The 144,179-nt window shown below is 39.8% G+C and overlaps 5 protein-coding genes across 16 annotated transcripts; 4 read left to right on the forward strand and 1 right to left on the reverse strand.

The window, feature by feature from the left end:
* The first annotated feature begins 38,130 nt into the window (after window positions 1–38,130).
* clptm1l (CLPTM1 like) lies at window positions 38,131–47,337 on the forward strand. Its single transcript, XM_079653534.1, has 18 exons — window positions 38,131–38,397; window positions 39,565–39,780; window positions 39,872–39,966; window positions 40,620–40,809; window positions 40,961–41,139; window positions 41,532–41,610; window positions 41,889–42,006; window positions 42,130–42,224; window positions 42,459–42,543; window positions 43,144–43,247; window positions 43,402–43,467; window positions 44,107–44,157; window positions 44,280–44,362; window positions 44,477–44,511; window positions 44,622–44,677; window positions 45,077–45,121; window positions 45,399–45,514; window positions 45,625–47,337. Exons 2-18 carry the CDS (start codon window positions 39,616–39,618, stop codon window positions 45,710–45,712), a joined length of 1,650 nt encoding a protein of 549 aa, XP_079509660.1. The 5' UTR covers window positions 38,131–38,397; window positions 39,565–39,615; the 3' UTR covers window positions 45,713–47,337.
* Window positions 47,338–47,630: 293 nt separating this feature from the next.
* Window positions 47,631–52,361, forward strand: LOC307021420 (uncharacterized protein). Its single transcript, XM_079653535.1, has 5 exons — window positions 47,631–48,789; window positions 49,531–50,112; window positions 50,221–50,364; window positions 50,980–51,235; window positions 51,362–52,361. Exons 1-5 carry the CDS (start codon window positions 48,040–48,042, stop codon window positions 52,021–52,023), a joined length of 2,394 nt encoding a protein of 797 aa, XP_079509661.1. The 5' UTR covers window positions 47,631–48,039; the 3' UTR covers window positions 52,024–52,361.
* Window positions 52,362–53,137: 776 nt separating this feature from the next.
* Window positions 53,138–55,521, forward strand: rplp1 (ribosomal protein lateral stalk subunit P1). Its single transcript, XM_079655916.1, has 4 exons — window positions 53,138–53,352; window positions 54,148–54,222; window positions 54,763–54,877; window positions 55,407–55,521. The coding sequence occupies exons 1-4, from the start codon at window positions 53,281–53,283 to the stop codon at window positions 55,481–55,483; spliced, it is 339 nt and encodes a 112-aa protein (XP_079512042.1). The 5' UTR covers window positions 53,138–53,280; the 3' UTR covers window positions 55,484–55,521.
* A 1,363-nt stretch (window positions 55,522–56,884) lies between these two features.
* Window positions 56,885–116,063, reverse strand: ptk2aa (protein tyrosine kinase 2aa). 11 transcript variants are annotated; one of them, XM_079655906.1, is made up of 36 exons: window positions 115,830–116,062; window positions 100,102–100,128; window positions 94,788–95,047; window positions 93,891–94,066; window positions 91,104–91,191; window positions 90,781–90,860; window positions 90,179–90,241; window positions 88,031–88,085; window positions 83,424–83,564; window positions 83,170–83,247; window positions 82,560–82,667; window positions 81,557–81,674; window positions 80,601–80,631; window positions 79,885–79,949; window positions 79,480–79,566; window positions 77,345–77,362; window positions 74,771–74,827; window positions 73,852–73,872; window positions 72,284–72,381; window positions 71,794–71,878; window positions 71,605–71,705; window positions 71,364–71,479; window positions 70,893–70,993; window positions 69,844–69,933; window positions 69,529–69,733; window positions 68,895–69,006; window positions 68,708–68,782; window positions 66,953–67,051; window positions 66,492–66,602; window positions 63,959–64,018; window positions 63,221–63,260; window positions 62,531–62,634; window positions 60,388–60,543; window positions 59,087–59,167; window positions 58,421–58,506; window positions 56,885–58,327 (listed from the first exon to the last, which is right to left on the reverse strand). In XM_079655906.1, exons 3-36 carry the CDS (start codon window positions 94,998–95,000, stop codon window positions 58,210–58,212), a joined length of 3,237 nt encoding a protein of 1,078 aa, XP_079512032.1. In that variant the 5' UTR covers window positions 95,001–95,047; window positions 100,102–100,128; window positions 115,830–116,062; the 3' UTR covers window positions 56,885–58,209. The 11 variants fall into 11 exon arrangements, with proteins under 11 accessions (XP_079512032.1, XP_079512033.1, XP_079512034.1 ...); XM_079655907.1 differs by lacking the exon at window positions 100,102–100,128 and having other exon boundaries at window positions 115,830–116,063; XM_079655908.1 differs by lacking the exons at window positions 100,102–100,128; window positions 115,830–116,062 and adding an exon at window positions 96,562–97,473 and having other exon boundaries at window positions 63,959–64,015.
* A 2,453-nt stretch (window positions 116,064–118,516) lies between these two features.
* On the forward strand, window positions 118,517–143,172 carry dennd3a (DENN/MADD domain containing 3a). 2 transcript variants are annotated; one of them, XM_079653041.1, is made up of 30 exons: window positions 118,517–118,693; window positions 121,759–121,847; window positions 122,289–122,444; window positions 122,589–122,724; window positions 123,061–123,176; window positions 123,417–123,547; window positions 123,637–123,748; window positions 123,886–124,005; window positions 124,439–124,537; window positions 124,673–124,792; window positions 125,573–125,688; window positions 126,344–126,499; window positions 126,665–126,761; window positions 126,838–126,941; window positions 127,432–127,637; window positions 127,725–127,884; window positions 129,803–129,959; window positions 130,355–130,577; window positions 132,707–132,786; window positions 133,055–133,234; window positions 133,394–133,564; window positions 134,528–134,663; window positions 134,969–135,076; window positions 136,867–136,964; window positions 138,055–138,209; window positions 138,390–138,456; window positions 138,727–138,799; window positions 139,281–139,399; window positions 139,615–139,752; window positions 140,271–143,172. In XM_079653041.1, the coding sequence occupies exons 2-30, from the start codon at window positions 121,767–121,769 to the stop codon at window positions 140,463–140,465; spliced, it is 3,810 nt and encodes a 1,269-aa protein (XP_079509167.1). In that variant the 5' UTR covers window positions 118,517–118,693; window positions 121,759–121,766; the 3' UTR covers window positions 140,466–143,172. The 2 variants fall into 2 exon arrangements, with proteins under 2 accessions (XP_079509167.1, XP_079509168.1); XM_079653042.1 differs by having other exon boundaries at window positions 134,528–134,657.
* Window positions 143,173–144,179: the final 1,007 nt, after the last annotated feature.

The following is a 144,179-nucleotide window of genomic DNA, read 5'->3' on the forward strand; positions in this document are numbered from 1 at the left end:
ATTAATGTGTCTGTTTTGCACATCCTCCTATTAATATCTAATAATACAAATAATAAAATTCAATAACGTGCTTTAACCACCAGGTGTCCCTTTCTATCAGCTGTGCACCGTTATGGTGTAAATACAGCCTATCTACCAATTGGATCAAATATAAAAGTCAGCCGAATTAGTGTTGATACTGGAAGGAGACGTATTGTGAGAAAAGAAATGTAAGATGTTGTTTAATTGCTTATATATTTATGATCCACGTCACGTTTTCAGTTTTGGCGGCAGTTCTCCTGTATGTCTATAAGTCTTCTCCGCAGGGCTCTATAAATAGAGAACCACGGCAGATATGTAATATTTAATGCAGCCGAACCGTGTATTACAATGCCGTTATGTGATGAAGTTCAAAGAGAAAAGCAAGCACACTCGGAATAAAGTATTATTATAATGTCTGGTTTATGTTACGACCCGTCCCCCTACCAAGCGGTAGTGGCTCGTGGGAAGACCCGTAACATAAAAACAAACCAAGCCAAACACAGAATATCGTTAACGATGAGCATTTATTGTCAGCACAGCCGTAACTTACATGCCAACCGGCAAAAAGGAACCAAGTCTGGAGGACGGCAAAAAACAAACAAAAAGGAAGAAGGGGGCCTGGGCCAGCCACACCATGGGCCGTAGGACCCAGACTTCCCTCCTCTACCCAGAGATCTAACACAACCTACTGGGAAAAAAACAAAGCCGCGAAAAATCCTAAACTAACATCCTCCAGAGTTCACACAATATAACACAGCAAAAGAATAATGGATCCACACGTGGGGTGAGAGGAAATCCACGGATATAATCCCTCGGCATCAGGACAGGAAAAGAGGCCCTCTTCTCCTCCAGCTTCTCCTTTTAAAGTCCCCAGCTTAATGTCATTAGGACACCTGGGGGAGGCGGAGCCAGGGGCGGACCATGTGTACCTGCGCAGCAGAGAAACAGAGAAAAGCATCACAAGCACGTAACACCCCGACAATGAGTGAGTGAATTTTTTATTTAAAAAAAACAAAAAAACAATCACAACAATCGACTTTAAGTCGACAGACGTGCTCAACCACTCAGTCCACCGAACAGGCTACATATCAGTCAAAACACAAACAAAAAAAACTTGCAACCACTGCGACATTGTAAGAACAGTAACACCTCCAAGTGGTTTAGAGCCAGAACCATAGCCAGTGCTTCCTTTTCGACTGTGGAACCAACGGTGGAACACACCCACTGGTGGGGATTGAATTTCCCGGAGCGGTACGACACATGGCGCTCCACCTCACGATCAGCTCCATTACGTTTGCTCGCTGCGCATCAGGCAAGTGTGCCAAATGAGACTCCATATTGACCAGAGTCTCCGCAGCGATCGGGGCCTCCGAGGTGACAGGGGTGTCACTTTTAGCACTGGACAGCGCCTCCACACAGGCAGCGACAGGGTTATGAACAGCCCCAGGGCTTATCGTACCTGATTTCCCACCCTCACGCCATGATGGAGGATCCCTGATCGGTCTGTCCAATACCGTAGCCGTAAAACTGTCGCGGGTGACTGCCACCGCATTCACTCCCGGCTTAACGAGCACTCTGCCACCGGCTAAATCATTCCCCAAGACCAAATCTACCCCTTCAATGGGAAGACATGGCCGAACCCCGACAGTTACCGGACCTGTGACCAGATCTGACTCAAGATGAATATTATGCAATGGCGAACCCACACACTGCATACCAAACCCCCTCACAAGAACACCCGAACCCACAGCAGACTCCTCAGAGAGGGGCAACACACCCCTCATCATAAAGGATTGCGAAGCTGCTGTATCCCTCAAAATGGTCACTGGAACCCTGTTGTTCTTCCCCGGTAAAGACACCATTCCCTCCATGAGAAACGGAGCAAAAACGTCCAGTTCTGATTTGAGAGACCCTGGCTTTGAAGTACTCACCAAAGCGACCGTCTTTACAGGCTTCTCCTCATCCCGCAAAGCATAACAATTCGCAACAATATGACCTCTCTTCTTGCAGAAATAACACACTGGGCTCTCTCTGGTTCCCCAATTCACCTCCCTCGTCTTTTCCTCCACAGCTCTCAGCATGCTGCCCTGTAACAGCGCTATCCCTCTCACCGAAGAAAGACTTGTGAGTGAGGAAATACTCGTCAGCCAAACCCGCAGCATCAGACAGTTTCATAGGTTTTTGCTCATTTATATATGTGGCTACTCTGTCAGGCAAACAGTTTTTAAATTCCTCCATGAGCATCAACGTTCTCAAGTCCTCTAGAGATCTTACCCCCATCAACGAGCACCACCGATCAAACAGTCCCTCTTTCTCATGGGCGAACTCCACATAAGCTTGAGAATCCCTTTTTCTAAAACTGCGAAACCTCTGACGATACGCCTCTGGCACCAGCTCATAGGCGCGCAGAATACATATTTTCACTGAATTGTCGTCTTGAAAAGGGCACTCACAACAATTCCGCAACAACTTCATCTTCACCTGTTGCACTTGTCATTTCAACGTTAAAAACAATAAAACGGCATGAATTGCTTCGTCGCATTCATCTAGATCCTCTGTCTCTAACCAGTTAACTAGCGGGCCTTCTAGAGTACCCTGGAACCGAGGGAAACTCTGAAGAATACGCCCATTCGCTACAAATCAATATATGATTGGTTGATCAAACTGTCAGTCCAAACGTACGCTCTCATTCAGTGCAACGGCCAGGGCTTTCGATCAAGGATGTAGAATACCTTGTTGAAGGATATTCTAGCCAGAGACCCAGAACAAGATCTGATTGGTTGCTATCTTTTCTAACACAAAACCACTGAAATGCGTAGTGCATTGTCATACTCCTAGGGTTATGTCACGTTTGTAATTTTGTATGTTTAGGTTATGTCACGTTTCTATGTCTAGGTTTGGGTTTTTTGTTGTTCTCCCTGTCATGTTTTCATCCTGTTTATTGTCTGGTCCTTTTCCCTGTGTTTTTTCTCCTGTTGTTAGTTTCCCTGGTGTGTCTAATTGTCTGATTATGTTCACCTGTGGCCCCTGTGTTTTCTCCTCCCTCCTCACCTGTGTCTTGTTGTGTGATTAGTCTTGTGTGTATTTAAGTTCTGGGTTTTCTGTCTGTCTTTGTCGGTTCGTCTTGTTTAATGACTTGATCTGCGTGAGTGTTCTGTTCAGTTTTTGTATATAGTTTAGCCTTGAAATAAAGGAGTTATTTTTTGCCACTTTAATCTGCATTTGGGTCCTGCTTCCTACACACACCGTGACATGCATGGTCCGAGAAGGACAAACAAATCAACGTAACACTGTAATATTACAGATCAACAACACAGATACGATTATCATTTTATATACATTTTATTTATATAATTAAATCGATTTTTTTTGTTTGTTTTATCTGAGTGTTCCAGGGTATTATCTGAATACCTTGAAGGCCCTGACAGTTCGCCACTGTTATACACACATTCCTTCACATTTAAATGTTCATTTACATTAAAGTATTTCGTGAGGTCTTCGAACATCTCTTTAAATATAACTACGGTTGTAGTTGAAGAGTTTGTAAATTAAGATGAACCTAAACTGTTGCCTGGCAACGCAATCGCACAACGTCATGTCTGTTAATTCCACATCCACACGCATGGATTAACATCGATTTAATACATTAATGTAGCCTTTGTTTCTGCTAAAAGAGGTGTCGACCAGCTGGGGCAACAAGAAAATCGGCGTAATCGAGTGTGACAATTAAAAAACAAATAATTATTATATTAATATTGACAATAACAACCGACCGTCGGGGTAGCATTTGCTTGGCATTTCCGGGTATTTCTCCACTGGTTAACATGGGTTAACAATACCGTGTAACTGTCACGTTTGAAGGGACAAAATCGTGACATCTTCACGTCTCCCAGCATGATAAATCGTCACATGTTCACGTCTTGCCGTGATACCGGGTTGATTTTATTATGTGAGGCATTAAATGGTTTTAGAAAAATATCGATTCTTTGTTTGTAGATATCTAGTAAAACTAAAGCGTACAAATACAGAAAGTAATGTAGGCCTGCAGGGCCGTGGGAAGTAGGGGTGCTGAGGGTGCTGCAGCACCCCCTGGTGGAGGACAGGGGATCTGCACTTCCACAAGATTAAATACAAATATAATACAACAAAAATTAATGTAACAACATTCATAATTAAGTAAAGATAACACCCTTTTCACCCCGGTTACATTTTCCATTTGCCCTTTACGATGGGCGCTGTAAGTGATGAAAGTGGGGGATGTTGGCTTATCAGGCGCCCGCAGCTCACGGCCAGCGTGAGAGAGAGAGAGAGATAGATAGATAGATAGAGAGAGGGGGTGCACCGGTACCGGCGGGGATTGTTGTTAACGTCTAACGGATATAAGAAGATGTTTCTACAATAATGTGGAAGGAGAGTTCTCTCCTGTCAGACTGAGAGGCTCAGTGTTTAGATAGTTCACTTTAGTCTAAGTTATCTCAGTGGGTCTCAAACGTTTTGATCACAATTTATGTAAACAAATATTTCCAAGGCACTCCTTTATAATTATTAGGATAAATAAAAACAGGTTTGAAATCATTCCAATGTATACTATAGGACAGTAAACCCAAAATATTGTTTAAAACTGGAGAGATTTAAAAATATGCATAAATAAATAAATGTTAACTGGTAAAATGAGATATAAATGAACCACAAAAATAAAACAAGTTAGCCTACATTTATTTGTTATTGGCTATGGTAGGTTATTGGTTATGTTCACATATATTATTTGATTATTAAAATGCAAACCGATCTTTTTCATATGGGTGTTTAGAGTTGTATCCCCTAGATCAGTCTCTAGTAATTGGGCGCTCAAAGTGTACCAGATTGAAGCATTTTACTTTAAAATGTTTAAAAAAATCTTCCCGGGGGGACACCCCGGACCCCCCATGAGGATGTGAAGTCCACCCCCCAATTAAAACATATTCATGCAATACTAAATACATTTGAAGACTCTTTATATAAGCTGTCCACCATGTCAATACGTTTCTCTTTTTGTAGTGTATTGGTCTTTTGTAGAGGTTTTTCATTGCCAGCTAAAATCTTGCCTAGGACAGCAAATTGGTCAAAACCGGCCCTGGTGTCATCCCCACAGCACCCCCCATTTGAAACAAGTTCCCACGGCTCAGTAGGCCTGCTATACTGAGTGATACACACTGCTCTGCTTTCTGCACGGACCTCACAACTGTTCTCCCTGTAAACATTGCGATGAAAGCAGTTAATAAAATAATATCCAGGGGATGCATGAAGAGACTTATTGGCTGAGATAAGTCCGGCCGTGCGTCACAACCATGGTCACGACTCTTTGAAACATCACTGTTGCCGGAAATATATCCGCGGAGGAGCCGTGGAGGACCCATCAGTGTATCCTCGATTATAGCTCCTCCAGAGAGCCTCCTCGATGCTCGATGCTCGGTCCTCGATGCTCAGTCCTCGATGTGTTTAGAGAAATTAGATGTCCTTCAACATGGCACGCTGAAATCCATTTCCGTGTCACAACCGGAGGACCGAGGAGTCGAGGAGGCGAAATTAGAGAATTAAGAAACTTTTAGGATGTCGGTTTCATTTTACTGATTTTTTCTGAGGAACAAAAAAAAAAGTGCATTCATTCTGGTGTGCATTGCAGATGGATCAGCAGATACTTGAAACTTGCTTAAGATGAGTAATCCATCACAGCGACATTTAATCAGCCTTATTTTGTATCAAACTTACATTATCGTTGCATTGTACTGCAGCTGAGAGCAGAGACTCTTTATCAACTGTCCTTCATGGTGCGTTCAATGATGCTCAATCACGTGACATTCCCTAGTTGGCTGCCTAACAACATCCTTTTTAAAGAATCTCTTCTCCATTATATATTCAACATTCATAAAAAAAATTCAAGATATCCAAGGGACAGTGTTGGGTGTAACGCGTTACAAAAGTAACAGAGTTACAGTAATATATTACTTTTTGCTGTAACAAAGTAATGTATCGCATTACTAATGAAATGTGGGTAATATATTACCCGTTACAATGCTCAGTAACAACACATTTTAACCCGAAATTAAATGGTGTTTTGTTTTTTAAGAATGTACTAATATAGCGAGACATTCCGACACCAGAGACTAATTGTGCGGGTAGATTAGTAAACCTGGTGTGTTTACCCTTCAGGCTTCGCGTCGGGATCTTTGGGGCAGTTGAATGTTATGCACCCTCTATTCAAAAAAGAGAACGGAGCGAAAAATACAAAGAAAAAATGGTGTCAGGTGCGCGTTACCTGCTCCGCTGCGCGTGCATCATTTTCAGAGTGCTTCCACAACAGTGACACACATCTGTGGATAATCATTTATACGCAAATGGTTAAAGCAACCATCACTAAACGCCAGCAACACTGCATCTACTGCAGACAGTAGCAACAGGTCAGATGGGGACATCACGTTACCCTCCGTTGTGGACACTAGCTTACTCCCGCCTGATTCGCCGCCCTCGGAGCCGGAGCAGCAGTCTTCGTCGCCCGAAACTACGCCGCCCCTGTGCGGCCCGCAGGTGCCAGGATACCACGGCAAAACAGAGCCTGCCCAGGTATATCTACACAAGTACCCGCCTGTACAGTGGTGTTAGGCGCTCATTTTGCAGCTCGTGGTATACAAATAGACAATGGAATATTCATGTGGAAATAGTGCCATATTCTGCCATGCCTGTAGAAATGTTGGGTCAGAAATAATGCATACAATAGCACAGATGCCTTCACCACGAATGGCTACAAAAAGATCTCATATCCCAAGCTTATCAACGAGCTGATGTTGCAGCTGAAATGTTCTCCAGGTCACAAAGTCAACCTCACATGATGATGTGATACCAGTTTTCAAGCACAGTAAATATTCTCTTCCCAGAGTATATGATGGGACCAAGGTGATGATGTAGTAGATGGTTTTAATAATACTTTTGCTTTTCAATGTTTGCCATTTCAAACCATGAGCTGGTTCAAATCATATTTGCCTTGATTTACAATATGTTCTCGTTTCTTTTATCAGTACAGTTTTGAAGCTTTTGTGCTTTTCTTTGCCATAGTCCACTTTGGACTATATGAAATATTTCAGGATTGCACTTTTAATTCACTTGACATGTTCTCACTTGCTTGGTTTCAAAACATCTGTTCATTGGGGCCCATCAATGCTATTGTTCATTGCTGTTGCCGGCCACTATTGCTCATGTAAACCAGGATGTAAAACTACTACTGCTGCACCCCCTGTAATCTCAGAGGCACCCTGAGTCTTTTTGTTCTGGAACCGGGCCTGTACACGGCCATATACTAAACAAACTACAGAGCCCATTCCGTGTCCTGTTAGTGTTTACTTCCTCTCTGCCTTCTTCTGGTGAGTTATCTGACGTCCAGCGCTCCGTCTTTTAACCTCTTTCCCTTTCTCTTACTTTCAAAAGACAGTAATAAGTCATATGTAATATATTACATTTTGGAAGTAACTTGCCCAACACTGCCAAGGGATCATATAGGTGCATGTAAACATTGTTTTTACATACCGTCATATATACATTTAATTTGTCCTCTTGTGACTTCCATATATCATCCTGCATTCTACCTATTGCCATGTCAAAAATAAATGACGCTGTTATGTTCCATCACTCACCAGGTGACTCAAGGGATCCGACTGTCAGGCATTGTGTCAACTGAGCTTACTCAGCGCCCCATATGTTATTTAAAGAAGCTAGGTGAGATAGGAGTGTATGCAAAGAGAAATCAACTCTTAGTTTGCATTTTACAAGAACAGACAAAAGGGAAAAATACCCAAGATGGGGCACAAGTCGATTCACAGTGCTGGATTTGTCTGTCCAACAGTCCAAAAATATCTGTTTACTATCTATGAACACATCATCATTATTGTCGTTTTCCCCAGATTCAAATTATGTACCCATTTTATTTGGATCTGAAAATAAATATATCAAGAAAAAAAGAAAGAATGTCGATTTCAAAAGCTTTTCTTGTAAGGATTTTACTTACGTTTTTGTTAAGTAAAAAATGTTTGAAGGGCTGCAAACTCGTGATTGTTAACATAATATTAAAAACGAATACCACAGTTTTTACTAACAAAATATGGACCAAAATATTTTTGTAGTGTTTAATGGAAATTGTATTTTGGTAACAAGTCAATATTGTCTGAAATTCAAATGGGAAAAACTGCAACATTTTACTGAAGAAAGCCCACACTACTTGGAAAATGGTCTAAAGTTCAATTTTATCCAGGCACTCGCCAAGAAGCTTGTTCTTCTACCCAAACACTCTTTTTTAAAACAACCATGTTCTTCTCAATTAAATAAAACTCAGCCATGGTATGCTTTGTTGACAACTAAGAAAGCTATACTAAAAACAACTTTAGTTAATTAAGATGCTTAATGCAACAGCCACAAACAAAGTATGTTTTATTTATTTATATATATATATACAGTATATATATATATATATATATAGATAGAAGTTGAAGGAATGAAACAAAGAATAATGAAGATGTATGGTTGATATATGGTGCGAGAGAGAGGGATGAGTATAACAGGGTTGAGTCGTGATTACAGGTAGTTTAGGTGTGTCTTTTGTCAAAGTGCCAAATATTCCCTCAAATCTCCTTCCGGCCCAACGTGTTAAGTCTCACAACATTACCAGAGACGGTTGGTTGGGAGTTTACCTGGATGTTACCCAAAAAAAATAGCCTTATCCACGCCATTTAGAAGACTGACTCACAGAGTTCTGCATATAAATCCCACATTCATGATAGACAGGTTTGACTCTACAGACAAATAGTATGAATATTTAACTACGCTGCTTAAGGCATGCAGAATATCTATAAAATCCAAGCTAGTTCACAGAAAGAAAAAAAACATTAATTTCATCACTTAGCGAGCAAGCAATTTCAGGGTTTATTGTGATTCTCAGCTGGGAGCTGCCCAGTGTAGTCATGCTCTTAAAGCCACTGAGAAACTGAAGCACTTGAAGGTCAAGTGCCTGGCCCAGAGGCACTTCAGTGACAGTTGGGAGGGCAAAGAGTGTTGCTCACTCACATTTTCCAGTAAGTAAGTCCAAAGATTTTAGGCGCTGTGTATTTCTTTTCCCATCAGGCTGCAAAATCCAAAATAACAAGTCAAATGCTGGGGTCACACTTTATTGCATAAGCCAATGTTGGTTTACCATACTTTAACCATAGCGTGGCAGTACAAATCTAGTTGAACTTCTAGTTATCTGAAAATAACGCTGTATAGTTGCATTTCCACTGCATGGTACGGCTTGGCTCAACTTGACTTGCTTTTGGAAACACACACTTTACTGTATCGTTCTCCAGTGCAGATAGTACCCCCCCAATGTAGGCTAGATCATTAACTAATCGTTATAGCAGCACTGCGGAGGCCAAAGTTAAATCCCCCCCGGGCCTAACCACCTTCTTTAAATGAAAATGTATGATTTTTTTTTTTACTTTCATGTGGCAGGTGCAGGTATTATCCACACTTTTGAACATATCCAGTTCAGTCAAGCCATGCTGTATCATACAGTGGAATATTCAGTGGACTTACTATCCGACTAAACTGTTGTTACTGTCTTGTCACATTAAATGTCAGCTACAAGAGGTTTGGATTTTTTTTGCCAGCATAGGGATAGGGTTTATTTGAAATGTGTCTTGAACAGATATATGGGATCACTGTGTAGTGTATGTGTCAAGTTAACGGCACAGTCTCTTCATGAAAGTCTACTTCAATTCCTTTACATACTAAATCAAATATTTTTCAATTACTTCATTCATTGGTGTTTTTGAAAGAAAACCCTTAATATGCAGATAGCTTTGTCTTTAAATCTTCTGCTGTGTGTGAGTGTGTGTGTCTTTCAGAGATGAGGAGAGGGTCATCAACAGTACTTATGTTTGCCATCATCCCCCCCCCCCCCCCCCCCCACTGACACACACGCACGCACGCACGCACAAACACACACTAAACACACTTTGTCTGCGTGGCCTTTTCCCTTCACAACACTGGTTGCCGACAGCAACATGCCCTGAGCTGATAAACGTTATCAACCGACACACACCTGTGCTTGTGCGCATACACACACAGGATGCGCGTGTATGCGTGTTGTGTGTGTGCGTTAGTGTGGAAACCGTATAAATGATGTTAGAGGGCCTGGGGTGACAACAATATACTCCTGGCTTGAGTACACGACACACATCATTGCACACTCAAACACACAATCACAAACACTTAGGAAACACACAAAAACATGAACACACGCACACATATATGGGCACACGAGGCGAAGGCAAATAACATTTATACGCCTTTTTAGGGCCCGTCATTATCTCTACCTTTCAACTGTGCAAGTATAAATGTGTGTGTCTCGCTCACTCACTATGTCTTCTCTTCAAATTGTGTGTGTGTGTGTTTCTCTGTCTGCATGCATGTGTGCAGTGCTGGTCAGTCAGCATTACCCCTAGATTCCACCGGGTCCGTCTGCGCCGCGTCACGGCTGCGCCGCGGTTTTGGTCCGACCTCCTCCAGTGTCATAACGAATCGGGCGCGTTTCAGAAGGGGAGCGTCTTGCGTGCCGGCTCGCAGTTTTTGTTGATTTGGGCATATTTCCTGGACGGGCTACTTTGTGCAGACAAAGTTAATAATAATTGTAATATTCCAGTTATAAACGACATGAATCAAAGATGTGTTGCCGTATTTTAGTGGAAAAAAATGCATTCACTGTCATAATTATTCTATATATATAATTTACACAGTGCCTGTAAACCGGAGGAGAACGCTGGCGCTATGCAATGCCTCGCGTCGAAAATAGACTTGCATCCTATTTTTTACGCTTCTAGCCGTAACGTGGCGCGTCTGGTGGAATAGCGGTCGCTGTGACCTTGAGATCTCAGAAATCGGGAGCATTTCAAAACCACCGTGGGGGGGGGGGGGTGCTAGTGGATAGCCGAAGCTGTATTAGATTAACATTAACATGCTTATTGTAGTTGTAAGTGCACTGCCTTGCAGCCTGTAGCACCATCCTTGATGGAGCATATGTGTGGGCAGGAAAGGAGTGAGCAGAGGGTAGAGTTGTCGATTCTTGTTCTGTTTTCTGTGATATATCTCAGACTTTCAGTTGCGCACGCTACTAAAGAGACGCGCTACCATGGAAACCAAACAATGGTGTAGCTGTATTGAAGTCCGAGTGGAAACGGTCCTGAGTAAATCTGATTTTGTCAGAAATCGGGAGAAATATGACACCGGGAGGAAACCGGGAGAGGGCAATGAAATCGGGAGTCTCCCGCGAAAATCGGGAGGGTTGGCAAGTATGCGCGGCGCAGCCATAACGCAGCGCAGACAGACCCGTGGAATCTAGGGGTTACGGAGCTTACACACAGCGGCGTGCGTTCAACGCTTCTGCCCATTCACTTTGAACGGGGTGACGTCACGCTTCGCCGCACTGCATTGTGCAGTAGAGCAATGTTAGAGCAATGTTAGAGCAATGTTAGAGCAATGTTAGAGCAATGTTCTTCTTTTGAAGCTTCGACGGAAGCGTCAGCTAATCGAATCATATGCCAGTACAAGCTCTAGCCAATTAAACCGCGTGCTTGTGTGTCCGGGGCGGGAGATTCATGTGATTGGTTGTTGGTCGAGCGTCAGACACACCGCCGACAAGCGGTAGAGTATTGAAGCTCAATAATCTTTGCTCTAATTCATGGAACTTTTTTAACTTAAAGAAGATTTTAAACAGTAGGGTTCTTCATTCAACACTGGTGCATTGAGCTTATAGTTGATTTACATTTACAAAAAAGGGTTAAAATATGTTGATTTGTCCAAAATAATGTAGCAAAAAATGTATTGGTTTGGTCGAGACATCAGGAAATACTAGGGAGACACCTTTTATTTTTTTAACAAATTAATCAGCTGTCAGTATGCAGAGCGGATGTGAGAAAATCCCTGATAGGAGTGAACATGAGTAAAGGTGCTGTGCCTGATAACATCCATGGACATGTGCTTAACAGCTAAATGGTGTCAGTTCTTTCATTTTACCATCTCACTGTCAAAGGAGAGTTTCCCTTCTGTACCCTGGTTTTGAGTACTGCATTCTCAAAGTAAATAATAGACCATTTCACAAACAGCTTTCTCACTAACTTCAGATTGGTGGTCACAATTCCTTCACTCTATTTGTGAGCACTGGAGCACCAGGGCTGCATGCTCAGCCCCCTCCTGTTCAGGATGCACAGCCATGACATGAGTAAAACTCTTGTGAAGTTTGCAGATTACACTATACCATCATTGGCAAAATTCAATTATATAGGAAGAAAAATATATCAATGTACAGAATACAAACTACTGCTCAACATCAGCAAATACAAGCCGATTGTTTATGGTAGACAACAGGAGGAGAAGGCATACACCCCACTCTGAATTAATAAAGTCCAGTACGGGATGGCTCTGCTGCTACACTGGTACCCATCTACGAAGCATTGTGATATTGGTGAGATGACGTTAAAAGAAAATACCCACACAAGCCAGTCTGTTCACCAGGCTGCCATCTGGCGAGTGATACAAATTATCCTCCGTCGTACCACCAGACTACAAAGCAGATTCTTTCCTCAGGCTGTGAGACTCCTCAACCCATCATCAACGCTTCCCCCAAAAATGGGTTTTGCTTGTTTTCTGTTCTTATGTAGCATAAGGGACTACAACTGCATTTTTCGCAACCCTGTGCTGTAAAATGACAATAAATTAACCTTGAAGCTATGGCAACCGAGACACGCAACGTATGAGCGACAGTAACTACAAAAGATATTCAGCTTAAGTCGAGACACTTGCCTAACTAGAAACTGATTACTGGAAAAATCATCATCATCATCATCATCATCATCATCATCATCATCATCATCATCAATCATATATTTACAGATTACCAGACTTTCTGTTGAAAAGGATAAACCTCTACCGTGCCAGAAGTATTTTTACACATTTGATTGATTGAAGCAAAACATAAAATAGCGTTACCTAGTGCCTTGGTTCAACAGTGTACAACCACTTCTGTTAAACAATTAGCAACAAATCAAATGGACATCAGATATGGTGTTAAGACTGTAAAACCACAGTGAAATTCAACATGTTATTTGTCCATATCAATAGCCAAACTATGCTGTGATCACAGTATGTTCAGTGTGGAGGATCCATCTGTCAGTCTATCAATGTTTGGTGAATGCAGGATAAAGTGTGGACTTGCCTGTTTGAAAATAACTTAAAATTGTTAGTGAAGATAAAAGAAACGTGTGTTTTTTTTATTAGGAAGTGAGCTGTGTCCTCGTTTCATTTTATTTTACAGTAGTGGAGGAGAATACTGGAAGACCACCTGCTGGATACCAGGACTTTTTAGTGACTTTGTTTTTCTCAGATCTGGGGATCTCTGATGAATTATGGCTAAAAGCTGATCTCGCGCAAGCCCCACTCACTAGGAAATTGAAACGCATTACTATGAAAGTATATACAATTAGGTTTAGTTGTATATATTTTTCTGAAATCACTGTGTCCCCTCTTTGTGTTTTATAACAAGTATGGCTTTTATTTGTTTTGTAAGTATTCAGAACTTTAAAACTATAATCTCTAGGCAAAGAGGTGTTTTTATCCACAGCTAATAAAATATTACATGTTATTGTAATTTTGAGGAAAAACATCCACTGACTCTAACCAAGTCTTTGTGTCTGTCACAAACGTTTCAATGATGAACGCCAGTCACTCTGCCTTTGTCACCTTGTCAACCTCTCTGCCATTCACTGTGTCAATGTCAGCTAGCTGGCTCAGTATGGAGGGGAAACCAGCATCAATCAGGCATTGTCAGCAGCTTGGCCTATTATTTTAGAGGGATTATGATATCGGAGATTGTAGACCTGGGGGTTTACAGACCAGGAAACAAATAAATGTTGAACTTTGGAAAAGTGCCTCCATTAAGGCCTCATCTAGCTCATCTAACTGTGCAAATATTTGCAGTCACAAAGCCTGTTGTTTGTGAATGTGAAGTGCGTGCACGCAAACAAGAATATCTGGGAACCTTGCTGGTTTTTATCTACACACACATAATACAAACACACAGACAGACTTGTGGCCTTCAGAAAGGTATTAAGGCAGTACGAGTGTGTATTATGGATTCAAACTAAAATTAATCGGATAATAAAGGAAGAGGTTACCAGCAGAATGTCATTTATTCAGTGTGGATGGTGTGCATTTCAAATTATGTTTGTGTGATTGCATCGAGGTGGTATCCTGATGCCAGTTTGCATTGTCATAGAAAATACCCTCACATAAACACGCAACTGATAACCCTCCTTTCCAGTCAGTCTTTCTCCCAACTCCCTTTCTCTTTTCGTGGCAGTACCACAGTGACCCTGACAGGTAGAAAAGTGGTATTGCAGCCCCAGGAGGTGTGACTGGCGTACAGTTGTGTGTGTGTGTGTGTGTGTGTGTGTGTGTGTGTGTGTGTGTGTGTGTGTGTGTGGGTGTGTGTGTGTGTGTGTGTGTGTGTGTGTGTGTGTGTGTGTGTGTGTGTGTGTGTGTGTGTGTGTGTGTGTGTGTGTGTGTGTGTGTGTGTGCTGTTATTAGTAGAGATGATAAATCTTGTTAATGAAACCAACGGAAAGAAGAGGTCTCTTGAGAGGGGAAAGGAGGAGCACGAAGAAGAGAGATGAGGGGAGAAGGGCAAAAAAAAGAAGGAGGCGGGGGAGACAGACAACAGAGAGAGCTAAAGGAGAAGGAGGGGAAGAAAAAGAGGTAGTAAAGAAAGAGAATGAAAGACTAGGAAGAAGACAAGAAACAGGGGAGGGAGACAGGGCTGAGGGAAAGAAACCAGGGGAAAAGTTGACTTGTCGCTTTTTGTTTCATTGCATCATATATCAGTATTGAGAGAGTGTTGCGGAGGAACAGAGGAGGACGACGAGGATGATAGGGTATGAGAAAGAGACGAGCGCAGTCAAAGAGAAGGAGGAAGAGGAGAAAATAAAAATACAACCTGCATTTCCTCAAGAAAATGTGTGTGTGCTTGCTGAGTATAAAGAGCTGGATTGTTGCTGGTCATGCATATTAATACCAATAGAGTTTGTTAGATGTCTATTGGAAGGACACCGAATAAGGATGACAAACCGGTAAGACACATAAGCAGATGTTTTCTGTTACAATGAAGGCTCGATAATCAGCTCACGGCATATAGGTGTAAGCAGGGGTAAAGTGTTATTTTGACAAGTGGGGGGTGGACCTCACCTCCTATAGGAGGGTCCTCACCGCATCTAGGGGGGTCCGGGGGCATGCTCCCTCAGGAAGATTTGTTTTAAAATATTGAAGTTAAAAGCATCAATCTGGTGCACTTTGAGAGCAACATGAAGAGATCTACGGATACCTCTCTCAACCCCCATATGAAACAGAACTGTAAACAGATTTACTTTTTCTTTATAGATATTTTACAAATCACTCCCCTTTTGAACTGTATTCTTGTTTTACTGTCATACAGTATTTCATAACTGTTTTTCATTTATTGTCTTGTTTTTATTATACAGATCATATAAACGTGTGCCTCAGAAATACTTATTTACATAAATCGTGACCAAACCGTTTGAGACCCACTGAGATAACTTAGACCACATGTGTCAAACTCAAGGCCCGGGGGCCAAATCCGGCCCTTGGTGGATTTAATTTCGGCCCGCAGGATAATTAGTAATTACTATTAGATCTGGCCCGCCGGCATATTGCACGCACACCTTCACTCAATCCTGAGGGTTTCCTCAGCTCAGAGCCTGACCCCAAACATTGATGAACTTGCACCCGATGAGATGCCAAGTATCTGGCTTGAGCTAGCATCACAGCAGCAAACTGAGTTTCAATGGATGTTTCCTTCTGCACTTTTATTCTTGCGACAACAGGGCATGTTTCTTTTTTTTGTTTTTGAGGGAAATGGCCTGTGGAAAAATGTTATCGTAAGAAATGACTCCGGGAAACCTGCAGATAGAGCCATGAGAAATGACTGATTATTTAATGTTTAATGTTGTTTTTATCGGCAATAATTTAAGCTTTGTTAGTTCCAGGTTTAATAAGTGCAATAAGTTAATTTAAATAAGTTTTGCAATAAACATTGAACCAGTCCGGCCCTCGACTAGTAGCCTACCGATTCTTTTATTTTGGCCCACTGTGTATTTGAGTTTGACACCCCTGACTTAGACTAAAGTTCTATCTAAACACTGAGAGAGTCCTTTACTTCACCTGAGCTGAGGTTATCTGAGCCTCTCAGTCTGACAGGAGAGAGTTCTCCCTCCACCGTTGAAAAAGCTCTTTATATCTGTTAGCTTGGCTAGCTAGCACCAGATGCTAACCACAACGATCTCCGGTAGATACCCACCGGTGCGCGTGCTCTCTCTCGCTCGCGCACGCACACAAAATGGCTCGTGTCACACACACACACACACACACAGAGCAGAGCTTGAATGAAACACAGAGACCCAGAAGTAAGCTACTTGTACTGTACTGTAGCATATTACTTCTCGAATTCAATAATTTTTCAAATTATGAATTTCACACATAAAAAAAAGACATACATTTATTGGGGGTGCTATGCTATGAGCAATCAATATACTTGTGTTATTATAATTGAATTTTAAGTTTGCACATCTTTACTTATCATTTTTTCCACATGTCTTCCGTTCAAACTTTAACGCATACTGTCCGACATATAAAATAAATTAATTCTAAATTTGAAAAAACTAGATAAAAAGAAACTAAAAAGTTAAAATCTTGTTTTTCATGTCCCAAGACCAATAAAAACACTTGGTAAAAAAATCCTGACTGAGGTTTTCATAATTCATGCATGTAAGCGTTTTAAAATATGTAAATGAAAAAACAAACTCTGTTTTGAGCAAGATTCTTGTGGAGAGACCCAGGATTATTACTGTGCAACAAATAAAGCCAACCCAGTTTCTCACTAAGAAACAAAGCAAAAAAAAAATCCATAAGATTCAGATGCTACCAGACTGGTACACAGGCTATCAATCACACTTCACACATTGCAAAGCCCTGAACGTCCTGTCACTTTTGTCACTTTTGCTGTTAAGTGTCTGGATCTCACCCAGTGACAAAGGCAAACAAGCTGCATTACACTTTACCCATTACAGGCAATACAATCACATCAATATTGCATTCTTAGCATCATTACAGACAGCCACGGCGGGCTGGGAGCCATCAGAGAAATGTTAGGGTTGGTTTGTTTCACCTACCGGAATTTTAGGAAGACCTTTGGAACATTTCCTGGTGATAAAGTAGGATAATCACACATCATGTTATGGTCTTTCACCACTGAAGACTCCAGTGATACTTCGGTCAAGTGTGCAACTCCTCTTTAACTCCATGTTGTTTATTACAGCTTTTCTTTCTGGGTTTAGGTCTAGTTCCAGTTGAGCTAGGCCTCCAAAGTGTTTACCCTCAGACACCAAAGTCCCGGAGCATATCCGTCCTCCATGCTCTGCTAACATCCGGTGCATAGTCTTGCAGAAGCAGGGTAATGTTACCCATGCTAACAACACCACACTTTCAGGTTGTTTCTGTTGCTAACTTTCTTTTTTTCATTTGCTTCCATTCGTTTTATATATATAGCATTTTTATTGTTTTGGTAATGTAGGGGTGCAAGCACACTCAGGTATTGTATTTTTTGCTATAACTTTTATTGGAGGATGATATAGGTTGAAAACCTAAATAAATATAATTTATGTCAGCTGGAGCAGCAGTAAAGTATTAATTTAAGAGCACATTATCAATGGTAACCTCAAACAGTGCTCTATTTATTTTCCAGGCAGAGCACTGTATTTTAAAGTATCTTAAATATCTTAGCTTACTGTTTTAGGGTTGATTTTACATAGTTGGTTTTATTAAACCTGTGTTTTGGTTTGTTTTTTTCACTGGTGGAGTTCTTGCAGTGCTCCAACAGTGAGTTGTTGGCTTTCCAACCATGGTAGCCATGGTAGTCGTCAGTCCTATCCTTCTTTTTTTAGACTTTCAGTACATGTTTTTAATAAATAACCAGTAATGAAGCCCCTTCATGGTTCATTGTTTAATTCTAGGTTCTTACTTGCCTTTAAAGTTATGCACATATAGCCAACTACTCCACACATTGCAGTCACTTTAAAACAGAGTGGAGGACAGTTTAAACTTGCCATAATTCCCAAACCCTACACTCCTGAGACATACTTTTTCATGAAAACTTATGAAAAAATCTCCTAGGTTGGAAAATAAAAAAGAATTAAGAAAATATTAAACAAAATGCCTCTTGAGGGCATGAAGAGACAAAAAATTCCACCTAGCTCCCAATAGACTCCCATGTAAACAATTTCTGGATCTTTCTTCAGAACAGAGAGAAGTCAACTTTAAAGAAACTGGTCACATCTCCACATTTTACACACAAAACTAAAAAAACAAACATATATTGTATCAGTTCATTGGGGTTTCCTGATGCTCACCGTCGCTTCATTTTTTGATAGGAGCCATAGTTTTTGAACAGGTGGCAAAATTGTCAGATATAATCCTCAATGCATTCTTAATGGGACTCAGTGCTGCAGCTGGTAACCATGGTGTTACTGGGCAGATTGAAACCTTTGATCTACGGGCTCACAGGTGTTATGATTAGGTGCTCAGCACAGAAACAAACAGACTGGACTTTAACGGACTGTCTCAGCCTATTATTTTCTGTCTGATGGAGACTTCATACTGACTTCAACAGGTTCCACATGTTTTATACATTATTGGTGACGTATGGTTTTAGTCGAAAAGTTTGCAGTCAAAATATTCTCCTGCTTTCCCAAGCCTTTTTACTTTCTTTTCTCTTCTTAATACAAATTCATTCACCACTACTTACATCTGATATTTAACTCCTTCAGCCTACTTTCAGCTGCAGAAACCATTCAACTATTACATTATTCAGCTATTTCAGGACATTGAGGTTACAGTATACATCTTGTTGTTTATACCTTTTTTAAACTTTTTCTTTGAAATATTAAGCTTCTTCACTATTTTTCCTACTCTTCCAGTTTAGCATTTCACTTTCAAGTTTTCAACAAAGTCTTTGCAATGCATTTGAGCTGTAACGATTTGATTCAAATAATTTCACTTTTCTGAATTTCTCCGCTATGTTCAGCAACACACATACTTGGTTTTTGTAGCTAAAAGCAGCTACCCTTCAACTAATAACATATTCAGCTTTTTCTGCATTTTCAGCTAAATTCAGCCACACATGTTCACAGTTTACAGCATTCACACACATTTTCTGCAGGAAATGCATTTTGTAGTTATATTACACGTTCAAAATAATCAAATCAAATGTGTCTTTGAAGAGGTGCTTGATTACTCAAAAACAAAAACAGCTGTACAGTGTGTTTATGCACCTGGCTGCCAAAGATAAACATGCAGTTTGACCGAGAGGCATTTCAGTGCAGTGCTTATTTATTTAGAAGACGGGCACAATTTCCTTAAAACGGACACTGAATGACCTCTGGAGTCCAGCATGTATTTGAGTTCCTCTGACCCTTCCTCTGAAAGTGGAGAGGACACTGAGGATTCTTCACTCGGGTGAGGAGGGGTCTGTTGTTACCTCAGCCACCAGAAAACAGCTCCAGCTGCAGTACCCCGGAAGCCCTCTTCGGAGTAAAAACCCTCCAAGATTCCTCGCCGTCCACTTCCCCGGTAGCCTGTGCCAACGTCCTTATAAAGATGAAAGCACCCGGTTTCATTAAACAAATAAACAAAAAGGCTAACAGTTGGTTTTGCAGCGAGTCATCATAGGCTAACAGATGACTGTTTCCCTGTAAGACTCACATTTAACACGTGTTGCTTGTATTGCTGTCCAATTCAATACACCAGAATAGTTGTCAACTTTAAACAAACAACAAGATTCACATTACTCACACTCTTACTGTAATTAGCAGTAGCGTGGCGTGGGGAAAAAATTAGGGGAAGCCAATAATACGTCCTTTCTTTTGGGGTGGGGGGGGTGTGGTGGTCCAACCCAGTCTCATGGCATTTCGTGTTCACCAACACGATTTTGAATCTATTGATTCCTGTTCACCAACACGATTTCCCCGTTTTTTTCGTGTTGAACAGCATGATTTTAAAAGCAATGTATTTCTATTGGTTGTCTCACGGCATTACGTGTTATAGGAAGACCGGAAGCTTTGTGGTTCATAGAAACATGTACTTACTCAATATCAAGCCACAATTATTACTTTTATTTTAAGTTGTATAATTTCTGACTTTTGTTGCCGTCTGTGAGGAAAATAAATGGGGCTGAGAGCCTCAGGATACTGAAATCTGTATTTTTTAAATCTTTTTTTCCTTCTAATTTGTTATTCTTTTCAAAATAACACACTGTTATTTACTCAACAATAACACATAATTATCCTTGTTTTTATTTATTTGTTTATTTCTATAATCTCGGACTTTTTTGACATCCGTCAGGAAATGAATTTCAAAATAAAAATAACCGGAAACAGACGTAGGCCTCTAGGAGTTTAGGATGGCCGAAGACACTACACTACCCATAATCCCCAGCTATCGTTTAGGACTACAGTCCCCGTGATTAATCTTCAAGCTCTAGGATTGGATGTTGGAGTGGCAGTGCGCCAAGGTTACGCCTAGCGTCAAACAGCTGTTTGAAATGGAACGAAACCACGCCAGACTATCCAAAACTGGAATCGAACGCCCCCCCAGAACTACACATGCTGGCTATTGTGTTTCGCAAAATGTTCTATATCTCAACTGAAGGTTTTCGTTTTTCCCACAATTAAAAGTTGCCATGACATTGGTGTTATCAAATGTAAAACATATAATTAATACATGGGTGAAAATCGCTTGTGTCCATAATGTGCATCATTAATATATGCCCACATGACAGCTCATTGTTACTTTGTAATTCTACTCCACTACAATTCAGAGGTTAACCTGGTATTTTTACTCCACTACATTTATTTGAGTTACTTTGCAGATTCTGATTAATGATGTGAAATATAAACAACCCTTAAATCAGACTTTAGTTACACCTGAGTAAAATTCAGGGAAGGTGATTGTCAAGTGCCAACAATCAGGAGAGATATTTGATAGTTGGTGCTTGAGAAGACTAAACATTTATCTGCAATTGACATGAATGGAAACGAGTAATAAAGTATATTCATTACTTGTTATTCTCTACTAATAGTTAATTAAAGACTGTATATTATGGCTATTTTGCAAATCCCTTTCAAGATTTTCAAAGGTTTGACATATCATATACACAACTACGGTGTATGCAATGAATGAAAATCTTGGGTCACAGGTTCCTCAACAGCGCATTAAAAGACATCTATCAATATGTGTGTATACCTCCACCATTAAACTGTCATATTCTGCACATTTCTAATTTCTTAATTCGTTTTTCTGTTTCGCACCTCCTCCTATTAATATCTTTGTACATCCTGCACTAAACTGTTTTATTGTAGAGATCACTTATAGCATCTTTTTGATTTTTTATATTCTATATTTCTATCATTGACCTTCTACTTTCCCCCTATGAAAGTATGTACTCTTAATATTTTTGTAATCAAATATAACACATAAAAACAATAATGCAATAACGTGCTTTAACCACTAGGGAGTGCAAACAAGGTACAAACAGCCATAATAACTTTGTATTATTAGTGTAGGACACTTATGTATGTACAACATCTGAAGATGTGTAGTTTTATTCATGCTTTCACATAATTTTGCAGCATATTGCTATACTATTTCAGACTCAGTATTTACATTCTTATATTCAAAGAAAATCAGTAATATCTTTAAAAACTACAAGTCCTTTTATATCAGCTGTGCACCGTTATGGTGTAAATATAACCTATCTATGAATTAGATCAAATTTACAATTCAGCCGAATTAGTGTTGATACTGAGAGGAGACGTATTGTGTGAAGAGAAATTGAAGATGTTGTTTAATTGTTGATATATTTATGATCCACGTCAAGTCTTCAGTTTCGGCGGCATTTCTTCCAGTTTTTCCAAAGGTCTTCTCATCAGGGCTCTATAAATAGAGAACTACGGCAGATCTGTAATATGTAATGCAGCCGAACCGTGTATTACAATGCCGTTATGTGATGACTTTCAAAGAGAAAAGCAAGAACACTCCGAATTAAGTATTATTTTATTCTTTTGAAATGATTTTCCGATTTCATATAATATAAACACCAAATTCCAACATGCATTGCGGCTAAAACATCCAATCAGCGAGCTTAAACCATAGCTGAGGATTTTGGGTAACCGCTCGAAATGTCTACGTCTGTTTCCGGTTATTTTTATTTTGAAATTCAGTTCCTGACGGACGTCAAAACAGCCCGAGATTATGGAACTAAACAAATAAATAAAAACAAGGATAATTGTGTGTTATTGGTGAGTAAATAACAGTGTGTTATTTTGAAAAGAATAACAAATTAGAAGGACAAAAAGATTTTAAAAATACAGATTTCAGTATTCTGAGGCTCTGAGCCCCATTTATTTTCCTCACAGACGGCAGCAAAAGTCAGAAATTATACGATTTAAAATAAAAGCAATAATTGTGGCTTGATATTGAGTAAGAACATGTTTTTATGAACCACACAGCTTCCGGTCTTCCTATAACATGTAATGCCGTGAGACTACCAATAGAAATACAATGCTTTTAAAATCGTACTCTGCAACACGAAAAAAAGGGGGAAATCGTGTTGGTGAACACGAACCAATAGATTAAAAATCGAGTTGGTGAACACGAAATGCCATGAGACTGGGTTGGGTGGTCAATGTAATAACGTAACCAGATGAGTGATTACAGCGCCCGGTATCATTTTACACACATTTGTATCATACAGATGCAGGACTTACACACGCCTGTTATCTGACCGACAGGTCCACACGCACTCTCCAGCCGAAACTCTAATAAGCATTCATTCACAAACTAAATCAGGAGACCTTTAACGTTTTACGTCCGGTTCGGTCCTTTTTTCCTTGCTGTACACAGCTCCAGTTTGGGCATTGGCCTGTCATCAGATTGTATTTGTTGTTGCTGCTGCAGCGGAAGTTTAGTACAATTATTTTTGATTAAATACTCCAAATCTCCACCCTCCATAATTGCACTTGCTTCAGTTGCTTGCTACTTTCTAACGGCGGTGAGAGTGGTGCAGTGACGCTATCTATCTTCTATCGATTAGATTTATGATTCGAAAATTATAAAAGTAGGGAAGCCATGTGGATATTATCCGACTGAACAAAACGTGCATTGACCTAACAGGTTCGTTTTCCACTGACCTTTTTTTTTAGCTATTTTCCAAAACCCTGTGGAGAAATCCCATTGCTATTTTGTCGAGGGAAACCGAGCGCAGCTTACTTCCGCTTTTTGGGACGCGTCACTGCACCACTAAATTGATGCGATTTGATTGGATTGTGAGGCAATGGAAGCCAGCCGCCTCTGGCTTCCCTTGGTATGGCCCTGACCAATCACAGGTTGGCAGGGGCATGACGTGATCCTCATCTGATTGGTCAATCCCTCCATTTTTTTTCACCAAGGGAAGCAAATTTCGGCTGGCCTCCTCGGTTATGGCTAGAAAGGATCCGTTTTATGTAAAACTCTCGCGAGAGTTTGGCCGAATGTCACGTGGCTGAATGTTTACGTTTGGCAGGCAGCCTTTCAGTTACGATCGTTAACATCAGTGGGCCACAGCAAATGATAATGAGAAGCTAAACTATCTATTAATTATGTCAATTACAGGGAGTGTGATTGTTGAAATAGGGTGTTAGCGGTCTTGCTGGTGTTCAAAGAAGAATGACAACACTGTAGATCACCAACACTATGGTTTATTTTTTATTCATAGGCAAATCAACGTTGTCACAGTAAAAGTCCCAAGATAGTTCCTAGTGCAATAAAATGTTCCCTTGCAGTGTTTTACTATTATGTCTGATGTTTCTCTATTAATATTGCTGCTGCATTAATGTGTATGTTGCATCATGTTACTTCTGTAGATGTGTTTCCGAGCCGCTCCGATTACAACGAGAGTTACAACGAGAACGTGACGTCATATTTACACTAGACGGATCCTTTCTAGCCATAACCGGCCTCCTCTCGCAACAGAGAGTGCCATTTACTGTTTCACCATAACATCTAGAGAGGTGCTGTTTCACTCTTTGTAAAATACTCAATGAGAATGGGAGAGAGACGGGCCGGCAGCAACAAAGAATTTCCGAAACTAAACGAAGTGTTTTTATTTATTTATTAAAATTATAACTACAATCCGAAAAAACCTTGGCCTCCAGGAGAAAACGCCACTGGTAATTAGTGATTTAATCAACAATTAATGTAGGACACCATAGTTGGGCCTGAAACTGCAGTCTCCAACGCTGCAGCTTCATACTCGCTTTCACACCAAGTACTTTGCCGTACTTAGTTCCCAGCACTTAGTTCCCAGCAGTTAGTTCCCCCATGAAGCTAAAGAGCAGATCGCGTTCACACCGGAATAAGTCCCTGAGGCAGGAGTCGGCAACCCGTGGCTCTCGAGCCGCATACGGCTCTTTAAGCCCTCTACTCTGGCTCCCTTGAGCTTAGACAAAAATAAGAAGGAAATAAAATAAAAATATTTGTAGGACTATTTATATTTTGTTGCACGGTTGAAAATGTCTCCTCTCTTGTATTTTGAGGTGATACTGTGACACATATTATTTTTTTAAAGACGTTTTTTATAATATATGTTACTTGTTAGACGCTTTTATCCAAAGCGACGTACATACTCAATACTGTGGACAATCCCCTCAAGAGAATTTGGGGTGAAGTGTCTTGCACTTGAACCAGGGACACAACGACATGCTGACTGCAGTGTGGTTTGAACCTGTTTGACCCACTGATCCAAACACCTACGGCGCAATTAAAACGGGATCGAAAGATAATCTTTCTCTCGCCAATCCATACTTTTCCTGAAATAAGGTCCCATGGAGGTCCCCCGGAAAGGGAGGGACTTTTCCTCTCTATTGATGAGAGTAACACCTACGTTGCTTCCGGGCGAAAACAACGCTGTCATTTGAATGGCGGTCAATACAAATTCTGAAGTTTTTGCGAATCCGATCAGAATTCTTTGAAAACCGTGGATCTTTGGATCTTCAAAGAGCCTGATTACAATGGCCAGTCAGGCAAACAATTACATTCAATCATTTGAAATCGACGATCGGTCTCGATATATGGTTAAATTAAAATCAGCAGTCGAGGCTGTAATTTCGCCAGCTGTTACTCTCATGAGCGAGGCGGAAAATAATAGTTTTAACATGCCAAAAAGCTGCTGTGTCGTTTATTGTACCTCAAACATTAAAACAAATCCAGAGTTACGTTTTTCTGTACTTCCTCTAAGAATAAAGGAAAGAAGAGCTCTGTGGCTTCAGGCCTGATCGCCATTCAAAGGACAGCGTTGTTTCCCCCAAAAGTGGGGGGGGCCGTAAAGTGACGTAGATGTTACTCTCATCTATGGACATCGATCGCCTACTGCTATATTTAACCATATATCGAGCATGATCGTCGATTTCCAATGGCTTAATGTAATTGTTTGCCCGACTGGCCATTGTAATCGGGCTCTTTGAAGATCCAAAGATCCACGGTTTTCTGATCGGATTGGCAAAAACTTCAGAATTTGTATTGACCGCCATTTAAATTACAGCGTTGTTTTCTCACACAAGTGGGCGAAGTCCCTGGGCAAAGTCCCTGGCCGGAAGTCCCCGGAGTTGGGGACTGGCTTCACTCCACCACTCCCATGTTTTTTTTTGTGTTGATATAAGTTAGTCTCTCTCCGTTGGTGCGCTGGGCTAATGCTAATAATGCTAATGCCAGCAAATACAATGGCGGCTTCAGAAAACTTTTCCGAGTTTTACGGGGTGTGGTTTGCAATTCGCCCAGCCAATCAGAAATTGGAACTCTTTTCTCCCCAGTACCTGCTCACTAGCAGGGACTGAAAAGGGGGGGGAGTTCTCATGAACTAAGTTCTCTTTTTGGTGTGAACGCAAAATCTCAGGAACTATCGGAACTTAAAGGGAAAAGTACTCCGGTGTGAAAGCGCCTCATATGATGTGTTTTGTCGGTACCCTAAGAGCTGCTCCTAGAGCCTTCTATTACACAAACAGCTGCACTGGTTGTATTGTCTTGCCCTGCGGCACTTCACAACAGGGGCTGAAAAAGGGAATTAAGGCAAAAACTTTTTGGCCATTCTGTAAAGTGAGTTTTCATCTCTGTTTTGTCCATAAAATGAAAAAGTTTGAGGTAACACAAGGTCAAACTCAGATCTACTTTTACAAGAATAATCATAAGATGAGTATTTGAAACTTGACTTACCCAACTTGTTCAAGCAGAAGCATACCAAATCTTCCATCTAGACACATATAGGCTTACTAACCGCATGTACACCCTTTGAAAAGTATGTGCGAGTGTGTGTGTGTGTGTGTGTGTGTGTGTGTGTGTGTGTGTGTGTGTGTGTGTGTGTGTGTGTGTGTGTGTGTGTGTGTGTGTGTGTGTGTGTGTGTGTGTGTGTGTGTGTGTGTGTGTGTGTGTGTGTGTGTGTGTGTGTGTGTGTGTGTGTCCTGTAAAATTGAACTGTCATGGCCAGAATGGGCACTTTGATCATTTTATGTTCACAGGAGAGGAAAAGAGGAAAATGTAGAAGAGGGAGGTGGAAGAAAAGAACAGAAGTATAGAGGAGGAAAAGAAGAAAGGAGGGAGAAAATGAAAATAAAAAGAAGAGAATATATGTTATAATACTGTATATTGATAAGAGGGATTAAACAAGAGGCAGATGATGGGATGAATCTAGAAACGAAACTAAAGGTGAGACGAGGAGAGAGGAAATTAAAGGATTTGTAAAGAGTTAAGGGGGGATGCAAAGGGGGAAAAGATGAAGGCGATGAAAAGTAGACAAGATGTAAGGAAAATAAAAAGACAGATGATGAAAGAAGAAAGGAGAATAGGAAAAAAGTGTTAAAAAAATGGGGACATTCAAATTGAGTATAATTTAAAAATGGAACTGAGATTAATGAGGTACAAGGGAAAGCAAGGGGAAAAGAAAGAAGATATCGAAAGACAAGTAAAAGAAAATTAAGCAAATTAAATAAAGGAGGAGTTTAAAGAATTTGAGTGAAAAGAAGAGTAGAGGAGGGGAGAGCTAAAGAAAAAGGGAGAGGAATTGGGTCTGAAATGAGGGTAAGAAGAAAGAAGGCAAAAGAAAATACAACAATGGGAGAAAGAAGAAACTGAAGATGAGGTACAGAAGAAAGAAATGGGGGCAAGGACGAAGACAGTAGACAGAACGAGAGGATATTGATAGAAGGAACGGATAAGGGATGAAAGCCTTCTTTCACTGAGTGATGAGAATGTACTCACATCACACGCTACTTACCCAGGATTCATAGCGTGAGATGAGTTCCCAGCATCCCTTTCATCTCCACAACATCCAGTAGTGGTCCATCAGAGAAGAGCCCGGGGAGACACTCAGTCTGAGACAGACTCAAACCCACCAAAAAAAACACGCACATAGACTAATACACAATCCAACAAAGACACACACAGAAAGGTATCACATGCAAGAAAACACAATAATATGCACACACACTTTAACATTTTCCTCAGGGCCATGTTATACCAAATGAACTACGTAAGTATGCTCAGACAAACGCACACACACGGACACACAACAGTACATGGAATCGGACACTACAAAGTGGTCAGCTGTCTCACCGTATCCGCTGTGACCACAGAAGCCACTTGTTGCCATGGTGTTTGATCTCTCGGTTGGCATAGTTGCCTGAACAGTCTGTCAAATAATTAGGAAGACGGAAAAAGAAGAAGAAGCTGTATGTCTGTGTAAGTTTGAGATTTAGCTAATTTGTTTAGACTTTAAAGAAATATTTCTACATTTTGGGAAATACGCTGATTCTGTCTCTAATGGGGAGTGAGAAGAGAAGATCAATACTACTCTTGTGTCTGTATGCTAAAAGTAAAGCTTCAGTCAGAGGCCTTGCTTGGCAACAACAACATCCACATACCACCTTCTCTAAAGCTCACTAATAACCCATTTTATTATATATATCGTTTTTAGGAAGTTACTTTTAACAGCCAAAATAAATAGTTCAGACAACATTAGCTACTGTCAAACAGCAAATTGCCATTATAACACTACAGTTTTTGTTTGATTTTAACACACAACACGGCCTTGTTCAGACTGCGCAAATGATTTTTTTGGCATATTTTATATACATCGATTTTTTGTCTGGAAAGCCAAAACCTCATGAAATGCAAACCACATATGGTGGTGTTTTGAAATGCGATTCCAATCACAGCCCAACTTTGGTTTCTCAAATCTGATTTAAAAGCGTATTTTGTGTACCTCTCAATGTAACACACACACACAGTTTGTGTAAGGATGGCCCTACACATTATACGATTGTTTGGAGGGCAAAAATGATGGACCTCCCTTTGTCACGCTTCTGCGTCAAAAAGGCCCATCAGGCTAACTGTTTCCAGTCTTTTTTCGCAGCTAAGCTAACCATCGTCTAGCTGTAGAATTGATCTTTTAATCGCCACTGGAAAGCGTATTTCTCCAACTTACTAACTATTCTTTTAAGAATTAAAGTTTGTTTACACTCATTCTCTGTCCAACCAACATCTCTCCATCTTCCGTTGTGGCTAAATAAATAACACATATCATTTATATATCACTCATCAAGGGATATACTGTCGTATTTGCACAGAAAGCAAAAACCAATTTCCTGTTGTGTTAATTCTCTCTGTTTGAAAGGGCACAGATTTCCCCAGTGTTTATTTCCCAACTGTGTGTGTGAATGTGTGAGTGTGTTTACAGATTGTAACTACACTCATGGCTGCTCCAGCGAGGGAACATCAGATGTCTCTCCATCTCTCCTCCACTATCTCTCGCTCGCTGCATCTGTCCCTTCGGCCCTCCACCACGCCTTCCCTCAATGATCCACTTCGAGAGCCACTTCATCCAAATTGACACACATGATGAGATGAAAAGATTGAAAGAGGAGAGGATAAGAGGGGGAAAGAAGCAAAGGGAAAAAGACGAGTTAGGAGAAAAAGCAGGGTGAGATGTGGAAAAACCAGGTGAGAAGAGGAAAAAGACACAAAAGGGAAGCCAGGCTAGGGATGAGAGGGGAGAAAGGGGGTAAGGGAGTAAAGAAGAGAAAAGAAGGAGAGATGAACAGAGAAACAATTGAAGCTTTAAACTCATAGACACAGTATGGAGGCCAGCGATCTGTGAAAGTGTTGGAGTCACATCTGAGTGAAAGCTCAGCAGGGCGAGAGAGCAGCACTGAACAATAAAGAGAAAGAAATATAGAAGGTTAGGACGAAGGTAAAGAGGGAGAGCGTAAATGTTTGTTTACCATCCACATTTTGAATGTGTGAAAAGTTTGCAAAAAGTAAACTTTTCTGATTAGAAAAGATTATTTACTTCTTTCTCTCATGATCAATCTCTATCCTAACCGACTTCCCTCCAACTTCTAAATAAATAGAATAACCAAATCATTTATATTTGATTCATCAAGGGATATACTTTAATGTTTTACCAGAAAGCAAACACTAATTTCCTGTTCTCTCAGGTTGAGATGGCACATTTATGGTGCGACCTGGTTTTATTTCTTCATTATTCTCTGATAGTGTGCAACATTGATGTTTTGCTCCCACCTGCTGTTAAGTACTCTTCTATCTACTTTAACGCTAAAAAAACAAGGCCATACATGTTTGAATTTTCATCAACTGTAGAGAGTCAATTGACCTACTTGTATATCGACATTTTCTGATGGAGGAGAGGAGAACAGGCAATGTTGCAACGGAGACTCGGATGAAACCATCTTCAGATCTGCATTTCCTCTCATCTCTTACATTTGACGCTTTACCTGAATGTCAAACAAAGTGCAAGCAAAGATAAAATTGAAGGTGTGAAGGTATGATCGATTGCCCTAACAGCCACAGCATCAATGCAGGCATCAGCCTTGATGTTACCACAAGCATGACTAAGAAGAAGCACAACAAGTCCAAGATCATGGTTTTTGTCAGGATGTTTCACTACAGATTCCTGCTATTATCGCTATAACACTATTTACTTAACTGTCCACAAGGATGTAATCTGGTTTCCTTTTATCAAGCGCAAAGCTACATTTGTGGCGAAGTACAAAACCAATTGTTATTTCGAAATAAATGATGGATAAACAAATACTGAAAAAAAGACAACTGGAAATGTTGAGGATGTTTCTAAAATGGTTTAGTTATTTTGGTTAAATATAAGTTAAGCTATATCACATGAACCATGAAATTAAAACCCAGATCAGAAATCAGAATATTAAACATGAGCCTTAACCTGGGATTGTGGACAAAATTGAGAGTGGATGGAGGGCATAAAAAGAAAAGTGACTGGTGCTTTGAAGAGTTCCTGCTGTCGTGCCTGGAGGTGACATTCCAAATGTGTGTGTGTGTGTGTGTGTGTGTGTGTGTGTGTGTGTGTGTGTGTGTGTGTGTGTGTGTGTGTGTGTGTGTGTGTGTGTGTGTGTGTGTGTGTGTGTGTGTGTGTGTGTGTGTGTGTGTGTGTGTGTGTGTGTGTGTGTGTGTGTGTGTGTGTGTATGTGTGTATGTGTGTGTGTGTGTGTGTGTGTGGTCTGGGGTCTCAGATCACTGCTGGGATAGATAACTGACAAGTCAAATGGGGCTATGTCCATCCTCTGCTCTCCTATCCTTTTCTACTCTCCTTCTTTCTATCCTTCCCTCTCTCTCAGCTCGCTCGCTCAGCTGTGTGACAGATAATTGACATATTATCGGCCAATGACCTTGCGTTGCAAGTGAATCCCAGCCAATTAAAAATCGGGCCATTTCCTTGTCAACTCTGCATAATGGGAATTCATACGGTCCGCAATTTAAATGAGCAAGACACACACACACATACGCACACTTTAACACACACACACACACACACACACACACACACACACACAAGGTAATTTTGTCATAATAGATGTTCGCCATACATTAAGCCATGCATGTCAAATAAAAAAAGAGTGTTAAAGGCCTGTAAGAGCCAGTGATGTGGAGCGGTCAGTGTGTGTGTGTGTGTGTGTGTGTGTGTGTGTGTGTGTGTGTGTGTGTGTGTGTGTGTGTGTGTGTGTGTGTGTGTGTGTGTGTGTGTGTGTGTGTGTGTGTGGGGGGGGGGGGGGGGTGTAACCTTGGAGGACAGTAGAAGGGTATATCCAACTAACTTCTCAATTCGCTCAATCACAAAGAGACATAGCGAGGGTGGCTGCAGACCGACGGAGAGAAAGAGACAGATGGAGCGAGACAGACGGACGGCGAGTGACAGAGAGAGAGGAATAGTGACAGAGACGGAGGCTGACATGGAGAGACAGATTGAAAAAGGTTAAAGATTCAGATAGACGGTGAGAAAGTGGGGCAAAGACAGAGGGATGTGAGTATTAAAAAGAAAGAATGTGGGAGACTGAGTGGCAGCATTCAGGAGAAATCCTTGTGTGTTTTGGGAGAGATTTTTTTTTATCAAAAACGGCCTTCCACACCTGTGATAGCAAAGGAAGGGACAAGTGTTAAACGTGGGAAGAAAAAAGAAAGCAAAGAATAGATATGGTTGAATGAAAGAAGAAGAAGAAGAAGTTACGCTTATTGATACTTAAATAAACCATCCACGGTTGATATACTGTACATCTTTAAATCATCACAAATCACGGCAAGGCAAACTTGATAAAAGGAATGGTAACTCCATAGTAACAGTATAGACAACAATCTTTAAAATATATCAAAAACATGTCAAACACACTCTTAACATCAATGAAACTAGTTAGTAAAATATTGTTAGTAACAATTAAATACTAAAAATGTAATTTACCTGAAAATCTTCATACAGAAGCATCACATTTTTATGCTACATTATTATAATGTTTGCTTTTTTATTTTCAATTGTTTGAAATAAATATGTGGTTTTGATCACAGTGCATGTGTCTGTCTTTCCTCAATGGTATTTTCCAATATTTGTACACCTGCAAGTGATGTCTGTATAATATGCACCTTCTTATAACTGCAAATAAACCTTTCCTAAGGCATTATGCTTTAACATGTATGACCATAATGCAGCCTCGAGAAGCTGTGGGTTGGGAGGTGTTTGAAAAAAGAAGAATCAGTAATGGTTTTCAGTCAGCAGTGCGGACCACTGGTTCCTGTGTATTTATGCAGCACTGCTGGACCACAAGAGATGCATAGAGAAATAAAAGAATTTTATGGGGCAACGTGGTTGGGAAACTGTCTTTGTGTCTGATCTATGGGCTCTCACACAATATATTTCATATTCTGCCAACCTGTTGCCATTGTACTGAATCTTCAGCTGAAGACAAATTAGCATTTAAATGAGGCAAGTTATTTTCCCCATAACGCCCGCTCTAAATTACTAACGCAATAGCTTTGATTGAGATGAGAGGAGGGAGACTGCTGGCTTTTTTAGTGTTATTGACCCAGAAAAGGTTGAGTGAACACACTCGCTCTTCTTCAGCAACACCCCGCCCTGCATCTAACTCACAAAGTTAAACTGGCTCACAGCTGAGAGCTGCTGCTGCTGCTCAGTAGCCTACAACCAGAATCTGGGATGTTTGGCACCGGACAGCTTGACTGATGCTGGCTGTCTCGCCTAAAGAGCCACTCCAATGATTTTCAGCCTTATCTCTACAGTGTACGTGTGGCAGAGAGATTCTTTAATGCACCTGTACACTTGGCAGGACTCTCTGGACATTGTAGGAAGGCTCTGTAACCCCCACCCAAAGGATGAGGAAGTCCTGGCTAATAACTAGCAAGAAGCATAATTTCCCTTACTTCTTTTAAGTCATATTGTGGGAAAAGTATTATGAGAAAAATGTTGCCCATCTTTGAGAACATTCAAAGGTGTTGGGTTTTAGTTGTTGGTTTTAATGATTAATTTTGAAAAGACACATGAAGCCATGACACTTTAGTGCCACCATTGATCTTTTTTTCTATATAACATCTCACAGGTTTTGATCGACACTTTTTTTACATTGTTCATTGACGCGCAGTGTTACTGCACCTATGATAGAGTTCATCAGAGAGAATGTAAGAAGTCTCTCCTACATCCAGAGGATCGGTGCTCCACTGCTGCTGTGACTAACCTTTGCTCCACCACCTTCGCTTTAATCAAAGTGTTGCCGCAGTGAGGCACATATAGGGTCTTTCCAGTTGAGTGCCACATACCAAAATACAACCTCCCAAAACTGTGATTTTCCCTTTTACTTAACTTATGCACGAGCATCTTTAACTTTGGATGTGTGGTTATTAACTGTAAACTCTGGCATGAACCGCTCAGTGTTTACAATACCTCAAAATAACGGTTGCAAAGATATCTGGATCTGTATCTTTTTTCTGACAATCTTATCACCAACCATCTATTATGTGTACATGTGTTTTAAATTGTGATATAACACAAGCTAAATTAGCAAGTTCTTACAAATACAATTACATTAGGTAAAAATTGTTGTTTGACTGCGATTGGTTCCTCACAGTTGAGCTCAACCCTGTCAACTCGACCAGAACAAATATAATATGTATATACATAAATATACACTGTCATAAAACATTTTTTTACATGTTACATTTTCTTCAATTCTAAGTATAATAACGCGTGTCTCGTTTCATTTAGGTGAACTTCTAGATTAAATGGCTAAGTATTATTCAGTATCTGACTGCAATGGTGTGACAAAGAAGAGAAAGGTGATATGAAAAGGCAATTTATTCAAATAAAGGGAGCAGGTCTGTGGGGATCTCTCGACAGGAGAGCAAAAGGTGCCGGGTTAATACTCCGAGACTGGCAATTGAAAATGTGTGGACAGGGACACATTCTTTCTATCTGGGAGGTCATTTGGAAATAGAGTGCTGAGTAGCCTTCTCTCTGCCCCTGACTGGAAGGCTGTCTTTCTTGCTCGCTCTCGATTTCTCTCCTCTGTGCCCCTGACCGCGAAACTCCATAAAGAGTGATGGATGTTGATGGAGACACAGGGTGGTGATTATGGATCATCGCAGAGATTCAAGGAAGGACGCAGACGGACGTAAACTGAGAAAAGAGGGAGACTCCTGCAGCCTTACAATGGTTAAAGACTGGATTTAATCTGTTTCTTCAAGATGGAGCTGTTGCGCCACTGAGTGGTGAAATGTATAACTGCTACCACTAAGGTTATTACGAAAATATATACAATATATCAAATTGAAACTTTCATATAACATTCAAAAACAATGATACTCTGTATTAATTGAATGGATGTTTTAATGTTCCTCTTTAACAGGTGTCAGTTTGAGATCAAAACTGCTAAATTTGTCTTGGAAGAAAGTGAAGTGTCCTTTATACTTTTTCCATATTCAAGTCACATTTTTGATTATTAACCACTGTCTTTTTGGCTTGTCATGATATGAGTGATTTCAAACACAATACTCCTTATGCAGCAGAATGGTCCCTGTCATATTTATATAATTATATTTACATTAAAGGTCCCATGTCATGCTTTTCCGGTTATTTTTTTTTGCAAACGGTCTGCAAAGTCACAAACCCTCAAAGTACACTCTGTAGCGAGTAAAACTCTAACACAGAAAAGACCTGTCTATGCTGCCCCAGAACGCCTCGTTGGAGATTTCTCTTTTTCCTCCTGGGTACAGTGACGTGCCCATACCCAAATGGACCCATTGGTCCAAATGGACCAATCCGCGGACTTCCTCACACACACACACTCAATCTTTTCTCAGCTGCAGCTCCGCCGATTTCTCCTCCCTGAGACGGCGGGACGCGGCGAGGCTGTGAGTCGGTGTGTGTGAGCACACACACAAACTCCCAGCCAGGCTGCGGGTGTGTGTGTGTGTGTGTGTGTGTGTGTGTGTGTGTGTGTGTGTGTGTGTGTTCGGGCTGGTTTCGGGCTGGGTTTAGCTGTGTCTCACTGTCTCGCAGACGGCCACTGGGCTCATAGAGAGCAGGGGTGCAGGAGCTCCAACAAGCCGTTTAGGACAGAGAGTGAATATGCATACTATACAGAGATGCTATATGAGAAACCAATGTGATTTTGGAAAATTGCACAATATAAATCTATTTTAGTATACCTCAACAATGGAATTATGATCAGTAGAAATGGCCATGACATGGGACCTTTAACAAACTAATATTTGTGTGGGTAATCACACACATCCAATCCTTTAGGGTGCCAAGCCAAACATGCCAAATCTACAGCTGTCAAGCAAACATAGTAATAAAGTTCAATATTTCCCTCTGAAATGTAGTGGAGTACAACATGAATACAAAACTGGAACTGGAACTACTTAATTTAAGAAAAAGGATGAGCAAAAAAGACAAAAGTGACATTAACAGAAGAATGTTAATGGATAAAAGTAAGAAGAAAAGTGATTTAAACAACACTGAATCTGCGGTGTGACATTCCCAGACTGAGTGTTCCAGAGGGAGGCCCTGAGAGCAGAACGTCTGTTAGACTTAAGTCTCAAACTGGGGCTGAGGGAGGTTAGAAGACCCTGCCCGAGAAGCTCCCCATGCTCGCTGGCTCACAAAATGTCGGCAATTTAGCTAATGCATATGACTAAGGTTTCCTGAAGGGAACAAGTACATCACTGGTATGGGGTAGGCTGAAGCCTTTTAATCACATCTGACAAGTGAATGGGTGTAGAATACATCAGGGGAAAGTCTCGCCCTTCTCTTGGTCATATATCTAAAGTGATGCAATTTTTTCTTTGCATTTCTCTTTTTCTGCACTGTTCTTGACGAGTGGTTCCGCCCAAAGGCTCAGAAACACTGTCTGAGTGTTTCATTACTCTGTGAGGCTTGATTGTAATGCAGATCCCACTTACTCTTTTTGGTTCGCGTTTCAATCATTACAGTGATGGACTCAGTTCTTAAAATAAAACTCTATACTATAGTGACGCACTAAATATGAAACTGCTTCCCCTGTAGTGAGGACTAAGGCAACAAAAACATGTGAATACATGCAAAACATCATTTTAAAGTGGATTGAAGGGTATTGAGATGGATGTCACAAAAATGTCTGTGTTTTTTATGCTATCTTTCTTTTAAATGGAATCATCGCCTTGAGGTGTATTTTCAGCTGCTGTCATGAGCCCTTTTCATCAGAGTTGACAACGCCCAAGAGGGGTTTAAGAGCGTCTGACAGACAGGAAGTAAGAGATGTGGAGTCATCTGTGTACAGGGAGAGGAGTCGTGGATAGAGCCCACATCTCTCTCAGTGAAACGGCACAGACAGGTGGTCACGGTAGAAACAGGAAGCCTGATAATATCCAGCAGGAGATTTATGAAGAGATGTTGCGCTGGGAAATTTGCCCACAGACCACTTTCAGGATGATGTTGCTGAATTGCAGCTAATGTGTATATTCTATGTATATTTATAGTGTGATGGCAGAGTCACTGAGGTTACAGCAGTTCTTTGGACAAATTATGGGACCATGTTGACACAGCAGACACTTCACCCTGAAGGGCAGGCCGGCCGCAGCAGGTCGAGGAGTGAGGCTGTAAAACATGAGATAAAAGAAAAGATACAAGGACTTCATTAAGATGGAGGTCAGTAACACTGGCCTGAACTCGTGGAGGCAGGGGAGCATAACCTTACTTAGCACAGTGATTCAAGTAGGTTATGATGTCTTCAGGGACAAACAGTGGTTAAATATCACTGATGAAATGTCACTGCACTGTTGTGGATTTGGGCTGCTTCACATACTGTGAAAATGTTATAGTGATAGAAATGGCAATAAGGAAATCCCCATGGGCATTTTCTTATCTGTTATGTTATGAGAGAGAATTTGATTTAGGTAATGTTACCCTCAGGTAATAACGACCTTCCATTAGCAGCGACAAGATTATTATTTTTGCTGTTTAAACTGTGTTGAAAGAATTACTCATCTGTTTACTTGACTACTACTGTGCAGAAGTACTCTTGTTCAAGTGTGGTGCTGAATTCAAAAATGTTCCGTTAGTAAAAGTGCAGAAGAATTAGCATCAAATTATACCTCATGTGCCAAAAAGTACTCAGTCTTCAAAATTGTATATTGCATTATCGGATGTTAATCATTGATGCAATGCATTCACGTGTTAATCACTTAATTGTTTCAGCTGTTAAAGGAGGAGCTTATTGCTCTGCAATATTATATTATATATTTTTCAATATGGGATCCATTAAGTTAACATAACAGGATTAAAATATAAGATAGATTTATTTGATATCTGTATTATTGCTCTGAAACTTCAAAGTATAAGTTATAAAATGTATTTAGTGGAGTAAATAGTGCAATATTTGTCCCTGAATTGTAATGGAGTAGCTGGTTGAGGTGATATAGGTTAAAGGGAGGTTTGGTGCACCCTCTGGGAAACAATATTGAAGGAATGAGAACAAACAATATGTATGAACTTCATACTGTGACAGTGTCATCACAAACAGCTAACACAGGAGAATGATTGATCACCCTAAAAGCCATCTCTATGTCTTTGTTCTATTAATTCAATAAATTAACCAACCTTTCTTTCAATAACAAATTCTATTTAGGCATTACTTGTTTTTATTTGTATTACTTGAATGATTAGGCACTAATAGTTCCATATTCCCATATACGGTTTATATTGGTAACACTACTGCTCTTTGTTTTTTTTCATATATTTTTCTACACATTTTGATAAATGTCTTCCTTGTATTGTTATTCTATTAGACATTATGAACGTTTAATACTCCTTTTTTATTATTGTAATATTTAATTCACGAGCAATCTCTCGGTAGGCTATTAATAATTGTAATGATTTTATTTAATGTTATGTTATCTTAAATAACGATTTACATGTCAGGCCCATTTTCATAATTTAAACCATGCAACTTATTTAATTGAACTGTAGGTAAAACTAAATGAAATGAACATTTATAAAAGTCGTAGTGTTGTCTTGGTGAAGTGAAGTCTCGCGTTACCATTCCCCAAATCCCGTCCAAGAAACCGACCAGGAAGCGAATGGCGGAAATTTAGATCCACCTCACGCTTTCAGCTAACAGTTTTTGGGGCAGAGCTGTTTCTCTCCTAAATGGAGACGCCAGCAGAGTAGAAGACACATGTGTTGTTGCTAAAAACGGTGGACGGGGTTAAAGAAACGATGTCTTCGCGTCCAACTACACGGCAGCATCGGTAACGTGAATGGACGGAGTGAGTCCTGTCACTGAGATCCTGACAGATTAAACACCGGTAGGTTTGACTTGCATATCATTTTTACTTTTGCGTAAACACTACTACACATGAGAGAAACGCAAGTATACAACATTGTAATTTGGTCACTAAGATGAGTTGAAAGACATCAGAAAACACACCCTTTGATTGTGACTAGCAAAACAGTAGCAAAGCAACCATATGGACTGAACAGCTGTCTGAGTTTAGGTAAATAAAAGACTTTAATATTGCATCTAGGGTGTCTTAAATCAGTCAAATGGTGGTAAGTTACTACCACCAGCAAAGATGTGTGGTTGTTAACTGTAAACTCTGGCATTAACCGCTCCCAGTGTTTACAATACCTCAAAAATGACGGCTGCAAAGATTCTCTGCTGGAACTGTATCTTTTTTCTGTCAATGTCAGGCCTATACTCTTATCACCAACCATCTATTATGTACACGTGTGGCTGTTTTTAAAGTGTGATATAACACAATTTAAATAAGCAAGTTCTTATAAATAAAATTACATTAGAAGGTAAAAAGAGTTGTTTGAGCATTATCAAACATTTGTATCAGGAACACTATACATATTTTCAGTTGGGGACGGCCATTTCCTTGTTTAACATGTTTAACACAATGCCCCCATGAACAAAGCCAGATCCATAAAGAGAAAAGTGGAAGAACTTGTATGGCCTATCGGTGCTCAACATCTCAGGCTTTTGTGGCTTAATGGGAGCATCCCTTAAGCCAGGCTTTAAAATCATAAGAAAAGCGTGAAATAGTAACATGTTGATGCCCATGGTTTTGGAATGAGAACTTCATCTATTACACATGAGTGAAGAGAAAGGTGGAAGATACCCCTTGGGGAAGTTCAAGCCTCTAGTAGCACAATCTGTATAATCATATCTGTATAAATATAGATAATAATAAATTATATGAATATAGCACTTTTTGCTTAGATTAGAGACTACCCAATATAAGGGGGTAATAATAATAACAAAGCAGCATGCACAAGGTTAAAAAAGGACACTTAAAAGTCCAATCATATCAACTTTAGGCCAAGTAGTTTGATTTGTTTCCCCACATGATAAGCTGTTCATTAGCCAGAGTTAAGAGAGAGGTCTGCCAGCAAACCTCTATATAATAAAGTCAGAAAGGGTTTTTGGATAATCATCATTCTACACACTAACTACTTTTCATTTGCAGATTTATGGCCTTGCTCCTCAGCTAGACGAGGGAGACGACGAGAGTATCATCATGTTCCTGAAAGCATCTTTCACCTCCCTGATTGTGGGGGTGTTTGTGGTGTACGTGCTCCACACATGCTGGGTGATGTACGGCATAGTGTACACTAAACCCTGCGACAACCCCAAAGAGGACAACTGTATCACACCCTTCCTGGCAGGGAACCCCAAACTACAGGTCAGTCATGTGGGGTGAACGATGGTTCGTTTTGATTCCACTGTCCAGTAGAACACTGTGAAATTGTAAAAATGTATCTGTGTGTTTCCAGTTGAGTATCTACACCGCACTGCAACCCAATGCAGAGGGAGGACATACTTTGATCCACAAAGAGGAAACATTTGATGTCAACAGCAAGTTTGAGAGGTGGGTGGCACTCGTTTTATATAACTTTTAAATGGAAAAGCAAAGAGTTGCTATAAGTCTCTAAAATGATTATTCTCCATCCTCAGATCTGATTGGTAAAGTCAGATTCATAGCTGTACACTAACTGATACACACTGAACTAGGGCTGCTCAATTAATCGTATTTTAATCGCAAATTACGATTTATGGCTTGCAACGATTACGAAAACAACGTAATCGAAATAAAACGATTATTTTGTATTTATTTTTTCAGTTGAATTATACTTAAGGTTCAGGGTAATCAACTGTTAAATACATACTGTTCACATTTCTTTCTCCAATAAATTGATGTTTTCAAAGTAAATGGATAATCGTTTTTAATAATCGTGATATCAATTATTGGCCCACATCATCGAGATTATGATTTTTGCCATAATCGAGCAGCCCTACACTGAATCCAAATGCATTCATTCATAATTCAGATGAATGCATATAAACCTTGCTAAGAACTGAAACCCATGTTGAGATTATTACACTTGACAGACTGATATTTCGATTTTTTAAGAGAGGACACTTTTCCAAGGACTTGTGATTGATGCATAAGCAAACATACGTCATATTCTTATATACAGTATCTAAATATCTTCCTTCCCTTCATCCTCTTCTTTCCTCCAGGATAGTAAATGTCAGCCTCCCTAAGAAGACCCGCAACAATGGAACTTTATATGCATTAATATTTGTCCATCAAGCTGGCGTCACTCCGTGGCAGGATCCACGACAGGTCCACTTGGTGGCTCAGCTCACCACTTACATGGTGCCTAAACTGCCTGAAATCTCCCTGATATCCGGAGATGATCAAACACAGGTACTAAATTATTCATTGTTTTCTGAATAAAGAGTGTTAAAGGGCATAGGGAAAAGCTTTAGGTGGCTATTTGAATGTTTTAGATTACCTCTAGGTAGTAATCTGGCATTTCATTTGAGAGTACGTGTTCTTTGTCTATGTGATCACACAGGGTCAGAAAGAAGAAGCCCAGCAGAAGAAAGGTGAAGGTGACCCTGCAGCAGCTCCCACTTCCACAGCTGATCACCCAGTTTCCCACTGGCGCAACCGCCTCACATTCAACATTGTTGGCGACCCCTTCGTTTTCGACAGAGAATCCCTGCCTAGTGACGTCCACAGATACCTCAGAGTGTAAGAAACACAGTAACGCATACACACACACACGAAACCCGCTCAAAGACTCATCTTGCACTATTTCTATTTTATTTCCATTTACTTGCGCATCTCAAAACATTCTCTTGCACTATTTTATTTGTTCTATGTCCTATATGTTGCACTGTTGGAGGAGCCGGTGACCAAATATGTTCATTGTCATATCTACACTGTAGCTAATGTGCAAATGACAATAAAGCCTTGAAACTTGAAACTCACAGAATGAAAAACTCTGGGTATGTTGCTAGACTATTGTGGACATTTAACATATTACATGCAGGAACATTAAGGTTTGTGGCATATCATGGATTAAAAGGACTTGAATTAGGATCCAGATGCATCTGATCATTTTTTGTTTTTCTGTATTTCAGATTCCAAAATGGTAAGAAGATGGTTTATCTACCTCTGCTGTTTGTTGATGAGCTCAGCAACCGGGTGAAGGACCTTGCGGTAAGCTACATTTAAATGAATATTATAGTTACGTTTTGTTAAAGAATTTATTAAGAGGAAAACACTGTTTATTATTATCCAATGATTAAAGGTTGGAATGATCGACCAGATACTTGTTGATCTGTATACACTGAAACTAGCGAGGATTTATTTCCTGCCAAAATGTGTACTGTTTCAATGATCACAAGAGAATAAGATCCATACTTTTAGAAGGGGATATTGTAAGTAATGTTTGGCTTCTAACTAATCTGACATGCTGGTTTGTTGTGTATTTGCAGGAGATCAACAGCACCTCCATGGAGCTCCCTCTGACCATCTCCTACGACTCCATCTCTCTGGGGAGGCTGAGATTCTGGATCCACATGCAAGACGCTGTTTTCTCTCTGCAGCAGTTCGGTATGTTTATCATCACTGTTACGCACGCACGCACGCGCACACGCACGTGCACACACACACACACACTAAAAGCTTTGAACTCTAAAACAATGTCTTGCTGTCTGTCTGTATCTCTATTTGCAGGTTTCACAGAAAAGGATGCGGATGAGATCAAAGGAATCTTTGTGGACACCAACCTGTACTTCCTGGGTCTGACTTTCTTTGTAGCCGCCTTCCATGTAAGTCTTCACCTCTGAGCACCACATTACAATAGAATAAAATAAAGAAGAAAACTGTATAATGCAAAAGTCTGAACATTGCACAATTCTCCAAAACAAAAGTTGTATAACCACCAAATAGAGGATCATAAGAAGCAAATCTGTATCCGGTCGTTGCTTTCATCCTTCAGAAAAGATAATGAATGACAAACAATAAAATGTCGCTTGATACATTTATGTCTTTTGCTTTTTTAGCTCCTCTTTGACTTCCTCGCGTTCAAGAATGACATCAGCTTCTGGAAGGAGAAGAAGAGCATGGTGGGAATGTCCAGCAAAGCAGGTAGATGACTTTGTTGTCGTTAACAACACAATATTGGACAGTTAATGATGTTTGGAGGTTCACTTGCTATACAGGTGACTGATTGGGAAACAAATTCAACACAGTATGACACTGTCAGGCCTTTAAAGAAAATGTGCAACACAAGGGAATCAATAAGAAACTAGGCATCAGCGGTGTGTGGAGTATAATCTGATTTAGTGAGTCTGGAGTGCTTGGTGGTCTGATGTTGAATTATTTTCAAAACAGCAACAAAATAAGGGATCTCGTCTGTTAATATCAAGAATTAGCCATATGCAAAAGGCTGTGAGGCGTATTTCACCCACATCACTATAAGCAAGAAGTACTGTATGTATATACTTCTAAATGTTAGCCAGTCTCTTGTCCTGTACTGGAACTATGCATGTCCACAGGTGTGGCTCTATGAGGCAACTTATTCTGTGGATTTTTAAAGTAGAAAATGCTAAAACATTGGTATTGACAGACGATAATCAGTACTCTCCAAATGAATCAACCTTTTGGAAATGTACTGAAATGCATCTATTGCTGTGCAATCCAATTAATGTGTGGACCTAATGATGACATGTTGTGTTTTCTTTCCAGTGCTGTGGAGATGTTTCAGCACCATCGTGATTTTCCTCTATTTGTTTGACCAGCAGACCAGCCTGCTGGTCCTCATACCTGCGGGCATCGGCTCTATCATTGAAGTTAGTACAGAAACACACTGCAAACACACACTGCATGCACTGAGAACTACATAGAAACATGTACTTTTTTGATGTAGTTTTTAAAAATAAATGTTGTATTTATTCGATCTGTTCATGATATTTTTCTGGACATTTTTTTATTTATTTGTTGCAGGTATGGAAAGTGAAGAAGGCCTTGAAGATTCAGGTGGTGTGGAAAGGAGGCAAACCTTCATTCCAGGTGTGTGTGTGTGTGTGTGTGTGTGTGTGTGTGTGTGTGTGTGTGTGTGTGTGTGTGTGTGTGTGTGTGTGTGTGTGTGTGTGTGTGTGTGTGTGTGTGTGTGTGTGTGTGTGTGTGTGTGTGTGTGTGTGTGTGTGTGTGTGTGTGTGTGTGTGTGTGTGTGTGTGTGTGTGTGTGTGTGTGTGTGTGTGTGTGTGTGTGTGTGTGTGTGTGTGTGTGTGTGTGTGTGTGTGTGTTACAGCGTTTGACTGTTCGTCAGTGGTGAATGAATTGTGGACCCTACATACCATTTCCTCTGTTTGCTGAGCACAGCTCTCTTTGTCTAGATTTGAGTTATTTACTCTGCAATACGGCTCTCTATTAAATTGATGTGGGCTGAAAATGAAAGCACAGTAGCTCCACATTTGCAGACATGATAAACGAATAAACAAAACCATTTGTTATAGGCCGTAGTTTAAGATTGCTACTATCACCAAAGCAATGGGGTTCCTTGTTTTTAAGTTTAATCTCCGAGTTCAGAAATCACAGCATTTTCCCATGTTTCCGATCCATTCACCTCACAGCTGTGCAATTAGATCAAATGTGTGTGATTTTGAGTGCTAACCCTAAATCTCTCTGTTTTTATTTTCTGTGGAATAGTTTGGGAAAATGGATGAATCGGAGAGGAGAACAGAACATTACGATACTCTGGTAAGACCATACAGGCTCACACTCAATATATAACAATATACCTTACCACACACTGCACGTTGTTACTGGGCAGTATGAGTGGTGCTGTAACTGGATGTATGTTACCTTGTCTTTCTCTGTAGGCCATGAAGTATCTCTCTTACCTCCTTTACCCGTTGTGCATTGGAGGGGCTGTGTATGCTCTAGTATTCCAGCGATATAAGAGGTAGATTTGTGTTTGTGAACATAGCATGCACAGTTTTGTTATTTAAAGTAATTCCAGTTGTTATTACCTCACCAGTCTTGACATGATTATCTCATATTTTTTTCTCTGTTCTAGTTGGTACTCATGGTTGATCAACAGTTTAGTTAATGGTAAGCGTTAATCTCTCAACGCTATGAATTGTTAACAGTATTATAATTTGAAAAGTTGATAACCTTGATTGAAAAGAAAAGGCTTTTCAAATTGTTGTTGATGATTGCAGGTGTTTACGCCTTTGGTTTCCTCTTCATGCTTCCTCAACTATTTGTCAACTATAAGGTCAGTACTTTTAACAGTATTTTAAAATGTGGTTATTAACTAAATGTATTACAAAGGCTCAAACTATATGTGACATCTTGCCCCTAAGTGAAGAAAATAACTGCTACAATTTAAATTGGTTTCTAGAGGTCAAAACAGCTTAACATCTCAAAGAAAGGTGTAGACTGTTTAGATATTGCTTCAAAGTTTACACCATAGCATTGCATTTAATTTGAATGACTGTTTTTGTCTTTCAAACATCCCACCACTGATGTATTGTGCTCTTATCTTTTACTGCTCTTATATTTTACTGTTTTTAAATGCCTTTGTCTGAATGTCTTTCATTTTTGTAAAGCACCTTGAATTGCCTTGTGTTGAAAGGTGCTATATAAATAAACTTGCCTTGCCTCTATTTAACAGCTGAAATCTGTGGCCCACCTGCCCTGGAAAGCCTTCATGTACAAGGTGAGAATGAACTCCATTTAGTTACTCTATTAGTGCTGATTAACAAGTATGAATGTATTGACAGACTGGAATTATAGATTTGCTGTTATATTATAAATATTGAATGATAAATCACCACATTCCCATCTCCCACCTTGTTCTGTCACAGATGGTATGAAACAGATTCTGAATTATGTTTGATGTAAAACAAATAATTGTTTATTTAAAGCTACACTCACTATATATATATATATATTGGCATCTATTCTGTATTAATTGATTGATTTATCTTTTCCAGGCATTCAACACTTTCATCGACGATGTGTTTGCCTTCATCATCACCATGCCAACGTCCCACAGACTGGCCTGTTTCAGGGATGACGTGGTGTTTCTCATCTACCTCTACCAGAGATGGTACGTACAAACACACAAACACAAAACCCAGAGACAGAATTATTTTACGGAATAACCAACAAAACACAACCAAACCTTTTCTGACCTATAACTCTGTTTCCTCTCCCCAGGCTCTACCCAGTGGACAAAACGAGAGTAAATGAATATGGAGTTTCTTACGACAAAGAACCCAAAAAAGAAAAGACTCACAAGGACTAGTGAGGAGAGACACTTGGATTCCATGATCTCAGTCCAATGGTATCCACGGATTGGTAATGGTCATTGGGTATAAACTGAGCTCCAGGTGAAGAGGCACCTGGAAAAGTGTTTGTGATCCAGATCAGTTCATCGTAAATGGACCAGCTGCGGCACCATTCCTATGGTTTTTGACTTTTTCATTCCGTCCCATAGCGCAACATTTTGAAGGGTCAACATCTGCTTATCCGCCCTTTGCAGTCTGGAAAGGATTATTTTTTACAGCGAGTGATGGGACAGGGAAATCAATAAACCTCTAACCATTTAACTGACGCAACAAATCTAGGAACAACGTGATTGGTCTGTTTGCACCAATATGACCATCTGTTCCTCAGGTCAGACACTGCTCAGCTTTGTTATGAAAGAGTACACTGATGACTATAGCAGCTCTCCTAGAGTAGATATATTTTGCTTTCTCTGCCATAAGGTCTACTTTTTAGTTTTCCATCAAGCCAGTCACATTCCTTGTATATTGGAGCAGCTCTATACTGTTGACATCACTGGAGGTCTTTTTTTACTTAATTTACAGCTTTGCATGTCAGCAAATAGTCATTTGGTTGTATGATATTACATTGGGCTCCCACTTTAAGCAAAAACCACTTCTTAAGGGCCACTTCAGATATTGAGTTTCCAAATTTTAATTGCAATGTCAAAAAGGGATGATTAGAATGTGAAAACCTTTTTTTTAAGTTTTATATGGCTCTATTGTTAGCTCAGTTAATTGTTTCAAAAGCAGCATTTAAATGAGAAATTATATAAAGTGGAGCTAATTATTTTTGTTAAAAGGATGTGAACAATTTGCCAATTAAAAATGATGAATGTGTAGCCATTTAAATTATTTATCATCAATTATTATGAAGACAAACCCAACATGTTTAAACCCTGGGACAATTTCTCATCTTAAAAGTGAGAATATGCATCAATGAAATGTTTAAGGTAACATAAAGTTAGTTACAAATTGAAAAGGCATCATTCTAACTTTTAAGATGTTTACTTATGTACTTTCTCACAAGAGTTAATTCATTCAATGGTCATCGTCTTAAAACAACCGTCTCCTGTCTCTCCTGATCTGGCCACATACTAAATTATGCTGACATTTTTAAACTATGACACAGTGGGGTAACGTCGATAGCCATACTGTCATTTCCACCCACTACCGTTTTTGGTTTGGTTTTACCTTCTCAAGTATTTTTTACATATCAGGGCCAAGAAAATATGTTGGTGCCAAACTTTTTGAACTTTGAATGTTCATCATAAAGGGTCCATCTGCCATTTTTAAATAGAAACTAACATTGTGAGATTAACGGTTTATGGTAAGACTTGAGGAAAGTATTACTACAAATTGATATACAGTTGCATTTAGATTTTTCTGCTATAATTCTAATGATGTTCTTTTTTTTTTCAAAATGTGTCTGTTTTATTTTGATATAAAGATTCATGGATACATTTGGTCTGTGCGTAAATAACTAGCCCAGGGTTTCTTTTCCTTTGTGGGCTGAGAGAGATTTGCTATAAAACTACCTTGAAATGGTTTTACTTATTGTAATGTTTATGTTTTTGATTGTGATTAAATAAAACTGTTGACTGACCATGCTGTGATCATTGGAGTTAAAACCCACAGACCGATTTATGTAACATCATAAGGATGAAATACACAATAAATACGTATACAATTCATTATTAATTGTATGACCTGTGTATGTAAGCTGTCCTTTGAATCTATTATAACACATAGCACATAAATAATAAATGAATGGTGCTTAATGTGGAAAGGCTTCAAATGTATATCATTTTCTTCAATTAAATAGAAACATATCAATTGGGAAATATTTGTATATAAAATGTAATAAAAACAACATTTCAATTTAACATATTCAGGGTGTCCGCGCGGTAGTAAAAGGTAGTAAAAGGTAGTAAAAAGAATCTACCCAAATTAAGGCCCTTGAAAGGTAGTAAAAGGTAACAAACGCAATTTGACTTGGTAGTAATTTTTTTAAAACTCTGCCTCAATATATAATGAGTTTCCATTGTTTGCTTATTATTTGTGTCTGCATGTTTGAATTTCATCTAGCCTACGTAGTTTAAAAATATATACGGTGCTAACAGGACCTGAGTGAGGCGTAGTTGATAGCAATGACGTAGAGGTAACCTGTGTGGACTTCATAGCCTATCAGCGACGCTTACAACATTTTCCGCCTTTTTCCAACAATTGACGTTAGCAGAGCCGCCTTTTGCCACAGTTGCAGTCTACTTTTTCTGATGTTAGCAAATTCGAGCAAATTTAGTGTGAAATGGGGAAGTGCAAGTTTTCGCAATTATGGGTTGATGACCCCTTATATAAAGACTGGCTTAAACCCGTCATAGGAAATGACCGTGAAGCATTTTGCAGTGTCTGCAAAAAAACTATAAATGTTACCTGGAACGGCATTACTGCTATCAAGTCCCACAGTGGATCGGCTATACACCAGCAGCGGCTTCGGGTGAGGGGGGGACAGCTGCCGATTTCGTTGTTTTGCGATGCTAGCAGCAGCACCACACAGATCGCGGCAGATCATGCCAACTTATCAGCAACAGTCGCACCACCTCGGCAGCAAACCAGTGCCACCAGCACCACCACGGCTGCGATAGCCAAACAGCAGACTTTACCGCCACAAACATCAGCCCTCAGGGCTGAGGTTCTCTGGTGCCTGAACACAGCAGCTAACCATCATTCATTCAATTCGAATGAGGGCATTGGGGAATTGTTCGAAAACATGTTCACTGACTCCGACATAGCCAAAAGTTTTGTTTGTGGCAAAGATAAGACATCGTATATCCTTGGATTTGGCATTGCTCCACATTTTAAGAAGCTTCTTATAAATAGCATCAATGCTTCTGGGCCATATGTTGTCATGTTTGACGAGTCTCTGAACCAGTCCGCCAAGAAGAAGCAAATGGATATTCACGTTCGGTTCTGGAGAGATGACCGCGTGACATCTTCATATTTTGGGTCACAGTTTCTTGGACATGCAAGGGCTGAAGACTTGCTGCAAAGCATTAAAGTGAGTTGATATTTTCTTGTTTGTTCTTTCTTATTGTCGTTATATGCCCATTTGAAAATGTTTATGTCATAGTTAGCCTAAGCTTTAGCCTACACGACGTGTGTGTCGGGTGTGTTTTGTGACCCTGCAAGGCGATATCAGTCGCTTTGCGCTCAATGCTATTTTGAGAAAATCCACGGTAAACAAACATCCGGGTTAAAATGTTGAATTTCATGTTTTCGCATAATTTGACAGTATACAGTCTACATATCATTTCATATCGTGGACAAATCACGGAAAAACATACGTTTTGACTGTTAAGCCCGGTGAAGATGCAACACATTAGCAGTCATACCATTTGTCAACGCCGCTTAAAAAGGTGATTTTCTCCTCTTCTAGCATTATCATGACAGGAGAACCATGCCACTTTGGATACAGTTATCTTAACGATTGTTCTAGCAATAGCCTCAATATACATATCGTTGGAAAGCTTAGTTTATGGCCGTTCATATGAGAACAATAACTTAGTTTTGTACATTTTACCAAAGCGACTGGTTTCGCCTTGCAGGGTCACATTTTGATGAAGGATTTGGTTAATATTTCTGAAAGATGCATACTGGTACTACAAAGGGGGAAACACGTTTGACTTATACTTACTGGCACTGTATTTACTGTCTATCTATTGTCTATTTTATGAATAACCAAAAACCACAGGACAGATTAAAATGTTCAATAAACTTTGTTTTTTGTGACAATTCACAGGAATGTGTTGCACAACTCAACTTGAGACACCTGCTGTCTGTCAGTATGGATGGCCCAAATGTCAACTTCAAGCTGCTGAAGCTCCTTCAGAACGAACATTCAGAGCTTCATGGGGATGCACAACTCATCAGTGTTGGCAGTTGTGGCTTGCACACCCTCCACAATGCCATGAAGGCAGGATTCGCAACATGGCAGGTAGACAAACTGTTGCGAGCTATGCACTACATCTTCCACAATGTTCCTGCCCGTAGAGAAGATTACACCGCCACCACAGGATCTTCTACCTTTCCCCGATCTTTCTGTGGCCACAGATGGGTGGAAAATGTCCCTGTGGCTGAGAGAGCTGTCGACATTTGGCCTGTGCTTTTAACATATGTTGATGCTGTTCAGAAGAAAAAGGTGACAAACCCAAACACGGCGTCATATGATATCATTTTGGCAGCACGGGATGATAATTTGATAATTCCAAAGCTCCAGTTCTTCTTGTCAGTTGCACGAAGCTTCAACCCCTTCCTGACCAAATATCAGACCGACGAGCCTGTGCTGCCCTTTTTTGCTAAAGATCTGAAAGAACTCCTGATGGTAAGAAATGTAATTCCTGTAGAGTAACTGTCTTTATTTGAATGTGATTAAACTGTATCAGTTGACAGGTGTGACTTGATTGCTAACAGTTTTTGTTGTTCTTTTAAGGCTTTACTGCGGCGATTTGTTAAAAGGGAACTTATACAGGACCGAAGCCCACTGCAACTTATCACAATCCAGGTGTCTGAGGAGAAGAACTGGGTGGCTCTGAAAAATGTGGACATCGGCCTGGGTGCTGAATCTGCCATCAAGGTAATTACTGCAGATACTTTCAATGTCATACATGAAATGTGCTGTCGGCACAAATAAATAGTTACTTCGAACTATTAGGGTAGAAAATGAATGAGTAACATTGGGCATTATTTAACCACCTCTGTGGTAAGCAATATAGCTATCGTAATTGTGTGGTTGTTAATGGTTATCTTTCAAACTTCAGTGGTCTTCACCACCAGGCCTTTGGCATTGAGGCTTAAACTGAACCACAGCCATGAGGATATACCAAACCTCTTTCTCACTCTGGTTAAATTGTTAGGATTGTTTTAAATGTGTAACTTGTCATAGTTTAATTTCCAATCATAGCAGTGAATGTTTATGCATCCTGAACTCATCCTGAACTATACTCACATATCCCATCACTCCCCCACCCACACACACACACACACAAACACACCCACACCCACACCCACACACACACACACACACACACATACACACACATACACACACACACACACACACACACACACACACACACACACCCAGAGAGCAGACAACCAACATCTTTTCCCCACAGGTTTTACACAAGTATCTCTATATATGTGACAAATAAATATCCTTGTATGAACATTAATGTTCTCTATTTGTTAGGCCCTTCAGAGCAAACCAGGAGGCAAGATAGGGGAGCTCTCTCTGCTAACCTTCAGGAAAGAATGTTTGCAGTGCCTTGTTAAGGTTGTCATGAAATTGCAAGACAAATCCCCCCTAAAGGTTCCAATGGTTAGGCACATTGCATGCCTTGATCCCACACAAATCCACCAAGAACCGGAGTGGTGCATCAAGCAAATGAAGAGTGTAGTGCAGACATTCCTTCAGGGAAAGAGATTGACAGGTGGCATTCCAGCTGGTAAGAAAAAATACAGTATGTCTAGGGACAGGGAAGGTCATTCAAATGAAGGCCATGTTCTAAGGGTGTTCTACTTTGAAATGTACTTAAATGTCATTAATGATTATGTTTTTGTCAATATTGTAGGTGATGTTATCATTCAACAGTTCGAATCGTTGACCTCTCTGGAAGGACGGGATGAACGTTTCCTGGCTTTCAAGCCACTGAAGGACCGCCTTGATGTGTTCTTCTACACAACCCTCAGCAGGCCTTACCCTGACTTGCTGCAGTTTTGCCAGAGTCTCCTCCTTCTTTCCCATGGCCAAGCCACTGTGGAAAGAGGATTTTCAGTGAACAAAGAGGTGGAGACATGCAATCTCCATGACCGCACACTGGAATCACTGAGACTAGTTTGTGACAGGATCAACAGTTGTGGTGGTGTTTTGAAAGTGCCCCTCACAAAGGAGCTCCTTGCCTCTGCCTCATCAGCTAGATCCCAGTACAGACTGTACCTTGACAGTGAAAAGAAAAAGAGAGAGAGTGCTGCCCATGCTCTGAGGAGGAAGGCAGTGGAGGAGGAGCTTCTGGACCTCAGAAGACAGGAAGAGGTACTTCGCCGTGTTTGTCACTCACTGGAAAAGGACGCGGACAAGTTGGCCGAGCAGGCTGAGGGAAAGGCTGGGTCCAAAATGGCTGAACTGATAATCAAGTCCAATACCCTTCGCAGAAGGCAGAAAGAAAAAAAAGAAGAGCTCTGCAAATTGGAGAAAATAATTGAAGATAAGTCCTCACAACTGAGACTTCTGTGACTGTACACCCCTCACAGTTATTGTTTTAAATGTTTCTCTTAGATACAATGTAGATTGCAACAACTGCACACAGGCACACCCACAGACGAATGCAGGCACACGCACACACAAACACACACACACGTACACCCCTACAGTTATTGTTTTAAATGATTCACTTAGATACAATGTAGATTGCAACAACAACAACATCCATACAAAGGCGCACCCACAGACATGTGCATACATGCACTCCTCACACACGTTATTGTGTTTAAATATGGTGAATGTTATATTGAAGCAGATCTTTGAAAGCTGTAGTCCTCAGAGCATATTGTTCATTAAAGTTATTTATTTGATTGATTTTCAATTTTTTTCATTAATACGCATTATTAATACGCACCAGTAACTGCTTAAGTGTGTGTGTGTGTGTGTGTGTGTGTGTGTGTGAGAATGCGTGTTTGTGAGAGAATGCGTGTTTGTGAGTAAGTGTGTGTGATGTGACACTTTATTATTAATATTTATGGTTGTTAAGTGATATGTGTTTAAGAAGTGTCAAGGTTATTACTCACTTTATTAGGGCTAAGGGTCAACTCAACACTACAAAAAAAAACACAATTGACAATGACAATACTTAATGATCACAATTAAACATTAGTGTACCTGATATGTATGACGGGTGTGACAGTGTCACACTAATACCTTATAATTAGTAGTCCAAAAAGGGCTGCTGCTTGATGTCGTGTTGGTAGTAAAAAATATTGTGGAGGTAGTAAAAAAGGTAGTAAAAGGTAGTAAATTCATCTCTATGAATCCTGCAGATACCCTGATATTGATTTATTTTATATTTCTGTGCATATTTCTTAATTTTCAAATATTTGTATATTTTTATATTGAGGCTTTTCTTTCGTTGTTGTTTCATTTACTAATTAATTGAGCTATTCATTTATTTGCTGTCATGGCGCCTTTAGATCTGCATTTAACAAACTCAATTATTGTTCAAACTCTACAGTACAAAACAAAAAGTGAGAGCTTTTGAAATTGCATCGACGCAAGACGTCTGTCGTCACTGTGTGTGCGTGTTGACGTCAGAGCCACGCAGCCTCGACGCAGAGTATATCAAGCTAGCTCCCGCCCTCTCACGTCCCTTTTCCACTACAGGAAGTTAACGTGCCTAAGGTGCTCGGTTCTTCACCAGAAGCTAAGGCCCGAAATCCGGCGACTAGCACCCTCACATTTAGGCATCCACTTCGAAAAATACCAAATCTAGCATCTACAATGGCATCCGTATCTGAGCTCGCTTGCATTTACTCTGCTCTGATCCTCCACGACGATGAAGTCACCGTCACCGTAAGTGTCCCGGCTTAACCCCGGTCCGCCAAAACCTAAACCACACATTCTACGGTATTATGTGAACTGTGAAAGACCTAAATCATAAAGCTGACACATTTAAAAACTATTCTGATAAACTGTGATGTTGGTGTGTTTGTTAAAAATGTGAGTTTAGGTATTTAGATGTAAAAACGGTACCCTCTTGCGATAAAAATGGCGGCATGGTTGTTGCTAGGCCACGTTTCTGTGTTGGAACAGCTCTTAGTGTTTTGTGCTATTCATTAACTAACTTTGTAGCTTATGTTTTATTTGTTATTGACACATGTCTTCCACTTCTTAAAACAGGTGTAGGTCTAGATATGTCCTTCGCTCAAATGACAGGTGCTGTCTAAAGTCGGTGCTAAGCTAGTTTAACTCCACATCAGCACAACATGCTTTGAAGTATCACCTTAAGTGAGTCAGTTAACGTTTGTCTAGAAACATTAACTTGTGATTAGTGTTGTTTTTTTACAACTCTACTCTTGGTTATCTTTTATCCTGGCGGTTGTGCTACACGTGGATGCTGAACAACATCCTTCTAACTTTCAAACTTCTGAAGAAATGATGACACAGCACATCATTATCCCTCATCATTTCACAAAACAATATTGCCAGTACATACAAGATGGCTTTGGCAAATAAATGAGATTCACTAACTAAAACTTGACTTGCTGCTTATGTGATAATAGTCTTTCGTTTATGAAGTCCACACAACTTTTTTTTAAAGGGTGAAAGAAGTTTATTTTCTAACAACCATTGTTTCTGTGTCTATAGGAGGACAAGCTGAATGCCCTGATCAAGGCTGCTGGAGTCACAGTGGAGCCTTTCTGGCCAAGTCTGTTCGCCAAGGTGAGAGAACCACACTTAATAAGGGTGATGCGAATGCAGGGTTTAAAGCAGCGGGATGGGTTAAGTTCTGTTTTTACTAATGGTGTCCTTGCTGCTTATCAACAATGAAATAATAGACTCTTAGCTGTACTGCTTCCTTATGCAGTCACCTGTATGTTACCACAAGTAAAAGCTGATTTTAATTTGGAAAATAAGTTTTGTTCTTTCATTTAAAAAAATGTTTGGCTGAGATGGTTACCCCTGAAAGACAATGTTTACAAGATAAGTGGTTACTAGAAATGCATGAAATCCTGAACGTCTTTATAGAATATATATATTGTTCGACATTTAATTGATGAATGAGATCTAGTTATGAAGACGTTGTTGGATAAATGATCACTAGAGTTGGATTATAATGTAATGCACTGGTATTAGATGATGATAATAATCTAGTTTAAGGACTATGTAGTAAATTAATTTAATGTGTGCCAAGAGTCGTACAGAAGACACCTAGTTATCTTTAGTTGTGGATGTCTGACCTGTGATTGTGTCTGTTCGTAGGCTCTGTCCAGCATCGACATCGGCAGCCTGATCTGCAACGTTGGAGCTGGAGGTGGAGCTCCCGCTGCTGGAGGAGCACCTGCTGCCGGTGGAGCACCCGCTGCTGAAGCCCCAGGTAACCAGACAAACTGGATTCAATTGGAAAGCTGGTTTTAGTTGTGCTCAACCAAACAATTATTTTTAGAACTGATTTCTGTGTTGTTTATTGCATATTTTCAAAAAAAAAATTATTCATCTGATCTTATATTTTCAGTATCCTGAAAATCAAGCTATAGTTGCCTTAAATTCTCCAGACATGAAACCTTTCGTGATATAGCAAGACTTAAATGGGATGTACCTCGTGGTGTTGTGTATTATTGTATTCCAATGCTGTACTTGTAAGCTGAAGGCAAGTGCAGCGCTGGCTTTTGAGATGTAGACTTGTGGTATTGTTAGTTTGACTGAGTTTGTGTACTATGGCTTTTCTGAACTCAAACTGGTCTGGTTAAGGTATTGCTTGAACTTAAATTCAGAAGAAAAACCTTGAGTCTTTCAGATAAATCATCCAAGCTAAATTGCCAGTTTAGGGTAATTGTGCAAAGCCAATCTCTACAAATGGTAACTGGGCACCTTGCTAACGTATTCTTTATTTTCTACCCATACAGCTAAGGAGGAGGAGAAGAAGGAAGAGTCCGAGGCCGAGGGATCCGATGATGACATGGGCTTCGGTCTTTTTGATTAAAATGTTTTTGTAATAAAAAAAACAGTAATACAAAAATAGCTGCTGCCTATCTGACTCTATTTGTCCTTCCCCATAATAGCTTGATAAAGATGCAAATAATTCATGTCAATGCCAAAAACATTAATTCTGACATGGGAGAGCTGCACTAGATAAAGGAAAGGTTTCTTTTATTAAAGCATTTGTGAAGGGAAATGTCTGTAAAGAAACTAATCTGCTGTGACAAGAGCGTAATGATGTGAAGCAGACAGCTGCCACTTCAGTTCAACCAGCATGATAACATCTGTTTTCTTAATTTTGTGAGTCTTGAATGGTGTGTACACATTTACAGACCTTTTTTTACACCTGAATGCAAACGAGTAAAATGAACTTATTAAAAGTGGAGAATGTTTGCAAGGAGAAATGTATACATGAGAATGCTGTACAGGCTGCATAAAACGTTGCACTGAAGTTCAATGGGTAGTATATTCAAAAATGTGTTCATTCAGGCTCCAATTCTATTGACCATTTTGACAGGACAAAGTTGAACTTCTAGTCAGTTGCTAACCCCCACAGATGGGTTTCAAAAGTTTACCGAAAGCCTTTTCTACAATGAGCCATGCTCCTTTGCTTTTGTTATACTGTTTAGTTTGTTCGTTTATTAATTGAACTGAGCCCCATGTCACAAGCGACACCTTGTGTTGAGAGTTTGAATCTAACATTATACTAAATTGTATTACTTATTCATGTATAGCCTTTTGTAAAGTAAATACATTGTTGACCTGCTAACCGATTAACTAACCCAATTGAGAATTAAGGACAGTTCGACATCACGTTTCTTACTTTCAATTAGTGCGATTCCATAAATCGGAACCCAGAGCGTTAAGCATAATTTTCACCGGGGAAAGGTCCCCGGTTACTGATAAACACTAAAACAAGTGAACTAATATAACTAGGGAGTTCTTTCGACTTTCCTTTAACTCGCCTGTTAGCACATGTATTAACGGCTAAGTGATGGGGCCAGATGACATTTCGAATGTGAAACAGAACACTCAATATTTCATCATGACAATAGCGAAGTCAAGTTGGGCCCAACAGTGTACATTTTAACAATTAACCTTATCACTTTAACTTGAATGAGTTACCAGGATCCAGAGCAGCAGGTGGAACCTGTTGGGTGAAGATCGTGCTCCCATCATGTCTTCAAATAAACACTCGTTCTGGATAAGCAAGCACTGTTTTCTTTATCTGTAGCTAATGTAACAATTGTTCAATCTGAATACACTTTTTCCTTTGAAATAGCAAAAAAGCTCCGTGTAAGTCATAAACTCATGTCCACAGCTGTAAGCAATCAAGTAACCAACATACATGCATCTGTGATTAGGCAACACTACGCAGTTAGGAAACAGACGGCAGCCAGCAGTATTTCTTAAAGACAGTGTTTTTATTTGCTTGGTTTAGCAACTGTACATGTGACTCCTTCCTGAGAATGCTGCTCACCTCAGTAGAAAGGGAACAGTGGGATGGAGAGAGAATCAGAGAGGCCGGGGGGGGGGGGGGGGATAGAAATGTGGGGGTGACAGAGCAGAAGAAGAAAGGGGATAAAAGGTATAAATAACTCCAATGGATGGAGGTAGAAAGACAGGGAGGGATTATAAGAAGGACTGATTGAGAGGAGACATGAACCTGACCACCAACCCATGATGTAGTTTAAAGGTGTGTATCTGTCCGAGTATGGTGAAGGGACCCGCAACAAACCAATTTGGTTTCAATATAGAGAAATCATTAATTTACATTTTCTTAGAAACTTCTGTAAAAATAGGCGAGTTGCTCCAGAAAACATTGAATTGTTGAGGAAACCAATATAGTTTGAGTGAAACGTTCCTTTTAAGTGCATTTGACACAGGGTGACCTACTGTACAGTATAATTAGAAACTCCAATGTAACTCAAAATCCTTCTCAGCCCTCTGCCCCCCTTCACCCTTATTCACCAACAATTCATGCCTCAGAAGTGTTACAAATATAGCTTTTTGTATATGTACTTAAAAAGTGGTCTGTGACATTTAGATTGTTCTTCTTTCATATTTCTGTGTTATGCCAACTCTTAATGCCTGAGATAAAGATCTAGATAAAAGAACATCGAAGAAAAATATGAAATTATGATGTTTATGAGCAGCTGTAAATCAATTATTTTTGCCTATTGAACATTCAAGAAGAGGACTGAACAGAGACATGCTGTAGAAGTCAAGGCTGAACATAGTAATAATTATAATGATATAAAAGCATGTTTAAACAACATCATCTTCATGATCCTCCTCATTCTGGTTCTTCAGTTCCAGTTGTTACATCCTGCACATGTGGAGAGTGTTAGTCGTGTCCTTCAAGCGAGCCTCGGAAATCTTCGTTTGATCGACTTTCTTCAAAGATTAAAAAGAAGTAATGGATGATTTGAAAAACAAAACACGTATCTCTGGCGACACGTGATGGGGAGAGGAGCGTTTCGCTGAATACAAAAGCAAATAATGCAACAAAAAAGTACAAAAAAACTGAATATTGACCCAAACATGACCGTGGCCAGAGAGAAGAAAAGATTATGAATGTTTGGAGGAAGAGGAGAGCGAGCGGATTGTTTTAGTCATGTCTGCTTTCAGTTCATTTTTTCATCCGTCCATCAGTGATATCCATCTAGAAATGTCCTCTCTTCTTTGTGATTGGCTGAGAGCTACTACACTCTCCCTCTCCAACAGGAACTAGTGTGGGCGGATCATCTTGAGTCGTGATTGGTCGATGACGTCCAGCAGGTTCTTGGCGTCCACTGCGAGCGCGTGAGCTGCCATTAGCATCTGTTTCTTGTAGTCCTTTTGTAAACTGTACAGGAAACAGAAAACAATCACTGTGTCACTATAGCTGTGAAAGTATTTGTAAATCATTATCAGTAAAACATTTGATATCTGCACTCACCTTGTCATGACATACTGTTGGGCCAGTTTCATCTTCGCTATTAACTCGGCCAGATCTGAATTCAACAACTTCTGAGCCATCTCAATCTGTGATAACACAAACAAATGTTAATTTAAAATATACCTATGATCCTCAATAGTGTAATGCTCCCAATGACACTTAACCTGAGCAGAGGACTAATTAGCTACAAGCAGAAACACCTGTGTGGGCGTTTAGAGCCGTCAATATTACACATTCTTAAGTGAGGAGATCCACAGCAGACACATTTATAAAAACCGTAAAACATTTCCTGATGTAGAGGGTTTGATAAAGGTTATACAGAGTAGTTGTTTAAAATGTAATTCAAAATAATTATATAAATACTGAGCATACCAAAAAGATGGAGAGAAACTTATTAATCACTGCTGGTATTTAGTACAAGTATAAGGACAGAGAAATAACACTATCCTATATAATAATAATAATAATAATACATGTTATTTATACAGTGCTTTTCCTGGTGCTCAAAGTGCTTATAGGTTTGCAATATACAGATATTAACTGTGTGTGTGTGTGTGTGTGTGTGTGTGTGTGTGTGTGTGTGTGTGTGTGTGTGTGTGTGTGTGTGTGTGTGTGTGTGTGTGTGTGTGTGTGTGTGTGTGTGTGTGTGTGTGTGTGTGTGTGTACCTCTCTGTGTGTGCTGGCTGGCAGCACAGGAAGCGTCTCGTCCACTGTTGCTAGCAGAGTCCTGAGGGCCAGACCCACCTCCTACACAGAGACATATTTTCTCATCAGTCTTCAGTTAGTGTTAATCCGTTGACTATGGACCTTTAACGTTTGTCTAAACCAGGGATGGGCAACTTTGATGGTGGTGGGGTCCACATAATTGATGTACTGGCCACCAGGGGGCCGCAGATTCACTTGGAACACACACACACAAATATTCCATGTGTTTTTGTATGTAATTATTAACAAATATACTAAGTCTGACATCTTCATTGACATTTTACAATCAAAGGGAACATCCCCCAAAAAATGGGAACATCCTCTAATAAGCTCACTAAACAAATATCAGTTCACAGAAATGTTATTTCATTTTTACAAGTGGCATGTTTGTATTGAACAGGTTATTAAACAGTGGAATAAAACGATTTTAAACTATTGGAAAGCACGGAAAATGTCTGTGTATTGAGATTAACCATTAAAATTAGATAAACATGAAGTCATGAACACTAACCCAGATATTAGTTGTCTAACTTGAACCTAAGACACTTGTAGCCTGTCTCTGCATTCCCCTTATTCCACAATAAGAGGAATGTCAACACAGACACCTGTCAACCCGCACTCTGCTGTTCCTCAGCACCGCTCCCCCTCCCTCCCGATGAAATTATGAATGAAAAGTGTAGTAATCATAGATAACACGGCAGGGTCCGTGACAGTTTGTTTTCATCTGATTTCAAATAAACAAAGTCTTGGTTTTAAGAATATTAAACTTGTTTCGCCAAATTCAGATGATAAATAAAACTTTTAAGCTTGTAAAGGCATAATTACAAGAGGCAACTTAACGTCACAGCAGACAAAACAACAGACGGTGTTTCTTGTGAGGGTTTCCCCGGGAAACAAACACAATACACAGAAATGCGTCACAGATTATTTTGCGGTATTTTAAATCATGTACGCAGCTCGCGACGTAACTAGGAGTCTAGTGGACGGTATCAATACTACATGTAAAAAAAAAGAAGAAAAAAAATTATTTTTATTATTAATTACGTTGTTTATAAATTAATCTGAGGGTCGCAAAAAGAGGAGGTGGGGGCCGCATGCAGCCCGCGGGCCGCCATTTGCCCATCCCTGGTCTAAACCCTCTAAAATGAGGAGGTGGGATGATTGGTATCTTTGACACATTCCTTCTAAGTTAATAGAGTTCAGATGCCAGTGTTTCACAGATTGTTGCAGACTGTCAAAGTGGACAGTTGTATTGATCCTACCTTGACCATTGGGACGTACTCCTCGGGGGCGGCAGGCTGGATCCTGTTGGACATCTCAATCACAGCTTTAACCAACCCCGTCACGTTCTCATACACTTTGTCGTTAGAACGGTCCAAGTTGGCGGTGGGGGGCGGGCTGATCTCCTGAGGCTGCAACTGGAGCCATGGGAAGACATGACAATGAGCAACGAAAAATGGAAATGTGACACCTTTGAAAATGTTATTAAAGTTAAATTAAAATGTTCAAAAGGTCTAATTCTGCCCCTTTTTTGTGGTTGTCCTATCAGTGCTGATGTTCATTTGAAGACATAGATCAATCAGAGTGCTATGTTGAGCAGGAAAGCTGATTTCAAGATGAAAACAAACATCTTTTTCATCTCTGCATGAATGCCAAACTACGACAGGACACTTTGGCCTTCTCCATCAATAAAGCATACGCTGAGAAATGTACTGCTCTACTTCACTACATTTACCATCGACACTGATTGGAAATCCACACAGAATTAGCCGTTTTCCTTCTTTTATTTCTACCAGATTTAATATAGGTGACTGTAGTTATACAGACACAACACTAGGGGGCAGTATGTGACTAGATTTGATCACACAAATAATACTAGGTTTGTGTGTCTGAGAGTGTTATTTCTTACTACATGCGTTTCTACATAAATACTAAACACTTTCTACTACTATGTTAGAGGATGTTAGCACAGTGGGATGGCAGGACAGACACTTTTCTAGTGACTCAATGTTCAACCTGCATTAAGTGATATTTAAAATCAAATGATCTTCTAGTAATGTGATGTTCTGTATACCTGCTGAATCTGTAACGATTTTATATGGTTGACACAAATCAAATTGTGTGTCTCTTTTTGTCGTTCGGTCCCCTGGTGGTACAAATCCCTTAATGCAGGTTTATTTAATGTTCACAAAACTACTCAGTTGGTTTGATTTAGTTTAAGCTGAGGCCATTAGAGAGGGGACGTAATTAAAGCAAGGCTAAAGTGATTTGTAGGCCACCACATTAATGAGGAAAGCTCAGAGGAAATGAATCTCTAGAGAGCTCTATTTTAATAAGAATCGCCTTAAGCTATAATTTAGTTTCTGTGCATTTAATGTTGGCTTCTGTAATGGAAAACTTTAGTATATAAGGAAAAAGACAAATTAATCCCTCAGCTTCTCCTGGGAAAATCACAGGGACAAAAAAATAATAATGCAGAACTATATAACAAGTTAATTCAACTTTATACTCATTTATTTTATTATTATTATTTTATTGATTCTATACTATCTAAAGACTATGTTAAGATGCAATGGGAGACAGGGTCATCAGTTTACAGTGCTTCTATCGATCACTACGACGACTCATTTGTTTCATTTTTCTTTACCAGGGCTTTTTGTCATAAAACATTAGCTATGACCACAACGAGCCTAAAACCAGCTGTTTAAGTTTGGAATAATATGGATCAGAGTAAAGCTTATAATACCCACGCTTTAGAGCCTAAAAACTGGATTTCTGCATGAAATATTGCTGAAGGAGATTCACAATTTATGTACGAAGTGTAATTTGTTGTGCCTCTGGTAAAGAAAAAAAAATCAGAAAGCTAATAAAGCTTCTCCACACATGATACTAATGCTAACTAATAGCTAACTACTTCCATGACAGACAAACACAAAGATCAGCTTACCCTCCACGGCTAGGGGGAGGAGATAAGGGGAGGTGAGGGTGGGGGGTGACAGGGAGGAGATTGGAGAGGTGTGCAGCAGGTTGTGATAGGAGGGGGAAGAGGTGATGGATGAATGATGGATGCAGAGTGACAGGTCAGAAACAGGAAACAAACAAAAGGAAGGCATGGGTGTTAATGAGAGAAAGGGGGGAGAACAAAATAAAAAGGGAGAAAAGAGGGACAGCACATTAGGCCAAAGCAAACCACAGGCAAGGCGTAGCATGGCACCGCATGCAACCCATAAGCAAAATGACACATTGTGATGAAGTCAACTCAAAAGCAATATGCTAGAATGGGAAATAAGAGCAAAGTGAAGGAATTGTGTTTTTAGAAATGATCTTAATTAGCCTCATCTTATCGTTTTCAAACTGGGGAATACATTTTCTCTTTGTCCATAGCTGTTTTTTATATATCCATACCTTGACCCCCTCGTTGTAACTGTCCACGGGGCACAGACTGGACAGGTTGGTCAGGTGAGCAGGAGCTCCAGGGCGGGGGGGCTTCTTAGGAGGAGCCACATGTTCTGAAACAGAGAGGTGTGTTAGTGTTACACACATGTGGGATGAAGTGATGCATGTCAACAAGTACTCTCTGCTGGTGTGAGTAGTGGGAATGATGTCATAAATGAACAGTTTTGAGCATGGATGATTAGAAAGTTAAATGTGGGTCTATTTGTATTTCTATTTTAATGTGTTTTGTAACAAATAAATAATGACGTTTTTTAAATGACAATGGGATTCAAGAAGCTTTCATAATGCTGACAGGTAAAACAAAAAGTACAATTTAATTTAAAAGCACTTGTGTTTTCCATTCAATGCTACATTCAACTTTTAATATTAAACATAAATAAAGTGATCTGTTTTTGAAATAGAGATGAATGAAGGTTGAGCTAATTTCATAAATCACTTAAATACTCCTTTAGTATATTAGCCGCAGGAAATTAGAACTCTAAAGAACGCACTTCAGTTCCATATCTGGTTTTACTGTTGATACTGCAAGACCTTTTGATAGTAACATTTCTGATCCATTACTTGATTGATGGCCATTTGGTTTTGAATTGACTACAGAGTGTTATCACTTCTTTTGAATCAGCATGCTCATCCTCTCACCTGGTTTCCCTATAGGCTGGTAGATATGTTGGCTTCCACCCTGTGCAGAGACAAAAACACACAGGTAAGCTTTACATTGTCTTTAATCAATAAACGAGAGACCGGTCTTCAGAGAATTAACCTGCAGAAAAAGTTAATATTTTACGATTTCACAAGTTATGGCATATTAACACTTTACAGTTGCAACATATATGGTGTGAAGATGATAAGGTAATTGCTGGGAATGCCTTTAAGAAAGTATATTCCTAATTTACAGTGAAATGGGACTGAGCAGGCTTCAAAGTTCCCATGAGTCCTCTGTGGTCATGTGGTTGGGGTGTAGGCAGTACCCTCTGTGGCAGAAATTCTTTCTGTCCCAGCCTCTGTTCCCTCAGTCTGTCTGAAAGAATACATTCCCTCTGTCTCCCTCTTACACAATTACATTCTTTAACTTTCACAACTTCCATTACATTACATGTTACTTGTTAGACGCTTTTATCCAAAGCAAATGACACACTCAATACTGTGGACAATCACCCCAGGAGCAATTTGGGGTGAAGTGTCTTGCCCAGGGACACAACGACATGCTGACTGCAGTGGGGTTTGAACCTGTTCCGAACACCAATGCACAACCCACTGTGCCACACACCATACAAACTGACACTCTTTTCCTCCTCCCATGCTATGCTCCTTTCCCATTTTGGTTCCCTTATTTTAAAGTAGTGAGCCACCGATTCCAAATGTATAAATAAAACTGACCGGTTGCAGAATGCCGTCCTCTCTTTCGATGCTTCCTCTGCTGTTTCTGGATTCTGCCTTCTGGAAGGAAGTCACAAAAATACAAAAACCCATAACTAAGCATGTGTTTTGGAGCAAATTTTCATTACTGTGAAAGTTGATCCCTGAGAGAAAATTAAGCAAAAATAAATGAATTAACATATTTCAAACGGTACTCCCGTCTACTTTTTATAGGCAAGGCACGTGTATTTGTATAGAACCTTTCAACACAAGGCAATTCAAAGTGCTTTACAAAAATGAAAGACATTAAGAGCATTAAGAAAGATATTATAAAAGAATCACTGTAACCAAAAGCATGGAGCAATTACAAACACTATCCGTAAACAATGCGACAGCCACCTGCAGAAAACAGAAATAGAAAGTCCATGCAGAGCAGCCGTTCATCCTTTCCTAAACAAATACCACTTTTCAGAAGAAAATACATTAATAATAAGCCAGCGAAATGATTTTGCAGATTTTAAATGTGCGCAATGACTAAGTTACAGACACATAACTAGGTTGCTTTCCATCTATACATCATCATCATCATCATCATCATCATCATCATCATCATCATATCAGCAGCAGCAGACGACCCTGACAACGTAAACAAAAAGTTACATTTGCACCACTAAAACTCCAGCATGACTCCAACTCTCTTTCTGTTTCAGTACCGTTTTGGTGAAGCACGCCTTGAAGAGATGCATCCTGGGAGAATAGAGGCTGAAGTAGACAGAAGGAGGAGAGCAGAGAGTGGAGGCCATTGAAAGAATGGCAGAGATAGGGGCAGAAAGTATGAGAAATAGAGATAGATGCAAGTTAAGAGAAACTTAAAGAGGTGGAAAGAGAAAGACGCAGGAGAGAAGTCATGAAGGGAAGGGCAGAGACACGGAGAGAGAGAGAGAGGAAAGTAAGGACGTGGAAGATGAGACTGAGAGAAACATTTAGTCAGAGGAGAATGGAGGGAGAGGGAAAGACAGAGAAGAAGTTTTTCCAGAGGAGGAAAAGCTCCACTGAGCCACAGAGAAAAGATCCAACCTCTCTTCTCCGTTTCTCTCCCTCCCACTTTTTCCATCTCGCTCTGTTTCTCTCCCTCTCTCTCTCTCCGATGGGCTCCTTGTTCGATCCACCCTCTCCACGGCTCTTGCCAATCCCACTTCCTTTCTCCCTCCTCCTGTCCTACACTCCTTCCTCCTCACAAACTTCCATCTCTTTCTTCTCAGGCTTTACTTTCCTTCTCTTAGTCATTTCTGTTTTCAACCTCTTTTATTCTCCTGTTGATCCACTTTTAAGTTTAGCACAAAGTAAGCGAGCATATTTGACCAACAACTTCAGAACTTCAGACAGTAGTGGTGGAAGAACTTGGTTGTTACTTAATAAATACACAACTAACAGTTTATTTGATGTTATATTAAAAGTGAAGAAACTAGCTTTTATGCCATTATACCAGTTTTACAGATGCCTTATACAGATATTTACATTTCTCTTTTTGTCTGTAAACTCTTCCTAGTGTTTTCAGTTGACAATGATTCCTACAAATACAATCAGAGATTTCCATTCTGAGAGTTCATTAACCACTCTGCCTTTTATGAATAATATTCTCAAATAGTCACTGTCGTTAAAAAGTCGGATTACATTTAAGCAGACTTTCACCACACTCACTTTGTTGTTTTTGTGAACTGGCCTTCCATTGGTGCTGCATCAGGGAGAGTGGAATTATTTCCAGGCAGCGGTTGCACCTTAGTCCCTCTGCCATGTATCAAGTGACAGGAGAGTGTTTGAAACCTTGTCCTTCTACTGATGATTGATATTTTAAACTTGCTCTCACTTGTTAATTTCCAGGAGGGTGCAAGGTCTGTAAAACTGTGTGGGATGTGGGGAGCATTGAGGTCTGCTTTGTGTCTCCTTGCATTAAATCAGTCTTACCAAAGGTTGTAACAGGTAGGTACAAAGAAGAACTGGTGCATTTATGGAATATAAAAAAAGAAATGACATCCAGAGATTTCCAAATAAAAAAGGTCTGTAAAGAGGAAAACATCTCTCTCCATCCGTCATCACTCATCGCTGATTTTCTCTCTTTCAGCTCTCCTACACCTGGCTCAAAAATGAAGACTGCAATTCAAGGCAAGAGTAACATCTGACCTGACTAAGGGGAAAAATATTTGTTTTGCAAAAGTAATGATTTGGCTCTTTTTGGGGATGCTTCAGTGTCTGGTGAGATAAATCAAGCACAGCAGCCAGCTTAAACATCTGTAAAGGACATTCTGGAGCTCATCTGGCAAAACAAAACATAAATTAGTTTACTAAAGTGGAAAAAGCCTCCCACAGGGTTGGACCCAACTAAATATTTATTTATGTAAAAATGATTACTTGGTGAGGGCAAAATATTATGATGACCCAGAAAGAGAACGACCTGGTTGAGAACAATTGGAACTTTCCTTTAAGAGTCCATCTGTTTCTCAGGAATATACCAAAGGGAAAAACTGAAAACTGTGACTTGTATAAATACAATTACCATAACCATGAAGCTCTCCTCCTGCTCCAGCCACCGCTGGTCGTCCTCCATCTGCTGCTGCTGCATCATCAGCCTCTCCTCCATCATAGCATGGCCCACACATCCACCCTCCTGCAGGAAACACGGGTTCTTAAATGTTAACAGTTCCATTTTTTTGGAATAATTTATTTAAATATTTAGACGAAGATTCAAGAGGATATACTCCTGCTACATTTCATCAAAAGAAAATAACATGCATTCAATGAAAGTTGAGAATGAGGTTATTTCAGTTGTTTAGTTTTATTTATTTAATCAATTAAGTTCTTTAATGTGTTTTCAAACAAACCTACATGCAGCTGGCAATAATGTGCTTAACAGACAGCACTTTCAGTGACTGATATGTGACAGGTAATACAATTGAATCAAAATCTGATCTCACCACTCAATGGTCAAATATAATATATGTGACTGAGGGGGCATACCTCCATGTTGGGGCTCCACAGTGCAGTGTGCTCAGGTCTGTGTTGACTCCAGGTGTCAGAGGGAGGGTAGCTGCCTCCGACACCCCCATGGGCGGATGGCTGCAGAGGAACAGAAAGAGTTTAAAACATAGTTAATAACGGTGGGAAGAATCTGCAGAGGGGAGAAAAAAAGAAGCAAAAACTCCTTTTACATGTTTGATGACATAGGACCAGATTCTGAACTATTCTTAGTACGAGTTCATCATAATATTTCGAAAAATGGCAGTTCTGTTTTGTCAATGTTTAAATGTAAGACTAATTACATACAGCAGATTTGAGGGTGAACCCACATTTCCCAAAAACAAGAATACTAATCCCAATAGCATTGTTAATTAAAACCAGCCATGAGTTGGTAAAATGTTTAAAGATTCATAGGAGATCTACAGCATGTTCAGATGCTCTCAGTCTGGTGTTCAACACATGTTCCCAAAATGTACAGATGTTGGACGTGTGATATGATGAAGTCTGACATGCAGTTAAAATTATACACCCCTTATATGGACGACAGAGAGAGAGAGAGAGAGAGAGAGCTGGTAATTTCCCTAAGAGTGGCTTAGATTGTGTGTGTGTGTGTGTGTGTGTGTGTGTGTGTGTGTGTGTGTGTGTGTGTGTGTGTGTGTGTGTGTGTGTGTGTGTGTGTGTGTGTGTGTGTGTGTGTGTGTGTGTCTTGTAGCACAGGAAATGCCTGCTGTCGGCTCAGTTTATGAGGAGAGGAATAACTGCACTGAAAGTCTCACATTTCTCTTTCTGACTTTGACACATGCAGCTGGCTTTCCAACACAGTCTGTCTTCTGAGTTAACTCAGACTAAATACTGCGTTGGCCTTCATTGTGAAGATATTGCTCAACCAAAACATTGCTTAAGCCCAAATAAAAAGTTGATTTATAGAACCTGTTGAAAGATGTTCCAATGTTGAGTATGCAAATGTGTGGTATGTTTTGAAGATGTGTGACTGAGGCAAACAACATTCCTAGAGTTTTGACTTAGTACTCCTTATTACGTTTTGTTGTGTTGACTGCCACAATGCCCACCCCCTCTATCAGTGACATTTGAATGGTCTGAACACAAGATATAGGAATAAAATATTCAACACCAATCAGGAGGAATTGACAGTATATAATGAATGTTTGGAGTTCTCTTGCAACAGAACTACAAGTGGGAAAATATGTAGTTTAACTAAATTCAAATAGTTTTGATTCTACTACAAAATATAAGAAAGTCTTAAATGAAAGTTGAAGTCTCAGAAAATCATCGGTAAACTGAGATATTATTTCAGAAAAAAGGATGCTCAGCACAGCTTGCACTGCAAAGCAAGAAGCTATTCACAGAACACAAAACCAACACAAACATTTAAGGATCTTAAGTTAATGCTGATAGGATCAGCACGTTTCACTTGGATAATATATTTGTATGGGCTGAGTTTACAGTCACTACTACTAACATATATATTTGTCCTGAACAAATATTTTGTTATCTATTCCTGCTACTGTATATCTTTGTTAAATGTCAGTTTTTTTCTGAATGGTATACAGTTTGTTTGTTCTTATAGCTTCCCGTAAGCCTGAATTCTTCCTCTCTCCCTGCACACTGCCATCTAAAACCTCCACAAATGTGAGAGGAAAACACCGCTGCGGCCACAGCGGTTTAGAGGGAACAGAAGAGCAGTTCTCCCTCTACAGGAACTGTGTTTTTGTGCGTGTTTCCTGTTTTCTGTACCGAGAAGTGGTTAAGTTGGGGGCCGGAGAAGAAACCCTCACTGGAGCGAGGACTGGGGTATCCAGGTCTGCTGGGCTGCAGACAGAGAGATAACAGTTTGTGTTCATCAGACAAACCAAACACATCTACTGAAATACAAATAAGAAAAACAACCAGAGAGAAATAGAAAGAGATCATTCAGCCTTACCTTAGGCGGTGCTTCATCCGACCCGCCAGAGTCCCAGGACACGGTGATCTGTCTCCTCATCTCCATCCGAAGTCTCTCCTCTTGCTGCATCTTCTCCTCCTCCAGTATGGTGCTATAAAACAACACTTATCTTATTAAGTGGTCTACTTCTTGATATAAATAGGCAACACAGTCATTAGAAAATCTCTCACTACATGAAATCAATTCTTCAGGTTTTGGGAAAAATCATAAACCCTTTAAATGATTCTCTTGAACATCACCAAGGACACAAGACGATAGAGGCTAATGTGATTTTTTTTTTAATGGTAAATAGACAAAGTATCACAATTGTTTCTTTATGAACACAAATTACTGTAAAATGTTTTCATCAAACTAACAAAACTGTGGTTCTATCTGTAAATATAATACAATAACATTTTGGGATGCTGAAATGTACTGCCTATTTCTGATGGATTAGAATAAAAACATAATACTTGGGAGAATTTAAAAGACAAAAACAGGCTAGGTATGCTGGACCATGCAGGTGGCTTACAGACTAATGTATTAATACAGGTATAATGGCCTTTCAAGCATTTTACACAAATGATAACATACAAACACTCTAAAGCACACACTGACGAAGACGTCTAATTACTTGAGTTGTGTTTTGAGTTCGGTGAATCGCGGTCGCTTGCTGGGGTCATACGACCAACATTTGGTCATCAAACTGTAGAAGGTGGGCGGGCACTGAGGAGGCATGGCCAACCGCTCGCCATTCTCTATCCTGCCAATCACGTCATTGTTCTTCACGCCCTGGAAAGGCTTGATGCCGTACATCAAAATTTCCCACATACACACACCTACAGAGAGACAGAGAAACAAACATTACAAACTCACATATGCTGTACTGTTACTTTACTGTTAAGCAACAGTAACTCACAAAATACACATATCAATTATCAGAACTCACCAAACATCCAGACGTCGCTTGCAGAGGTGAATCTTCTGAAGTTGATCGATTCAGGAGCCATCCATTTGATTGGAAGTTTACCTTTAGAAGCTGAGACAAAGACATCAACTGATTTAAATAAAAATAGACAGCAGAATTATTGTTGTGTTACCTATAAAATACAAACCAATCATTACATTTATCATTTGGTTGCTGGTTGGAAGTTTACCTTTAGAAGCTGAGATAAAGACATAAACAGATTTCTTTTTAAATAAATGGCAGAATTAATACTGTATTAGCTATATAATACAAACCACTCATTACATTTATAATTTAGTTGCTGGTTAATTATGCAATCAATCAGAGGGTTAGAGACTAGATGACAGACGGCAATGTTGTCATAAAAGTTGAGATAAACTGCAGTATCCTGATTTAACCTGTTGGTGGTGGTAAAGTACTGGAAACTAGAAAAGTTGAACTCTCACAGAGACAACAACATGTTCTTTAGGTCTGCACAGCTCAAACGAGTAGCATGATAGATAACATGTTGTTTTAAAACAGGGGTGTCAAACTCAATCATTGCGGACCACATTCGCATTATGGTTGCACTCAAAGGGCCGGTTGTAACTTTAAGACTATATAAAAATACATATATAAATATTTAATATATATAAAATAATGTATTATATTACATTATTGCCTCTGCATTGGATTATTTTCGGATAGGGTAATAACTTCATAATTAACTACGTCTGAAAGCAGAAGTCTAGGGCAAATAATTGCAAGTCTCTTCAGTAAGAATGTCACAAAATGATTTAAAAAGAAAAGTCAAATTCTGAGAAAAAAATCAAATTTGAGATGCATTGTGGGACATGTAGTTTATGGGCAACGTGCTTCTGTAAAGTAGCATGTAACCGTATAATAAACATATCATATTTTTTGCAAGCTCTTGTGGGGCCACATAAAATGAAGTCGCAGGCCGGATTTGGCCCCCGGGCCTTGAGTTTGACACCCCTGTTTTAAAACATTCTTCTGTAATACAACATATTATAAAGCTGTGTTTAAGTTACCTTTGTAGTAAGAGCTGTCCTCCATGTATCGCGACAGACCGAAGTCTCCGAGCATCACACAGTCCACTGAAGAGACCAACACGTTGCGAGCGGCGATGTCCCTGTAAGTCAGTATAGGCTGCTATTAGACCTGAAACATACGTGTCATCTTCTAGATGCAACAATATCAATTTGCCACTCTATATTTTCTACCGAGTGCACTTGGGTTCTTTCTGTCATGTAAAAATGTAGGCAGCATACATGAAAAGCATACAACAAAGAAAAAAATGTGTGTTCGTAACAAGCCACAAGAACTTAACCCACATTTTTATTTTAAGAAATCATGAAAAATAAAAACTATTGACACCGTCCTGGTTAATTATTTTTATTTTCTGTTTTGCTATTATAAGAATCCAGAAAAAATGCAATCATAAACTTAAAGCTATTCTTGACTTTATGTATGTTGTGCATGCGTGTGTTTGAGGTGTGTACCTGTGGACAAAGCGTTTGCTCTCCAGATATGCGAGCGCTGTGCTGAGCTGGAAGGCGAACAGAATGAGAGTGGCCAAATCCAAATTGTACTTTCTAACCTGTAGAAACGAACGTAACTGCAGACACAGAGAACGACGGACAGAAAAAAAAGACGTGGTGTTAAGATCAAGGAACTGTTTTATTTATAGAGGATAGCAGATATTACTTAGTCAATATGTGAGGACGTTATCTTTAGCCGTACCTCTCCGAGAGTGCAGAGCTCCATGATGATCCACACAGGGTTTTCTGTGATCACTCCGATCAGCTTGACGATGTTAGGATGGTCAAACTGACGCATTGTCACTGCAAAGAAAACACACACATTAACACACTCAGAATGTGATCAATGAATCATGGTTTGCTTACACACAAACAAACAGCGTGGTCTTACATGCTTCTTGTAGGAACTTTTCTCTGACGCTGTCTGACGTGCAGTTCTTACAGGTCTTTATGGCGACAGCTAGATCTGGATGATCCTGCAGAACACACATTTCAAGTCACAAGTTAGCATACATGTATTATAAATTGAAAGCCACAATATCACAAACATTAAATATATTAGAAAATGAACTAATGATTAATACAATAAAAACATACAAAACTCTTAACCCAGGTAAAAGAAAAAGTTGCTTACAATTAACTTGAAATGATTACGTTTGACAAAATGCGTAACTGAACAACAAGTAATGTGGTCTTTGTTACAGTGCAGACATAAGAAAACACTTTCTAAATGTAAAATGGCTTGTTATAGCTTTATAATTGAGTAACTACCAGCCGTTTATCCCCTTTATCTTACAACTTACTGCATCTATGCTTATTGCGCACCTTTTATTCGACCTACGTACAGTAAATCATGAGTGTGTGTGTGTACTTCCACGTACCGGGCTGTTATAGACTCCTTGGTGTACATCTCCAAACTGACCCTCTCCTATGCAGCGACCCAACTCTATCCTGTCCCTCTGGATCTCATAATCCCGCGCTGAGAGCGAGAGGAGAAGAGAGGAAAAGAGTTAAATGTATATATTTATTTAATTTTTCATACACTGGAAAGGCCCGTTACTTTTGACATGCTTTACTCTGCCAACTTGGATGGGGTTTACCAGGACAGGACCATTTGGAACTTATCAGGTCATCGTTTGTAACCACAGAAAAGTAAGTTAAGGCCGTCAAATCCATGTCATTGTAAACCAAATCCAATGGCAAACAGATTTGTAGAATATGAACAATATACAAAAATACATTTGACCCAGGATTTTATTCCCTTCGTACCTCTAAATAGACAAAGTTTGACATAACATGCACGCTAACACTCAACAATTACTAAGACACCAGCATACAGTAAACACATTAACAGGCTAAATATAAAGTTCATAAAAACCTGTTTACATGCACACCACAGTCCCGTTATCATTTCAGTTTCATTACTGGATATTAAAAGCCTTGAGTGGTCTCTGCATGTAAACATCAAGAGCACATTTCTACCACAGTTTGCAAAGCTGAGACGTACGTCTGGATCTTTTGAGCTACTGATACAAACTGAGGAACTTGATCTGAAGTGCATTAGATACGGTCTGCGTCCGAGTAACCTTTTCATATTCACAAAGCATGTCCAAAAGGGAAAAAAAACAGTTTTGTTCCACCTGATATGCACACGCTTTGACATTTATGTGCTATCAGTGTTTCCGCCTTGTTGAAAAGGTCATGAAGCATTTCTACAGAGGTGTGTTCAAATGGACTGAATTTTGAGCTCAAGAGGTTTACACAGGACACTGACCGTCAGGAACTCATCCTCATCTGTGGGGCTAAACAAAGTCCGGCTATTTGACTCACATAAACAACCAAACCAAAACACATTCCATTATAAGAATGAAATGTGCTTCAACCATAGTGCAGTTAATTTACAGGAAATCTAATAATTGATCAAACACAAAAGATAATAAATCCTGATAAAGAAATAAAAATTTCATAACCAACATGATGGTGAAATTAGAACCAAGGCAATAAACAACACAGTGTGAGATGTTCAGCTCCAGAGGAGACTTCTTAATAAACTATTTGTGAAGAAACATCTTGCATTGTTTATGGATTGGCCCTCCCTTTCATTTTCCTATCAAGATCCCTATGCACTCTCTTCAAAACGCCAAGTGATTCTCAATCTGGATATTAGGTAACTAAAGTCTTTGTATTTTTCTTTGCCATCACTAATTAGTGAAAAACAAACTTGCAACACTGGTTACAAAAGAGCCACATTATCAATATTGTTAATCATGTAAATGAATGGGTATTATTCGGTTTAAATGTACAAACTATCTTGCAAAAATTATTCACTTGAAGTTTGATGAGCAAGGCTGAGGAGACTGTAACAAAGTGCCCGGCAAATAAAGATATGAACTCAAATGTAAAAATACATTTTGTTAGGACAGGATCAGAGAGAGACAGGGAGTATTACCTTCAACTACTCCATAGCTGACTGTGTTGGCGATGGGAGAAAGAGGAAGAAAAAGAGATGAAGAGTGGGAGAGAGCCATACAGCTGCTTTAAGATTGAAAAAAGCTCAAAAGACACACACACACACACACAGATACTTGTGGTATTCCGCTCTTTACATGAGTTAGTGAATAAGTGAATTAAAGCTCGCTGCATAGTCATTCCTGTAATGCAGTTTCATTTGACACATTAAGCAGACAGTATGACATGTACACACATACGAACTCAGGCAGGAGTCTGAAAATAAGTCCGGAGAAAGTCTATTAAGAGGAAGTCGCAGAAAGACGTAGACCAAAAATAAGCAAAGCAAGCGACAAAGAAATAAAGCCAGACAGAGAAAGATAGAAAAAGACTGTGGGAGGAAAGGAGAACACAGTCCATTTTCAAAGTTGGCCACGCAATTAAATACATGAGTACTTTTAACCGGCCCAAGCATCCACAGTAAATGTATTGAAACAGAAGGCTAAAACCACTGCTACTTACAGAGCTACAGCCAAGGCTTTTTACTAACATTTGAATGAATTGGACAGATGCAGTTTTGAGTTATAGCCTCTCTGACCGGCAGCTGGTGTCTCTGCTGTTTGTTTTAAGACACTGAAACAGGCTTGAATTCGATACACCGCTACCTAAGTAAACGTGGTTTCATGCAACTTCTCTGATGTTCCCTGTCTGAGTGTGTTTCTTGGAACAGATTCACACCACACTCGGCGTATCAGATATCAGAACAAAATGGATGTTTATTTGAGAACGCATTTGACAGAAGAATAACGAAAAACTGTTAATACAGAGTTTGCTTGCTGCAGCGCAACAGAAGCTCATTGTCTTGAGTAGAAATGTCTTGTAGATGTTAGGCAAAAAAGAAGATTGAAAATATTACTTACTGGAGGGCATGGTGTATGTGTCTTCTTCATCAACTATCTCAGCATAGTCATCAGTCTCTGTAACGTGATACACATGAACCGTTAAAAGAGAATAATACAAGTCTGAAATGACACAAGTTCATACACAAAAACAATTGGAGAATCATGCAAGTGTCGCGGAGTTTGCCGTGCGTCCGCTATGGTGTGAAGGGTGACCGATACACACACAAACACATGTGCAGTGACAAAAAAAAAGAAAGCACAATAAAACTAAAAGCATGAAGCAAACTCAGGGTTTCGGCAACTCCTGCGCAAAGCAGCACTCACGTAGCTTCTCTTTCTCTCTCTGCACACATACACTTGGCGGTGTGTGTCAGCTGAGCATGTGTTGTGCATATCTGTCTATGTGAGAGCAGCTGGGGAGTCACAGTGGTGGTGGAGGAGTGAAGGGAAATAAAAACAGAAGAGCTGAGACAGATAGGAGAGAGATACGTGGAAAATATAGATAAAACAGAAAAGAGAAACCAGGAGAAATAATACTAGAGAGAGTGAGAGAGAGAAATAGTGGCTGTCATGTAAGCAGATGGTAACGTTTAGGATCGAATCTGTGCAGAATCCGACAGATAGGCAGAGAGAGAGAAAGGGGGAGAGTTGAGATCCAGCGGGAAAAAGAGAGGGAAAGATGGACTGAGTGTATGCTAACCAGATGGTGGTGTTTAAAATAAAATCAGTGTGCAGACTCAGCTGTTGGAAACACATCTGTCGTCCTGAACGCTACCTACCCTCACAGCTCGGCTCAGGATTTATCAGGCTCTCGGGAAACATCTCCATACATTTATTAAAAATCCCTTTGTAAAGCTTGTGGCTGATTTGATCAAAGTTATAAGCCATTTCGAGTATGTTAAAGTTGTTAATGTAAGAATGGTTAAATAACACACTTCTTAGAAGAGAAGTGTGAATATGGAGCTACAGCTGGCAGCTATTTAGCTTAGCATTAGGACTGGAAGCAGACAGAAGACGCTAACATGACTCTTTCCAAAAGTTAAAACAAGTGTCAAACTATTTATTTCAGAATACAATTAATGACGTTGTATGCTTTGAGTGTAACTTTCCCTGCTGATACTTTACCAGTACTATATCCCCTTGGCATGACTGTTGCTAAACTACGGAAGAGGATTACGGCCACATGATTTATCTTTTTGGGAGGATTTGAAAAAAAAAGAAATTCAGAGAAACATTTTTGCAGATTTGATAACTTTGAAAAAAGTCAGAATTCTGAGATTAAAGTCAGAATTCTGAGATTCTTTTTTCTCAGGACAAAAAAAAAGTTTTTTCTTTTTTAAAATCCTCCCCAAAGTTTTTTTTAATGTGGCCCTAATCCTCTTCCGTACTGAACTGTTGCTGCGCATGATTTATATCTAAATATATCTTCCTATGAGCTGAAATAAAAGCAACAGCTATGCAGACTGGAGCTGCTACTAAAATGTGTTTTACTAGATTAAATAACCATGGATACTTAGCATTTCAGAAAACGTTGATATCATCAGTCATGGTTTATTAACTAAAGCAAATAACAGACAAAAACATTTGACTTTTTTTTCCCATCCAGCAATGAGTTTATGTGTGTTGTTTTTACTTTTCTAATGTATGTATTTAAATCTGAAGATGACTTCAACGGTTTCAGTTTTATATATATTATATATTTTTAACACATTTCTCTTAGTTTGTTCTATGAGGTCTATTGTTTGAAATGCTTCATATCATATCAATATTACGTTGAAATGATCTCGTTCTGCTTTCAGAGAAGGGATAGTGTGTGTGTGTGTGTGTGTGTGTGTGTGTGTGTGTGTGTGTGTGTGTACGTGTACGTGTATGTGTGTGTGTGTGTGTGTGTGTGTGTGTGTGTGTGTGTGTGTGTGTGTGTGTGTGTGTGTGTGTGTGTGTGTGTGTGTGTGTCTGTGTGTGTGTGTGTGACAGAGATCTAGTTAGCCCATCATAGCCAAGAATGCATTTGACTTGAATCCAGCAAACCTCTCCCTATTCCCGTGCGTGTGTGTGTGTGTGTGTGTGTGTGTGTGTGTGTGTGTGTGTGTGTGTGTGTGTGTGTGTGTGTGTGTGTGTGTGTGTGTGTGTGTGTGTGTGTGTGTGTGTGTAAAGAGATATTAAGGTTTGTAGAAGTTCCCTAAAAAGAGAAATACCACTTAATTTCCTAATTCTGCATTTTTGTTACAATCTGGTTGAAAGCAGAAATATTTCAAATTCTGTGGTAATCCACTTTCAAAAATAATCATAAATAGAGTCTGACACAGACTACTTAAAATCACATTACTTTAACAGTAAACCACTATAGCTACTAAACAGATCAAACTCAATAAAGCTTCCGTTTTGTTCCTGTTTCAAGTAACACAACCATTTCTAAGCACTCTATAACACAGCACATGCATAGCGCCGTTGTTAAAGATGTAGGAATGCATGCATAAACATCAACCCACACACCAACACACACACGCTAACCGCTCCCAGGAGGCTGCAGTGTGTTGCTGGAGTGAGGACTAAAAGGAACATGGAGATGAATAAACAATGGGAAAACTTTACCATCCCCGCTAAGATCTTCTGCAGGGTCCAGGAGAGCATGCAGGAAACGGGACAGCAGAGGAGGAGGAGAATAGAGAGAAAGCAGCGAGAAGAGAGAGAGAAAGAAAGCAGGAGGCAAAGTGGAGAAAAGAGGGAGAGAAAGAGAGCGGTTAGAGCATGAAAAGCCTTGAAACAACAAGATGTTGCAAGATCTGCAAAGCCAAACACTCAGCGAGCAGTTAGCTAAGTATCAAAAAAGCAGAGTTAACAAATGTCATTAATGCTGTACAAACACACGGAGGTGAAATGAAGTCATTCAAGATATGGAAGCAATCAGAAAAAGAAAGCGTGAGTCAGCATTTGTTTATATGTGATATCCAGTGATGTAATGTAAAAAGAGTTCGATCCTCAACACTCATTGTTTGATCAAGAATTCTCACACATCTGTTTTAAGCTTTCATGTCCTTGCGTTGGAACTGCACAGCCGAATCCTCCCTAGTTCTTAAAAGCCAAGAGTTTGGCATTTTAGGTCAACAGTCATTTGTGTTCTTCTAAGAGTTAGAGGAGGAGGTTTCATGTCTGTACAGATGCAGTAAACACACAACCTCAGCTGGTCTGCTTAGATTAGGAAACAGGGCCTTGCTCTAGTTTCAAATTGACTAAGACAGCGTGGTGTTTTCCTTCTCATCTGTCTCTTAGCAAGTACTCAAAAAAGAAAAGAAAAGGGATTTTGTGAAATATTTGCAGTGGCTACGATATTTCATTTTTATTTGTTTCTCTTCCCAATAATCTGAAGGCTATTCATGCACATTGTCCGCTTGTAATAATGCTTTCCATCCAAATGTCGTTGTTGTTCTTATTGTTGTACGTGTGGAGTACTTTAGCCTCTTATTTGAATCCTGTGAAGCACTTTATTAACTTGATGATTTAAATATTGTTCTAAATCTATTATCAGAGCTCAATGGACTTACAGAAACTTCCCACTAACATGTTGAACCCTAAAGAAGGATATGAACCGTGCCTGCGTGTCACTTTTGGAGCCTCTGGCAGAAAGGAAGCTTGGATCACTTGTAAAAGTCTCAATAAGAAAGCAGCTGCTGTCCAGATTCATGACTCTCTCTGAACAGTGCTGCTAGCTGCCGAGCCAAAGCCTTAGATGGAGGCACAAGGACATGAACTCACACATTTAACTTGGTGCACGAGGCATTACAGATGATGGAGATAACGCTGTTAGAGTCACAACATTTAAGTGCTTACTTAAACATAATTTGTTTATAGACTTTTTCCAAACTACACAACTTCATCACTTAGCCGGTGCTGAAAGGTTGATCGAAGACTTTTTAAGGGCAGATACTTGGCGGTTGAACCCAAATGTTCTAAATGGAAGAATGATTACTTTAACCATATGGTCCGCTCTTTGAATTAACTGACATAAAACACTTGAAATAATGAATAAGAATAACCAAAGTGGAACAGCAGAGCATGTGGTGAAGACACCATTTCGCTCTGTGTGTGAGTACTTTCAGTCACATCCCTTTATTGTATGAAAGTTAGATTTTACAAAGACGGAAATAAAAATTGTCTTATCTTTAGTATACCTGTTCTCAAATGTGAGAGGTAAAACATACAAACTGGTGACTGACGGTAAGGAAAACACACAAGCCATTGGATTTAAAGAGAGTTAGAAAGTCCTCCACAATTAAGAGGTTATTTTTTTTTATACCCACTCTTATTTTAAGAGCATTGGCTTGGTTAGCAGCACACAGGCGGTTATTTTGGTTGAAGCGTGCGTGCGTGCGTGCGTGCGTGCGTGCGTGCGTGCGTGCGTGCGTGTGTGTGGGACTGAATTAGTCAAAGCAACCAGGCACTGAGGACAGTAGTTAAGAAGAAGAGGGCATCCATTATAAAGTAAATAGATTGTGATGCAGCCAATAACAGTTCTGGACCAAATGAGTGCCGTTAACTTATCCAGGAATAAAACTTTAAACAACACATATTGAATTGCATCCACTGGGATATTTTTGTTCAGATGATATTAATAGGTTTCTTCTAGCATTGCCCAATAAGTATGATATCAAATGAGGTATTCTATTTCAGCACATCACAATTGTGTGGACACCCTCCTCCACTAACTGTCCAATGAGAGCCGAGGATACCATTGGGCGGCGAATCGGAACAGAAGACAAAGGGAAGGAGGAAACGCCGCGCCTTGGTTGGCTTAGGAGGCGTTGATGTCACTAGGTCTGTAGCCAATCAGGCAGGACAGAAGACAAGAGTGTGAAGGGAAAAAAAGAAAAGAGTGAATGGATGTGTGGCAGACCGGAGGAGGAGAGGAGGAAGTAAACAAAAGGAAAGCAGGAACAGAGGAGGAGGGAGAGAAACAGGGGGAGAGGCAGTCCCGACGGAGAAGAAAAGAATAAGAGAGGAGTAAGAGAGAAAACAGATGTTGGAGGAAATGACAAGACAGAAAAGACGACAGTAGCTGGAGCCAAGGAAGCTGTCAGACTTTTCTCCTAAACCTGTCGATTTGGCAGTGTGTGTGCACATTGTTTTGATCTTACCTGACACAGAGATAGCTCTTACTCCACTCCTGACTGCTTCTAACTTTTTCTCATTATTTGATACTCTATAAAAAGAAGAAGAAACAAATTAGACAATAATGAAACATCAGTCAAAACCGTAAACACTTGAAGAAACATACCGAGGGTAAATTGAAGCTTGTTATTTTGATAGTTGTATCCTTGGAAGTAGTAGCATGTTGAAATTGGGTCTTTAAACCAACCCTGACTGTTTCAATAATCTCCCTGCCTCCTCTGTCTGCGTCTGTATTTGAGCTCTACTACGATCTTTACATCACAGACCACAAGAGGCAGGGAGAGAAAGAGAGAGGGAGAGCAAAGAGAAACTTCGAGTGAGAGAAGGAGAGAAAGAGGAGGAGACCAACCAAGTGTTTAAAAACCCTAAGTGGAAAATATTTGGCTCCTAAACTTATCTCCTTATTTGACCACAGACAGAGAGAGAGAGAGGAGAAGAAGGAGAGGGAGATTTGAGTTGAAATGACTAAAAGTAAGCAAAAACGTTGTGTTTAGTTTAGTGACAGTTAAAATGTTAATGTCCGGCTATGGTGCTGATTAAACAAACACAATGAACCACTAAATCTTTGTTTAGCTAATGAAGAAAATAGGCATCACAGCTCTAAATCATCAGATCTGAGATAAATGTGTGATGTTTCTTTAATGTAAACTCTAACAGTACTACGAGTGAGCAAGGTACCTACTTTGGGATGGAAGGCAGTGCTCTCTCTCCCTCTAGAGGACAAAAACACACATCATCAGGATCAAAATGAGAAATTAAATCACACTAAATAAAGATTACAGAAACGTTTTAACTAACCTGCATACAAAATAAATGCATTAAACAGCATTAAAAAGGAGACAAACTTCTTGAAACTAAAAAGTGGGAATTCAGTGGCCATATCTACTTGGATGGATTTTTTCTTCTCCACTAGGACGTTATGTTTTTGGTTTGTGTAACCGTTGCCAAAGGGCCAAGGAAGAACCCATTCAATTTGGGGTTCATTTTACTTAAAGGTGACCCATCATGCAAAATGCACTTTTGTACGTCTTTTATACATGAATATGTGTCCCCGGTTTTCCAGGGAACTCACCAAGTGTCAGAAAACACAACCCTCTCTATTTTCCTCCATACCCAAATCTCTAAAAAAGGGGCTGTAACGGATCTGATACAGACTGATCCAGATTTGAACACTTCTGTGACGTCACAGAAGTGGCGTTACGGCTATTGGGCCAACTCCACCAATCAGGAGGGGACAGCCACGGACATTGCCGTTCGAAAGCGCCGGAGACGCTGTAGTACATATGCCAGGCCTGTAGATGGTGCTGTTCTCACAGAATCAGCCCATGCAAAGACAGTGTTGAATTGAGCCAAATAAGGAATGGCTAAAATGCATGATCTGTTTGGTATTTTGAAAAATAAAAAGTATAAATATGCCTTATATAGGTATGGTCCTACACTATATTATTCAAATATAGCATGATAGGTCCACTTTAAGGTGACGAATTACGCGGTCTATATGCTTTGCGAATTCCCTTCCAATTGTGTTATATTCAAGAGCACAAAAACATGATAACACTCTGTGGGCACAGGGTTGTGTTTTGATATTTGTGCATCCTAAAGAGGCGGGATGAAAAGGAGTCATGTTAAATGTTATACCTTTCTGATATCGAACGATGAAAGAGTGAGTTTCCATGGTGATGAGTCGACAGTAACCGTCAATCAGGTCAGCCAAGTTCTCTGCCATGGTCAGTGATGCTGTCGTAATCGTGAGAGGCTGCACACACACGCACACACGCCTGTTACAAAGAGCCATTATCTCCAAAGACACACATATTCTTACACATGACAGCACAGGGGGGGGGGGGGGGGGGGGGTTCCAGCTGCTCCTTACGTCAGGGGAAGACTCCTCTCTCACAGTATTTGTGGTGTACTTGTGTGTGAGTAAATCCAATACTAAAAGCCATTAAAAAAAGAAAGACTGCACTCATATATCTGCGTGTGTTACCAGACCGTTCCTCTGTGAGTAGAACCATTATGTGGGAATCTATACATGGAGGAGCATTAGTTAATGTCTGTATCCATCTCAGCCACTCACTTGCAAACAAAGGGCAAAGTAAGCAAGCTAAGCAGCACGATGGGCACAGCTTAGGGTAAACCTTTAGTATCCAACAGAGGCCAAACTGGTCATCATGAATAAACAAATACTAATAGTACTTCCTTTAGAGAGTGAGAAACTAATTTATTTTCCTTGAATTAGCTTCACATATATCTCTAAAAGCGTCTAAGATTGAACACTCTTTTTTATATTTTGCACAATAGCCCAAAGCATTGTTTTCCCTGCACCAACAACAACACTTCCAATTTGTTTTTACTTAAAACTTCTCAAAAGATACTTTTCTATGTCTTTTCAAGTCCTTTTGAAATGATTTCTCTACCTGAATGTGAGGTAGATTGAGAAAAGGTGTGTAAATCATAAAGGTAGATTACCGAAAAGGAGAAGCGATGAGTATCGTCTTGTTTTTAATCATAGCGATAGACCAGTAAAAGTCACCATTATGAGTTGCTTCATATGATGATATTATTAATGGCATTTTTTAAAACCAATTGTACATGTATATCAAATGTGTATGCCTAGACAAGGAGACAAAGATTGTAGTACCTCAGCAGCTCCGGCTACGTTGAGCTGTAGCATCCCTTTCCTGTCCTTCTCCTCCATAGCCGAGTACTGGATGGACTGAACTTGATTGAAGTTAGCTAGGTGGGTGGGCTAGGGACAGACGGAGGAACACAAAACAATTGGAAATATCGATATTTATTAACACTCAATATAAGAAGATACATTTATTATATATTGTTTTTTAGATGCAGTACAAGTGTTGAAGCTATTAAAGCCCCCTTATTTTTTTTAGGTTTCAGACATACAGTAAAATATATCTCTCAGTCACATTTTCAGTTTTTCCAGCTGTATCAATACAATTCTGAATAGGTTTCAATTATTAGACAACCAGTAACAGAGTACCACTCCAGGGCTAAACATTTTTTTAAATGTAACAAAGATGGCCTACCTTAGAAAATAAGAAAAACAAATAACAAATAATAGTAAATAAACAAAAATAATAATGATGGAAAGAGAATACAAGTGACATACAAGAGTGTTAAAAAGTATTAATGTATTAGCAGATGCATTACAGGGGCCCATCGCTTGATACATGTATTTTTCTGTAGGCGTATTAAAGCTCCTTTTTAAGCTTGGCTGTGTAGGAACTCACCGTGGATCCCTTGTCAGTGAGGTAGCTGATCCCTTCCTCTGGCCCGATAGCCAGCTCCACCTGGATCACCCAGCTGGACTGTGGGAGAGAGGAGGAGGGGTACACGTTATGAGAGGAAGAGAGCAGAAGGACGTTGGCACAGCACCACATCTCAGATACATGCAGAACCTGATCCCGCCAAAAGAGGTCAGCCTTACACCACTAACCAGAGCCTTCAGGTTACATCAACACACCTTGGAATAGATTAAACTTACCCCAAGTGCACATTTGAAGCACTCCTTGTCGTAGCGGTAGATTGGAGCAAGTATCTCCAGAAACTTGAGGATGCACTGCTCATCGTTGAGATTGGCTACCTGCTTGAACGTCTGCTGAATCAATTTACGCAGGGTTTTAGCCTGGGGAGAGGAGATAATTGGAAAGGGAGAACATTTCAGTTAGATACTGACTTTAATTAAAACTGATTTAAATGATAGAAAATCTGCAACTAGGAGAAGAAAGAGGAGTATGCATGAGAACAAATGTGGTGTGTGTGTGTGTGTGTGTGTGTGTGTGTGTGTGTGTGTGTGTGTGTGTGTGTGTGTGTGTGTGTGTGTGTGTGTGTGTGTGTGTGTGTGTGTGTGTGTGTGTGTGTGTGTGTGTGTGTGTGTGTGTGTGTGTGTGTGTGTGTGTGTGTGTGTGTGTGTGTGCAGAGACACTAACAGAGGAAAACTTTGATTGACTAATAGTCCACTCTGGTCCCGATCAAAATGACCTCCCCACTTCACCGTTCAGATCAATACACAACGAACTGTTGGTTACCACTCAATTAAACATCACAATCTGCCCATGTGTGTACTGTCGCTTAGATATCACTTCATGTACCGGTAAGTGCATATGAAGACTCTTAGTGTGACAGTTGGTTTATTCAGACATGATTTTTTGTGTTGATTATGTGACTAGAGTGGACAGATGGGGAATCGAGGGAAATAAAATCAATCTCGGGACATTATTAATCTTTCCCTAGACATAGAGATGCACAGCACACACAAAGGTCAATCCTCTTCATCTGATGTATATATAAAAACACTGTGACTTATATGAAGATGAATTTACCCCCAAAAAATGCTATCTTTAACCCGGTTTAACCCAACAGGATATTGAGCTTCACTACATCAAATCATTAGTGTTAAAAAAATTATAATTATAAATGATGTTATCCAAACACTCATGAAAATACACATCGACACAGGCACACATACAGTACAGACAAACTATGAATAGCTCTCCATGTATAGATAAAGATAAAGATTAAAGGGGATTTACTGCACTACAAACCAGGCTTAAAAAAGCACGAGTGGATTTACAGTAGACTGCTTCATCAAATTAAGGTCAAGCTACAAGAAATAAATGAACAGTTTGGCAATTAAGATCCCAACCAGAAAGGTATTAACTGTATTGACTTTTAGATGTGAGCTAAACACAAGCAATAGACTGATGACAGGTGAGTTTAATGAGACCCAAAAACCACATCATCAATAGACCTAGGGCGTGAATAGTCTCTCCATATGCATTGAACCTAACCTATCTGAGGGTGGTATCATTCATTACAAAAAAGTGTTTATTAATATGAATTAACCATTTTATTGAGCCACTATGAATTACAATTGCTACTATATTTTTGTATTATTCCGATGTAAAAAAAGCCTTTCTACACTTCATTTCAGAATGACTGTTGCCAGCTGTCTACTTATTAATCCTGAAGGAATCAAGAAGCCTTAACACACACACACACAAACACACATTACTTTGTGTGCAGCCACATGTGTGTGTGTGTGTGTCATTTCAACAGATGTCACGACACAGAAATGATTACAGAATATATTGTGTATTCGTTTATATGTGTTCTTGATAGGATCAGAGTTTTTTCATTCCTCAAATTCCACCACACGCTCGTACACATACACACAGAGATATTGTCTTTCCAAAGTATCCTCCCTTCCTGAGAGGAAATACTGCGAGGTGCTTTCATCCTCATCATCATGCTGACTGTCACCGTAGTCTCTCTGCTAAACGGTCACACACAGTTTATATATAACATTATTTTATTAATCAGTTTAGTGACAGAAGGAAGGACAACATGTCTTGGCATATTATGTCTCCGTGTTTCCTCAGATGTGATTCGTCCACGAGTGGCTGGAGGTCATATAGTGTTTTGATTCAATGTGAGGTTATGTCACAGTGGCTTAAGCTGTTGAAAGCTATTCTTTCCCTTCAAAATTGTTATATATTTCATCAAGAGAAGAGAACATCCTTCAGACACTCTGATAACAGAGTAATGGGAGGAGTTATAAGCATTATTCAGTCAGGAATACTGACAGCGACCAGTTTCAGCCAGAACAGGCCTTCATCATGGCAGAAAAAGCTTTTTTAAATCAACTTAAAATGCAACTTAAACGTCATGTCAATAACCTGCTTAAAAAGCTGAGGGTTAGGCTAGGTTTCTTCTACAGGAACAAGTCCTGTTTCTCGCTTGAAGCCAGGAAAAGGCTAGTCACTGTGACCTTTTGACCTTTGCTGGACTATGGTGATTTGATGTATATGAATGCACCTGCCCATTGCCTGGTCAAGTTAGATGCTGCATATCACAGTGCACTGAGATTTGTGACAAACTGTAAAGCATTAACCCATCACTGTACCCTGTATGCAAGGGCTGGTTTGCCTTCACTAACTGTACGGAGGCTCAGTCACTGGTACATTTTTATATACAAAGCCATGTTAGGGAAACTTCCATCCTACATCTGCTCCCTGATCTCACGGCGAATTGTAAGTAGCTACTGCCTGAGATCGCATGCTGTGTTTTTATTAAATGTGCCAACTGCTAGGACTGTCTTAGGGAAGATGGCATTTAGATGCGCAGCTCCACTGTCTTGGAATAGTCTGCAATTGAAATGGAAACTGAGCAATCTGGTGTCACTAAATGTTTTTAAAGCTCGGTTGGATGCTACTCAATCGGAAGCTGTTGGTACCTGTTCATGTGGATAGTTATGTAAATTGTAAATCCCTGTAATGATGCTGTAAGATGTTCTTTTTGTTGTTCTGTTTATGTTTTTATGTTTCATGTGGAACCTACTTGAGCAGGTCTCCCTTGAAAAAGAGATCAATGATCTCAATGGGATACACCTGGATAAATAAAGGTTTGAAATGAAATGAAAGTGATGTTTCATTCTGTATTGTGTCCTGACAGTAATAGTTGTATGTTTTAGTTGCAAATATATATTCAAATAAAGCATAAGAATGTATATCATTGCATTTCAATCAAATCATGTTGTGATCATTCATAAGGTTGAGAGCAATTCAGTCATCAGTCTGATGATGGGGAAAACTCAAATCAAGCTGGTTGATCAAACTCTGATCTCCAAACACACTAAAGGTCAGTTTTACTAAACCTGCTGCCCAGCCTGTCGAAATGAATGAACAGACTCTGCTCTTTATAAAGCTTTCAACACAGCAAAAAATCACTCACTCTTTACTACCACAGCCATCTGCTCCGGGGTTTATGTGTGTGTGTGGAAGTAGAGTCCATTGAGGGTGAATAATCCCATTAAATGACTACCATTCTCTTTCACCAGAGCGAAAGGCAGAAACATAACTGACAGCTGTGCTCTCCAGCAGACGCACATCCATGTTAAATGAAAGAACCTAATACCTCTACTAGTTTAGTTTGCCTTAGAATACTGAAGATGGACTCCGGGGGAATGTTTGTTGTTATTACTGCCAAAATAGTAGAAAAATTAGAAAATAGGAGAGGAGGGAGAGTAGGTGATGAGGGGGGAGTGAGAGGGTCTTGACAGACGGGGGGACCCCAGAAGGAGACGCACATTGACGCCTCCTCCTCCCTCCTCATTGTTGCAAAGAGAAAGTGGGTTTAAACATGACCTTAGGGTCACACACACAAACACAGTTTCCCTCCCTCAGCAGAGCATCTGTCCGCCCGCCTGCTGACATTAAGACCTTTTCAGGTCACTGGGGCCTTTCTTTCACACAGACACACACCAAAACCCTCCACAGAAACGCGTGCCGTAAATATATCAATGACAGAGAGACTGCATTGTGCAAGCACACCAAGCCATCACTGCAAACATACACAACACAACGGCAGAGCTTTCTACATGTGTGTTCATCTCACAACAAAACGTATATCCAGGGTCCCGCGGGGTGTGGATGTATTGCTAAAACAAACCTTAGCTGTTTCCCTTTGTGCTAAGCTAAGTAAACCATCTTCTGGCGGCAGCGTTATAGTTACTGGACAGAAATAAAGAGTGTTTTTCGATTTTACTCTCAGCAATAAAACCAATAAGGGTATCTCTTAAAAAGCACTTTAATGGTGAAATTTGCAGAACAGAGATCAGTCCCTGGTAAAAAGTGAATCCATCACAAAAGTCTTTGTACAGAATATAAGTACACTTTCTGGTTCGTATTCATTCTTTTTTGTCTCCATTCACCAAAACTGTGATGGCAAGTCTCATTCATATATTGTTGAGTCTTGGCCTACTTCACATTTTGCCAGCCAGCCCAGGTCCAGCAACACATTCAGTCAAACATTCAGAAAGTTGGCTCAAAAGAGCTGTCAAATAAAAGTGTTGCTGGATATAAACCACACGCTTTGGTTACCGTTAGTAACTCCAGTGGATCAGATGTGGCAGCTGCTCAATTTTGGGAGTGCACAACTTCCTTAAACTACATCTCCATCAGGAACAGTCTTATTGAACCATTTATTCCACAAACAATTCACAGGGAGAAAGTGAATACAATGTTTTAGCAACCTGAGACATTACATTGTGTGTACTATTGTGTGATCTCTATACCAAGTCTTTGTTCTCACCTTGACTGAATCCAGCAGGTCTTTTGGGAAAAATCGCCTCAAGCCAACGTCTTTCCTGGAAGGAGAGACAGAGAGAGATACGAGAGGAAGAGAGCAGAATGATTACGCTGTAATTACACTGAGGAATGTTAATTGGCAAGCACTTCTTTCTTTATCTGATCTCAAAAGCTTATGTTTTGCTTTGATTACAAACAACATCAACAGACAGATAGAGTCAGGCAAGACCAGTCGACTGAAGACAAGAAACAGAAAGCTGTGACTAAGTGCTGACTAAAAAAGCACTACTCATTTTTTCCTGAGAGACTGGGGGAAAGCAGAGAGAACAGAAAGAGAGAGATAGAGAGAGGCCGTACAAAGAGAGGGAGACCACAGAGACAAAGAAAGATGTGCGAAGCTAAAACAGGAAGCTGGCTAATGATTCAAACTCCTCTAGAGAGAAGACAAGGGGGAGGAGGAGAGATCGAGTGGAGAGAGTAGGGGAAAGGGTGAGAGCTTACATCATCTTATTTCTCCCACATAGGTCAAATGTCAGTCAATTATCATCACAGTACTATAACAATGTGTGGTGTACGACAGGCTTGTGACTTCAGTTAGAGAGAAGGTCAGCTGGTGTACAGTAGGTAGTAAATCACAGATAAGACGCTGCCCTGTGGTTACAGTATATATAAACTACCAGGCTTGCCTCAGCTTGAAATATTCCAATAGTAGTATTCTGCTTAGGGCTAAACCGCATCATGTCTATAAGAGAATACTTAGAAACCCGTTTTGGGGGAGACACAAACATGTTTTACCCTCTCAAAATGTCAGTCATAGAAGCAACACGAAGCACAAACAGAAAAGAAAAGACCTTTGAGAGATGACAACAGCTAACCTCAAAGAACGAGCACTAATGAAAGCCCCCTTAAAAAGTCAGCTCAGAGACCACAAGGACTACAGCCAACTACACCCAGCCGATGCAAATCTGTTGAGACTCATTCTAAACTTGGAAAATAAACTAAAAATACGGGGGAATTCAATTCATCATCATGTCTGAGACGTTTCCTGTAATTGCTCAAAAGTAGAGGGAACATAGACACAGTGTTTAATTTGCACTGTTTCAATCCAGTTACTTCATTCCAATTAACTGCTAGCAGAAACTGCTGAGTGAACATGCAGAAGAGAGAAACTCTTCACAGTAAACCTCTTGTAACTGTCATCGGAATCTCTCGGAAATTGTACACCCCCATAAAATACAATTTTAATGACGGTACGTTGCTATTTAAAGAACAAAAAGAAACGGCAAAGATGGAAAAAGTGGAGGATTTAAAAGGGTGAAACAAAGACACTGTTTTAGGATGGTGTTAGACCGCAGACACTCAACAAAAGCCTCAATGGCAAACTCTTAGCTTGTAGTATTCAAAGCCTCAACAGCATTTTCCCCTCGCACTCTTGTTGGCTTAAAATATGCATGATGGCAACCATCAAAAGGGAGAGACAGAGTTACAGAAGAGAGAAAGAACACAGGATAAAGCAGACTAAAAAAGAGGAAGAGAACATAGAGAAGAAGGACAGACAGAAAGAGGGCTGAGAGGACGGAGAAGAGAGACAAAGAGATATCACAGGAAAGACAGAGAGCATTCTTCTCAGTTGATTGAAGAGCTCGTTAGTCTGACGGACAGAAAAAAGGCCTCATTGGAGCAGGGCAGCTCATTCGAATCGGACCAGTTAGAGTCGAGCCTTGTTCGTGCCAAAGTTTGTTAATTGTCTTCATCAACATCCATCTACCCGGGAGCTGATGGTGGATTAAGACACAGAGCAAACCAGGGGCCTAACATAGAAAAAACATCCAAGTAAATCTACAGATATGAATGAATATTTACCACGTGATAAGGTGACTGGATAAACAGTGTTTGAATAATAATGGTAGCTAGACTGTACATTTTCAGTCTTTACAGAAGTTTGCACAATTCCCAAACGCCTACTGAAGTTCTTTGTATTGTTTTCTGCAGTCCACAGGTTATCAGTAGATGCGTAGGAACCCTGAACCAAACACTGAGAAACTCTTGTTTTTCTGTTATTTCTGATGGATTACAAAACATGTTTCCATGTAGAGGAAGGATGTGATGTACGAGAAAGGTTGTACACTTTGCTAATGAGGAACATACTTACTCCAATAGTTCATAGTTGGACTTCTTGTCCAGGGCGTTTCCTCTCATCTCTTTGAAGAACCTCCTGGAAAGGAAACCATCAAAGCACATGGAGAGAACAAGGTCAGATACATTCACTACAGACTGCAAGTTATTAAATATGCACCAACAACCAGTCATGTTTAACATTTTAGCAAGGCAGAGAATCCTGGTACAACTTCACCAACTTCCAAACACACATTTTGGCTTGTTGCCTGAAGAGGTTTTTTTTCTTTTATGTTTAATATTATTCTAAGAAGGAGGTGTTACTTTTAAATGATTGACATGAACGAATGTTGGCAAGAATGATGAGTGTAGCCAGGAGGAAATCTTTAAAGGTTTCACACAATAACAACTCATCAGGTGAAGGAAACAACTGTCATGGATATCGCCTTAATTGCTAGTTTAAGCAAAAAATAGATGGAATGAGTTTGTGAAATTTTGTGAAAGTGACACATTTTATCTTTGGGAACCAAATTTGACTTTTGATGTCAAACGAAAATAACCATCTAACATGTCAGCTCTGTGTTATTCCTGCACAAAGTCATGAAGAGAGCCATCGCTACACATTGTGAGCAGTTTTACCTGATTTCTAGACAGCCCAGTTTGAAAGCTACATCTTGTTCCACCTGTTCCCCAATCTGTGTCATGTAGTCATGCTTCACCTGGGGTACACAAATACACATGAAAGTTAATTAGTACAAACGAAGAATGTCAATCTCACGCACAAATACAGACACAGTTCAGCTGACCTACATTACCCAAACGCAAACACACACAGAGTCCTTCAAGCAGTGCCATATGTCTCAGTGCTGGCTTGCTGCTGCCGGAAAATGAAACATGTTTGTGTGTCTGGTTGTCTGTTTGTGTGTGTAAGTGTGTGTAAGTGTGTTTGTGTATGTGTGTACCTGGTGGTAGAAGTAGTTGAGTGTTGGTTTGTCTTCTGTAAACTGCTGCACAAAGCCTTTCGGAAGATACCGGATCCTTAACTCATATCTACAGGGTAGAAGAAAGGGAGAGTGATTAGGTCAGAAAGAGATCAGACCATATTGTATTTCACCGTAAATAGCAAAACAAGTTACTCAGTGTTTTTATAGTTTTAAGAGTAGAATCAAACTTTCAGGGCAAATTAAACACAATTTACACGACTCTAGAAGCCTTTTCACAGCACATCTACATTGTTACCAAAAATGCAATTGCGAAAAATAGAAGGTTTACTTGATTTCTTTGAATCCACATCCATTAATGTATATTTTACAGCGTATTTATTTTAACAACTTGATTCCATGTTTTCAAACCGTCTTCTATCAGGTAAAAAATGGAATGAATACGTTTAAGTGAGGGCAAAGAAGAGCAGAGGAAGGATGCAGGGTCAACTAAAGAGAAAATATTTATTTAAAAAATAAGAAATCTTCAAGACAGTATAGTGACAAGGAGAAGAGAGAGGACAAGAGAGAAGATGAAGGCTATGAGGAAATTAATAATATGCACATGTGAAAATAAGATATAGGACCGATTGTAAGATCAGTGGAGGAGACGCAGAAAAGGGACAGAGAGAGTTGTTGATCTAGTCAGACAAAGCAGGCATCTGGTTCTCTCTCTTTTTATGTCCACAGTGCAAAAGGTCTCCACCTCACAAAGCATCATCACCCAGACTGCCACAATAAGCGCAATATATACCAGAGCATTAGCATCCAAACTGCCTGACCACCTACACCACGCCGCACCACACAGACCTCTCATCAAAATACAACAGACGGGTTGCACTTTTTTTTATGACGTTGTTTGTTTACCACAAATCACTTCTGCTACTTTGGTGTACAATAAGGCGGACTGCTGAAGCCAACTGTTTGAGAAGACAATGAGTTTAACTAAATGTACACAAACACATACATTCAGAAATTAAGCTCATCCACTGAACTGCATGTAAACTTAGTGAATATAATAATCATGTTATTACGTAATGTGTTATTCATTGGTTTTGCCTGTTGGTGGAGTACCAACAGATTACTGGTCACACATTAAAGTTGCAGTTCAACTTTGTCTCAAGTAAGGATGGGTACCGAGCGCCGGAATTAAAGGGGCCCGGGGCTGAATTATTAAAGACTGTGGTATCGTTAAGCTCCAACGTTATCGTTTTTTTTTTTTTTTTTTTTTATCGGTGGAGACATTTACATCACATTACATTGCATTATTCTGTATTTAAAAAATATATGTCATTATGTATTATTGCTACATAAACATTATATTGCAGTTTTAGTTTCGCCAACTCCATTTCTAATATGCAATAACACTACAAAATGCGTCTATGATGTATTTTCGATCTTTCCAATCCAGACGAGAGATCTCTCTCCCCTGTCTGTGTGTGAGGGGGCAGGGCAGTTTACATACATGCGGCTGCTAGATGCATGCAACACACACACACACACACACACGGCAGAGATGGCGGAGAGAACTAAGCGCCCCAAGGTGTGGTTAAATGTTACCCGTCTCGATGTGGACAATGCTCATTGCCAAAAGTGCAATAAGAGTTTAGCATGTAAGGGCGGTAACACAAGCAATTTGTCTAAACATTTAGCAAAAGTGCACCACATTCAGACGGAGAAATGCACCGTTTTCGACTGTCTTTCTAGTAGCTCTGAAGCCCCATCCACGAGTAATGTTTCCACGTCAGGTATGTTATGTATACCTTAAAGGTGACCTATCATGCAAAATGCACTTTTGTACGTCTTTTATACATGAATATGTGTCCCCGGTGTTCCAGGGAACTCACCAAGTGTCAGAAAACACAACCCTCTCTATTTTCCTCCACACCCAAATCTCAAAAAAAGGGGCTGCAACGGATCTGATACAGACTGATCCAGATTTGAACACTTCTATGATGTCACAGAAGTGGCGCTACAGCTATTGGGCCAACTCCACCAATCAAGAGGACACAGCCACGGACATTGCCGTTCGAAAGCGCTGGAGACGCTGTAGTACATATGCCAGGCCTGTAGATGGTGCTGTTCTCACAGAATCCGCCCATGCAAAGACAGTGTTAAATTGAGCGAAATGAGGAATGGCTAAAATGCATGATCTGTTTGGTATTTTGAAAAATAAAAAGTATAAATATGCCTTATATAGGTATGGTCCTACACTATATTATTCAAATATAGCTTGATAGGTCCACTTTAATCTTCCTCCAGAAGACTCGTTAGGCCTTGTTGTAGGCCTGTGTTGCTCTGTACCACTGTATTTATTTATGCAGTAAATACTTGTTTTTTGTTTGTTTTTTACAGTTCTATAAGTACACATTATTACTTGTTGTACTGTTAGCCCAAAAGCCAGCTAACACCCAACATGTATGCTCCACATGATCTTCCACCTGCTTTCCCCACAGTGCAGCACATTTCAACCTTTACAACCGCTCTGTCTATTCAATCAGATCCTAGCATAACAACAGCTCTGGGTCCTTTGCAGCCTGAAGCATTGATGTGTTGTGTCCAGATACTATTCCTAGATTTGCCAGAGAAGACTCAACCTATTGTGACCTTAACCAATCTAGGTCAATGCCAACACCAAACCATCTAGCAAGATTTAGCTAAATCCAGGGTTATCATGTAGACAGAACCCAGAACGAGCTTCAGCAGAATGTGTTTGATATAAACTTTGTTATGCAACAGAGGCACAATGACACACTCTTCTTTTCTCACCTCCACTCCTCGTTTGGTCGTGCTTGTTGTAATTCGTAATTTTCCCTGACGTGGGACACGCCCATATCAGGGTGGAGCCAGTGCACCTGATCCCTGGATTGGCTGTTGCTGAGGCGGAGGCCGAAACAGGACGTCCAGCGCACTTTGTGGATGTCCAGAATCTTCTGAATGATTCCCTGAAAATAAAGAGTAAACAATTTATTTTTATAAACGATTTTTCAAATGGCACATTTCCAAAAACGTTAGGTTAAGGGTAACAAAAATATAATTTTTTGAACATTTCTGCAGAGATTTCTCGTAGTACTGGTGTATTTGGGTAAATTGAGCTGCATCGGAAACCATTTACCCCTTAATCTGTAGTCATGGTGAATTCTATCAGTGTTTTCAGTGCTGATAAAAACAAAGATTCCCGGTTTGACAAAAACAGCAAGTCTGGCATTTTGTATCAGGTCAATGAGGGCACATGTGTGTGGGTCTACTTCAAGTGATTTAACATGACGTTCACACCCAAACAAGTTGACAGACATCATACACACATGCATGATAATGCTCACACAACCATGTGTGTTGCCACTCTAGGGGGTCTGACCTAGATTCTGAATGAAAAAAAGTGAAAAGATGGAGAGGAGAGGATTGGTATATCCTGTATGACTGCTGATGTTTGAGCAGTGTTGGGGAGTCCACCATTGGAGAGGATCTAAAAATACACTGCTAAGTAAACACACACACCCTGAGGATATGCTCTGAGGATTAATAGCACTAATGTAGAATAACAACAGCCTTATCCAGTTTCAGCCGTTTTAAAAATTGTATGTAATTGTAAGGCGTCTCGTATTTTTTGTTACCATGTCTACATTTAGTTCATAGTGTTCCATAAAAGCGTGTCTCTCTCCTTACCCTGACATCAGTTGCATCTCCATATCGGATATTGGAGGACCAGCAGCTGTTTTCAGTGTTGGTCTCAAAGTGATGGAAGACTTTCAGAACCCTCTCCACGGAGCCTGCCATGGTTCGGTCCGACACCCCCCCGCTCAGCCGCGACTTGGCGCCTCCCAGAAGGGCATGGTTCAGGTTGGGGTTCAGGTTGGGGTCCAGGTAGGCCGTCGCCATGGTTTTCCCTGCCGACACTGCCGCTCCTGCTAGGTGTCTGTCATATTCTGGCATAGAGAGAAGATCAGATATTGGGGGAATGAGGAAGAATATAAAGTAGAATCAGAAGAGTAAATTATAAACATTGACTACTGCCTCGCACACACATACTATTAGGGTAAACATTTTTTACAAATGTTTATCTTGATTAATCATTTGGTTATCCTAATGCCCTAAAGGTGACATTCACATTGCTTGTTTTGTGCAGCTAGCAGGCCTAAACCCAGAGACCTTCCGTGTACTATGATAAATGACAAGAAGCAGACAATATTTAAACATAAAAAAAGCTGGAACTAGATAATGTTTTGAGATTTTGGCAAAATAAATAAATAGGAGAGTGTCAATCGGCTACTCGAATAATCACTTGTTTCAGCTCAAATTTAAATGTCTTGTTTGGTCCAACTAACAGTTCATGAACCTAAAGATATTGAATTCATACGAAGACATACAAAAGCAGCAAATCTTAACAAATAATAAGCTGGTTTCAGTTGGAATTGAAGAGGTAGCGCATTTACAAAAAAAAATGCTTTCAGCTTTAGTCTGTACAATGCAATAATAATATGGACTGATGCACTAGTCATGTGGATTTTAAGTCCTGTTCATCTTACTTGAACAGCAAATGCCTCACATAGATAAGACATTCTTTGGTAAAGGTATAAAAGAAACTGAACAATGAAATACCGGAGAGAGAAATAAAGAGAGAGAAGTACAGTCAGTCAGGGTCAAAGCTTAATGTCACCACCTGGGTCTATGACACAAAGAAGACAAAGAACCTCAGGCTGACGCTTTTCCTGAATAAGAAGTTGTGGCATTGACACACTTCCTGGAATTCCATTGTAACTTCAACTGGGAATGCCCGACAAGAACTACCTCCTCTCTGTATGAGGGTGCAACATGTGTGCTGTTGTTGTCATGACACTGTGTACTGCTTCTCTTTTGTCCTGTGCTTATCCTCCTCTCTCCTCCATTAAAGGAAATTGATATGTACTTGCAGGTAATTACACCTGGCAGGAAAAGACAAAGAAAGCACTTCCTCACTGTCATACACAAACGCATAACTGAGAGGAAAGCCTACAGTTAACTTGTTGAGGGATATATCACAGTTAGATAAAATACGTACTAACATGTTATTTTCTCAATTTCATATGGTAAGGCCTTTAAATCAAATCATTCTGATGGCTTTAAGCACATTAGCCTGCCTCAATCTATGTATCACACACACACACACACACACACACACACACACACACACACACACACACACACACACACACACACACACACACACACACACACACACACACACACACACACACACACACACACACACACACACACACACACACACACACACACACACACACACACACACACACACACACACACACACACACACACACACACACACACACACACACACACACACACACACAGTAGCTTTGGCTGTACACCAAGTCAGTTCCCATGGAGTCATATGTCACACTGTGTACTTGTGTGTTAGAAAAAGAGATTTCATTCATACCTCTTTCCCAACACATGGGGAAGGGGCTACAGCCGCTCATCGCCATGGAAACACATGTCTGTCCCTCCCTGTCTCTGTCTGCACTAAGGACAGATAGACAGCTTGCAGTCTCACAGCCACGCATCACACACACACACGCTGAACTTCTCGTGTATAGAAAGGCTACATAAATAAACACACACACACAAGATCCTGACACAACTGCAAGAACGCGCTCACATAACCCAAACACACAGACACACAGTCGGTCTCCAAGGCAGAAATCTTTGTCTTCAACTTTTTGTCCACAGCCTCGTTAGCCAACAGTTAGTTCCAGAGCAGTAATCCTCAAACAGGCTGATTTTCTGCTCAGTTAGCACTTTGTCCAGTGTGAAGATGCTACATCGAACAGGGAAAGTGTCACACAAATAGATTTCTTCGTCCTTCCAAATCCATTCTGTAATCCATGTTATCCACAGTAGCATGAGCGATGTAAAGTTAGCTTCTTCCACAAACTTCCCACCTCTTCCTATTCAGTCCGCTTCTAAATTACTCCTGAGCGGCCCCTCTCTGATGACACAACCCTGTTTGTTTTTTGCCCAATTTCTGGCCCAAGCCGGCAATCCATGGTTACGCAGTTGTCAGGAAAGAGTCAAGCGATCTTCACTCAGTGGAGTCCCTGTGATGGTGACAAAACTGCTAGTCCAGAAAAAGTTGACAGCCAAATCCAACTTGAAGTGTTGATCCAATGGACATTCAGTTAGTGAGTGGTCACAGAGAAGGAGAGACAAACTTAGTGTTGAAAAAACAGAAAGTGTTCTTCACGGAAAAAGAATGTGAGAGAGAAAGAGTGAGGCAGAAAAACAAAGGAAAGAGACGCAGAGTGAAAAACAGAGAGGGAAATGCAGCGATTGTTACAGGATAAAGAGAGGAAAAAGAGGACAGAGCAGCACGACTAAACAAAGTTGAGTGGAGAATGAGAGAGCTTGAGAGAGAGAGAGAGGGCTGCTGGAAAAGCAGGAGGAGCTAAAAACTATTAATATGCTAATCTCGCCAATCTCTTGTGTTCAATGAAAATAAAAGCTGACCTCAGAACAGCCCATTATGTTCTACCAATATTGCAACCATCTCAAATGCAACACAAAAGAAGAGGAAATATATATTAACTTGACATTTTCTAAGAAATTACAAGACACATACACAGTATTTAATTCACTGACGAGAAGAGGAACAACTAATCAAAATCGCAAAAAGAAAACCGAAAAGTACAGAAACAGTCATCCATTTAATAACTTCATTATCCAACATTGAGTTTACACTCCTCCAGGACAGAGACCTCCAAACTGTCCACAATTATATAACAAGCAATAGGTTTGGGAAAAAACACAATGATACAGCACAGCTACTGCTTTTTTTTGTTTTTTTTGTCGAACAAAGATGGATAAATCAGAAATATGCCAAATATGTGTTTTATTAGATCACAATTATTGATAACAATCTGCTTAATTTGCCAAGAAATCATTAATACATCGCAATGATTGCAATACTTTGCCAAATGGTTACGATTGTAATTACTTTTTATTGTGACTTCAGTATCCTGATAATATCATACGTTCAGGGTTAATGGTTATTTCCACCCCATATTTAACACAAACTACAACATCCCATCAATTCTACTCTTTCTTCCCCAATTGGCCAGCTTACTCAAATATAGATCAACCATCTTTCTTCCTAACGAAATATTGTGTATAAAGAAACAATATGTAAAAATGAAAAGAAAACAATCCCTGAAGTTGTTAAGACAATAGAAAGAGAAGAAAAGAGCATCTCTGCCAACACAGCCGTTGCCCTGGCTGTGCCCAGCATGTAAACTAGCAGCTGTTAGCAACATGCCAACCACTTATAGAATAGAATAGAATCGGAGGGATGAAACCCTCTTTAATGGTCGCACATGCAGAGTACACAGCACACAGTGAAATTTGGCCTCTGCATTCAACCCATCCTAGTATCAGGAGTCTAATTCTAGGTTCACTTCCAAACCACAAGGTCTCAATCAATCACACTTCATACTGCACATCCAGTGTCGTTCAGCGTGTACTTTGGGGTCACACACTCTCGAGCTCTCAGAGTGCCCGAGGTGCTGCCCTGAAGGCTCATCTCCGAGGCAACGTGCCTTCAATATCCTGCGAGCAAGTGGCACCTATCACAGTCTGTGGGCGTCGCCACTGACCAGATGCCAGCCTCCATAAATCAAATGGACATTTATACAGCCGAACACATCCAGTGAAGAACAAAAGGGACTACAACCAGCTACTGAAAAGCACTAATGCACAAAGCAAAGTAGGAAAATATGACATCTTAACAGTACCTGATCTGGACCTCACCTTGGAGCATTTACAGGAATGTGTGTGTCAATGTGTGTGTGTTTCCTTAATGTTACATCTCAGGCATTGGCCATTGTTATGAAAATTGAGTGGTTGCAGGGGGTGTGTGTGTGTGTGTGTGTGTGTGTGTGTGTGTGTGTGTGTGTGTGTGTGTGTGTGTGTGTGTGTGTGTGTGTGTGTGTGTGTGTGTGTGTAAGCCTTTTGTCAGAGGGCCGGATGTTGCCATGAATAGGAAGCGCTCTTTTGGGACTGTGCCAAAGTCTGTCTCTATCTCGCTGTGTTATGAACACGTAATTATTTTTGCAGGCGAAGGAGGGAGACACAACCTGCATCATCTACTGAAATGCAAATACAAATTCAATGATGCTGCTAAACCTCAGACGTATAATAGCTACTTTGATGTCTGTGTGTGTGTGATTTCAGTATAAATAAGTATGTTCTCACCCATGCCTTGAAGTTAAAATTCAAAGGCTATTTAAACGTATTGAATAAATTGACTGAGTGCCTTCCTGCTTTTAATCCACCTCACTAATCAAGTCCAAAAGCGGTTCCTTTAGGCTCAGCTTGATGTTTAATTTGTATATATATTTTAAACTGATAGGATTAATCTGTTAAATTTCTGTTTGACAGGTTATTGGTTAAACGGTAAATTATTAACATACATAGACGGAAGGAAATAAAACCTATTTTAATCACTGGTACTCTGGAATTACCCTTGAAACATCCTGTCCAACTTTGCTTCTGTATTTACATCTCCATTGTTATTCTCTTGCTTCCTCAAAGCTGGCATTTAATGTGATTCACATGACACTGGCAACTTAATTCATGATATAACGGACCAGCAAGGCAGCCTTTCGGGGCATAATAACATGACACATACATATGCTTCCCTGCTTATTTAATTTTAGTAAGGCCAAAGGAAAAATATATATACCCTTAGGTATTTTGGAGTTCAACTGTCTTCAAAGAGTATATTGTGTATGTGGCAGTGTGAAGATTACAATTAGTCACACACTCCAACTCGAGCGATGTTCATTCTCTCCCTCATCCCTGTCTACACTAATGAAACCAAAACACCCACACATCGATAGCCCCACTGTTTTCTCTCTTCTTACACAACCACACATATGACTAGTGATCATCAGTGATGCAGCAGCTGTGTATGAAAGCTACTCACCTGTGTAGTAGACAATCCGGGAAATATCTGAAACAAGCACAGAAATAACAAAGTCAGCTGATATGTTTAATGAAGAGTCACTGAATAAAGACATCATCAGGGAACACAAATCCAGCTGAAGTGTATGGAGTCCCACAGCAGGTGTTCCCAGATCAGTTACTGCATGTGATTTGTTTAGGGTAACAGAACCTGCTGAATAGCTTCATCAATCAAATTAATCAATGTCCTGTTGACTTTTCCGCAGGATATTGATTGATTACAAAAAATCCATACCCAATTGTAACATGTTATACACCCATAGGAGGTTTGATAAAGCTTCATTGGTTACGCTAACTAGCTTAACTGGGTAATGGACAGTGATAAGGTTTCAGATCAGTCTACCATAACCTTTGTTTGAGGGGCCAGGGGGGCCTGTTCCTTTGACCCTAAGGTGGCTTTTTAATGGCTAGCTTTATTCTCTTTCAGCTTACAATCACAGAGGGGGTGGGCAAGTCATTCTGCTTTATTACTTCAACCTTTATTTTGCAGCAGGAGGAATTAAAGCACTGGCAACATTCAGTCTGTGGTAATTTGGAGATCTACAGACACAGGTGATGCTGCATTTACATTTTTCTTTAAACTAAGTGAATTCTGTTTGACTGTAAAAGTTTGCCAAAAGTCACCTTTATTTTGTCTTTATATGCATCCTACATGGGGCACGTGAAGAGAAAACAAGCAACACAAAGTTGGATATCAGGCGCCATATGGTGCAAAGAAGGCTCCTCAGTCCTACTGTAATTATCGAGGGGCTTTGTATTCTGCACTACATTGATATACTACAACTCCCACAGGAAGAGCCTTTTGAAAACTTGACACCCGAACCTATCACATCGAGTTAGAGCAGTGATAGGGCTGTGTGCAGGAAGAGGTCAGCAGGATAAGTGCCTAAGAGCTTTGAACACACTGATGTACACACACACGAAATTATTGCAGGGGTTGTCAACTAAACATGATGTAATGGTAAGAAAACCCACACATCAAGAGCAAATACCAGTGAGGTGACTCATTGTATTATCGACACGACTCTTTGTAACATGAAACCATGACCCTACAGACAGTGTGTGTGTGTGTGTGTGTGTGTGTGTGTGTGTGTGTGTGTGTGTGTGTGTGTGTGTGTGTGTGTGTGTGTGTGTGTGTGTGTGTGTGTGTGTGTGTGTGTGTGTGTGTGTGTGTTTTTACCTGATGTAAAGTGCAATCAGAAGGCAGAAACCAGCTAGCAGCCTCACAGAGCATTAAGGGTTTAATCATTTCCTCTCAATCTCAACAACATGGCAACATGTTGGGATGTTGTTAGATTAATCCCAAGATAACCATTATAACAAGTGACTTAACCGTATCCTAAATGGATCAAATGGAGCAGGATTAACCGATCTGGAGATGGTTCTCCGAGATAATGACATCTGCAGTGGATAGATGTGAACCCTGCACACACCATCTGTCATATGGGATGCTCAGGCTGGATATTTATCTAACTGTCTCTCTTGTAAGCGTTCGATGCAAGTTAAGTGCTATGTAGCCTGACATCTGCAACCAAAGTGGCGTTGCTACTGTCTAGACTAAAAACCAGAGGAGACTGTGGCCTTTTCCTGTCTGTGAAACAAGATCAAACTGCACCTGAAGAGCAGGGATAAAATATTGCTGTCTTTATACAAATAATGAGTTTAGACACCTCTTAAACACATGGATTATCAGCGCAGGGGTTTTTAAAAAGTGGTTATTTTGTGATTAACGCTGAAAAGTGCTTACTTTAGTTGCCATGTATTTTTCTATCCATCTCTCCCATAGCAGTGCTAGCATGGGGCTAATTACATATCAGTCTGTGTGAACAGCCTCCACATGCAAATATATCAAAGAGGGCATGCGAACACAAGCACTCTCACACACACACTATCTCACACAGACACACACACTTGGCCAGTAGACTGGCAGGCAGCCCAAAACACCTGCTCCTCAAGCTGTCCTCTATAAGCAGTCACACAGGAGAGGAGAGGAGTAAAGATTCATTTCTCAGATCTATGCAGATATGCTGCTCCCATCAATTATTTAGCACATGTTGTCACAATGAAAGTCCACATTTGTTTTTGTTGAAGGTATATATCCGTGAAGAATGCCTTCTCCAACTTTCTGTTTTCCTAATGTGGGTTTGTGACCTATACTATTGTGGAGGAGTAAAAGAAAAATATATAGAAGAGGTCTCGCTGCACAACAATAGTCAGACTTACGCCAAAACACAAACAGTTGCCCACAGAATTATAACTCTGTTAGATGAAAAAGAAAGAGAAAACAATTGGTTAGTCAAATTGAATTTACTAAATTAGATTGTTTAATACTGGTTAGTTAGCCATTAAATGGAGGTAATTATGTGCATACTTATACTAAGCTGTTTACACTAAAGATACAAAAACACAAAGGGAGAACAAACTGTCAGCTGCCTACTCACATACCTTAACATAAGTATAAGCAATATGCTAACACACTGTTGAAAGTCGCCATGTCGGCAGGCTGTGTATAATTGCACATTCTTCACAGGTCTTTGGTAACGGTAATTAGACAGAACAATCAAAAGAGAGTCTGCTATGCAATGATATCTTAACAACTGGTCTCACATCAGTAATTAAATTAAATACAGTTTGAAGGAGGTCAGAGAGTCAAGACAATTCTTATGCTGCAGATGGAAATCCTATAAAGGAGAAATTAAAAAAGGCAAAGTGGTTGTTTTTGCAATAATTGGAAAAACTACAAGAAAAGAAAAAGGTGTGCTCAGTTGAAAAACACATTAACATAATCAAAAATACATGACTGTGCAACAAAGTACTGTGTTTCAAAATTACAAGGTTTTTCATGCGTTTTTAGTGAGAGCTTGCGTTTATGTATGTGTCAAGATATCCTTGACATTTTCCCAATTTTGTTTGAGTTGCTATGGACTTACAAGTATTTTTACATTTAAAAGGCCGAAGCAGCTGACAAAGCGGTCCTGTTTGGTAAATGGAAGTAATGATAGGAGATATGTAACAAAACAGTGTGCAGCTCAACAGTCTAAGTCAGAGCAGACTGGCTGAGGAATTGAGCCAGATGTTCTGTTTCACACAAAATAATGAAACACCACTCCTGCAATAATCAACTGAATTAACCTGATGGGTCAGTGTGTGTGTGTGTGTGTGTGTGTGTGTGTGTGTGTGTGTGTGTGTGTGTGTGTGTGTGTGTGTGTGTGTGTGTGTGTGTGTGTGTGTGTGTGTGTGTGTGTGTGTGTGTGTGTGTGTGTGTGTGTGTGTGTGTGTGTGTGTGTGTGTGTGTGTGTGTGTGTGTGTGTGTGTGTGTGTGTGTGTGTGTGTGTGTGTGTGTGTGTGTGTGTGTGTGTGTGTGTGTGTGTGTGGACAATGGGGTGTTACTGGAGCGTGCAGTCTTACGATACAACAACATAACCCCTCAGGCACCAATCACACACATTATTCACATTCAGACAAACATCAAGCAATTATTCAAAACTTGTTACAACAAAAATTAAATATGTTGCACACAGAGACACCAACGCACAGATGATGCATACTCCAGATAATCCTACATGCAAGCAACATAATAAGGTCACGTGAACGCACGACTGCTCACACACATTTATCTTCAAAGCGCACACACTGACACACACATTCACTCAAGTGTGTAGAGTTCAGGTGCCGTGATAAAGCTAACTGGATTACTGGAGCGGCATGCACGGTACTGTATCACACTCAGACCAGATACACAGCGTATAATTTATCTGACATATTAAGGATGAATGAACCAGTGAGATAGTGTGGGCTCTAAATATTACACCAGTCAGTTCAATAAATCAAAACATCTGACACTTATGACCAAATACATGTTGTTCCCTGGTGTTAATAACAGCATATGTATGTACATTTAAAACATGTTTTTCTAGAAGAAGAAATTCAAACGCAACATTGTCTTTCATTTTGTATGAGAGCAAACACTAGGGAGCTCGTTCATAAGGCTAAAAAATGAATACTCAATTCCGATTGGCCAATGAAAGCCTGGGCTTACTGGCTTGACTCTATGCTCTGTTAGAATAGAGTAGGACCATTCTAATGTATGTCAATTACAAACTATGCTAATTCTGCTTCTGGTCAAGTTCAAGTCCTTCTTTTAAAATGTATTTTTGTGGAGCGTTCCCGTATTCGAATCAAGGGTCTTAGGATAAAGGGTGTTGTTATAAAGACTAATCATTCTCCTGAGACATGTTTACGATTTATATCAATTGTACCTTTTCAATGCTTCTCCCTGGCAAATCCAAGATCAATCATCACATCTTAAGAACGGTGGGATTAAATGCTTGAGTGGAACAGCAGGTATGAGTGAAGCGTGTGTGAGTAAATGTAACTATATTTATATAATTAATAGACCAGTTTTAACTAAATGTAGTGAAGTACATTTCACACATTTGTTTTGTTAAATAATAGTCTCCTTTTCAGTTACATCTACCTAGCATTTAAGTGATATCTACATATTTTTTTCAGTAGTTTTGACTTAGGGTTACTATTCCATTGACTTAGGATTTTAATTATATTTACTAAAAAAAATTATGTTATGGTACTAAATGTAGTTATTTAGACCTACTTGATTTTCTTTACTTACATTTACTCAATTCATAAGGTACATTTAAATGATTTCACAGCTTTAAGATTTACTCAATATTTTTAAGTGTAAATTTGTTTCAACAATAAAATTGAGTACATCATCGTTTTAGTTTTTAGAGTGTGTGTTTGAGCGTGTGCTTCTTATTTATCAAATTTACATCAATTATAAACCAAGATCGAAATATTATAACATACTCAAATATAGATGACTCAACCTAGAAACAAAAAGCCAGCGGGGGATTGTTACGTGCCAGCCTTTACAACATACACACACAAAACACACATGTGTAAACAGAACATACTGAAATAGACATCAACACCTACACACAGAGTCATGTGGGAAACACTCTACATAAGGGCGCACATACTTGTATTCAAACACAACCTGCTAATTTGACACATGTCATCTCACAACTGCTTTCCACACACACACACACACACACACACACACACACACACACACACACACACACACACACACACACACACACACACACACACACACACACACACACACACACACACACACACACACACACACACACACACACACACACACACACACACACACACACACACACACACACACACACACACACACACACACACACACACACACACACACACACACACACACACACACACCAAGTTAAAGCCTCCTACATACACAGTTAACAAACACAAGCATCTCGCATTGCCATACACACACCATTTTTCAGTTATGACTGACTTTCATTATTGATTAATCTGGTACATTAAATGTCAGAAATTAACAATAGGAAATCCATGTCATAACAACTAAGAGACCAACTAAACAACGTTAAATATTGTGTTTTGTTTTACTAACAGTTATCCAAAGCTGATTACTATACAATAGAAAACTGCCGATATCATCAATACTTACAACAGTACTGCTCAGTAATGACAGTAAGAAAAAACAAACAAACAATTCAACCCGAACCAACGCCTTATGATAGATACATACAGTATAATCTGATATACAAATGTATTTTGCCAAACCAACTAACTTTTAATAATATGTTTAGACTTAAGATCCTACCATTCATAAAAACTAACAAAGTGAACATACACTACTTTATACTGTATGTTTCAAATCTTACCATAGTATAGTCCTTCCATTTTAAGTCCAGAAGAGAAGAGAAGAAGAGAGTAATCCCCCCCTGAGAGGCAGCTAAATTAGAAAAGCCAAAATCCGGGGCTTCTGTGGTCTTTGAGCTGAATTTGAGATGTGCTAGCCAGCTAACTCACTAATGATGGCTAATGTCGGCTTAAGCTTACAACCCTGCCTCCTCCTCCTCCCTCTACTACTACTACTACTCCACTGACACTCATATACACAGCAGCACGAGTGGGAGTAGAGGGAAGGAGGGAAGGAGCGAGGGGTGGTAGGCAGCTTATAACTGTGAAAGGGGGAGGGACACGAAAGACAGAAAAGGAGGAAAGAGGGGGGTGGGTGTCTTTGTGTCCCAGGAGAGGGGTGGAGGGGGAGAGAGGGAGCCAGATGTACAGGCAATGCAAAAGAGGAGGGAAAGACAAGAAATGATGCGACTTTATGAAAATAAGTGAGAAACATGAAAGGGAAAGAGACAACTGAAGAATATGGGGAAGAAAAGAAATGAAAGTGAGGAGGAAATAATTTAATGGAAAAAGACAGAGCTGAGAATGACAGAGAGAGAGGAAGAAGAGTGTGAGCTGTGTTGCCTTTGGCTATTCTGCCCCTCTGACACAAATGCACCGAGGAGCTACTCCATTAGTCATAATGCAATATTCTCAACCCAACGTTTTCCAAAGAAATCATCAATCTTCAGAACAAAAACACGGGGAATAACAGACAATTGTTCCACTGACTTTTGTTTGGTGAGGGGTGCACATTTAATCCAATTACACTGAAATCAAATCAGACACAGGGGTAGAGGGCATAGTAAACCCACCCTACACTAATATTTTGGGACAGAATTGACTGACCTAAAGGCTTGAACCTTGACAACTGATTTAAAACTAATTGAGAGTACATGATGATTAACAAAATATAGTAATAAAGTTTTAGGAATATGATGTTTTGTCCACATGGATAGATTCATAAACAATACTTTTTGCTGTAGTTTTTACAATTAATAATTACAAAAATATATATGTTTATTTAAAAAAATCTAGAATTTCCCTGTAATTATCAGGGCTGATAATAATGATTGGTTGCAGTAGCAAGTGAAATGATCAGGGGCCTCATTTATAAAAGGGATACACGCTCAAAAGATGGCGTACGCCAGTTTCTAAGCAATGTTTGCGATTTATAAAAAACAAACTTGACGGGAAAATGTGCGGTCCTCCACGCAAACTCTGACCCATGCGTACACGGTACGCACAAAAACGGGAGAGACGAGAAACTGCGACACCATTGGCAGAAGGAAGAATGGAGAGAAATATGTGAAAATAATACAATAAATATAACCTCTCATGTAGCCTATCATGTAAGAATTAATTCGCAAAAATTGATTAAAGCCAATCTTAAAATGATTAAACAAACGCCTGTTTGAGACTCTTCAGTGCACACAAAAATATGTTATTGAAAACCACCTTGAATATGTTGTCTTAATGTTATGACATGTATTCTCATAAATGATGCGGTATGCAGAAGGGCAGAATTACATCTAAACTCAGGCCGTTTTGCATTTCTATAGGTTGTATAGATACGAGCATGGTTTTATATACAATCACGTTTAATCATGTCTTATGCCGTTTGCTAAGACTAGATAAGTCGCTCAGAAAACACACGAGGTATGGAAACTAAGAACTCCATACATTTGGCAGCTGATATTACACAACAATTTGACACCAACACACTGCCTGAGGAAGGTAATATGTATTTTGTCATTAACTTTTTTCAGACCATTTATTTATTTCTAACATTTCTAACATGGAGTTAGAAGCAAGAGCATTTAGTGATTTGTAAACATATAAACTCCAGTGCAGCGTTTTTAATGTGCGTGTGCTATCTTTCTGGTCCTTCTGTTCCTTGTTAACACACAGGAAAAATAAACACTTATTAAATTCTATGGTAATGACAGGTGTCATCTGACATTAAAAGTTTTATGTAGGATTATAGAAAGAGTCATAAGACACAGAAGGAGTCAGCATTTGAGAGCACGGACATCCTTTGCCCACAGGCAGAAATCTGTTGTTGCTGGAACTTCCCGATGGCAGTTTTCCACTGTCAGCGCCTGCAGATATGGACCACAAAATGTGCTCAAACTGCCATAAAATCACTTGGCTGTCACTGATTGTTGATTTTATAGGTCAGTAAGTATGTCACATTATTGATTATGAGCCATGACAAAAAACATCTCTCTCTCCGTCTCTTTATCTCTCTCTCATACAAGCAGCAAACAGGCAGACCGACAGGATGAGAGTTGCCCAGGAGTAAAGCAGATTAATGGGCCACTGGATTAGTAGGCCAAGATGTCAAACACATACTCACACGCACCCCTAGTATATTGACTCTCATTTAGCAGGTGGATCTAAGCTCAGGCCTTTATCCCGGCTTGATGAGCTGCTGTGTTAACATCGCCCTCTAGTGATAAAGTGTCAGATAGTCAAAGAGCAACCCTGCTGCTGTCAAATGCTTTTTCCTTAAATGTGTTTGCCAATGGGTCTGCCAGGTTTAATGTGATATTTCACTATGCCTGAACATCAATAAAAAAACAGCTCTTATTTCATTTAGTTAGTTCAAAGCAAACAGGCATGGCAAAAGCGAAAAAGTAAACAAAACCGCCTCTGCAAAAGAAATGAACCAAATGTACCAAGTAAAGTTAAGAATGTATTAGACGCATAAATGATAAGGTTGGCTTCAAGCACAAAGGAAAAAAAACACCAGCGTTTTGAGGTTGCTGTTTTTGACAATGCTGACATGTATATTAAAATTGTTTAGTAACACCTAAAGCATGTTAGCAGACTAAGAGACCAAGTCAGCATTGGGACTATTCTTCAATGAACCTTTGTTACAAGAGAGTCCCTGCTATGGTGACTAATCACACAGAAGTACACACACATTGACAAGCAGGCAGACACACACTGTGGCATTATACTCGCATCTGACCTCAGCAGTCTGTGAATAAGTGTATGTATATGTGTGTGTTTGTTCGTGTGTGTGTAGGTGTGTGTCATACCTATGGACTCGTATCCAGGTGTTTCACAGCTGATCAGTCTGTGTGTGTTGCCTGTGATCTATTGTGACTGTGTTTTTGTGGGTGTGTGCCTGTGCATGATTCTAGAGAAAAGATGAGGTCATATGATTGGCTCAGCAGACACAGTAATGTCTGCTTTGGACTCTTTGTTTAAGTAAAGAACCTGGCAAGTGCTACTGAAATATTATATGTCCAGTTTAAGCTGAAAAGCAGTCACTCAATACTAGTTACAAATGATACATAAAACATATTCATTGTCTACATTGCAAGTAGTTATCTGGCCTTATCACTAAGTTGAGAGAAAAAGTTTGATTTACTTATTTACCACAAGGTTTGTGTGACACTAGATTTTGATATGACGAAATGTTGCCAGTGCACAACTAAAGATTCAAAACTGTACTGTGCCAAGAAAAAGTATAGCTAGCAAAACCACAACGTTTTAGGGATTAGTGTCCTTTTTATACTGTGGATCTTCTATGAATTAAACAAATGAGATTTAAGTGCTGGTAGGCAGCTTTTGTTACCACTAACAAGGTGCATTTGGTGAATCATAAGATATCATAACTGGTGGACAGCTGAACAAATGGACCGGCCCAATGGGGAGTTAAAGAAACATCGCCCCAGGGTTACAGAAGACTGATTGATGTGGAGTAGGAAATGACAGATTTCCTATATGAACGGACACAGAGATTATGTTTCATGTCCTTAAAAATCTAGGGATAGTACATCTTGGGACCCTTTCTTTATGCCTCATTCCTCTATTTCTGTTTTTCTCTCACTTTTTCTCCACCCAGCTTTCTCCTCCTCCCACCTCCTTTCTCTCTGTGTCTATATGACAAAGCCAAACAATTACTTCTTTCTGTGTCTCCCTCTGTGACTCACTGCAATGCAATTACACTGCCTGTCCCCTCAAACACCACACAAACACAGAGGGGGAAAACGTATTTACAATATCTGTGGTTGTGATTGTGCTTTTCTAGTCTGCAGTTCAGTCACTTCTTCACTTTGAGAAAACCCAGGGAGCAAGAGAGTGGTCATTAGTCTGGTGAGTCATTTTGGTTAAATCAAGGATTAAGTATTCTCACACACACACACACGAATCTCTGTGCTCCAGTTCCTGCATGACTGAAGGGAACGCGCTTCGTGTGTGTGTGTGGCTATGTTTGTCCTTGCGTGTGCATGCGCCAAGGAGGGACAAGTCATTAACTACGGTGTCATTTCCTGCCATTGTAGCACATTTCAGGGCCCACAGTAAGAATCCTGCACTGCAGATTGGTCCATTTACACACACTAAAACAACTGTACTGTATTTGGAGAAGATCAGAAAATCTGCTAATATATATTGTGTTCCGTTGGACTCATGAATGGGTTAACCATGACTGAAGAATAAAGAAAGTAATGTTATATTACACACTAGCCAACTGCTTTAAAATACTTCCAACAACACACACTCCTTCTCAATCATTACAGGTGGGGTAGGTAAGTTTGGAAACCGGCTCGAGATACACTTTGTTATATTCCATGGAATGCTCTTAATATCCCGATAGCAATGAATATCTGAAGTGCTTTGACAAAAAATCCATTAAAAAAAATGTAATCTGTGGAAGCCGTAGTACTGTAAAAAGCACGACCAATCATTTTAGCCGGCCCGGCTAAAATAACTGGATGGCCTACCTGTCAGCCTTCCATCTGTGCACAAACTTATCTCGTGCCCTCATTGGTCATGTGCATGTTCGTGTGTGTTGGAGGAGGGGCTCTGTAAGGAAGTGGCAGATTTTTTTCCGGTTGTGTATTTTCAAAATTCTAGCGCACTCGAGCTGGTTTCTCCAAAATTACCTACCCCACCTTTAATTTACAGGGTACAGTTTCAGGCTTTTACGATGCACTGATCTAGTTTGTTGGTACCAATTAGGGCTGCACGATATATCGTGTCGTGACGATAATCGCGATATGCACATGCGCGATATTCACATCGCGTGGACGTGCGATGTTTTAAAAAAATATATTTTATTTTATTTTTAGGATTTGCGATATTAAGTAGGCAAATTAACTCAACAATTATTTTGCTGCTTGCTACCAAAGGAAAACGTGCGCGGTTCTCATGTCAGGGGTACTTGAGTGAGTGACATGCAGGCTCTGCATGCACAGCAAAACACCAATCACAATCAAATCTCCAAAGCAAACGGACCCGGTGATTAAAGGTAAAAACACTGAATAAAGTAGTTTCATGTGTTTCTCCAGGGCAGTTTGGCGCTGCTAACCGAGCTAGCTCAGCTTGTTGCTCTGATAACTTAAGATCCGGACGTCCGTAACTAAAATCCTTCATCCGGTTAAATATAGTTAAAACAATACCATTTGTATAGCATTAAAGTTCAAGAAAGGATGGTTTGCGGGGGAAAAAACCGGTCTTTTCTTCAATTCCTATATTTTTTCATATCGCAATATATATCGCACGGGGGAAAAAATCGCAATGTCAGTTTTTTCCAATATCGTGCAGCCCTAGTACCAATATAAATCCCAATAGAATGGAATATTTGATAGGAATTTCATCGCTGAAATGGCTTTTTACTCATGTTTGCAAAAGCAATAAAGTCTGTTCCTCCAAATGTTAGGAGAAATCCCACCGCAGGGAGTGTGACAGCTGACTAACCAAGGGTGTATCCGATTTGTCATTTTTACTAAATACTACCAGAACATTTTATTTTGGCCTTTTATAGTTAATCTTTCCTTAAAAAAAAAAAATGCATGTATCTGCCCTTATTTTTGTCCATTTAATCGTTTATTTAAATAGGGACAATGCACATTAATGAGCACTTAAGACAAATAATGCTTCAAGTGTAAATTGGCCGGATTTTAGCTTTGGGCATATCCAATCATTGGTATACATTTTTATACTGAAGTCCGCTCACAATTCACACAGCAGCCACCACCCGAAATTGCAGGTGGGAGGTGTCCATCAAGGGGTTTTAAATCTGTCTCATTGCTAAATTCCACGTCAATTAGCAAACACAAGATACAACCACAAGAATGCACACAAATATCGCAACACCAAGTTATAATGAACACAGAGATATTTTCAACTGAGAAAACCAAGACACTGTTTATTCATGTTATCTTGGTTAAACAGAGTCATTATCAAAGTGACACACAAACAAGCATGCACACATATGCACAAACACACACATAAACATCCAGAGAGGTCTGAGCAGTGTTGCTGCTGCAGAGAGGAAGAAGGCGTTTTCCGTTCAGCTCCTGAGGGACACAGCATGCTTTAGGATGTACAGTAAGTGCTCTGTGAGTGTGTATGTGTGTGTATGGAGGGGTGTGGGGGCTGCTTCCTGAATGCAACCAATCCAGAAGCTAAGGGAATGGACTTCTGTCTCCAAAAACACACACATACTCCTTTTCCTTCACAGCTGAAACCACATACGTGCCGGATGCAGGGGAATAAGTTCTAAGGATGATCGAAGCTACATTTAATTTATAAGACTCAGACAATCACATACATGCCAACACGTGCACAAACACAAAATTAGTCATACTTCCAATTTAAGTTACTGATGCAAAACAAAGAACACCATTTGCTTAATTCATCTGTTCGTTCAGGGTATTTCCTTCCTGAGGTCAGTTCTCAAATATCATCAGGGTTTCCCACACATAGACTATACTTGGGCGGGCCGCCCAGGTATATTAACGGCCGCCCAAGTATATTTCGCGACCGATTTAGGTTTTATTTTTTATTATTTATTTATTTTTATTCGTCCGTGACCACGACGCCATCTGCGATCGATTAACATGTGGACAATGATCCATCGCTCTACGCCTCCTGTACCCAGTCCCGGACAGGCCATCGGGAGGACCGGGGGACCCTGCTACCACCACCCCCCCAAGTATATTTCAGATCTGTGGGAAACACTGATCATTCATTAATTTTTTTACGCAAAATGTGAGAAAACAGCTTAGACCTCCACACAGCTGAAAGTATTACTCAGTAGGTATGCAGTAGCAAATCACTAGGGGAAAAAATGCCAAAAATGTTTGCAAGGAAAACTACTTATTTGAAACATAAAAATGCAGACTGAAACTAAAATCTCAAGTAGGGATTGGTTTGTTCCTTCCAGACAAATTATTTCATTTGGCATCATGAATTCCACATGATACACATATTAAGGACACACATATCTTATTCAGGACATTTACATACCTCTACACACACAGCTTGTGTCTGCAGTGATTGCTATCACTAGTTAGAGTCATTATGACACACCACTGCAACCTACTGACTAGACTGTCGGCTTTGTTACCCCCATGTCTTTCTGCATATTGTTTCTGTTTCGGTCTGACTAACAAAGTTGAGTAGGATATAGAGTAGATGCCTTGAAAGAATAGAACGGACCAAAACATGAACCATGCGGGCAAAAAGGAGGAACCAGACTACAAACAGTTGAGTTCTCTGCAATGTCATGAACTGCTCCTGTAAGATCTCTGAGTGTAGTCAAGTGTTTCTATAAATACAGGCCTCCTGCACTGCTCTGCAATTTACACACACACACACACACACACACACACACACACACACACACACACACACACACACACACACACACACACACACACACACACACACACACACACACACACACACACACACACACACACACACACACACACACACACACACACACACACACACACACACACACACACACACACACACACACACACACACACACACACACAGCTAACAACATTGTTTTCTGCTTGTTTCTCACACTGAAGGTAATGACATGTTTCTACTCCAGATAAAGGATTACACTGCATTCATTTTGGTCTTATGATGTCAAATTAGTACTGAGGCAAAGTTCATTACATGGTTCAAACGCATGTGAATGGGATGAATTTCAATGTAATCAAATCAGAAAAACTTCAAATCTAACTAACTTAAAAGCTGTGTGCCAACATTTGGTAAAAAGCCACAGTAAGGTGTAACTGTGCAAACAAATTCACTCTCACAGATCACTGAAAAAAGTAGTTATGTGTGTGGTGAACGCACTTTGTCACAGAAACGGAGCTGAAAAAGTGCAGCAGCAGTGGAACTAAATACTCATTAAGTGGATAAGCTCATTAGCAGTGTGAGTCGTGTTTGCTAATTCAGAATGAACATCTCAATCCTATAGAAAGCTTGTTGAATGGGATTCCAATCCATTATATTTAAATCCATTGCTGAATGAAAATATCTAGTGTTAAAGCTGACAGCGTTACGTGCCATGTGCTTTAAACAAGCTTCATTTGAAACAAATCATTTAATCTGACCTTTTAGGAAGTAGCTTCTGCAGGATGTCACTCGGGACAGACATTTTCCTCATCACAATAGCTGTTATTCAGATGAAAAGAATGTCCCATAGTTTATTGTCACACCATTACAAAGAGCAATTTATTTATTTTTTAAGAAATGTAAAGATTATAGGCCTTATCAAACAGTTAATAACTGAAACATGACAATGAACAGTGTTTGAAGTGTACCTACAACTGTGACTGTAATACACAGGTAAACCAAACCATGACCTTAAATACACTTTGCATTCCCTTCACAAACAGTCTTAGACTTCACATCAGTAAACAAAACACTGCTTTAGGTGTAGCTTTTCCACAGAATTGCAAATATAAGAGAGCAGAGTGGCACCCCATTAGTATACTGTAGATCTGAAGCCTCAGTGCCCTCAGGATACTGCAATTCATTAGCATGTTCTTGCATCTTGAATATGAAGTAGAGGCTCCAGCAGTCTGTCACAGCTGGGGAAATGCAGCAGAAGGTTTTTGAGCTGTTTTTCTTGGACATAGTGAACTTTAAGTGTCTCATAACCATATATCTACTCTATATTAAATTTCACTATTTTGTCATGTGGGAGAAAATATGTTTTTGAATCAGTATTTTTGATTAGGGAACCTCAAGGTTTAACAGCATGCAAAATAGCATGCATGAACTGCACCAACAATATAATATAGGCTATGTTAGAATAGGACAATAGACATGATCTCCATAGATTGTATTAGTCGAATACTTGTTTGCTCTTTGTGCAAATGCACAAGTTCTGAGAACCCCTAGATGAATTAAAGGACTGTTTTTTGCTAACTTAAAGCACAACATAACCAAATATATACAATTAAAACAATGTAAAACTGAGAAAAGCATAAAATCGTACTCTATGTTATAATATATTATGTCTAAATAACTGATATGCACCAAATTGGACGATTAATAACAGCCAAATGAAAGGGAGGTTCGGCGGGCAAGCCATATAATACACCTAACTAATGAGCACAGGTCTGACTGTAACCATAAACCTAAAAAAGTCTAAAGAAACAACAAAGTCAAAAAAATGAAACTTTACTGGTCTATTCAAGGTTGGTAGAGTAAAGTAACGATAGCCTAGGTTCAGTTGTTTGGCAAGCAAGACAAGGTAGTCTTAATAAAAGCCTTATATTTATGCCACTGGGAACGAAAAAAGTAGTTCAAAAATAGATTAAGAAGCTAAATGTAGCTTAATCCTGTGCCTTTATTTACCGTGCGTTAGATTGGAGTTACTCCATACGCTCCATGTGACTGTGGCAACGAGTTTGGTGGCACTAGGTCACTCTTCCTTCAATTGCTCCAAGTTAGGAAAAGGAAAACTACGACCCAGTTCTGCTGCTGAAAAGATTCACTAACTTTTCAGTTCTTTCCCCAAATCAGAGTGTTTCAAAAACTAGAAGAGGAAACAGCTTTTTAACGCCAGCCAGGACGAACGGTAAACCAACCGCATCCCATACTTTCTTTTAGCTCCTGAAATAATCCCCAAAACACAATATCACTCACGTTGACTTGTTCCAGGGGACGTCCCGGGTGTGAGGGTTGACTTTACCGGCGGGAGACGCTGTGTACAGTCGGGGAATAATCCGTTATTTTAGTTGTTGAGTTTTGGGTAGTTACAGTTAGTGGGTTTTTTCACTCCTGCCTATCTCCCCCTTCTCCCTCTCCCGTCGCCTGTTCCTGCTTCCTCTCCACATCCAGCATTCCAATATGGCCGCCGCAGAGAGAGAGGGAGAGAGAGAGAGCAAACTACTCCCTCTGAGGAAAGCCTTGCCTCAGGCACACAAAACTGCAACCCAAGAATGAATGAATGTGTTCATACTACACATGTAATAATTAATACTATGAATAAATATTTAAACTAAATGTAAATAAGATCCTTTATACTTAAAAGAAAAAAAGTTCAATGGAAAATTAGGTACTTTTAGCTTCTTTGATATTAAGTAAATGTTGTTATGAAACCATAAAGTAGGCCTACATTTTGGATGGATAACAACAATGAATATATATTATATTGACACTATACTACAGTATATGTATACTGTTGACTGGACTGAAGACTGAATTCAAATAAATAAAAGAACCTGTCAGACTTCAAATACTGAAATATACCATGACAGGTATATTTTTGTTGAGTGTGTTATTTTGTCACACTCTTCACTAAAGCAGTTGTATCCCCTATTTGATGTTTTGTTGTGCCTCGTTCTTTTGAAGCTATGTTTTTTTCCAATTAGAAATTGGCTTTGCAATATATTTTTGATTTGAAGGAAACTGACATTCAGATTATTTCATAATGAAAATATATATATATTTTAAATTATTATTATCTTGGTACAATATTCAAGAAACCCAACAGCTTTGAAGATGTGAACTTATAATACTTAGTTAGGTAGCCCTATTTTTTATGCATTTTTAGACAATTTTAGTGTAGAATTAGCATTACACTATCCACTATTAAAGTTAAACATCAGTAATTAATACAAGTTGCTTGAAAGTAAACCTTACAAAACGTCATATTCAAACTTAAAAGTATATATATATATATATATATATAAATTAGAATCAATATAAACTCACAGTACCAAAATAACTCATTATGTGGATGGCCCATTACGTGATAATGTTTTTTTTTAACGTTGGATTATAAATATTGATGTACTTGTGTGTATATCAATTTGTGACTGTAGCTGGTAAGGCTTGAATGCATTTTAATGACTTGTGAATTCCCCCCAGGGATTAATGAATTATGTATCAGATCTTGGCCCTAGGCCCTAGGTTGATTATGATCTGCTGCTTCTCCCCTTCATGCACAGGTTCAAAGATGCCATCTGGTGGTCACTACTTGTTATTGCAGTATATTTTGGGTTTACATATTGCCCGGGGCCGAGGGTATGGGTTCTACTTCTACTAGACTTTACATTAGCAATATTTCAATTTTTCCCATGGTGCATAGACTCTGGGTTATATCATTCTGTGAATATTTACAAACGATGCATATAACATTACATTACATGTTACTCGCTTTTATCCAAAGCGACTTACATACTCAATACTGTGGGCAATCCCCACAGGATCAATTTGGGCTGAAGTGTCTTGCCCATGGGACACAACGACATGCTGACTGCAGTGGGGTTTGAACCATAGACTGCAGGTTTGATCAACGCACTAGTCCACTGCTCCACAGCCTCCTATTAGTTATTACTCCTGTCCTGAGGTCACTTAGTGATGGGGAATATCTGACAACACACATGCCCATACAAGCTGTATGCTCGTGTGCACACCACAGAGTATCCTAACTTGGAAAGCAGAACTAATGGAGAATTATCGTAACAGTCAAACGGGTCCCCTTGAATGAATGCCATCTTCATGTTGTTCCTCAGATATTTCCCCATCCTTTTTAGAGTACCATACTCTCAAAACTGAGTGCCGTGACCCGGTTTCGAACCGGCGTTGCTGCGGCCAAAAACGCAGCGTACAAACCACTATGCGATCACGGCTATCCGACTCGTCTGGTGAAAAAACACCCCACGTATAATAGAAGTTTGGGGTTCAGTGAATGTAGAGCATCAAGAACAACATGTTCTGAGTTACTTGGTAAAGATAATTAATTATAATGTACATTGCAATAAATATCGTCATTATTGTTGATCCGATTCCTATCCAGGCTCTGTTTTTGAACTGGTGTATTAGAAAGAGAGGTGTTGCTGTAATGTAATGTTAATTCAACATCACAGTCTGCATAACCAAGAATCAATGCCTCTCTAAAACAGTTTTAACAAAACAATGTCATGCAGGTGCTTTAAAAGAGGACTGTTGAATTAGACATACACATACATATAATTACACATAGTGTACCCAATAAACTGGCAGATTTACAGCAGCATTGGCCTCTCAATCCTAATGGTGATAGAAAAAACATAGGCTATTTACACTTTTTTGAATGTTTAATCTTCCTTTGCTTAATAAAAACATTTGAAACCATACATTTGTGTACAACACATTCAATGTATACGTTTTTTTTTATTAAAGCATACTGAAGCAAGAATGTGTGTATTTGTATAGGATTACACGTATACTAAAACAGCAGATGGCGCCGTGGTACTCTTTACCCAGCTCCTGGAAGTACAAGGGAAAACAAGCTTTTATTTTGAAAGGTGCGTGGCGCTGCCTTTAGTTTGACAGAACAGAGCACACTCTGTGAGCGAGGGTTGAATGTTGAATCACGGCATACTGTATGAGTTAGACACAGTTTTGAACTCAGTACTGTAGCGTTTAGAAGATTTAAACAGATGAATGACAACGAGCTGGGCTAACTAACATCTCGTCAGTGTGACTTATCGGTGTGCCGGTGGAAATGGTCTTTATTTAAGGTCAGTTGTTGCTGTAAACGTTGCTGTGTTAACATATCTTGCTCGACTGGTCTAAACAAGTCAGTTTCATGTCACTTTAGAGGCAATAGAAATAATTGCACCTTAATGTCAGTTTATGGGATAACATGGTCTAATGTCCTGAGTTTTAACATTACCGCTGAATGCAGAAGTTGTATTTGTCTACAATTAACGTAAACACAACTAAATGCGGTACGAAGACAGCTAAAGGTTATTTTGTGTTGCGTTAAAATACCTGAACCAATATCCAATTTATCTAGCCTTTAAGCCCCTAAATGATTAATCCAGGTGCTGAGGTGTAGTGTCACGTCTCATCATAACCACATTTTAGTTGCCTACTTTTCCACCCGCCCGCCAAAACAAAATAAATTAGTCACCAATGAATACGAGGGAGATTACATGTTGAGTCAGCATTAATATAAAAGGCAGTTTTTTGCACAGGGACGGATACAAATGTCTGTGTAAGACTTTGCAGTACCTTGTACATTTGTATTTGTCTCTGTGTAGTGTGTGCATCAAACACCAAGGTACATTTTTGTTTGTTTTGTCATCTGTTCTGGGTCATGGATAATAGCTCTAGTTTTCTCAAAAACCTTGTAAATGTTGGCTGGTGCCTATTAAAGGGACATGTCACACATTTTAAGAGCTCATCCTCTTCCTGGGTCCCAGAAGTGCTCAGTAAACTCTTGAAAACTACTGTTTGTGATCTCCCCGGGATGTAAAGTAAGGGGCTGCTTTATTGCACTTTACATTCAGAGCCGACTTTGCAGCCCTGAGGTGCTACATAGTGTTCCTCCAGGAATCTAAAGTTACTTCCATATTTGTAGGTGTGTTACCTCAACCTCTTCCATTTGAAAGCAGCCTTCTTCCATATGTCTGTTCAGATCTAAAACACCTGCTTACCAGCAACTGCTTGGTGAAATTGTTGGGAGCTACCTAAAAGCATCTTACCCTGGTGTGTTGTTTATTTAGTTATTCAACTCAGTGATGTTCTTCTAATGGAGTTTTTGTAAACGATGTGGAATGAAGAAATGAATCACGTTTTTATTTTGATTCAGAAACACAATATGAACTTCTAAATGATTGTTGTTTTCCTCCTTCAGTCTCAGTCTCAAATGACATCTGCATTTTATTAAGTGTTGCAAGAGACAGTTCATTGCGGGAGAGGTTATATAATTGCTATAATGGTGGACATCGGTAGAGTTTACGAGAAGTGTTGACGTACACACATTTGCACACAGGGTTTCCAAAATTAGGGGTTTTCGGGGAATAAATTATGACTTTAGTTTGTGTGTGTGTTTCCGTGACACAGCAGGGTAGTTAGTCAGAGGCCGTAATGGCCTGAAGACTAAGAGAAGAAAAGAAACCAGCGTGTCAAAGGGTACACAATTGTAAAACAGACAAAAAAAGAGAATGAAAGTGTGTGTTTTAAGTAAATTAAAGAGGAAAATAGGTGCGATCGGAGGGGGGAAGATAAAAGAGAGGATGAGAGTTTACAGACAGAGAGAGGAAGGATGAGAAAAAGTTTCATTTAAAAGGAGATTACTTGGGCTTTGCCTTTAGCTGCAACTAATGCAAGTCAGATGTTTATTCTGGGATCTGCCTGACCCAGATTCATAGATAGGTAGTAGGTATAGGGACTCCAAGCCTTGCTCTGTGTTGATAATGACCTGGACGTAAGAATCACTAATCGTATATATATTCTTCAAATCTCATTTGGTAAAGAAAATGATGTGGTATAATGTAGGTTTTCGGAGGAGAATAAACATAAAGAGCTAATGTGCTTTTTAAATCTCTATGGCTATGGTATGAATGCTAACTCAAACACATCTCTCAGTTATACAATAAGATAGTAATCAATATGTTTGCCAAATGCCAAGTAGAGAAATCTTAGTTTTTTTCCTTTTTGCTTCTTTGCGGTTCATTTAGTTTTAGGAACTTAGTTTTCCCATCTGATTCTGATGACATAACTGGTTTACTACACCAGTGACCACACTCAAACATCTGTATGTGTGTCAGTGTGAGCTAGATGTTTATTGTCTGAGTGTCTGGAGGAAGTTGCTGGGAAAGAGACTTGTGAGTGTGTATGTGAGAGGAGTAATTCCAGATTCTGCTGGTTTTTATTAGGCTGATGCTATATTTACTAATAAGATTGCTCAACCTCTTATTCTCTGATTTAGTAAACCTTAATTCCCAAGAGAGCAGCGTCTGGTTTGGGAATATTTTCTGAGTCATGGCTAAAAGTTGAACTCTTTGAACCATCACTACAGCTCCTCTTGCCATTGTCGTCATTGAGGATTACACATTTTTGTGTTTCTGTAGTTCTTTGTAATTATAGTGAGTACGGATGAGGAATATAAAATGTCCATTCACAGTATGTGTACTTTGATTGAAATACAGTATTTCATGATATAGTAAATTAAGTGGAAATACATTTAACAGCCACTTTACAAGTCAAACATTTCTTTTTTATTGTCAATCAAATACCTGAATAAACAAGTTACTCAACTTTATTTCTTCGACTTGCAACATGACCTGCAACCATATAACATCTCCAGAGATTTTCACACAATATCTACCTCAGTATAAATAATATAACTCTTATGTGGTGATGCCCTCTCTCTTCTAAATGCACTTTGTTTCACGATTCTCATGTTATGTCACGTTTTTAGTTTTGTAGGTCTGGTTATTGGTGTTTTCCTCTTTGTATATTGTCTGGTCCTCCTTCCTGTGTTTTTCCTCCCTGTCATTAGTTTCCCTGGTGTGTCTAATTGTCGGATTGTGTTTACCTGTCGCCCTTGTGTTTCTCCTCCCCTGCCCGGCTGTTTCTCGTCTTGTGATTACCCCTCCCTGTATTTAGTCTTGTCTCTTCCTTTGTTCAGTGTTGGTTCGTCTTTTGTTGTTGACTGTGTTCACCGTTGAGTGTTCTGTCTGTCCAAGTTCTATTTGTTATCCTTGAAATAAAGGTATCATCAGTTTAATCTGCATTTGGGTCCTGCTTCCTTCGCTCTACCGTAACACTTTGTGTGTGTGTGTGTTTCCGGTAGTGTGTGTGATGGCAGAGCTCCCGTCTGGACTGCTGGAGGCATGTGTAGTGGTTGGTGCACCCAGTGATAAGCTCCGAGACATATACCAGGTACAGTATACACGCCCATACACAAATATTGAAAAGTATGCAAAAAAACAGAAGTCAGTGTCGGCAGCATTTACACTTTGTATGCTTTCTATATCAACATAAACAGTGGAGCCTTCTACTATCAGATTACTAATAAATGGACGCTTTGCATCTGGACAGTTAATATCCACAGCAGGAACACTTGTGTTAATGATAGGTGTCATGTTATCCAACACATAACAAACATACCTCGATATTTAATCTGTACAAGAAGGTACATGAACCATGAAGGTTTCATTTATACAACAAACACTTGGCTAATTCTATGTTAATTAAAGTATAGTATCGCCACTGTTAATTCTACACAGCTTCATATTCAAAGAAACTTCAACATTTTACCCAACACTGAATCAAGGGTTAAAGTAGGATAATATTAATAAATATTTCCACTCCGTGTCACAGCTTCATCAGCAGAGTAATTTGAGCGAGCTTCCCCTGCTGGAAGCTGAGGTCCTGCAGGTCCATGCCCCTCCATTTGTTTTCAAGGATACCAACCCCAGCCAGTTGATTGGACCAGCTTTCAGTCGTGTCCAGAGGAGGAGGAGCTTTATAAAGAAGGTAACTTTTGTATTATATTTGAAACTTGAAAATAAAAATGTACTATAATTGTTTGTCAGGCATTTCAGATCCCTCTTAGCATGATTATTTGTTTATCACTTCAGAAATAAAATCCACATTTGTGGTTTTTCTGTTGGTTTGCAGAAGAAGCGAGACCGTGCTCCAGAGGTGTTGCCTAATGGAGAAACGACCAATTGTTCAGAAGCGTCCTCTGGAACAGAAGACATCAGTGTACCTAAAGATCTGGACCTCATCGCCTTGCCGCAGCTCTGTTTCCCTGGTATAGTTTTCTCTCTGACAAACTTAACATAACCATGCTATAAACTGAGTATAACAATGGTTAAATTAAATGAATGCTGTAAATACAAATCAGTTTTTTACCTGGTCAAGACCAACACGTTTTTACTTTTAGTATGCTTTGCTTATCATGTTGGGTTGTAATCTTGCTATGCTGCCTCAATAGCTACGGTCATGGATCCATATCTTGCAAAAATCCACAATGTAGATTATGTATCAAAACACACTCTGATGTAAACCTTGCTTACTAAGCCCGATCGACCATGACAAACATCGTTGTTGCCTCTTGGGTGTTGACGTCTTGCTTTCCGTTGGACAGGTGGTCTTCAGTTAACCAATGAGCCAAGAGAAGACAGTTATCACTTCCTGGTTTTTACTGATCTGTTTGGGAACCGAACCCATGGAGTTGTCGTTCAGTATTATAGAGCTGTACAGGTAAAAACACAGACACACACACACACACACACACACACACACACACACACACACACACACACACACACACACACACACACACACACACACACACACACACACACACACACACACACACACACACACACACACACACACACACACACGCGCACACACACGCGCACGCACATGCAAACAATCATAAACATTTGAAATGCAGTGCATTTCTCATTGTCTCTCATTGGCTGTCCACTCTCTCAGTCCTGTCAGGAAGGGTCTGTCCATAATGGCCACCGGTGGAATTCATCAAAGTCCCGCCTCTACACACCCTTTGCCGTGTGTGTCATCTCCAAGTCCCCCTACTACAATGCCCTGAAAGACTGCTTGTCATGGTAATAATCTCTTTTGAATACATAGAATGGATGGATAACCTTCTCTTGTTGTGATTTTGTTAAATCCTTCTTTGTCATCACCCTCTCAGTCTCCTGGTCCAGTTGCGGCCTGCAAGACAAGCTGACTTTGAGGAGACCATTAAGGAATTTTCCGCCAAGCTGTCTCTAGTCCCTTTACCTCCTCCTGGACAGCTCCATGTGGTCAGAAATACTTTTTTCTCTGTCTCTTATTAAATGTATCTCGGTTTGTCTCATACCCTCACCTTATCTGTATTTGCCTTACTGTGTGACCAATTTCTAGATCTTTACAGTAAAATCTGTGCATTTCTGTGTATTAGTCCTTCAGCCTCCGTCCGCTCCATGTGTTTCTTCCATCAAAAGAGGATCAGGACAGCCCTCTTATTGACATCGACCTGCATCTTCCTTTGCTCTGTTTCACACACACAACACTACTCCAGGTAATGCACAGAGACTGCTCTTTCATAACATATTAACCCAAGATGAAATCATATAATGAAGTACAGTGTATTGATTTATATATTGTTCGACTGTTTATGCTGTTTATGATATATTAAGCTCAGGTGCAAGGCCTAATTAACATGGTGCTGTAACATAACAATGTACACATTTGGAATCAATAAGAGTATATTTAATCTATTTTAATTGATTCATACAAAGGTACATTACTTTGTTTATGTGACGTTTTTTGAGGCGGAGTTTTGGTCAATTTGCTTCAATTTGCTTCTTCTCAATTTGATTAAAGACAAAACTAAGCAAAATTGTGATGAGAAAATGAACACTATTTGGAGGTAATGTGAAGCATGTAATCCTATACATACATCCTAAATAAGATATTATTCAGTTAACCCTATAAGGCCTGTCTCTCTCTAGGTGCTGTCCTGCCTCCTCCAGGAGCAGAGGCTGGTCTTCTTCTCTGCTGACTGGGCCAGACTCACTCTGTTCGCAGAGAGCTTGCTGCTTTACCTGCAGGTCAGTGGAGGAGGAACTTTGCGTCATGCAATCTGAGTCATTTGTGTTTGCTTAGAGAGACATTCTCAAACTTCCTGCAGCATCCCCTTATCCTTCTTCTCCATCTGTCTTCTGTTCTTCTGACCTCTCTCTCAGCCTCTGTCCTGGCAGCAGCCCTATGTTCCCGTTTTGGCAGGAGGAATGCTGGACTTCCTCATGGCTCCAACAGCCTTCCTGATGGGCTGTCACATCAGTCATTTTGAAGAGGTCGCTGCAGTGAGTACAACCATTCTCTGAATATAGACCTTTCTTTTGAATCAAGGATAACAGTCTTGGCTTTTGCGGTTTAAAACAAGTCATCTCGGGAAATCTGGCAAATCAGACTTTTCTTTCCCAAGATGACAAGAGCCGTGTTGGCTGTTCAGTGATTTTGGCCAACGTTAATGTCAAAGTATTATTCAAACCGTTATTATTCCCTATCAGGGAAGACAAATTGGGATTTGAATTTAGGCTTGTGTTCTTTAATTAAATGTAAATGTTTACATGTTATAGAACTAGGGGAACCATCCATAACAAAATAAATAATCAAGACTGATCCTATCTTCACCATATACCAGAGATTGCAAGGCTCTTGGTAATAAATAATGATATTTTTATTTTAAATCAAATTGCCAATGATCTGCAATTGTTTAATTTGAGCTCAGATACACTATTTAACAACAACCTCTCCACTGCATTCATCTTCATTCAGTGTCTTACAGAGGCTCAGTTCACATTTAACAGTTGCTTTCTGTTAGTCTGCCATAGCAGGGAACAGTTAGTCTATTGTAATGAATTGTACCCATTGTGTGTGTGTGTGTGTGTGTGTGTGTGTGTGTGTGTGTGTGTGTGTGTGTGTGTGTGTGTGTGTGTGTGTGTGTGTGTGTGTGTGTGTGTGTGTGTGTGTGTGTGTGTGTGTGTGTGTGTGTGTGTGTGTGTGTGTGTGTGTGTGTGTGTGTGTGTGTGTGTGTGTGTGTGTGTGTGTGTGTGTGTGTGTGTGTGTGTGTGTGTGTGTAGGAGACAGAAGAGCTAATTCTGGTGAATGTCGATGATGGCATCATTCAGTCGTCATGGGCTGAAAACATTGACCTACCAGCTATCCCTCTAGCTGCAGCTGAGAGCTTTATGGCAAGGTAACACACACACACACACACACACACACACACACACACACACACACACACACACACACACACACCTTATCTAATGTACTTACCCTAACCCCTATTTGTCCCTGAACTTCAATCAAGTCTTCACCGTTAACTGTAATGATTCAATGTTTCTTCTTCCATTGCCAATCACCCAACCTGACCCACTGCCCCTCCGTAATTGAAGAAAGAAAATATTGTATTATTGTGAGAGTGTTTACTGTTATGCAAGTATCTCTCCTCTCCTTTGATCACCATGTTTCACGCAGGATTGGGCTTTGGGCAGCCTATTTGTGGATCAGTTAAGTCACCGATTGCTCTCAATACCAAAAGAAGCTGCGCTGTGTCATCAATGTTGGGCTGAACAACTGTACAAGTTAACTGCTAACTTAGCATCCCCCTCACAGTGTAACACCACTGTATTGAGCAGGAATAAGGTTCACTTTAAATAATTTTGGCAATGAAACCAGCAGAGCCTTGGCTAGTATCAAAGCTAGAACAGATTTAGAACAATAATCAAATCTGCCTAAATACCTGCTAAATCAAATTTACAAAAGGGAACATAGTTTAAATGACTGAATAAAACAAATGTCCGTTAATGACCATCTAATCTTTGAATACTTGGTGTCTGTGTGTTCAGGGCAGAGTGTCTCCAGCTTCACTACGACTTTGAGCTGTGTCACCTTGGAGCGGGCACTGATGTCAACGCTCTGAGATCCCAACGCAGAGAATGGCAGACTCGCCTCAACACACAGATACAAAACATCGCTCTGGAACTAGTGGTCAACATCTTCAGGTAACGCTCGTGTGTGTGATTCCTTTAACAAATAGTTGTGATTCTAGGGAATAAATTGGCCAATAGTAAATATAAGTTTACAACACTCTATGATATATATAGGAGTAATTTGAGTTGTTATTAACAATTTCTCCCTTTTTGTATGTTTTTGTCCTACTTTGTTAGAGACGTCCAGGACTTTCTAAACCATGAGCACAGAGTTTTTAACAGTGAAGAGTTTCTGAGGACCAGGGAGCCAGCAGACCTGATTTTTTACAAGAAGGTACACCTACACACTAGCACACACAAACACATACTCTGAAAATCTGTGCTGAGTGTGTCTTTGTTGCTGTCCCCAGGTTTTAGAAACTCATATCTTCCACACATTCCTGCGAGACAGGCTGAACAGGAAACCAGACACCTTCAGCCGCATGGAGCAGAACACGCGTAACCGATCAGCCAGGTATGATGCTGGTGTGATGTCATTACTATAAGGGACTGATAACCATGCAACACAGAGGAGCCCAATTGTTCCAAGCCTTTCCCTCAATGTTTTCCCAATTAAAATTGTTTTTTAAATCTGGGTTAAGCGAATACAGAACATTCTGGTCGTGCATTGACAGTAGCCCGAAAGGGGATATTGTCTCGGACAGGTCAGTGGCCTGCAGTGTTTTTAACTCGTCTGGTATACTCTTAGCTATCGTGGAACTTTTACAGAGGTGGTAACAAACAAAGTGCCGGGTGCATGAAATGAAAATGCAGCATAAGGTTGTCTTTTAAAGGGGAGAAGCCTTCAAATCATAAAGACAGTGATGTAGTGATTAATTTACATAGATAATGTAAAAATAAACTAACAGTGTATTGGACATGATGTAATGATATTGAAACTTCCTTTAGCTATGTGGTGTCTCGATCACAATCTCAACCCCAACATCTGTGTCCTCTTTCTTCAGGAATCGTGCAATGACAGAGTCTCCTCGGCGTCCTCTCATGTCCGATCTGTCGAGGGCGGGCTGCAGCAGCTACACCAGCCCTAAAGACCGACTGAGCAAGAGGCTGGGGGCCAGTCTGCCTAACCTGCAGCAACCTGCCAACGACACGGGGACCCCCATCAGCTCCACCAGACCAGCCTCCCTCAGGAAGATGTCTCCTGATATTGGTCAGTACTGATGGAAGAGATGTATTCATTGAGAGTGGAAATCAATTAAGAGTCAACTAATTTCACATTTTCTTTGTCTCCTTTCAGGTTTGAAGTCTCCTCAGAAAGTGGTGAAGGTTTTCCGCCTTCCCGAGTTCCCCCCTCCGCTGGCCTATCATTACGTCCAGAACTATTATTCTGACATGGTGTCCTCCCTGGGGAAGGCTATTAATGCTACACTGCCTGAGGAGGCTGCTCTGCTGGCAAGGTACAGCGAGGAGACAAAACTCATAGAGAGTAAAGAAAGGGTTTTTGCTCATTTTATTTTGAAGCTGTACAAATATTTAATATGTCTATGATCTTTAGCCTTTTTGACTTGGTCTATTAGTATTAGGGATGCACCGAATATTCGGCCGCCGAAAATTATCGGCCGAAAATGGTTAAAAAGGCCCTTTCGGCTTTCGGCCTTTTTAGGAAAAAATATCATTGAATGTCAGGGAACAGGGTTACGTTGGTAAACTAACGTGTTGTTGTGATGACGTAATCAAAACGCGGCGACAAGCACGGCGCGCGACCATGCTCGCGGCTGGCTCACAGCCAACATGTCTGCCGCTTGGAGATATTTAAAAATATCAGAGAAAGAGGCGCGGATTGCGATTTGTAAAACGTGTTCAGCTGACATTTCTCGAGGGGGTGTAAATGCAAAGACTTTCACCACTTCGGGATTACTCCACCACTTGAAATCAAAACACCCGGACAAATATGCGGAGTAAGATCAAATCACAAGCACTGACAGCGAGAGACTGTTCAGCGCTGCCTCTCATGTGCTTGATGAGAAGAGGAACAGAATTATGGCTGATAAAGCAGAGAAGCTACTGTTCATTAAAAAGAACCTCCCACTTTTCCTTAATAAGTAGACAAGGTTGGCTTATCATAAGCTTATCTAGTTCTACATGTCTACTCTATACCCTCTTTCCTGAACAATTTTCATTGTGAGTTATAATTCACCATCTCAGGTTATCATTAGGGGGAAATGACAGCAGCACAGTGTTCAATATATTGTACTTTCGGTATCTAAATGATACAATGTTGTTTACATCGCTCATGAGGACAGACCACCTTATTTGCAGATTCTTGAACTTGTAATTTAATTTGTAATTGATTGTGGATTTTGTATCCAGTTTTCACTTTATGTATCTTTATACATTGTTTACTACTTTGCTTATGAGGACAGACAGCCTTATTTACAGATTCTTGAAATTCAATTGTAATTTCATTTGTAAATACCGGTAGTTACATTCATGTGGATTTATCCAGTTTGCACATTTGTATGCATGCACTTATAGGTGCATTTGTTGTTGTTGAAGGCCTGGCTGTTAGTCTTTATTTACACTATTTTGTTGTAGGCCTACTGGCCTAGATTTTTATGCAGTTTTAAAGCACCTTGGCTTTGTTCTGAATGCACTTTGTTGTAGTTATCCTACAGAGAAAAGAAAATGCACTTGACTTGGAATTAATGTACTGTATGCATTCAAAAGTGCTGAATAAATGTTTTATGGACCCATAATAGTGATTATTATTTAAGTTAAGTTTTGCCATAATCATGTCTTTTTCCATAATCAGGTAGCTGAACAACATTGGTAAAAAATGTATACATTATATATATATATATATTTCTATTAATAATTTTCGGCCTTTCGGCTTTCGGTTTTCGGCCAACCGTTTCCTATTTTCGGTATCGGTTTCGGCCAAGAATTTCCCATTCGGTGCACCCCTAATTAGTATGTCTGGCACCACATCTGTGTGTGACACGCAATTTTAAGTATTACTTCCTGAATAATGAATAGAAGGCATTGACTATACACAATCTTTTACATTTTAAACAAGAAAATATAAATGCTGTAAAATCATTTTACAGGCTGTCTTGGATAACAAATAGTATGTTAGTTATCTTCACCGCAAGTTATGACACTTTTTGAAAACATTCATACCCTGAGGAGTATTGGTTCCATTTTGTGTGAAGGACTGAGAGTTGCACAGGGCAAAGATTGACAACATTAGAATGCTTTTTTGGAGTGATCAACCCAGATCAAAACCTTTCAACTGAATTGTAGCTAAATGTCACACTTATCCTCTCAGGTAAATGACTGACTTCTAGACAAGTTAATAATTTCTCTTTCTTTTAGGTACCACTACCTGCGGGGTTTGGTAAACACGGTGTCCAACAGACGTCTGGATGCACTGGAGGACTTTCAGAGTCTGTATAAGACAGACTCAGATATCTTCCCTTCTCAGATGGTGAAGTCAGTGGTTGACTCGCTGCCAGAAGCTGAACGGCTACAGGTCAGTCTGTCATGAATGAAGACAGTGTTGTAGTCTCCTTGCTGTAAATACTGTTATCTGGATTCACGTCAGTTAACTGCATCAAGAGCACCTGATTTATATTCTGTATGGTAGTCACGTTGAATTAAGCAATCATTGTGAACAACACATCATCTTTTTTTACACTCAAAGCTTCTATGAGATTTTTGAATGAAGTTTTAAATGTAATTTATAGAGCTGTTAGATTGCTGTCAGACCACCCCTTTAATACAGGTGCATGCTTTCATTTGTGTGCAGCAAAAAGAGTTTGTAGACTGCAGTGAAAATGTTAGTAAGGCTAAATGCTTCCACATATGGATTGAAGCGGAATATTAAACATTTTGTGGATTAAAAAAAATGGACAACTCTCTCCGCAGGCGGACAGACGACCAGAGCTGAAACGGCTCATCAGTCGGCTCAAGAGGGACCAGGAGAGGGAACGCGCGCTCAACGGCAACGGTCAAGAGCACGATTCCATAAAGCGTTTCCAGCTGCCGAAAAAATACATGCACCTGGAGGAGTTTGTTAAATGTGTCCAGGAGTCTGGTATTGTAAAAGACCAAGGAACCATACATAGACTCTTTGACGCTCTAACTGTAGGTGAGTCGTGTGCATAGGCATACATGCATGTGTCAGTTTATATAGTTAATACAGTCAAATCTATATAATATACTGTATTGCGGAGGGGTGTGATGCAGTGGGTTGCACGTTGGTGTTCGGATCAGGGGATCACAGGTTCAAACCCCACTGCAGTCAGCATGTCGTTGTATCCCTGGGCAAGACACTTCACCCCAAATTGCTCCTGTGGGGATTGCCCACAGTATGGAGTATGTAAGTCGCTTTGGATAAAAGCGTCTAACAAGTGACATGTAATGTAAATGTACATTTGTTAGAGCAGCTCAGGCCGTTTTCTGTTCATTTGGTCAAAGTCTTGAAGAATTGTTTTCACAACCTCCGAGATGCTGCCTGAGCTCACACACACACACACACACACACACACACACACACACACACACACACACACACACACACACACACACACACACACACACACACACACACACACACACACACACACACACACTATCTCCTTCTCCTTTTTCCAGGCAAACATTTATTCCTCAGGTTAATCATTACCTCACCCCTTCTTGAGGTTAGAGAGTTTGTCTTGCAGGGCTTGTTTGTTGGTCACTTACTTTTACTTTGCTTCACAAAGCTGTGGGCTATCAGCAATTTTTACTTAGTTGGCGAGCACACCTGAACACCACAGTTTGTATATTATAAGCATTACGAGCAGCCAGTAACAACTAGTGCCAGCCAGCGTGAGAGCAGCTGTGACCTGAAAACATTCCTGTGATCTGAGATTGGTCACCATGTAAACGAAAAGGCAAGATATTTGAATCATAAAAGCCAGAGTAGGAATAGTGTTTGGAAATGGACACATCAAAAATGTCGAGGTTACAGCCAAATCAAATGATTGTTAAGGAAGAAAAGTTATTGTGGGGGCTTATCTTGCCTTCCACATTATGTTATTGGAAAAATGTATGACAGGACATTGAGTTTAATTAGCAAACATCAAGTTTTCCTTTCCTCTTCTGACCTGCAGGAAGAGATACAGAGTGTGTGTTGGATGCCAAGTTAGCAGCAACGTCCAACTGCAGACTACTTGACTCAACAGCACTTAATTCAATTAGTTTCTCATTGTGGTCGAATATTTAGATAGAGATAAGAAGTAGACAGACATTTGGTCATTGTCCTGCTGTGATTATGAAACTGAATTTTGAGCTTAGAATTTTACTTGGAGCTTAACATTTTGCAATTTGCTAAACTTTAATATTGCTCAGTGGGCTGCACTGTGTGGGACGTTGGATGTGTGCTGTGGAGTGCAAAGACTGTATGTAGTCATTGTTTTCATACAGTAAGCACGGCAACCCCCAGCTTCTTACTGTGCAGGAATGCTGGAAGATAAGATTGCAAGGAGAAAGAATTGTTCAACTACCAGATGTCTGTGTGTGTGTGAAGGAGAGACTATAAACCAGAGCACTTCTTTTGTTAAAACTTTAATATTAATTTAATTTATGCTGGCCTACAGCCAGAATGTGGTAGATGTACTATCACTTGTTTACAATCAGAAATGTATGGTTACAAGAACGGCATATATCCAGGATCTTACATTTTATATATACTGTATGTTATTCTATATTTGCAGTATTTCCCACTGTTCAAAATTATCCATATATTCACTTACAGAAAAAAACGTTTTGTCAATCTAAGCTGAAAAGTAATTTTTTCGGTAATTAGAATTGATCTTATAATTTCTTCAATTAATCTTCAATAGGGAATGAAATGTACCTATTTCTTATTATGGATTTCTCACCTGTGACCAATATTATCATAGTTCATATCTATTTGCATAAGTGATAATCATTTATATTTCCAAGGTACATATTATGCATTTCTTGGGTATTGCATATCTAGGAATACCTTTTAATTGTAACATGCATACTTTCCGAAAATGAATATGTTATTCACCAAAGATAGTTGTGGTTTGCCTCTTTATTCCTTTTATTCGTGTGCAAAGGTATACTCTTATTTGAAGTTGTTAAATTTGTTCTACCCACACTTCCTCCCTGAAGCTGAGCTGTCTATAAATGCTCAGTCAACTATTTCAGGGTACATTTCTTCTTATATTTTTTAATTATTGTCAACTGTGTGTTCATTTGTTGCAGGTCATCAGAAGCAGGTTGGGCCAGAGTTGTTCAGAGTCTTCTACACCATCTGGAAGGAGACAGAGGCAGAAGCACAGGAGGTCTGTATGTAGGATTTATCTGGAACATATAACAAAAAACCCCACATTTTAAATATGCTGCATGTGTGTGTCAGCTGAAACTTTGAGTTTATTTTACCATAAAACAATAAGCTGCACATTTTTGCGAAGTAGGAAACATGTCACAAACATCAAATTGTCAGGAATAACACAACAAAGTCCACTAATTATATCCAAAGTGTTCTGTGGTGTTCCACATTGCAATATGTTAGCTGAACTGTAAATCAGCTCTTTTTATGTGATATTTCAGGTGTGTTTGCCAGCGTCAGTCTCTGAGCACATCGAGCCCAGCGAGTGTGTTTTCAAGCTTTCCTCCTCTGTGAAGACGAGCCGCGGGGTGGGAAAGATTGCCATGACTCAGAGACGGCTTTTCCTGCTGACCGACGGACGACCAGGATACGTGGAGGTGGCACAGTACCGGGATTTAGAGGTGAGACAAAATGAAGGACGAAGGACAAAGGTCAATCTGAGTGAATTATTTACATATGAGATTAAAATGAGCAGGACATAGAGAGTAAAAACAAGGACTTTCCTTAATGAATGTGGGACACTTAATATTTTTACTCTGTCTTCCTCTCTTCTCCTATAGGAGGTGAAAGTGTCCTCAGCTCCCTTCCTGCTCCTGCGTATCCCCAGCCTGAAGCTGCGAGTTCAGGGCAGGAAGGAGACATTTGAGGCTAATTTGAAAACGGAGACAGAGCTGTGGAACCTGATGGTCAAAGAGATGTGGGCCGGGCGCAACATGGCTGACCAACACAAGGTTAGGCTTGAAATGAAGGATGTGTGAGAGTTTAAGTGTGCCAGTATGAGGGTATATTGTTCATGGGGGGGGAAAAGGGATCAGATGAGGGAGTCACAAATGAATGAATGATAATTTGGTGAGTCATCATGTGCCATGATTACTCATACCTTATGTAAGTGTGTGTGTGTGTATGTGGTTGTGCATACCAGTAATTGTGACAATTGATAATTCAGTGACCTGGTAGGTGTGGTTAGAATTCCCTTAGGCGTTCATGAACATAAATACACACACTTGAACAAATAGGGTTTCCTTCATGAAACCAGATGCTGTAACTGTAACATCTTCGTCTCTCACCCCTCTCCTTTCGCTCTCAAGTTTACTCTCGTAAATCACTTGTGAATGTGAACTGACATCCGGCTTGTCTGACAGGGCGGATTGGCAGTAGTATTGTCAAGAAATCTGGCACTATTGCACCAAGCTTTATTATTCATCTTATCAAGGTCTGTTTTATTAGACCCATACCACTATTCGGGCCTTTGAGTCCAATCGTCTGGACTTGCTTGAGGTTGTAATGTTTTTTTAAATACATTTGATTATTTCATAGAGGCCACATATCTTTTTTAACTATCACTTATTCCTTATTTTTTTTAATCCAAGAAGCTACATGTCAAGTGCAAATCTAATTTCAAGACTAAGTACATTGCACCTTTTATAGTCAGACTTAAACTGACATCATATGATAAATGAGAGAGAATGTATTGTGGTTAATATTATTTTATCACATGAAACCGTTGGTCTTTATCTCGTTTTTCCTTTTTTTTCTTTTTCTGTACATATCTAAGGGAAAAGCTTATCATGTTCAATTATAAGTGATGAGCTCAATACTATGTTAATCTACTTGAAGTAATACTGTTAGTAAGTCACGTAATTTATGTGAAATGAATGCTTTTCTGAAATAAAGATATGTATGTTTGTCTCCAGGACCCCCAGTACATGCAGCAGGCTCTGACCAACGCCCTGCTGATGGACGCCGTGGTGGGCAGCCTTCAGAGCAGTAAGGCCATCTACGCTGCTTCCAAGCTGGCTCACTTCGACCGCATCAAGACCGAAGGTAGGGGTGATTATTGATTTAATTCCTGTCCTGTTTGCCTTTCTTTAACAACCCTTTTTGTCAACATGAAAGGCACTACACATTCAGTTTGCTTTGATTTACTCTGGTTGCTTATCGGACAGCACATTTGGTCAATGTTTGCTGAGGTTAAGGATTTGGTAAAGGTTGCAATTGGCATCCCAAAACTGTTCAAACTGGTTTGTGATTAATGAATGTGTTCCTTGGTACGTAATGACTCATCAGTTTCATTGCTGTTTGTTTCATGTGAAAGGTTTGTTACCTCTTGTTAACAAAGGTTTGTGTTTTTCTAGTGCCGATGATGGTTCCCAAAACAACGGCAGACACGCTGAAACATAAGATTAACCCCTCGCTGGAGCTCGCTGCACCTCAGGCTGTAGATGTACTTCTATACACACCAGGTACAAACTGTCACAATGGGACCAAGTCCTTTTATTATTCTTATACGTCCTATCACAGCGATAACTAATGTCAGGTTTCTCTCTGGGGAGCTCCATCATCCAGAGTTTCAATTTAGACGACAACACACGTTCTGACATGCACACACATGACCTTTGCTTTGTCATCGCCTCTCTTTCTCTCTCACTCACTCGCTCTGTTTTACTCCAACAAAGAAACACGACAGTCATAAAGCTGCACACAAAGTTTCTCAACCACACTTCCTCTTCAAGATGTCTTTACAGGAAAATAAAAGAGGATGTCAGCCAGAAATGTGTCTTTTATAAGGAGGGAAGCCGCTTCCTAAATATGCAATTAAGGCTAAGAATCCAATTTCTCTTTAGGCAATAGGGAACATGTCAACATCAGGTTGTATGCTGTTCCTGTATGTGCTAAACAGCATTTAATGCATGCCTTTTGGCCGTTAGCTCGAGATGTTCTTGACTTTGCTCAACAAGAGTAAAAGCAAGAAGAAGCTCACCTAGAATGTATTAATGAGATCAACGGTGGGTTTAAGAGATGAAGAAAGAAAAAAAAATCTTAGAGCAACATTTTAGAACAACATTTCAAGTCAAATAATCCCTAAGAGCAAAATAATTGTAAAAAAAGTTAATTTCATTCAGAGACCTAATTGTCTTATGGTTCTTATTGATATAAAATATAAAGACCAATGATAAATAAAGGCAAAACCTGAATAAATCAATGTAGAAACACCCAACTAAGACGCAAATGGTCAGATTTAAACATATTTGAAGACCATGGAAGATTTTGAAATGATAGTTTGTCAGATATCGCTCTCCATGACTTCATCAAAACACCAAATGAGGAAGAATAGTTAGAGAATATTTGTATTTATCTCTCCCGTAAAGTTCCAAAAACTAGACTTACAGTACACAGAAGAGCATTGAAGCTGTTCTGGCAGCTTCGTGTACTGTAGCTCACAATTTGACTTTATTTTTTTCTTTTTAAATCTGTCACCCATTAGGACATCCAAGCCATCAAACTTGACCTTAAAACCCAGGAATGGTTCCCTTTTGTTTACCTTTTCCATAGAGTCCTTTGACTTTATTATGCTGAAGCAGACAGGATGGCGCATTACGTGGCAGGAAAAAAGCTAAATAAGAACTACAAAGCCCATGCCTTCAGTGGAGCAACCATCTGGGGCCACTTATCTGCCGGCTGGTGGCAGACTGACCCCCAGCGCTACCACAGTCTTGCACACTCATACTCAGTGATGTTCACATCTACAGACTCTGTTCAGTTCTCCTAATGCAGTCAGCTCTCTGATTTCTGTTGGTGAAGGAGAACAAATCTGGCTATTCAGATCCTCTCTCTCAGCCTCTCTGGTTTGAATATAGGTCACTGAATTGAATTCCTGGAATATTGCCAGTTCACTCCCACTTCTCTTCTCCCACCCTCCCTCTTTTTCACTCTCCTTCCCCTCTATGTCCCACTGTCCCTATGGTCACTCTTTCTATGAAATGCAGGGTGTAACTTTCCTTTTCCTTCCACCAGTGGTGCTTTTTTAAATAGCTCTGAATCCGTTGGGAGAAATTGGACCGTTAGGTGAAGCCTGGGTGGAGTCAGGCAGCAGAAAAAATATTTCGTACATGAAGTATTTCCATTCAAATTGTTGGCTGATGTTCACAGCCGCTTCTTGGCCTTATGATTGAGTGAATACTCTGCAGCTGTAAGTCACAAGTGGTGAGATAAGGTATTAAGAAATAACTGATAAATACTGCATGTGTTTCAGGTCAGTTATGGGTGTCTGTGAGCGTGGGAAAGGTGATGGTGTTTGATGCCTCCAGCTGGTCCCTCACACATACTTGCCACGTTGGGAATGCAAGACTGGTAACACACACACACACACACACACACACACACACACACACACACACACACACACACACACACACACACACACACACACACAGACACATGACATTTTGCCCAGGAGTTATGGCAATATTCTTTAGACTGTCTTAGATTAAGACAAGGTTTTTGTACCTGAAACAATTATCTTTGGCATTGTTCAAGTGGAAAACATTAATACAGATTTATAAGTTAAGCTAATTCTTGATGTTGTGAACTTGTCTTTTTGCTAGCTCTCCTATCACTAAGTGTCAGCACTTGGTGAAACTTTTGACTTTGAATCTCAGGATGGAATCAGCAGAGCATGCGTGCCACTGACTGTTTTGTCTCCAGCATGCTTTACTTCAAACAGCTTCGGTATTATCTTCAGGCAAGCAAAGGTTCAGGGAGTGTGTTTTGAATAGTTTTCATCCCCCCTAAGCCCACAACATCTTCAGTGCAAACTACGACTTTCAAAACAAAACGCAAACAAGTAAATGTTGGCTGGAGCTCCTTAAAGCTCTTAGGTGAATGTTCGTGGTAAATTAAGATAAGGATGAGTGTAACGTTTTAAAGCTCTGTCCTAATCACTGGCCTCGAGCATGAAGGTCACAGTCACATGAAATACGTTAGCCTATGTTAACCAGTGCGTGTGTGTTTGTTTGTGTTTGTCTTTATGTTTGCTGGCAACACAAATATCCCTAGTAACCCTAATAACCCATAGCTACATTTGTAAAAAAAGACAATTATGCAAGATGTACAGTAATAGTATTGACAGTGTGCTCAGTGTTGTTTGTTAGACAATGCTACCATCTAGTGGAGGAATTAGGAATAATGCATTTTTTTGCCTAACCCAAGTCCAAAATAATGCCTATTGGAATATATATCTTAATTTACTTACTGTTCTAGATACCTGCTACACTTACCTGTTAGGAAAAGCCAACTTTCCTTACATAAGGCAACTTTTAGTCACCTATTGTTTCCATATTTAGTCTTAAAGCCTCTAATTCTTTTGACACTAAGTTCTTTATATCTCTGTAGCTGTATTACTCCATAAAACTGACATGTCTATCTGTCTCATTTTTTTCAGAACTGCATGCTGGGAGTGGATAAGGACCAGGTCTGGGTAGGTTCTGAGGACTCTGTTATCTACATCATCAGCATGGTGGCCATGGTCTGTAACAGACAGCTGACTGATCACAGGTCGGAGGTCACTGGACTGGCGCTCGACAGGGACAAACAAAGGTAACACACACAGACACCCATACTGATAGTGTTTGGAATATTGTGTCGGACTTGAAAAAAAAGGGTGGTGAATTAAATCCTATTTAGCTGAGATTAAGAGAGACACTGCTTCAGTCCCTGCAACACATGCGTTAATCAATTTAGCTTCGAAATTACATAAAGTGTTTTAATGTTCTTCAGTCAGAAGGTGGCGTACTCCTGCAGCGCAGAGGGAAGCGTCATGGTGTGGGACGTCTCAACACTACAGGTCTGTTTTAAACCAGCACTTGGTTATGTTGTTCAATTTACAAATCCTTAATAAAACGTCATGCTTTTTACTTACTTTACTTTAAAATAATCCTAAATTGACACTTTAGAAGGTATTTTAAGGATTACATTTTTCCTTTAACCCTGTCAGATGAACACAATGGTCAGAGCAACTTCTGTGGTCTTCTCCTTCCTTCTACCACTTATGTTCCTGTTTCAATCACATATTTTTCAATTTATACTAGTGATATTTGTCTCACCAACCCCTCAGGTTAAGAGGCATTTTCGCCTCTCCTGCGACCGTCTGCTGTCCGTCTACAGCTGCAATGGGACGCTGTGGTGCTGTAAGTTTCACACTCTTTATCTTGAGCATTGTTACCGGTTAACTTTTTTGTGATCATTTTGTGGATTTATTACACATTGGTTTCATAACATGTACGTTATTCTCAAACCAGCATTTACGACCCAAACAGTGAGTACAAAAATGACACATTAAAACCCACACTCAAAAAGAAAGACAGAAGAATGGCATTTTTCTACAGCTGTAAGCCCAGCTAATATCACTCACTCTCTGATCAGTGCCAAGGCCAGTTTTGACAGGTCATTTAAAACAAGTAACTGCAACTGAGGCACCCCGATCTCAAACATATCAAAGAAGTTTGAGGCAACCTATTCCCAGAATCTGACAACTACAGACAATTCCCAAAACACATGAAAATAAGAGCCAGCAGTCATTCAACATGTACACTTCGATGTATGAAACTTGAGTTTATGATGGGAAATTGAATCATCTCGCACTTCATCACTGTCCGTCTTTCTCTTCAGGCTCCAGGGACAATATAATGGAGGTGTGGAGGAACGGCTCATTAAAACATCGTTTGAATCTACCAGAGCAGCAAAAAGGATCCACAGCTACATTTAGCTCTATACTGCTGTTACCTGAGGTACCACACACACACACACACACACACACACACACACACACACACACACACACACACACACACACACACACACACACACACACACACACACACACACACACACACACACACACACACAGTTCTCTAGTTTTTCTCTCTCATTTTCTCTGAATTTCTTTTTTTAAATGTTTTTTGAGTGCAACCTTTTTTCCTAATTTTGTGTGTGTGTATATTAGAAGGAGGAGCTGTGGAGTGTGTGTATGGACTCTGGAGAAGTGTGTATTTGGCACATTAAGGACACCACCAAACCGTATCACCGTGTGGCTCTACAGGACTGCACCGGATGTTACTGCATTATCAAAGTTAAAAACCAGGTCAATATTCAATACTGCACACACAATTTTAATCACCATGAATGCATTAAAGCAGCAGTGTCAAACTCAAGGCCAAATCCTGCCCGCCACTTCATTTTATGTGGCCCACAAGAGCTTGCAAAGAATATAATACGTTTATTATAAGGTTACGTGCCGCTTTACAGGAGCACGTTGCCCATAAACTACATGTCCAACAATGCATCTCATTTGGTGAGATGCGCACTGAAGAGACTTGCAATGATTTGCCCTAGACTTCTGCTTTCAGACGCAGTTCATTATGAAGTTATTACCCTATCTGATAATAATCCAATGCAGAGAAAATATTGTAAAATAATACATTATTTTATATATATATATATATTATATATATTTATATAGTCTTAAAGTTTCCACTGGCCCTTAGAGTGCAACCATAATTCTAATGTGGCCCGCGATGAAATTGAGTTTGACACCCCTGCATTAAAGTCTTGGCAGTGGCATGAAATACAACCACATTATCTGCTCAATTTTCTCTCCAGGTGTGGGTCGGTGGTGTTGGCCGCAGCTCAGCCAAAGGGAAGATTTACATCCTGGAAACGGAACGTCACCAGGTCATGAAAGAGCTTCACGGCCACAACGACAAGGTGACAGCGCTCTGCTCTGCGGAGGATCGATACGTCCTCAGTGGAGCCGGCAAAATCGACGGAAAGATCGCCATCTGGAAGGTGGAGTAAAGCAGTCTGGAAATGGACTCATATTCTACTTGGAGCTTGAGATCGTTAAGGAAAACTTCACCCACAAAATAAGGGTTTTTTATATCAATCACTCACCCTGTTTTACCTCGAATCTTTGAAGAAAAGTTAAACATTCTTCACATGTTTTCACTGCTTTCCAAAAATGTTTAGTAAAACTTCCACATTAAAAGTACTCCCGTGGACGGATAGCATGCTTGCAAAGGTGTGACATCGTTTATTCGTTTTTTTTTCAAAATCAAGGTAAAATGGGGTGAATATTTGATAAATAAATTATCACTTTGGGTATGAAGTATTCCTTTAATGCCATCGCTCTGATAAAACTACTCTTGAACTTCCTGCGAACAAAGATTTTGAATTTGCATGGTAAGGAATGAAGATTTGGAAAGACGATCCAATTCCCAGCCTCGCCTTGCCTTTTGCATCTCGGAGATATGAAGGAATCACATGGCATGTCATGTGAAGCAACATGTTTACATAAAGACTCACCAGCTGAGCAGCTTCTCCCACCTGCTATGAAGTGGTTTTATGCAGTTTGAAATACTAACCGTACTAACACTTAATGTTTTCGGGAACATGAAGGAAAAATTAAGAATTTGATATTTTTTTTTATTCAGAGTGCTTCACTTTATTCAAGGCATTTATTATATTTTCATACCATGCATTATTTAATGTTGTACCCTGCTTTAAGGGAGTTTAATCACACTAGTATTATGTGGAAACATTGTGTGACTGAGCCTCACCTCCCACTGTGTTTCTGAGGTGCGCTTCTACAGTTCAAAGGAGTCAAACTACCCTGAAAACAACACTTGGAGATCTCCCCATCACGTGGGAAAGAACATGTTTATTTTTATGGATGTTATGCTTTAACGGACAATGTACAGCAGAGAGTGATGGGAAAAACGATGGAAGATGAACCAAACTTTGGAGCTGGACTCAAACTCTGACATGTGATACAGCACCGTACGTTTAAGAGACGCACCAGAGAAACTTGTTTAGTCCTGCAACAACTGGAATCTGATAAAAACACACAGAATGAGGAACAACTCAACAGTATTTTGCCCTCGTTCTAACACTTACCTCATTGTTAGACTAGGTTTCACATTCTTCTCTATTTATTTTCCTACAAGATTAGTTTTACCTGCATCACGTTGGTCCTAATGAGTAAAGGAAATGTGTTTTTATATACAGATTGACAGCAGATACAAAGCAAAGGTCAATTGCAAATTCCCGGCTTTAAAGAATATGCTATTATTAATAATAATAATAGTTTTAATCATTTTAAGTGAAAAGTCTGGGATACAAATGTCTACTCAAATGTTAAAATGTATATTTGTAATGTATTCTCTGTGCATTTTTCATGGTTTCCTAAGTAGTAATGATTACACTCGTTTTATGTGTAGTAAAACTACTGTAAGTGGAACGGAATAGACTTAAGTTTTCTTATTTTTACTATTTCTATCTATCCTTTTTTTTGCTCTCCTTATATTTTGGGACTCTTAAACATCAGTGTAAGGAAGTTGGCACACATCTGTGTTTTTTCCTGGGCATCAACTTTATTTACATGTATCCTGATCTTCAGTAAGTATCACCTGAAGTTCATTTAAAGGGTTTAACTTACATTACATTGCAAAAGACAGAATCATATAAGTACATCAGGTTTGGTAGAGCCAAAACATTTCAAGTGCTACTCAACTAGCTTTAGATAAGCCAGTCCTTTATTAGTATATAAGTGCTTTATTAATACTTTTATTGCTCAAAGTGGAGTCGAAAAAGATTAGTTTTTAGTCTGCGCCGGAAGATGTGTAAGCTAGCTGCTGTCCTGATTTCAATAGGGAGCTCATTCCACCATTTTGGAGCCAGGATAGCAAACCGAAGTGTGTGTACTTCTCTTAATGTATTTATACACTACTGCATATAACTGGCAATGTCAATATAAGACTAAACAATGTGACATTGCAAACTCAACCATTGATGTATGAATATTGTCTTACCTAACTTTTTATAAGACTTCATATGAAACTATACAACTGTTAACAATATTTTCTTATATTTAATCCACAGTGAACAAAGTTAAATACACATTTTATAAAATAAGTGTTCAGTTTGTCTTTATTACAACCAGAGGAAGTCTCGCTTTTGGGTTATTTACTAAGCTGGGAGTTACTTTAAAGACTTTTGCTCTGGAAAAGTTGACCACGTTGACGTTTTTTTCTATAAAACTGGGGGAACAAACACTAGAAAAGGTATAATGTGACATGTGGTCACGGCTTATCATGAGAACTTGGGTATGTATATGCCGATATTTACAATCCAACAAAGTAATCTCAAAGTTTTCTGAAAAGCTGTTCATATTGTTCCCATCACAGTGCACAATTCTCCAGTTTAATTTAATCCCCTTTTCCTGCACTTTCCAGAGTCAACCAGAAGATGGTGCTGTTAGATGACAAGTTAAGGTTGGAGCAAGATTTCCCTACAGGAGGTCATCGAAGTTCACTTTCAAAGACTTTAACCCAGATTATCAATATAACATATATTTTTTAATTTAATTTTAATTTCTGGGGCAGTGGTGAAACATGCCATAATGACATGTCTTGGGAATTTGATGGTTGATCGTCTAACATCACAACTTGTGGCTGGAATTGCAGATTCAAAAAACTCTACAGGAGAGATAAATACCTTTTTCAAATTATGCTTCCCCATTTTGTGTTTTTATGAAGTTATGGAGAGCACAATATGACGCATTATCATTTCAGAATCTCCCTTTGGTGGTTTAAATGCGTTTAAATCTGAGAATTTGTGTTTTAGTTGGGTGTTTTTTAGGGCTGCTTGATTATGGCAAAAATCATAATCTCGATTATTTGGGTCAATAATTGATATCACGATTATTAAAAACGATGATCCATTTACTTTGAAAACATCAATTTATTGGAGAAAAAAAATGTGAACAGTATGTTTTTAACTGTTGATTACCCTTAACTTTAAGTATAATTTAACTGAAAAACCCAACAAAAAAGTATTAAAAAAAATAAAATAATAATAATAAAAAAATAATCGTTTTATTTTGATTAAGTTGTTTTCGTAATCGTTGCAAGCCATAATCGTAATCGCGATTAAAATACGATTAATTGAGCAGCCCTAGTGTTTACATTGATGGCAGTAGCTACCCAGCTGTGTGTGACAGGTTTTTGGCAGTGTGGATCTGAGATGCCAACACGTCTCTCGGAACAGCATTGTCCCTGAGTAATAACCGCACCTGTTCTGACACACCAGCATCACCAGACTGATTGTTACTTTGTTGGGCTGTGTTCCAATGTAATAAACAACATGTTTATCACATTAATCATGCACTCTTTTAAGGGGACTGTGAATGTTTAGAGAAATATGTGAAGATTGTGCCTGATTATGTAATAAAAGAGGTCAAGGAGATATTTTCCGTCCAAAACCCCCATTGTATTCACATTTTATTGACATATGACAGAGAAGAGCAGAAAACCATACAAGATATTGATAATCTTTGTTCGAAAAATGTCAAACAATTCAATTACACGTTAAATGTTGGTTAGTTGCCTGGCTTATTTCAGACTCATGCTTCCTGTTGTGCTTCACCACGGCAGATTGATAGGAAGAGCAAACATAATGCTAGAACAGCTCAGCTGTCACTGGGCAAAACACTGAATCCTTACAGGGCTGTTA

Source organism: Notothenia rossii, assembly GCF_949606895.1.
Source record: "Notothenia rossii genome assembly, chromosome: 10".
NCBI classification, from domain to species: Eukaryota; Metazoa; Chordata; class Actinopteri; order Perciformes; family Nototheniidae; genus Notothenia; species Notothenia rossii.

Excerpts from the sequence above, each read along its gene's own strand:
- clptm1l (XM_079653534.1), top strand. The coding sequence starts at position 39,616 with ATGTTCCTGAAAGCATCTTTCACCTCCCTGATTGTGGGGGTGTTTGTG. Across the intron at positions 42,225-42,458 it reads TCTTTGTAGCCGCCTTCCAT|CTCCTCTTTGACTTCCTCGC; the intron begins GTAAGTCTTCAC and ends TTGCTTTTTTAG. Across the intron at positions 42,544-43,143 it reads GGGAATGTCCAGCAAAGCAG|TGCTGTGGAGATGTTTCAGC; the intron begins GTAGATGACTTT and ends TTTTCTTTCCAG.
- LOC307021420 (XM_079653535.1), top strand. The coding sequence starts at position 48,040 with ATGGGGAAGTGCAAGTTTTCGCAATTATGGGTTGATGACCCCTTATAT. Across the intron at positions 50,113-50,220 it reads ATCTGAAAGAACTCCTGATG|GCTTTACTGCGGCGATTTGT; the intron begins GTAAGAAATGTA and ends TGTTCTTTTAAG. Across the intron at positions 50,365-50,979 it reads GTGCTGAATCTGCCATCAAG|GCCCTTCAGAGCAAACCAGG; the intron begins GTAATTACTGCA and ends TCTATTTGTTAG.
- rplp1 (XM_079655916.1), top strand. The coding sequence starts at position 53,281 with ATGGCATCCGTATCTGAGCTCGCTTGCATTTACTCTGCTCTGATCCTC. Across the intron at positions 53,353-54,147 it reads ACGATGAAGTCACCGTCACC|GAGGACAAGCTGAATGCCCT; the intron begins GTAAGTGTCCCG and ends CTGTGTCTATAG. Across the intron at positions 54,223-54,762 it reads GGCCAAGTCTGTTCGCCAAG|GCTCTGTCCAGCATCGACAT; the intron begins GTGAGAGAACCA and ends GTCTGTTCGTAG.
- ptk2aa (XM_079655905.1), bottom strand. The coding sequence starts at position 96,685 with ATGCGTGGCTGTGAGACTGCAAGCTGTCTATCTGTCCTTAGTGCAGAC. Across the intron at positions 71,480-71,604 it reads AGCTCTGCACTCTCGGAGAG|TTACGTTCGTTTCTACAGGT; the intron begins GTACGGCTAAAG and ends CTGTGTCTGCAG. Across the intron at positions 69,934-70,892 it reads GGACAGCTCTTACTACAAAG|CTTCTAAAGGTAAACTTCCA; the intron begins GTAACTTAAACA and ends TCTTTGTCTCAG.
- dennd3a (XM_079653041.1), top strand. The coding sequence starts at position 121,767 with ATGGCAGAGCTCCCGTCTGGACTGCTGGAGGCATGTGTAGTGGTTGGT. Across the intron at positions 122,725-123,060 it reads GCCGCAGCTCTGTTTCCCTG|GTGGTCTTCAGTTAACCAAT; the intron begins GTATAGTTTTCT and ends TCCGTTGGACAG. Across the intron at positions 123,548-123,636 it reads CTGAAAGACTGCTTGTCATG|TCTCCTGGTCCAGTTGCGGC; the intron begins GTAATAATCTCT and ends TCACCCTCTCAG.